Source organism: Trichogramma pretiosum, unplaced genomic scaffold, assembly GCF_000599845.2.
Source record: "Trichogramma pretiosum strain Unisexual culture from Peru unplaced genomic scaffold, Tpre_2.0 scaffold3, whole genome shotgun sequence".
Classification (NCBI taxonomy): Eukaryota; Metazoa; Arthropoda; class Insecta; order Hymenoptera; family Trichogrammatidae; genus Trichogramma; species Trichogramma pretiosum.
The window spans coordinates 3,595,681-3,739,859 of record NW_019641698.1 but is presented as its reverse complement, the minus strand read 5'-3'; the positions used below and the strand labels follow the sequence as shown (position 1 = coordinate 3,739,859).

Sequence of the window (144,179 nt, the reverse complement as noted above, 5' to 3'; positions counted from 1 at the left end):
TGCAGAGTCAAAACCTAAATCAGTCAATCCATCCACTAGACCTATGTTTAGTCCAGGGCCATCAAGGCCACCTTTTAGAATACCTGAATTCAAATGGTCTTATATTCACCAAAGGCTTTTATCAGATGTACTATTTTCATTGGAAACTGACATTCAAGTTTGGAGAAGGTATATAAAACAAAAGCTTTACTGATATCATATCAACGCACTATTATTTGAAGTTTATAATGTTGCTTTCACGCTGCTTTAAGTATACATTTTATTAATCTATGTTAATTTTTACAGCCATTCAACCAAATCAGTCCTGGACTTTGTTAATAGCAGTGATAATGCCATATTCGTTGTTAATACAGTGCACTTGATCTCCCAACTCGCAGATAACTTGATAATAGCCTGTGGTGGTCTTTTGCCATTACTTGCCTCAGCTACATCGCCAAATGTTAGTAAAGTTTATAAAATATTAATTTCTTAAAATTCAAATGTTAAAATAATAATTTAATACATAATTAAATTTTTAGAGTGAAATGGACGTAATTGAGCCCACTCAGGGAATGCCAATTGAAGTTGCAGTTTCTTTTCTCCAAAGATTAGTTAATATGGCAGACGTGCTTATTTTTGCAAGCTCTTTAAATTTTGGAGAATTGGAAGCCGAAAAAAATATGTCCAGTGGTGGAATACTGAGACAGTGTTTACGATTGGTTTGTATAAAAAGTTAATTTATAACCGTGTTAGATAGTGATTATAGCGTATAATTGATAATGCTAAAATATTTTATTTTAAAAGCTCTAATGAAATATTTAACAATAACCACTTCATAATCAGAAACCTGTAAAACCAACAACTCAGGAAAACTTCTTAGAAACGAAGTAATGCTCCAAGCACATAAATGATTACTTAGATCATAAGTATTTCATTACACTAGAGCATTTTTTTATATGCAAGAAAATAAGAGTTTTGTAGAATAGATGAGATTATTAGTAATATTATTTAATTAGGCTAGTTTTTAAATAATCAAAAAGATCAATTTTTTAATAACGAAGACAATATTTTTGAATACTACAACTTAATGTACACGGTCTTTCAACAAATACAATTTTTTATAAGCATTATGTATTTTTGTCGCAAAAAATAACTGAGATACTATTTTTGAGAACACTTTTCCACATAATTTTCGATAAAAAAAATGCTTGTTTAGGTCTGTACTTGTGCCGTTAGAAACTGCTTAGAGTGTAAAGAACGTGGCAGAACATACAGCATGTTAGGTCGACAAATTGGTACTAGTAACAAATCACAGCACATACAATCACTTATTCGTGGAGCCCAAACCTCACCAAAGGTACGTAGAATACAGACTAGAATACTCTACATCAGAAAACTTGAACCATTGAAAACAGTGTTAAAACAGAATTATAAAAAAAAGTCAGTCTGGTTGAACTAAATGCAAGTTATAAAAATATAACATTTTTTGTTGCTTTGTATGATAAACTATTTAATGTAGATTGTGAATCTTAGCATAAATTATGCATTAAGTACGGCATTGATTATGCATATGTGTGACTGCACATATTCACGTAATTTATATGATTGTTATAGTTGCTTTTGAATAGTTTATGGAATTGATAATAATAATAATAGATTAAATTTCAATTCTTCCAAGATTAACTTTTTCAAGCTAGAAAAACAATATTTATAGTCATTTTTTTAAAAATACAAAAAATTATTTAAAACTACAGAGGAACATCAGAGCAATTTTTCGTTTCTCACTTGAAATTTTATAATATTTTTTCTTACTAAATTACTATTTTCAGACGGTAGTAGATAATTTGGCGAATCAACTTAGCCCTGTAAAAGATCCTGAAAAGCTTTTACAAGATATGGATGTCAATCGATTGCGTGCTGTTATTTACAGAGATGTTGTAAGATAAATTACACTACCGTACTTTAAAATCGAATGAATTGTATACATTTTTAATTTAAACTTTTTTGAAAATTACAGGAAGAAACCAAGCAGGCTCAATTTTTGTCCCTTGCGATAGTTTACTTCATCTCTGTTTTAATGGTATCAAAATATCGAGACATTTTAGAACCGCCCGTTTCTCAACGACTTCCAAGTCCAGTTCCTGCAATACAAACAAACGGAGCGAATATGAGATCAGGTAGCCCTCAAGGTCTGTAAATTTATCGATTTACTCTTTTTAAATGTTATTCATTGAAAACTCGACTAATATTTAATATCTCGCGATGTCATACAAATACTCCATTGAATTAATAGTTAATGGAAAAAATTCCTTGGTGCATAATGATATGCGTTTACTTGTTGCAAGTTTTATGATATATGAATGGAGTTTTAGTTTTTTTCAATAGTTTTCAAAATGTTGCACCGCTAAAAACATTTTAAAAAAGCATTGCATGGTTAAAAAAATTGAAAAATTATTACCATCACATGATAGTATTTTTAATTGATATCACAACTCCCTCATTTAATGTTTAAAATTTTAAAACAATTTTAACCGTTCATTCGGATAACTGTACTTAACTAAAACCATTAGTAAATTATTCAATCGATGTTCAATGTGTTATGAATCCATATAGCATTATTGAAAAAATTGTAGAAATCGTTTATTTGAGTCACGAACGCTTCAAAGTACAAAAAACCTACAGACGAATTGAATACAAATCATGCTACTCTTACTACAAAATCAATTGGTAAAATCTTTCTTGTAGTTCATCTATGATCAGAAGTTTTATAAAAAATTTATGTACAACTGAAAGGAATATGATATTAGTACCTTCTCTAAAAAATGTATGAATCCTAATTTTAAAAGTCTTACTATTATGCAATCAATTTTAAGTGAAGTATGAATAGTCGTCGAAAATATTAATGTATAAAACTAAAAATTAATGAATCTGTAACGTGTAAATCGAACCAAAAAGCTTTTCTTTTGAAATAATAAAGTTTCTATAAAACTTGCATTTGCAAGTATCGATTGCAAATTCTTGTTTGCAGCAGCCGTAATAGATGGCGTTGAAATAGCAGTTTCTTGTCTTGAATCTAATGAAAAATTCCATTCAAAAATAATGCAGATTCTTTTTAATTATTAGCATCTTAATAACCTTGCAACATTTCAAACATGAGCTTCTCCATCATTTGTCCACTTTTGAACTCGATAATGCATTGAAAATTCTCGATGTCGACAAGGTAGATTTCGTGAAAAAAAAACACGATACTATGCGTAGTGTTGAAATTTACGCAAAGCAAGAACTTGAAAAAGTCGAGAATGCAACGAGCCTTAGAAACCAATATGTAAAGCTTTATAGTTGATAGCTGACTTAGCTCTGGCAGCCTGTGGATAATTTGTAGCAAACCTATAAAGTAGAAAGGGAGATAGCGAGATAGAGGGAGAGAGTAACATGTGTGCAAATGTGGTTGTCCGCAGGGGATGGGAACAGTGGCGGAGGAGGTCGGCCCTTGTTCCCGCAATGGTCGCACCACGTGTATCCTCAGTTCCTCCCAGGGTCCCATCCAAACGCGAACGCGCACGCCAACCACCACGTGAGCCAGCACCACCACGAGCACCCGCCGCTACCGCAGGCCTCCGAGCAAGCCCTACTCCGCCGGCGTCGGCAGGCTAACAATTCCTCGGCCGCCGCCGGCTATTACATTCCCAATCACTATAGCAATCATCATAATTACCACTCGAATAATTACAATTATCATCGCCATCATCATTATCATCATCATAATAACAACAACCATCATCATGCTCTGCAAAAGCATATCGACCAGCCCCGAAATATCTATCATAGAAATTCTGGTTACGGTATGCAAGGTAATTTATGCATCCTTTCATTTGCTTGCATTTTTAGACCAGTGTTGTGTCCTTGTTGTGTAGCTTTTCATTAATTTTCGTTAATTTTTTCGTTTAAGTATAGTCGCATGTCTTGTAATCCCCATCACTTTTCTTTTGATTTTCATATTTTGATTTTTCCCCATTAGTGACAGTTTTATAGTGCCAGAGCAAAATGTTGAAAACATGATTTTTCCCCAGCAATTGTATTTTGATTTAATTTGGTGTAATTTCTATTTTTTCTCATAATGTTTATCGGATGCAACGGATATCTGAAATTGTTCGCTTCTAGGATGTTTTTTCTCAAAATTTTGAGACATTGTTGTAAATCATGTTTACAATTTGTTACAAATAATACATCGTCATACCCCGATTGAAAAAATTATGCACTGTAAAAAAAAAAAGAAAAATTGTGTCCAATCCTGACTATTGAAGGAGCTTTTTTTGCGTTTGCACCACACGAAGTTACGTCCTATCCCCGTTTCATATGATTATTTTATAATGCTCCCCTCATTTGACGAATATTACAATTGATCAAGAAAGTAGTTGATTATTGCCGATAATGAGGGAAGATTCATTTTATTTTCACTTTTTATGGCATGATTTTAATTTACGAATTGATTAATTCTGCCGGCAGATTACATTATAGCTAACATAATCATATTATTTTACAGAGAGCAGCGGTATTATGAGTCAGTCTGAATCACAAGATGACGGTGAATACGAAGTTATTATTGTAGATGAGAACAATTCCTCTATACTCGCAGATCACGATGTTCCTTCTTCCGGACCACCTTCGACAAAAGTAATTACGTCTCAATTATTTTAATTAATAGCTTATTAACGTATATTAATTCATGCAACAGTTTAGTACAAATTTATTAGCTACCAGATATGAATATTTAAGTTATATTTTGCTTGCAAATTTTTCACTTAAAATTCAGATTGGATTTTAATCACAGGATTTAGCTTGCTTTTACTCATAATATTCTGGACAAGGTTTATTCGTGACTCGAGTAAGAGTAAATAATATCAGAAAATTTTCTGATAAAAAACAACTAACCATGAATACCTTTCCAGTATATAAAAGATATAAAATGCAGCATTGCCTTTTTCATTATTTTATTATTAGTTTTCTTTATTTATTTCAAAAATATTTATCAATAACTCTAACATTTATAGCAAGTATTAAAATTTGTTAACAATGCACGATTTGAATTAACTTTGTTTTCAAGGACTATTTTTATTAGTAGTTTTATCGTAAGATTTTATTACTTTCTAATTCTACATAATTAAAATTCTAAAACTACTCACTACACTTTGCTCTTTTGTGCCGTTGTCTAATTAAACTAAAGGTTGTTATTTAATCTCACTAGAATTTTAGCTTAAAATTTATTGTTCTTGTAGATTAATTTTTAATATGTCGTTGAGTCTACTATCTTCATTCTGTAAATTGAGATCTAGCTAAATTTTTCTAAATAATAATTCAATTTCTAACAAAATTTATTTTGAAAAGTACATCCTCTATATGCGATTATACCTTTGTTTTCGTTATCTTAAATCCAATAGCTGAATGAAGGGAAAATTTTATATCAAATATTTATATCTTATTTGAGAGAAAAAATAATCGATTTTTTTCGTGTTTTCAAAATTGTTCACTGTCGTGTTTTTCATTTTCGTGTTTTTTCACATATTTAAAATAATCACAGTATCAGAATAAATCAGAGCACAAATGAAAAATTTAAATGGTTTATTATACGTTGTTGATTCTAACTTTTTGGTATTTATATCGAATGCAAACTAACTTCGGTACTCCAGACTGGCCACACTGGTGTATCGCAGTCAAGGACTATCCTCGAGGATTACCCCTCGACGGAAAAGACTGTTTCTTCTACTGCGAGAACTGAAACACTACGAAACGCACAGGTAACATGATAGATGTGCGAAAAATGATGAGCGATTTTAATGGTGTTTATTCGACTGTGAAAAAAGTCTCGTTTATTACTATTCCGGCTATTAATTCTTATGTTAATCACGGAATATTTTTTTTTCTTTGATAATAATGATATGACAAAAAAGGATGCTTCTCTTTTTACTAACTTCTAACTACAATTTCAATTGTTGTGTTTATCTAGATATTCTTTGATAAAGTGAAAGTTTGCAAAATTTTACGAAACTTAACGTGTAAATAATCAATTTTGTAATGTCATTTAAAAAAAATTTATCTATTAAATTGATTAAAAATTTTGAGAACTTTCATGTGACATAAGTAAATTGTAAATCAGTAAAATTGAACTTTCTTTAAATTATCCGATTTCTCATATCTATTGGCTTTTTGTATTGTAGAATTTATACAATTTTTCTGCAGATAACCAATTCTGTAAATCATTAATTTTTTAAATATTCTCTAGTTCGATTACTTATTAGATATTAGATGTTTGTTTTTTGACATCATTCATTCACTCATTAAAGGTAGTTTGTTATTCCTTACATTTTTTGAAAAATTTTGAATTTCATTCATAGATGCAATAAATATAGGTATCACTTTCTATAACTTCAATGTCGATAGTTTTGCATATCGTTAATAATATTCGTGATGAATTTTTGAATAAATGGAATTTAGATTCTGCATATTATTAAATAAAAATAAATACTTTTACATCAACGTTATATATTACTTCATAGATAAAATTAAAAAATGGATCATTCCTAAAATAGAATTTTTTCTAACTTTAGATATACGATATTACATATACATTTTATAAGAATGTCAGAAACATAATTGAATAAGAAATTAAGATAGTTACATTTTTATCGTTGCATAAAATGTGCAGCTAATATCTATTAACTTACGACCACTGAATGTTATTAATCAAAAGCATTATTTTCAGAGTAATGATTCGAGTGAAGAGATACCTCGTAATAATACTGCTGTTGATCCTAATCCTTCTGAAATAACGATTGAAAATGAAAATAAGCATAATTCGTCCGAAGAAGCTTGGACTGATGTAAATCTTAATGAAGAAGGAGACAATATGACTAATTCATGCGATGATCCAAGAAATATTCACAATATGGCCCACTCTCGAGGTATTTATTTATTATTGTTACAATTAAGTTCTAGTCATACGTGGATTTATCTTACATAACTTATACATGGTTTTTTTGCATAGGTGACATTCCGGATAACGAAGGTAACGTACTTGAACCAGAAATATCGAATAATCCTGAGAGAGGAGAAAAACCGACTTCGGAAATATCTGTGGTAAGAGTGCCAGATCACTTAGTCACAGTGCAATCTCCGCGACCGGACGATTTGCCCATCAAAAGTCTAGTAGAGCATTTACCTATTCCAACACCTTCGCGCGAGGCTTCACTCACCCAAAAACTTGAAATGGCTCTTGGCTCTGTTTGTCCGTTGTTAAGGGAAATCATGGTGGACTTTGCACCGTTTCTATCCAAAACCCTGGTTGGCTCGCATGGTCAGGAGTTACTGATGGAAGGAAAAGGTATTATATTTTTTCTAAGTACTTTAAATTACTGTTCATGAGATGGTAATGAAATTAATAACGATTTGTTGAAGGTCTCACAACGTTTAAAAACAGCAACTCAGTTGTTGAACTCGTAATGCTGTTGTGTTCGCAAGAGTGGCAAAATTCCCTCCAAAAACACGCTGGCTTAGCCTTTATTGAACTGATCAACGAAGGGAGACTTTTATCGCACGCCATGAAAGATCATATCGTGCGTGTCGCGAACGAGGCAGAATTCATTTTGAATCGTATGCGAGCTGACGACGTACTGAAACATGCTGATTTTGAGGTACCATCAATAATCTAATAAAACTCTCCGTGCTCGAGTCTCGAGACGAGCTCTAAATTTTTAATTCTCGTACAGACGCAATGCGCCCAAACTCTTTTGGATCGTCGCGAAGAGGAACGAACTTGCGACCATTTGATAACTGCTGCTCGAAGGAGAGACAACGTCATCGCCAGCAGATTGCTCGAGAAAGTTCGCAATATTTTATCAAACAAGCACGGCGCTTGGGGCTACATGGATCCGATGGCTGCGAAGTGAGTTTTCAAATTCTCAAAGAGGCTCGAATAACTTTTTGGTATTTCTCTCTCGTTCGCGCTTGACTTCAATCTCTCCGCTTTTGTTATAGAATGTCAGAGTACTGGAAACTCGACGCCTGGGAGGATGACGCCCGCCGGCGCAAAAGATTTGTACATAACCCGTTGGGTTCGAGTCACCCTGAGGCGACTTTGAAAGCTGCACTCGAGCACGGTGCGCCCGAGGACGCGATCCTCCAGGCTCGAGAAGAGTTCCATGCTCATCTGGCAGCCTCGCGAGCTCATCAGCAACAAATACAGTCTACTGATCTCATGGACGATAGTGAATTACTGACCGACGACCGAGATCTCGACGCCGATCTAGCAGGTACTTGCTATTTTCAATGTAGATTTATGAATTTTAATCCTCCATCACATTGAACTTCAAAAAAATATTTTTCTTTTCCTTCAGGACCAGTAAATATAAGTACTAAAGGAAAACTTGTAGCTCCGGGTATCGTAGCTCCAGGAATAATTTCAATAACTTCATCAGAGCTATATTTTGAAGTGGACGAGGACGATCTTGAATTCAAGAAAATCGACCACGAGGTAAGTTTAAAAAATATTATTCGATTCGATTTCTTTCGACTATTTTTAGAATATCTTTCTGTTTTTGTTAATTAAATTTCCTCTATAAAATTAGTCTAACGTTAATATAAAATTGAACAAAGATTGCAGAAAGAATCATGCAATTTTTCATTCTCCGCAAGTAAAATTTATACTTTTTTATTAAAAATGTTTTCTCCGGGATATTTGACCCTGAAAATGTGAAACGTTTAAAAATACATTATTTAAATAAAAAATAGTTAAAATTTACACTATTTTCAAGTATAATTTTTCCCTCAAAACGAGTAATGATTCATTTTTATCATGTGTTGTTAGTACTACTTGGCGCCCGAAATGTCCATTCTTTGTGACAGGTTGACCCCGTTTCGATAATTATCGCAAAAAATGGCGAGCTTCTATTTTTTGCTCATTTAGATTAAAATAAAATCGACGAAACGTGAAAGAATCGTGAAAAAAAGTTGAGTGTTGTTTTTATGAGTTTATGTCAACTTTTATTGGTGTTAAACATTTTTAAAAGAGAATATTGTCACATATTCGTAATGCCCAATAAAACATTCTTCCGATACTTATTAAATCAATATTAAAAATTCACGGTCATCCTGTGCTATCCTGTTCTATTATGCTTATAAATTTGGAATTATTATCGCACTTTTCGTTAATATTATTGATAAAAACAAGCCGACCTAGCTGTGAATATTCGAAAAAAAGGATTATATAAATAAAAACATTTAATTGTATTTTAATTCGCGCTCAAAATAAATATTCGTCTTTACGAATGATAAGCGTCCCAATGGCAGTTGAGTAAAAAAACGTGTATTCGGCGCGATACATATTTATAGTAAAATGCACGAAATGAAATTAATGAGCTAGCTATAAATAAAAAGCGTCCCGTGGGAATTGTCGAACGCTGAAAGGACGCATATGGATATAATTTTTCATTGGGTACGGAGATAAGATCGCGCATTCCGTATATTATATGCATGTGTAGGTATACGTTACGTTGCTACTATACTACATCTTAGTCGAAACCAGGAGCGGCGAGGACAAATTCACAAAAAGCACTAACTAGTCAACGAATGATTCAGACGAACGGAAAATAAAGAGAAAGAGAGAGAGAGAGAGAGAGAGACAAAAAAAGGAGAGAGTAAAAGAAAAAAAGCTATCCCAAAATAACGGGTTGATAATAATCAATTTGACTAAGCTCAAATTCGACTGGTTAGCTTTTGGAACGAACACGAATTCGAACTTTGAATGTTAAGTAAGTGCATTTTTTGAATGATAAACGACGTGACGATTACCGGTTGTACTCTCAATTCTTCAATTCAAGTTCACTAATTCAATTCTTTTTATTTAGCAATGAAAAAATTTTGAGTTGCACAAAATGAAATCCGATAAGGATGGTAGAATTTTCCCATTATAGGCTCGTTATTCATGGATTTCAGTCACGCGTGGCGACGATGATCCTTGGGAATGAGAGTTGCTAATGAAAAAGTATAAAAAGGCCAGGCACATTGTACATCGGCGTCTGCGTGTGTGTCGACCGAGGCGTATGATTATCATATATTGACCGTAGATCTCGCTCTTGTAGACATATAGCTAAACAAAACAAACATTCGGAAAGGTTCCTTGGAGCCTCTTGTATATGCCTCTATCTCTTACCTAAAGCTCAGATCTCTCAGGGTCAGCAATTATGGGCCCCCCTGCAGGTACTCTCTCTCTTTCTTTCTCTTTTTTTCCTAGTATTTCGACTCTTTTTTGTCTCCTTACGTTCTTTTTATTTTTTTTTCTTTGTTGCATTTCGCTCTCACTTCATGTGTAACATTTCTATCCAGTGTGCCGCTGTTCATAATATTTCTTCATGGCCGCGCATGAACCCGATTTATTGAGCATTTTGGCAACTTTTATTTGTTTTTTCGTCTACCTCAACATTTCATCGGGACTCTGGATTATTTATATCGATGATGGACGTTTCTTGTCAGTTTCATCGCTTCTCGTTTTTTTTTTAATTTTTTTTATTTATTAATTTATTGATTGATAAGGCTTACTTTTATGTGATGTTTGTGGTGTCGAGTCTCATCAAGGTGGTCGTTAGCTGAATATTTTAACATTCATAATGTTCTTTCTTATCTTGTACAAGTTGCGATGAATTTCGCAGAATCGCTTTAATCTGTACTTAATATGCCTGCAAAAAAACTTTAAACTTATCGATAGCATTTAATAACGCTGAGTAGTTTAGAATTTCTCGTTTCGTTATAGCGACTACCGCAGGACAACTTTTTTTTCCCTTTTATTTCGGTCGAACGTATCGTGTTTGTTTTGCGTCTTATCGCATAACAAACGATTAATTACTACGAAGACTTCCACGACAAATAAATGTACAATGAAAATTATTATGCATATTAAGTTACGCACTATATAGTTTTTATATAGATCCGCGTTCGCGTGGATTTTGACACGTGCGAGAAGCAAAAAAAGGGCGAAATAAACATAAGGCAATAACATAAATATTGCATGTAGCGCATGATGTATAACTCGGCTCGGTAAAATGGAATTGAAAAAAAGCGCGAGAGAACGCCGGGATGATGTAAGGGGGGCAGCAGAAAGGTGGAGCATAAAAAGTCAATTATTTCGTTGGCAATTTTGCCGAGTGTTTATTTAAGGAACAGTTTGCACTTAGTTTTATGAGCCTCATTAGTCGACGAAGCATCAGAGCACGTATATGTGTACGCGGGTATGCGCGTCGAGAGAGCCGCGTGCCTTTGGGGCTACGCGCGCGCGATGCAGCGCGGCTCGACTCTCTTCGCCGTTCGAGTGTGTGTGTGTGTGTGTGTGTGTGTGTGCGCGCAGATGCAAAAGAAGGAGAAGAAAGGAAAAAGGGAGAGCTAAGAAAGCTTCGAGGAATCCACCTCGGTGGATCATTGCTCGTCGGACGGCTACACATGCAGGATCGTAATATTCGGTTGAGAAGAAAAGAGGCGCGCGTATATAAATATGCGCGGGCGATCACCGTATAGGCACCACCGTCAGCGGCCTCATGCGCGCTGCTTTATATACACTCAAATAGCGCGCCGTACACAGATTCTATTGCGGTTATAGAGAGAGAGAGGATCGGTCAGACATTTTTCTCTTTGGTACAGGTTTACGCGCGATTCTTGCTGTCGTCTCTCTCGGCTTATATCGCCTTCAACTGTATAATACCAACTGCACACGAGAGGCGCAAGCCGTGGATGTGTACCATTGGCGCTATATATAATAACATGTGATACCAAGTGCAGTGTGTACAGCGATGTTCTCTCTATTTCTTTCTTTCTTTCTTTCTTTCTTTCTCCATCCGATCTTTGCCGTAATGGCTCGAGCAAACATATTTATCGTGATTTATCGTTTACACGAACCTTCCCTCTCTCTTTTATCTCTCTTTCTTCTGCTCCATTCCCTTCGCCAGCTAATATCTCGTATCTGCGTTGCACTGATGTGTGCATATAATACATGTGCAACTCAACTCTTTCGAGCGAGCCGGGTAGTAAAAAGGTGCATTTTGAGAGAGCGGCGCGATCAAGCCGAACGCGCAGCTCTCCAACTTGAGTAACTTATTGCTTGTTTTAGGGCCCAAGAGTATTGATTAGTTAAAATATTATGTGTCAAAACTGTGTTTCAACTTTGCAACGTGCTCTCGAGTCGCCAAGTATTTCGGTCGTTTTAAAGAGCGAGTCAAGCGTGCCGGCCGACCAATCAATCAATTTTCGCCTTTTAAAAACGTCACATTTGTTCGGTTAATTTTTACTTTACGTCTGAATTATTATTTTCAACAATTTGGCAAGTAGATGCTAAAAAAAAAGTAATTTTCATCGATATAATGCCTCTATGAGCTGCCGACGCGCGCGCGCGTATCAACTTTACAAGCTCGCTCGCTCTCGCTTACGCGCTTGATATATTGCTGTTGACATTATAATAACGTGTTTGTAATTGCTGGTTGTGCCTCGAGCGATTACTTTTTTTTCGTTTGTGTATAAAACTTGATATACAGCGCAGAAGACAACATTAAAAACTGCTCGGAGAGAGAGCATGTGTCCGATATATTTATATATATTGAAAAGTGCACCTCTCGTCGTAACTTATCGCAATCTTTCAAATTTATTTTGCCGTTGCATTAAAGATCCTCAATCTACGCTTATATTCGCTATTTTAAAGTCGATATTGCTCGCCCGGACGCTGTGTTTATGTTGTATACTTTGCAGAGCCGAGGCAGTATTTTTCAATAAAATTGAATTTGAATATTTATTGAACGTTCGCGTCGAGCTCGTTTGATTTACGATTCCGATAATTGCTTTAGTATGTTGGCTCACTCGTATGATTGATTAAATGCGTGGCAGATTTTGTTTTATTTTTTATTTTTTTATTCATTTTCAATTTTGGATTGTAAACATTTCCGTGTCATCGTATATGACGTGATCGAGATGCATGAAGTTAATTTGGAAAGTAAATTCGATGACATTTTTATCCTCTATTGCAATGTCCTGAACAATGATGCCAAATTTACTATCTATACAAATCTCATGTGAATTCACACGCATTCGGTGTCATACGGCTCGATATCAAATGTTTGTCTCGAGAGTCAAAAATCACAAGAGTTGACTGGACAACACTCGCGGGCATTCGAATGAGTCATCTCATTAGCATTACTGGGACATAAATAATCGTATCGTTCGTATATCGGGCCTTATTGAAAAGATAATGAGAGGAAGAGGAAGGCACGAGGCGCAGGCAGAGGCCATGGGCAGCGGGAGGCAGTGGGAGTGTACGTTGCGAGCCGACGCCGCGAGAAAGAACGACAGTATATACAAAGAAAAGAAAGGAGGCGCAGGGGTAAAGCTCGACTCGTAAACACGAAGAAAATGACTGAAAAATCGATTAGCCACGCACGAGATCATATGGTTCGAGGACTTCGGCCGCACGGATACCGAACCGGGGCGCAGGTTTACTCGGCGTACATTATATACCTAGCTTAAGGGCAGCCCAACATTCATCAAGCGCCGCGAAGTGTCCGTGGCTCGATCGAGCTCGAAGCTGGGCGGGATCGGGCCGATGTTGGCGGGATAATTACTGCTATTAGCGCGTGCGCGCAGATATTACGTCGGTGGTCCTCGCGGCTACGATCATCGCATGCGTTAGGCGAGTCACGGAGGATAACAGCGCATCGAGTCTCTTTGCGCGAGCGTAAATCAGCGATCGTCGGCCGCACTCCGCAGCATGAGCGGTAGCAGCTATGTAGCAGTGCAAGCTGTACACGGGCTCGGATCCGCGTGGACATGAGCGACGAGGTATGCTAAAAGCGAGTATATGCTGCATTCGAGCCACCACCCGCTTATCGATTCGATATTGCGTGTAAGCGCAGTCGAGCTGCAATAAATATCGGGGCTGTGCAGCAGCAGCAGCAGCAGCTCGGCGCGGATCGCCCGTGAGCTGCAGTATTGGTTCGATAGCGCGCGCGCGTTGCATCCTGCATTATTATAAACGCCACGAGCTTGCAGCATAGCGTATAATATAAACGCTGCGAGGATCCTGCGCGGCCCGTTCAGCAGCAGCAGCAGCCTCGGCCCGGCCTGGTGGCGCTACTTACGCCGTCAACGATAATGACGGGTTGCGCGTCCGACTGTTTGCTTAGCCAGCCGATTAGTGCACGGATCCACAGGTGGGCACCATCCGTCACGCGCCGACAGAGAGGCACCTCCGACACGCCCATAAATTCACCGTTCCCGAATCTTCCTTTTCCTTTATGTATATAACTTCTCTCTCTCTCGCTCTCTCATTTACGTATCCTAACTTATGCGCGCAGCACCTTCGTATTATTATGCCTGCGTTCACATCGTCGTCGCCGCTGTTTGTTGTATTATATTCTTCCTGACGTTGATCGTTATTCATGTACAATACCAGCACAAAGGTCAGCTCGCGCCTCTATAATAAGCAAAACTTATATCTCCTCTTTTTCACACCTTTTCGTCGATCTACTTCCTCCATGGATTATTCGAGTCTAGAAATTCAATTAATTTTTAATTTAAAGTAAAATAATCATTCCTAATCATTGTACGCGAGCATTTCGTTCCGAATTGTAAAGATTCGTCGCGATTATGCAAAGCTGTGAAATTGGCGTGACTGCGAGAGATTCGACTCTGGCTGCGACCACGCGCGTTTCTTCGAAGTAGCACCGCCACCTGCACCTGTCGACAGCCCGAGACCAAGAGAGAAAGAATAAACGGCCGTTCTTATTCGGATGACTGTTGTTGCTCCTCTTATTTTTTCGTCCGGCAATTCTTCAGCTCGTTCGACTACTTTAACGAGTTTTATTTTTTGTGAATCTTATTTCGGCGATGCCCGTGACTTTTGGGCGAATGAGTCTAGCTACCGTGTCTATCTCTTGTGTTATGCTCGACCTCGAGATCGCTGGATGCAAAGAATCAGTATATTATAAGCAGAAGCATCTCCAATTCGACGAGTCCGTAATGAAATGTGATATTGAGTTGTAGCTTATAAGCTCGAAACGAGGAGTATAAGCAATTCTGACGGATCGGCGCACGTCGATCCGTCCTCTTGCACGCGCGCAGGTAGCGATTTCTAGCAATCTTTTTTCTCCACACCTTCCTCGTTCGTTTGTCAATGGCCATGCCGTGGAACATACAGGTATAGCCGAAAGGAATGATTTATGGCTCCGATCTATATTATGAGGCAATTTGGCGCGGTGGCCAGGCCGCGTTGAGAGGTCGACGAGTCGCGAACAATGTAAGCACTTGGCGGCGCCTTCTCGTGTATTTATTTTTCGGAGGTAATTGCGACTTTGAATGCACTTTTGCGAGCGGTGCCCGTTGTTTGCGAAAATTATACGTCACGCGGACACACGCGATCGCGACATTTATCACTCTCGAAACGCGTGTGCCCGCAGTGCCGCGCGTCGCTTCTCGCCCGGTATAAGTTAGCGCTGCTACGGCTGTTGCTGTGCTTGACGTTATCAATTTGCATTCTTATCTGCGAATTGAAACCAGTCATCGGAGCCAGATAAATGCGAGCTCGAGCCGCGGAGAGGCTCGGTAATAGCCCGACATTAAAACCAAGTGTATGCTTTCAAAGGATGAATTTATTGTAAAAAGATTGTGCGAGCGCGCAGGCGAATCGAACGAGCTTGTGTAAATAAACTCACAGCCGTGCACCTTGTACTATATCGTGCATCGCGCCCGCGCATGTGTGTGTGTGTGTGTGTGTGTGAGCATTATGTTTGGGTACTCGAATCGCCAAACTTATTAATGGTACAAGAAAGCTAATCTGCATGAAGTATTATGTATAGACAAAAAGACGAGTATAATAGCGCCAGAAACGAAAATGCGAGGCGCAGGTATTATAAGGGGCTATATCACGAGGCGCACGAGATTTGCACGGCGCGTCGAGTTGAAGCGATCCCGAGGAGGAGAAGAAAAACAAACTTCAGGCATGGCAGAAGTTGCACGAGGCCCATCGGCGGGAGGGAGAGCCAGCCGAGCATTTCTCTCTCTCGTGCAAAGAGCTCTCCGATCGAGCTGCCCGCGGCTGGTGGCGCGACGTGGCCTGAGTTATGGTGCAGGTTAATTATACAAAACATTCAATTATACCTTCCTCGACTCGACCGAATATACAATACGCACACGGGCGCGCATGCTCGCATGCATAGTATAGGGAGTCGCGCGAACACGAGCTTCGCGTGAGCATAATCCTCCTCGCTGCACACGGCTCGTTTCTTCCTTTTCAGGCGAGATAGGTATAGAGCTGACTCGCGCGCGCCCGATTCCCACTTTTTGCTCCCACTTTACGCTGTCCGCTGTATACCGAAGCTCGTGGGCTGGGCTAGCTTGATTATTCCCGGACTGTAGCGTATAATGTAACGCGCGGAAATCAGCTCCTTATACTATTATAGCTGCTATCAACTCTCGGCTCCGGAGGCCGGGCCGCAGCTAGGATATACCTTGTTTATACGCGAGCATACAATATCGGCAACCTACCTCTGCTGCTTACCTACCTGCACGCGCACGATTCCGCTGTGTATACATGCACACATCGCCAAGGTACACGTGCCCGGGCATATATAAATACATACACGCATACACGAAAGCGAATCCGAACCAACTATATCTGCAGCAGTAGTTACGTGGGCGAATTTGCGCGTGCTCGCGCGCTGATTAATTGCTCCTGAGATTTTTTTGCAGCGTAGCTTTCACGGCATTCGTATGGTATATAGTAGGCCGAGAGTTGCTGTTCAGGCTCGCTGCTGCCACTGCTCGACATGGATTTTATCACTGAAACACGAAACTTCCTTTAATTTTATTATTATTTCTCGACCGATCTCCAGTCCCGAGAATATAAACTAATTGATCACGCTATATCGATTGCTCTCGGCTCGGCTCTTGTACCGCGAGGCCGCTGCGTGCGCGCGTAATAAATGCAAGTGTATATTATATACATCTCTTACCACTCCGACGAAAAGTAACAAATAAAACTCGACATTAATTTACGTGACGGAGGATGGAATCGGCTAATTGCATCATTAGCCATCGGCGCGCTGTATTATTTATACTATTTTATATTTATCGAGGCTGGGGGCATTTTCATAAAGCTCGATTACAAATTAATGCCTATGTATACAATATGTGTAACGAGTCGAGCAATATAATTAGAAACTTTTTTTGTGCCGAAGATGAAGCTGAGAAAAATTAATTTCTAGTTTTAATTCAGTATTTGAGCTAATAAGTTGGTGGATGTATGCCTGTGATTATTATTGTAATAAATTTTATGAATCAATTAAGGCAGCCGAGCGACGTTACACTGGCTTATACGTCTACATTCACGCAAGGATTTGCTGAGTAACCCAGTTGTCTTTAGCTATCAGGCCGAGAAATAGACATGTTTCGAGCGATGAAGAATTCAAACGACGCTGCGGCGCGCAGTAATGTCTTCGGGACACGGCCACGGATCGCACGTCTGCATCGCGAACAAACTCATCGGACTTGAATGTTAACTCGTTAGGAGGTGCACTCTTCCATATCAATAACTCGAGAGGAATCCACGGTTATGCGCTCTCTTCGAGACATTTAAATGAAACTAGTAAAAACCATTAATCATATTTGACAAGTGTACGCGGAGCATTTCAAATAAATTTGCCAGAGAGCTGGGCTCGGAGTGCATATACGAGCGCTGCTGCGTATACAGATTCAAACAAAAGCCGGACGATCCGAGGACGTGCGGTCTCTCGAGTAAAAGCGCAATTAATTCAGAGACAATAACGATCAAAACAGCTAAGCCTAGGTAATAAAGTTGCATCGATAATGCGGAAAAATTGCATGGATAGCGCGCGTTTTGGCTAGCTGCACCCTCGTTTGTGCGCAAGTATGCTTCGCGTGTATAATAATACGAAGAGAAAAGAGTTTGCTTAGCGGCGCCGGCGCCCCCCGCGGCCACAGACGCCGCCGTGCCGTGCGCTCTTGGTACTGCACACACATACACACGCATGCTCTCACTCGAGAGAGCGAGAGACGTGCACTCTGCTGCCGCTGAACCAACGTATCGTTCATTTTCTTCTCTCGGCTCGTTCGTACATACAGAGCCACTGCCGCCGCTCAAACTGCAGCATCAGCTGCAGCAGCTCGAGATGACCCGATCGTCCACTAGCTGCTGCTGCTGCTGCCACGACTCGAAGCTTTATGCGTGTCTGCTCCAAAGAGTAAACGAAACCTGCGTGAGCTGCACTCGATGCGTTGCGGCAGCATATGAGGCGGCGAATTCAATTAATGCTCGCTATATACATATACGCCGGAGAAATTTCATTAACTTTATGAGAGAGAAAGAGACGCGCGCGCCACACAGCGATCATTACATCCCAGGCTGCGCGCAGAGCTTATATACCTCTTCGCTCGATGAATCAACGAGTATATGCATATATAAAAGTATACTCTGTGCATGCGCCTCTGACACTTCGTCGTAAAGTCCAATTTACGACGCGGCTTATTACGAAAATTCCTGCAGCTAGCTTAGCCGATGATAATTTTTCTTTTCTCGCTCGCGCATCTTTTTTTTCTTCTCGTAACCGCGTTCGAAAGATCGCCTTGATATGCCGATTTTTCCTTAGTTAATTTTCGGATCGACCGAGCATATACTCGTAGTGATGCCATTGCAAAACTATGATGCGCAAGTTTGATCATTGTTACCCCTAACGACTGTTTCATTCGTAGTCGCGTACAGGCAATTGGATTGACAAGCGTGACAACGTAAATTTGTCGTTTTCTATTCAAGAGCAGCCCGATCTAGTTCGTTGGCGACTATAAATGGTTTTTATCGCGGACACGCAAAAGCTCATTTTTGTCGCCACTAGATGACATTTTGAGCATGCACTTTTATGGATTAAATATGACTAGTTCGTAAAACATTTTCACGTACAAGCGTTAAATCGCGTCACCGTGCGCAAAGTAGGAGGAGAGAACGAATCCAAATGGGCGTCTCTGCTGGGCCTTTGTTCGTGTTTGCCTATCATCCTACACACAGACACACATAATATGCATCGGTGACTCCTTTATGGCCGTGTACCGCTGCAGTCAACACACAGCAGCGGCGGCGGTGCGTGGTCGCAGTGGCGCGCGCGCGCCAACAGACCAGCTCTGTTGCTGCAGCTCGGTCCAGCGCATCGAGAGGCCCCATAAACGTCGCGCGGCTGTCGGTGATATACTGTTGAGCTGTATATTACGCAGATAACGCACGAGGCGATCACATTTGGCGCCTCGAGGACGACGACGACGACGATACCTTCGCGCATAGCTATATTCTTTTCATATACGTATAAGAATCCCACATGGAGCTCGTCTTGGCAGTGCGCGGATAGCCGCTCGGCAGCTCTCGGCGCGGGGCCCCCGATCTCTCGTGGGTGAGTGCCGTGTGTGTCTCGAGGTCCGATGATGCATCGGTACTTAAAGCCGCGAACACATGCAAGTGCGGCCGCAGCTCTTATATTGCGCGCCACTCCGATATAGCAGCGACTCTTCAGCGGCTCCAGCGGCTACACCGTGTCTCGGCGTCGTCGTCGTTTCGATTCTCGGAAAGCATCTTATAATTGTTTTATTTGTTCTCTCGAGTCTACGCGCGACTGCCTCTTTGATATCGTCAACTTTTGTATTTTCCGTGCTCGTATAATGTGCTGCGCACCACTCGAACTTCTTTCGACTTTTTGCAGCTGACCCCTTCAATTGTGCACAGAAACTGCATCTATTTTTTATTATTTTACAATAAACACGTCGCTGCTCTTGAAGCAAGATCAATGATTCACTCGATTCTTATCGCATTATTGTTTCATAAATCAATAATAATATCGTGCTTATACGTGTAGTGCATGTATAATATAACGCCGCGGATGTCAAAGTCACAACTTTTGCAAATCACCATTATCGACCGTGAACGTGCAGCATGGAATTTCCAACGATTAATCGTCCGCTGCACGAGGCAGCGGTAATTTTTCAAAATAAAAACAATTTTGCGTTTGTTTCGAATTAATTTTCTCTTTGCGTTCTGACCTTCCCTTGTATCGTATTCAACGTAAAAATTACTATTCAATGCGCATTAACTTGTATCGTATACGTAGAGCAGAATAAAAAAATGAAAAAATGTTTCAAGAGAATAAGCTTTATAATAAAATTAAACAACTAAATGAAATTTTTCTTCGAGTGGTGTTAAAATCAAACGTATGATCAACTTTATAACGATTTTGCTTCTTTTTTTTTCTGCTCGGATGAGGACGTGAGAAAAAAGATCGATGAGCTCTTGGGCGCCGATGTCACACACTTCATTGAATACACACTGACGAAAAAAAGTCGGCTCTTTTTTAAAATAAAGAAAGATCATCGAAATATTCTTTAATTTTTATTATTTTTACTCGTACAGGTAGTTAAATATTTTCAAATAACTACATGTTTGCACAACAATTTTTTTGTCACTTTGAAATATCTCCAAAATTAGGCATATCTACTGTAAAAAACGTATAAAATTTGTTCAATTACATTGTATATAAAGTATAAATTACTTGTTGTTCATATCAAAATACTTATCAGAGCGCTGATTATAAGGTATATAAATCGGGACACAGGCTCCGGTTACTGTGGCGCCTGTTGATTGACGTGGCTTTAATTGAATTGCCAAACTACGGGATGCCTGTGGTCCCGCTTCAAAATACGTTCGCGTATAATAAGACCCTCGATGTATACATGTGTGCAGCACATTAGATATATACCGAATAACATTTCGCTCATCATTCGGGAGTCGTTGTGCGAGCGACCACTGCTCGCAGCGGGTGGCCATTGTATGCCGTTGTTGGCAGCATATTTATACGAATAATACACCTATATACACTTGATCGTTTGCTCTGATTGATCCTTAGCGTTCGTGACGTTTTACACGCATGAGGATTGTTTGCTCTCTCGTATCAAATAATATATCTTGAAATAAAATTGTCACTTCTCGGTCTCTATTCGAATTCTTTTGACTTCATTAAAAGAGTGGTGAAGATAGTTGTAAACTAAAAAAAAATTTTTTAACACGCTATGCGCGAAACGTCTCGTGCGTGAATCGACTGCTTCGCGCACTTGTTGCGTAATGTACTATTCTTAACGACTTCCGATAAAATAGCTGTAAAATAAATGCTCTATATTCTACTTATCGTACATTAGGGGTCTATTCTCTCGGTCATTTCAATCGATTTTTTGCTCGAGGATCCTCTATAGTTGATTCGAAGTGTTGTTGTAACCAGATAGGTGCAAGCGACACCTACCTAGCTTAGCCTTACAAAAGAAGCCCTTGAGCTCGAAGAGAACTACGAAGAAAGGAAGATAATACACCTAAGCGACAGATGAGTAAGCTAGTCGATGCGCAACGGCAGTAAAAGGGCCTCGAATGCGCCTTGGGGTCTTGTGTCGTCGCGCGATCATGTCACGATCAAAGTTGAACAAAGTATAAAGAGCACACAGCTACAAGATGTTGCTCTCTTTCGTCCTCTTCAAGTACGCGCATCACGCGCAACGGTAAACGAGGGCTCGACGGCATCTCGAGTAGCAGATCGAAGTACAGCTCGTCGCTTGCGTACATAATATTATGTAAGAGAGCGACGTGAGGAGAGAAAGAAAACAGAGATGGTGGGCAGTATAAGTAGGAGCGTCGGGCGCATTGGCCGATCTCGCAGCCTCTCGCGCGGGCACCGTTCGAACTTACACTGTTATTATATGGCATCACGGCCGACGCGCGCTTACATATAAAACGCGCGCGGGCATTATAAGCGGCGCTGTCGTGACATTTCGCGTGCCCAGTCGAGCGACCACGTGTAACGAGAGAAGAAGAACAACAACAGTAACCAAGAGCAGAGAGAGAGAGCAGAAAGAGCCCCGAGTCCTATAATACGGCAGCAGCAGCAGCAGAGTAACACGCGCACATCCGTCACGGCCGTCGGTCCGTAAAATTGGCGCCACCTGCCACCCTATACGTATCGGCTCGATGTAGTATACATGGTGCAGGCGACGCCCCCGAGAGCACGACCCCTTGATTCTTGCGCTGGCTCCTTCCGTGCCTCATACTGTGCCTGAGCCTGTGCGCGTGCGTTTCGAGCCTGGCGCACGAGGCCTTTTTTCCTTCAAGACAATATGCATTTATAATACGTATACATCTCTCTGCGTATAAAGTTTATGTATACGGTGACCGGTGAATGCCGGAGCTGAACCGTGATCGCTCGGATGGAAATCGTGGCGGATAATTCAGATTTATCCGCATCGACGTGTGACTCGAGAGCTCTATGCGTGTATGATATACGTATATATTCGCTCGACTGGAAGAATCCCACGCGTTGACGAAGATGATTGCGAAATTTTGTATAAACCGATCGACGCATAGGAGCGAGTTTATGGTCGCGTGTGCGGGATTCGTATTGTATTAGTAACGGTACTTCGCTTATAACCCGTAATACATGAGACAAATCGAATCGATGCTCTGATTGTTCTTTTTACGTCGATCGCGCTTCGGTTTCAAACTTTAATGCCATTTAACGTAAACTCTCAACTTCACTATTTATGCCTCAAACATGCATTAATGAGGTTATATCGCATAGTATGCAATAAATGCTATATTACATACTCGAGATGGCATTCGTTGCTATAGTTTGATTACTCGAATTATGCCGAACCCCTTCGTGTTAAATTAATCCCTACACAGCATGCGATTCGAGTCTCTGGAGGCTCGTTCTCTATTTTTACCGCGTTTCTCGACTCTCAATTTGTTATATTCACTTGACTCGACTGGAGCATAAGTCACGAAGGAGTTGAGAGTACTCGATCACAGCAAAAGTATCGTTTATACTCGAATCGTCCTCCTTTGTAAGTAATTACAAGTTTCGTGCGTAACAAACATTGTCGCGTGAGAATGATCGTTTTTGTCGAGAAAGCTCATAAAAAATGTGTACTTTAAATGTGTTCTCGAAAGCTCAGGCGATGTACGAGATATCGTAGGCGACAGCGGTAAATCGGCTATCGCGATCGGCCTCCGTCTCTGTCACGATAGTACGAGCTTCTCGTGCTCACTGCGATTAATCAGCGGGCAATTAAAAATTCAACCAGATTAAAGTCTGGCGAACGCCGAGCCCTGCCAGCAGCAGCATTGGCTCGCTCATTAACGCGAGCATCTTTAAATAATAAATAAGGCGACTGTAGTGACGGCAACGACTGATGCGCGGGGCAAAAAAGTCACATACAGATATATAACGCGCGCGGCAGTGGCACGCGGGTTTGCCACTGCTGTGCCGCTCTTTAATGCTCGTCTTCTCGATCGTCGTCGCGCGGCGAGGGGAGAACGGCGCGAGTAATGTGATTGTTTCCGAGCGACTATACCGGGGGGCGGCAGCACTGCCAGTAGTGGCCTTCGGTACATTACGCGGGCCCTGATGACTTCATACACCCCATGTCTTTTCCTCCTTCGTCTCGACCTCTCTCTCTCTCTCTTTTTCGTGTCTGCAGCGAGGCGATTTTTCCCAGCGACACTTTGCTCGCTTACGTACGTACAAGTGTGCCGTCGGCCTCCGTATAGTCATCCCCATAAAAAGTGTATACAACGCATTGAGTAGGAGCAGGCGCACACTTTGGCTGCGCGCTCATGCTTCACTAATGACGCGGAGAAAAATGAGCAGTATACACACGCTCCCGTTGTGTACGCGCGTCCCATTGACAAGTGCGAGTACATGATTGCGTTATTTCATCGAAAGTTAGTGTCTGCGCGGTGCACTTGCTCCAGAGCCAGCATAAGAGCAGCAGCAGCAGCAGCAGCAGCAGCAGCAGCAGCAGCAGTGATGGGTCTGCAAAAAAGATTGCGAGCAGTTGCGACTCTCGTTCACTTTAACGTTATGGACGCGCACTCCGCGTAGATAACAGATGGCCCTGCACAGATGATGCGCTACACACGAATGACTTTTGCATCAAAATTCAATGTCATTATTTTGCAGTCTCGTGTGCATATAGCGAATTATAGCACCTCGACTCGTAGCAGCTAGATACGTACGTACGCATCTTCGTATGCTCGTTAACTGACTCATTCGATCGTTATTAATAGGCCTCTCTCGCTCGCTCGCGCCAAAGTAGCGCGGAAGTTTCCCCATTAAGTGCTAAAGGCTTTTATATAAAAGTGAACTCGCGTACACTGAGATGCGCGCGTGGATCTAGCGTCAAAACGCGCTAAAAGTGTACGCGCACGACGGCGAAAAAAGAAGAAGAAAAAGTCGAAAAAGGAGCCGCTACGCACGATCGCACGCAATATACGCGCGCCTATACATATGAAACACGTTGATTCGCGAACGATATAAATCGCCGACGTCGAATCTCCCCAAAATAATCTGGATGCTGTGCGGCGAGAGGTGAGCACGCGGAGCTCTTAGAAGCAAGCCGCAAACCCTAATATACACACGTAGAGACGATTGAAAAAAAATTTTGGAGTCGCTACTGCGGTACATCTCGAGCGCGAGCTCGGGAGCTCACATGCAGATGCGGCGGCGGCAGCACGATGTCGAGAAACCGGAAGCTCGATATAAATCGCAAAAGAGTCGTACATAGTTAGTGTATACTATGTACGCATTTACAAAAAGCAGTCGATGCCTACTCACTCGCGGTGGTGGCCCGGTGGCCATGGCAGGAGTCTCGCGGCGAACGACGTAGCGCGAGGACTCTAGACCACGACGCGAGAGAATCAAAGGAGCGATCTTTCTCCTCGCTGCGTTGTCGTCGTTGTCGTCGTCGCCGATCGAGCCGCGAAAGAACAAAAGCAGTAGCACAGTATTATGTGTATATACAGCCCAAAGACGGAGTTGCTGAGGAGACGACTCGGGCTGTTGCGGCGCGCGGCCGTGACGACAAGCTCATTGTGTATACAGGTAAAGTGCGAGTCGGCGAAATCGTCGACATGAACGCACATACGGACTTGCATCTCTTTTGTGCTCTCGTCTCTCGCGCGTATGCGTGTGTGTATCTGTGTGTATACACACACGCGCGAAAGGATTACGGCCAAGTTTGTTGTTCGCTATTGGGGCATCGAGAGAAATCCTTTAATGGCATTGTTGGCGTTTGAATAAAACACGAAATATGATACGAGATCAGGAGTTTGGCCCTCGCTCGTTTCGTCCGTCTCTCTCTCTGCTATGCTAAGGCTGCACACAACACACGCACATACACATTTGCAGTGTTGGGTTACTCGCGTCGCTGCGATACGAATTTCTAAGTGCTCACGTACAACACACAACTACAGCCGGCACGGACAAACTCGCGAACGTATAGCGATGCCGTGTTACAAGGCAGGATGTGTGTGCGCGTCCATACATATATAAATGCTGTTGTGTATGCATGTGTGTGTGTATAGCACTGCACTCGAGTCGATGGATTAATCGTGGCGATCGTTGATGCGCGCCCTTGATACAAGATACGAAGCTCGAAGACGCAGACTCGCACAACACCACCGTGTTGTATGCGCGCAAGCCTCTATAATAATGTAACGCTCTTAACACGTGCTTCAGATCTCTTCCTTTTTTTCTTTTTCCATTTCTTTTTTTCTTTTTGTTGTTGTTGTTGCTGCTTCGCCGTGCTTCTTTCCTGGAACACTCGCGGTGACACGCTCGCTTGTAGGAGCTCGCACTCCTCATTGCAATTTCCATTAATATACAGTGTGTACCTCTGTGTGCAGTTGACATCGTTTGCGCAGTTCATTCTCTGACATTGAATTATTTTCAATTTCAAATCAGGCACATTTTTATCCGTAATTACTTTGTATTTTCATCGACTACTTTACCAAACTTTTACTGCGATCATTGCCAGTGCCAACTCGTATGTATTCGAAAAAAAATTTATTCCCTGCGTCGAGAATTAAACACAATTCGCATCGACGATTTATCCATTATTTCGACACTTTATTCTTGCATTTCGAAGCATACGAGCTGTTTAAAAATTCAACTCGTTTTTTCACAAAATACGTGACGAGAGTTTATTAAATAAAATTACACTTTGTACGCGCGCATCGTCTCCATATTATTTCGCACGATGCCTGAAATTCAATGCATTAACCTGCGCGAACATTTTCGAGCGCCACAACGTTGACGCTCGTGAAATGTCAAAAAAGTATATTCTCGCTTTTTGATCGAATTGGAGCCGAAGCATTCTAATGCGCGCGCGACGATATAATGTTCGTTCTCAGCCTTTTTCTGAAAGCATATCGCGTCTGACACTAATGACGTGTCTCCCGTTGTTTACAACCGTTTTCGTGCTTTTTTTTCGTCGATATTCTCGACCGAAAATCGCACTTTACACGAACGTGGGCTATTTAATACGGGTTCACTGCCACGCATAGACTTTTATCTATCCTCTGATTGATAATGCCAACGAGCTAATACAAGTCTGTATATTGGACAATAACGTCACTTTGAAGTTAATTTATGTTTCGCGCCATTAGCATATAAAAGTCGAATGATGCAGAGACTCTTTCGTGGCAGGGCTGCGTCTCTCGCGAATTGAAACGCCAGCCAATGATTGTGTACTACGACGGGGCACCGCGTGACACGAAAAAAATCGTGAAATTTATACTCGGCAAAATGTTCATTTTGCGCGGTCCGTATAGTCTCGGAATCGAAGAATGTTGGCTCTCCTGCCTTTTTTGAATATACTCAACATGCAGCGCGCGCAGAAGAGAATTAAAACGACGCGAGCGTTCCGTTCTCATCGAGCAGTGGAGCGGAGGAGAGCCGCTGCTGCTGGCCGGTATTATATGCACGGTTCTCACGATCTTGCGCCTCGAGTCCAAATCGACGAAATTCTACTCTCGAACGTCTCTATCTCTTGTTTCAGGTATAAAGACACATAATATAAGCGCGATGCAGCGGCCACAAGCTCGACTGCGGAATAAGGACTGCGCGCGCGGAATATATTAATTTGCATTCGGCTGAGCGAGTTCTACCGCCTACACCTCTCTTTTCCTATGTAATATTTAGTTCGAAACTTAACACTGATGCCTATCGGAGAAATGCATATCTGGTGAAAACTAAAAAGTTGCGCCCTTGCAAGTACGAACACGTCATGTTGTGCACGTACTTTACGAGCTGATTTGAATATGCATGGCTACTTGCTTTTTTGGGGTATGAAATCAACATTGTGATTTTTTCGATTAATGCTACCTTATAAACCGCTTTAGACGTATAAAAGTCATAGACAACTCAAATAGCCAACTGTTTTAAACCAGTAGCTTCGTTTCAACGATTTAATTATGGCGCAAAAATGCACTGGCTCATTGAAAGTGGCGTCTCCCGCGAAACCTCTTGCTTTCAAGCAGTTTAAATTCAATTTGAAAAATTCCGCATACCTTGTATCTTGCGCTTGATGTGGATTTAGACTGAAAATGATTTATGCGGACAAATATAAATTTATCCTGCGCACCGTGGGTAGTGCATCAAAATTCAAAGCAGCAGTGCGCGGCCTTTTATTAAATATGTATAAACGTCTCTCTTTCTCTTTGAAGTTGTAAAACTGTAAACAAGCAATATACTTAGTGTCGTATAGTGTGTTTATTGGTATCAAAGAACCGATGTTCGCGTACCAGATCTGAAAAAGGCTGCATTAAACATAGTGCAGCATGTAATGCTGCATCAGAAAGTTGAGAATAAAAGTAAAATGAAAAGCACAAAGTTGGAAAACTGCGGATGTGAAATGTTTTTTTTTTCTGTTTGACGTTTTCGTTTTAATCTCGGGGCGCGAATATTGACGATAATTTATTTTTCAAAGTTGTATCTCAAATCGTATAAACATTTTTCGACGGGCGAAACTTTTTTAAAATGAAATTACATTTGTTTAAAACTAAAAAAAAAAAGTAAAATGTGTTTTCGGCAATTTGAGGTTGAATATCTGCACGCAAAAAAAAAATAATAAAACGAATTCGGAACTCAAACAGAAGGCTATATGTATGCACCACATACATGCACAGGTTTTGCAGCTGCATCTGTCGCGTCTTTTTTTTTGTAAGCGTCGGGACACGAGCCGCGCTCGTGGTTAAATGTTCAAAAATAGAGTCTGCCCGCGCGCGCGCCGGACCGTTTTACCGAGTGATAAACTCTCAACTTCCCACTCGAGCCGTAATACAGATACAAAGTGTCGCAGTCGCGAGTCCAAAAAATGCGACTATATATCTCTGAGAGCAACGCAACGCATTATGTATACATGTGCTGTTCGGGTAGTGTGTCTGTGTCTGTGCGTATATATATATCATATACAATACTACGTATATAGTAGGTGTATACGCAGTGGGGCTTTCCTCGTCGGACGCAGTCGCGCGTCGAAACATAAATCTCTGTTAGGCTGAAGTTTGCGAGAGTCGCCCCCTTCCTTTCGGAAACTAATCAAATTTGAATTCGATTTCGAATAGTACTCCCGATGCTAGACGCCATTACGTACATTATGTACTACTACTTCTACTACGGCTTTTATATGCGGCATCTATATAGGGTACTCGAGAGCTTGGGTAAACAAGCTCTCGAGTGGCAATCTGATTTGTTGGTTTTCGCGCGGATTAGGCGCTTTTAAGCTTTTTTGACTTTTTATACTTGCTCGCGTCGTGATGACGGCTTTTCGCGCCTTGTATTTTAACCGCGCGTAAATCGCCGTGAGAAAGCTCGCCGCGCGAGTGAAAAGTTCCCGAAGGTATTGGTATTTTTGTCGAGATTAACTCGCGAGTGTTGTTGGCACTTTGTATTCATGAGAATATTACACTTTCCCGCGCTCTGATTAATCCATCTATTAATGTAAAACACAAACGGTATAAAATAAACAATTTTTAATCCTTTTTATTTCTTTTTTTCTTGTTAAAGAAAATTTATGTTTCGCTTTTGTTTGAATAGTCTAACACTAGTCACAATCTATTTGAGAAACGCGTATAGTGGCATAACACAGGATGGTTCATTTTTGCGTTGCTCATCATGCTATAACTTCGCACCATTTATCTTGATTCACTCGACCTGGGCATGTGCGCGCTCTGCCTCGTAAAATATGTATCGTGCAAGCTTCGCGCGTTGATGAAACTTTAGCTCGAGATCCCAAGTCCTTCAGGGATCGAATCTCGTATAAAAGCGAAATTGCCAAATAGAAAATAATTGGACAACGAGGTGTAGCGAAATTCGGACGGATAGCTCAATAATTACGTTTGGAGTCGGCCGGGGGAAGAACGAGTTATAACGCTATGCGACGCGTCGCGAACGGGAAAATCTGACAAAGCACCCTATAGAAGAAGAAGATGAGCTGACACCTAATAAACATACTTTAGAGCAGTTTATAGGGCTTGGCTACGGGCGAATAAATACCGCGGTCCTCGCGTAGTCGACGATTCGAGTTATTCGCGCACGCTACAACGGATGTCGCACTCGAGACGCGTCTTTTACGGCTCAGCTCGAGCTCGGCTTTTTTGCCGCTATAGCCTATATTATAGGCGATCGCGCTTGGCACGGCTCGCGGCGGTCTCGGATAAAAGAAAAGATCCGAAGACTCGGGACTCGCGCACATGCCGAGCGCGTGCGATAAACGCTTGGCATACCTGCCTTATACCTTCTTGGCTTGCGGGTCTCGTGCAGTCGAGGAATAAAAGGATCGCGATCGCGTCGACTCGTCGTCGACTCTTGTGTGCGATCTATACCATAGGCCGTATGCGATTGTAATATATATTGCCGAAACGCGCGCGGACAGGGTGTCGAGAGCGACCGATCAAGCCAAAGGGAAAGAACAAAGCTCACCGCTTCACGTACACATACACGCACACACGGCAGCGAATAAAAGTATCGCGCTGGATTGCGCACGCTCGGCAAAAAGTCGTTCGATGCCCTGAACTCGGAGCTGCGGCGAACGACCGGCATTATCGTCGCCGCTCTCGCGAGCTGCCGTGAGGCTCGACGATCTCCAGCGAGGTGTTGAGTCGGTCTGCGAGACTGAAATATGCCGCGTTGCTCGAGTCTCGACAGAGTCTATTCTTCAACACCTGTCAGCGGCGGTACGATTTGACGTCTTACCTATGCGATGTTCTTATATAGCATCTGCCAGCACGATTGCCGCCGCGCGACAATTTTGTGCGACGTTGTATATACCGCTCGCACAAACCAATTATACGCGCGCGCGTCGTATAAGCTGCGCGCCGCTGCAGCAGCGAGATAAACGAAGTCAGATATGCTTTCGCACGGGCCCAATTAAAACTTCAAATGCTGTACAGGCTGTGCGCCTGGATAACGCGCGGCTACGTAGCAGTCTTTTCCCTGTCTTTTGCTGCCTGCCTGCCTGGACTTGCTGTCGTGACTCTTGACAGTAAACTGCGTGCTGAGGACGCGGCAATTCTTTTTCCTCCAAAGAGTATCAAATATTCTCGATGCTATTATTATACCGTGGAAATATTTGTAACTATATTTATAAGAGGAATCGTCTAACCAATTGGCAAATTTATTTATTGGAGCAACAAAAGTTTTATAACGAAACAAAAGATGAATTTACTAGATAACCGCGATTGGCAGTCATTCGGCAGGGTTACGAATTCTGCCGCCTTGTTAACGAAGGTGGTAAAAATTAACTTTTTACAGTTCTCGTGTAAAGAAACTCGAGCTTTCGGGCATCACCGACACCACGACGAATATTCGAGTGGATCGTGAAAAACGGAAGCCACGATAATCTGCGGTTGCGTCGGTGGCAACAGCTGGCTTATCGCGCCCGAGTGGCTACTTTCTTCATTTTACGGCGAACGAACTCGTCGTATACGCGATAATAATTTAACGGGCCCATAATATCGTGTACGTCTTATCTCGCTTAAGTATGTGCTCGGAGGCACGCGCGTGTGGCAGGCTCGCAGGTCTGCTCAAGCTACTTTTGAGGAAAATATAAATATGGTAAAATTACCTGTGAGCGCGGCACGTGTCCGCCTAGTGGGAGCTTATACATACCTACTTATATAATGTACGCGCAAAGGAGTTTTCGCATCAATGTTTCATACTAATGCGCCGCCGCCTCTGCTCTCTCGCTCGCCTCTTCGTCCTTGCCCCTTCCAGCCGCCGTCGAAAGCGATACACTCTAAGTGGTTTCGCTCGTAAAGCTCGTGACTCTCGCGAGCAGTTAGCACGCACGCCTCTATGCGCGTATATGCGCGAGAAAATATACTAGCTCAACTTGTGTACTTACGCTGCGTCTGGGACGATCCACGATGCCCTCGGAAATATCGCATTATAACGAGGCGAGCCGCGATATTTCTCGCTGAATGGCTCGCCGTGCATAGTAAATTGGCCTATCTCATCTCCGCGATATGATTATATTAGCAGCGCTATTCGAGTCGCGCGTCTGGGTCGCGTAGACGCGCAGTTACGGATGCTAAAAACGAATACGACGAATCGCGAGGCACTCTTGAAGCGAAATAGAGCTATTCGGTATTTTCCGCTCACGAGCATTAGACGCGTATCAAATTCTGCACTATACCTATAGGAGTATTTGCCATTATTATACGAGGCTAAAAGCCTGGACACAGAGGAACGAAGACAAGATGAGATATATACGCAGGCTTTGCATAGCTAGCCGAGCGAACTCGGACGCGCGATCGCACATGTATCCTATATATATTATACCATATATAAATATATGAAGCCGCGTGTAAAAGCGGGACCGTAACATGCCGCTCCCATGGGGGCCTTATCGGGCGCTGATCTCGTTCCGCGGAGCTCGGACGAGTATAGTAGTATATAAGTGTGTACCTGCGCTACGCTCGTTCACATTGGTCATGTATATAAAATAAAGGTAGTTTACGCTGCGCGCACCATCGCTCGGTTATAGTGTCAGCTGCGTGCGCTCGCTCGCTCGTGCGCGCGTCTGTGTATATGTGTATAAGGGACGACGACGACGATGATGATGGCGACGCAAAGAAGCAAAGGGAAAAAGCCGGGGAAACGAGAGAAAAAAAAACGTGAGCGAACAAAAAAAAGGGAGAAACAAGATCTCTCGGAGCTGCGATCGCGCGCGAGCCAGAGTATCGCGTTACTCGAGTCCTCTCTTTCTCTCTCTCTCTCTTTCTCTTTTCTCTGCGCGTCCTCCGTCTCTTTTTCTCTTACTTTCTTTATACCTACCTTCCTCTCTTCCTCTCTTTCTTTTCAAGCTTATTTTCGCATATAAAACTCCCCGAAACGTCCCAATAAAATCGGGAGACACGCACAGCACACGCTGCGGCTCTGCGACCGACGACGACGACGACCGTGCGCGGCTCGCTAATCTTCCCAAGAAACAATGAACGTCGTTTGTTTAATATCGTCTTCGGCTATAAAACGTTCCTTTTTTTTCGCCCAATGCTAGCATCTTTCTTTTGCGCTTTATTTATGCATCTGCGGACTGCATTCTTTGTGTCGTCGAGAATACAATATAAACTGCTAGCTCGCGAGTTCGGAATTGATAAACGTTAGGTGTAAAATCTCCTTTATCGCGTTTTAATTTTTTTTTTCATTCGTCAACAAGTTTTTAATTCACTTCAATCAACTTGACTTGTGTGTCAAAGAATATCGAACAAATTCTGCTATATTCATTCACAAACATTCATACTTATTTTATTATTAATTCACTACTTTAATGTAATTACTGTGAACTTGAAAGTAGTTTGTAATTTTTTTAGTTGCTGTTGGAAATTATCATTATTATACAATAGAATTTAAGTAATATGAATCAAAATAATACAAACTTAACACGCAAACATACGCGTTTTATTTAATAAGTTTAACCATGATACGTAATAAATTCTTCTTGGTAATCCGATCGTGGTTGTAATTGAATAATTTTATTCCACAGGCATTAAATCATAGACCCAACAGATTTTTGATATTAAAATCATTTTCTTTGATATTAGTGTATATAAATTTTTAAAACTAGTGGTTGATACGTGGAGGATCAAATTTCGAGAGAAAATTTCGATCGATTTTTTTTTCAAATGGACTACTTTGGAACTTTGAATATAAACGTTTCTTTTTCTTTTTTTAAACGTCTGAATATATTTTCTTTAAATAGTGTATGGAATAATTTTAAACATTATGCAAAAAATTATACCTGCACTCTAAAAAATACTACAAAATTTATGTTTATTAAAGTTAACTTTTTTAAACAATTTTCCAAATTATTAATAAAATATTTAAACTGACAAAATGATATTTAAAAGATTTTTTATAAAAAATTCAAAGAATTAATAATTCTTACTTCTTAACTGAACTTCCTTTTCATTCGGGTTCTCATAGACTTCTAGTAGAATTTTTTATAAACCAAAAGATGAATTCGGAAGATTAAAAATGAACTGTATTATGAATAAAACGAACTTACTGACTCAAAATTTAAATCGTTTCCCAAAAATAAGTATTGATAAATAATTCGGCACTATTTTAAAGGATCATGACTGATCCGTCGGAACGAAACATTATTGAATTTAGGTGTTAACCACATTTTACAAAGTTGTTTGCTTTTTAAATAAGTAGCAATTGAATTGAATACGTGTGTAGGTTTGAAATCATTAGACAACTATATAATTTCCTTTTTTTTTAATGAAATTTAGTTTTTTTGCAATGAAAGAGGAAAATTTAGGATAATAACAGTAAAAGCTTAATGTATAGTTCTAGTGTATTTTTAAAATTAATTACAAGTTTATGTAATTTATTACATCTGTATACTATGTTTATATACAAAGTTATACAAATATCATGTATATAAAAATGACTGAATTTTAAAGCAAAATTTTTATTCTTAGTAAATACGTGAGTTTGCTATGAGTTATTGAGAACCTTTTAAAAAAGCTCTCAATTTTCGTTATTTAAAGTCCGTACATTCTAGATCGAAAGTGAATTAGAAATGTTTTTTTCTTTTTGATAAATCAGTCAGATGTTTTTCACCGTCGCTTATAAAGTTTTAAACGAAGATTCGAACATGTATTTTTCTTTAATTTACATTTAAAACAAATAGTAAAGCATTTTTTTACAATTCTTTGACGTAGATTGTTTGTTATCGAGTCAACACTTGAGTCCGAAACCATTCAAATATTTGACACGAAAATGTAACTACACTATAACAACGAAAACACACTTTATTCTTTTGACTTGAGGGTGTTTTCTTCGGGCGTGCGTGTTAAATACGATATATTTTACATATTGAAAACTAAACATAACACAACAACAGAAATTCCACTGAACCTCGTAACACACTCGAATAATCAGTATTTATGGCACTAAAATTCGAAAACGCTAATAAAAGTAGTACAAGATAATAAATAAATAAATTCATTTATATTTTTATGCGTAATAGCAATATTATGTATCGCACTTTGGCGCGCGACACTCGCTGAGAGACGCGCCGCTTGTCGCGCACACATATGATCACAGAATCAAAGTCTTAAAAAAAGCACACGAGCATGTAACAAAACACTAGGAAACTAGAGCTTCTCGAGGGCCGAACTGTTGGTCAGCAGTTCTCGCGTCAATCGCCAGACTTGCTTGGCCGCGTTCTCGAGGGCACTCGGCGATTTTCCCTTGAACAAGTCGAGATTCGGCAGGAAGTAATGCGGACATCGCCGGCACTGCAAACACGAGATCAGCTGCAGAAATATGCCGTTCAAACGATCGGCCAAACAAATGTCGTCCCACTCGGCCTCGTGGGGATGCTTCTCGCACTCGTACAGCAGCAGCGTCTTCATGTGATAGCTGGTCACGGGGTTGCCGGGCAAGTCTAGGTGCCTGTCCCTCAGAGTCTTGAGTATGCTCAGGCATCGTCGTCTGCTCGCGCCCTGCAGCAGTCTGTTCTCGGCGTCGAGGAACGACAGGGCCCAGGCGTCGCCCTCCATGGCCGACTGTTTGCCCTGCAGGCCGATGCACTCCTTGGACAACATGTCGAAGCCCTCGGTCTTGACCTCGGTCACGAGATTAGGATGGGGCCAAGGTATGTGCGGTATCGGCCAGTGCGAGGCCGAGCGCGGCCACAGACCGGCGCACTTGAACGCCGGCGTTATCTGCACGATGAAGCGCTCGCGGATGCGCAGCTTCACCTCCGTCGTGTCGGCGATCATCTTCACCGAGTCCCGATAGGCGCACTTGTCGCAGGCCTGCGCCACCAGGGTTTGGAATCGGGAGCGAATTTTGCGTGCCGACAGGTAGCCCGAGGCGGTGATGAACTCGACCCAGAGGGACATGGAGCGCTTGCGGCCGTCGCTGAGCTTCAAAACGGCGCAGCCGGGCAGCGTGCCGTCGTCCACGAAGTTCAGCACACCCATTTGATTGAGATAGATGACGATCTCGAATTCCGTCGGCGAGATGACGTCCAGACCCTCGAAGCGGCCGTTATACTCGTTTAGCGACGAGATAAAACGGGGTTCCTGCAGCTCGACCTCTTTAAGCACGTCCTGAACGACGCGGCAGACCTCTTGAATGGTCTTGGCCACCTGAGCCTTGCGGCTCATGACGCGTTCGCCGAAGTACTTGTTAAGCTGGTACACCATCTTCGACTGGGAACTCAACATCTCCGCGGGAACTAACATTTTGATGCCGTGCGTGTGCGTTGATATTTCGCTTCGACGTAGCGGATAATGCGCTTGTGCGCGTCCACCAAAAACTAACAACTATAACTGCAGAAACTCACTTCACTCGACACTCATGTTATATCGTCGACAGGCACTGCTACGTACCTCACTGGCGTGCGCAGAGAGCAAGAAGAAGAGCAACAACACAATGAAGAACGAGGAAGAAGAGGAAGAAGATGGAAGAGCCTCGTGCGGCCCGGCGCGATTCCGAGCTGACGAATGCGGAGCGCCGACTGCGTCGCGATTTCGAGCTGACTTTGGCGAGCGTCCACCGAGCCACCACCGCTCCACAAAGCCGCGTCGCTAGCCCCGCCTCTGACTCGACTCCCAAGCCAAAGCTGCCGACCAATCGACTGGCGAGGGGGGTCGGACCCGAGCCGCTCCCTTTATCACCTCGCTCGCCGCCGCCGACGCTGCCGCCGCGAGGATCGATCCGTTAGCAGCCCTTCGTTCGTAGCTGCAGCTCCGTTTATATACTATGCCGCGTGTATAGTAGTGCGAGGGAAGCTCGAGAGACCGGCACTCGGCGGCGAGGCTAGTAGTTTATGTGCCGCGCACCACCGGCGGCGGCCTCCTCCGCCACTACGTGTTCCGAGCCAGATATATGTGCATGCGAGTGCCGTACAGCGAGAGAGAGAGAGAGAGAAGCCTGACTGCAGCCTGCCTGCTGAGCTCGGCGAAAATTATGCGACATCGCGAGCCCACGTCGTATCCGCTCGTTTGTTGCCTTTTTTTCTGTGTTTCTCTCCGGGCTCGCAAAAGCCCGAACTAAACTCCCTCTTCTGACTGCGCTGAATTTATCTATGAGGGTCGATTCAACATGGCTGCTATACACTGCCTTATCTCGTATCGTAATTCGACCACTTCGCTCCTCGACTGTTTTCGCACAAAAATTTATTCGCCACTTCCATTTGGCGAGTTTGGTGCTGCTCTCTTCTTCTGCGCGATGCTTTCGAGAATATGACCACGATTCGCGTAGGTTCCTCTTTGTTCGGTGCAGAAAGTACACGTCGAAAAACTAATTCATCCATAAATCTTTTTGCGAAATAATTCGAGAGAATCTTTTTTCAACGACGTAGCACGTGAATCAAATTAATGCGACCATAATTTTATTGAACAACGTGACAGAAAAATTGATTTCAAAAGCTGCGCGCTCAATAGAATTCCGTACTGTATGAGAGAGCTTGGGGATTTTCTCACCCGTTGTACATTCTAAAATAGAAATTTTATAATTAACAGGCTTTCAAAGGCTTGAAAGCTTACGCTAAACGATCGAACAAATCAAATGATGACAAAGTGCTTTTGATAAGTGTATGTAACAAATGTAAACTTATATTCAAGTCCACGTGAATTTAATTTAACTTTTTTGTCTTCTATAAATTATAAAAATAATCTGTTTACTAATGAGAAATAATTGAGAGTATTCATTTTCAAAGGAAATTTTTATAAAAATCATATTTAATGGTAATTTCGAGCCGTCAGTTAACTGAATAATTTCTTACATAAATAAAATCCAGTCAAGTTTCACAAAAATTCCGTTTGACTTATGTTTAAACGTGTAAAAAGATACATTTGATTGTACAAGAAAATTGTTGTGAATAGAATTGAGTATTACATGTATTATTGCATTGAATTAAAGCTGGTAAAACATGTATTCGTTTTTTTCCTCGTAGGATTGGGTGCTTGAGTACTTTTAATCTTCTCTACCTACATAATTTCAAGGCAAAAAATGATTTAACAAATTTTTTATAGTAAAATTTTATTACAATTAGGACATAGTTATGACAACGCATTAATATATAAATATATTATAAAATAAAAAATCTGCTTATATTTTTAAAATAAATAAAATATTTTGCACGTAGTTTCAAGTTTTCCCTCGCAGAAACTTTACAAACACGTTCGCAATAATTTAAAAATTAATACTTGAAAAGATGCTGAAAATAATTATTTGAAAACACTCATGCTGTAGCTTGTAACAGTTATTTTTTTTTGTAATGTTAATTACAAATGTTGAGACTTTTGTAATCTTCTAGAATCTAATGCAGATTTTTTGAACGTCATAAGTTACTATACAGATAAGTTAAAGAATGATTATTTTCATTTGATTTTTGCATCTTCAGATAAACGTTGAACAGAATCATAATGCTAACATTGATATAAATAAAATTACATTAGTAAATCACAAATGCCAATTATCGCGTAAACAACACTTATAGGAATGTTAATATCAGTTTTAGTTTCGATTGCAAAGTGTAGGAAATTGCACTATACACGTAGAAATCATATCGAATCGTTCACGCACGCGAGTGACTAAAATGATTTGTCTTAATCGTAAGGTTCGCATCGAATCGTCGACACAACAGACTTGAATAAAATGTTTGCACCATAGTCCCGACAAAAAAAGTTGCAGTCTCGAAGCACCAAACAGTGAGTTAAAGCTTCTCGAGCGCACGAATGTTCATGAGGAGTTCTCGAGTGAGTCGCCACACCTGACGAGCCGCGTTCTCGAGGGCACTGGGCGACTTGCCCCGGAAAAGGTCGAGGTTCGGCAAGAAGTAATGCGGACATCTCCGGCACTGCAGGCACGAGATGAGCTGCAAAAATATGCCGTTGATTCGGTCGCCGAGGCAGGAGTCGTGCCAGTCGGTCTCGGCCGGGTGCTTCTCGCACTCGTACAGCAACAACGTCTTCATGTGGTAGCCGGTCACTGGATTTCCAGGCAAGTCGAGGTGCCTGTCCCTCAGAGTGCGCAGAATGTCGAGGCAACGACGTCGACAGCCGTTGGATAGGAGACGAGCCTCGGCCTCGACGAAGCTCAGAGCCCAAGCGTCGCCATCGGTAGCCGAGGGCTTGGCCTGGACGGCGACGCACTCCTTGGACAGCAGGTCGAATCCTTCGGCTCGCACCTCGGCGGCGAGACTCGGCGAGGGCCAAGGCGCCCCGGCACCCGGCCAGTGGGCGGCCGAGCGCGGCCAGACACCCGAGCAGCGGAAGGCCGGGGTCACCTGGACGACGTAGCGCTCGCGCACCTTGAGGCGGACCTCGCTCGAGTCGGCCAGCAGCTGGACGCTGCCGCGGTAGGCGCTCTTGTCGATGGCCTGAGCCACGAGGCTCTGAAATCGCGCACGGATCTTGCGCGCGGACAGGTAGCCCGAGGCGGTGATGAACTCGACCCAGAGGGACATGGAGCGCTTGCGGCCGTCGCTGAGCTTCAAAACGGCGCAGCCGGGCAGCGTGCCGTCGTCCACGAAGTTGAAGACGCCCATCTGGTTGAGGTAGAGCGCCACCTCGAACTCGGTAGGGGAGTGCACGTCGAGGCCGTCGAAGCGGCCGTTGCACTCGGTGAGGGAGGACACGAAGCGCGGCTCCTGCAGCTCGACCTCCTTCAGCACGTCCTGGACGACGCGGCAGACCTCGCGCACCGTCTTCTGTATCTGGGCGTTGCGCAGCTGCACCTTCTCGCCGCAGTACTTGTCGAGCTGGTAGAGCAGCTCCGAGGGCGCCGCCGTGCTGGCCGGCACGAGCAGCATAGTAGTAGCCAGAGCAGCCGCTGCGCCCCGATCAGGCGCTCACTCGGGCCCGGGCCCATGCCTGCTGTCCATGCTGTCCACGACACCTCTCCTAGAGCTAGGCCTCCTGGAGGCGCGGCGACCACGAGCTGCTGCTGCTGCTGCTGCTGCGACGACGGCTCGCGTCTGCTCTCTGCCTAGTGCGAGCGCCGAGTTGTCAAAGATCGGCGTTTTCTGCTGCTTCTGCTCTCTGTGTTAGCTGCTACTACTGCTGCTGCGTTCGGCGTGCAGCCAAGTCCCGCCTCGAGTCCCGGTACGCGCGAGACTGGCCACGCCTCTCCGGTATACCGCAACGATCCGCACCGGCTTTTGCGCAGCTATAGCTCGCCCTGCGCAGTCGCTTCTATCGGTGACTCTACTCGCCACTGCGTGCGCTATATGTATGTGCGTCTCTGCGCGTTTTCTCCGCTGTATACTTCTACGCGGCTGACGCGGCTCGCTACTTTCTTCTATTGTCTCGTGCACTTTGTAATTTAGGTGCGTGCAGTTCCAACATTTTTCAAGCTCCAAAATTTACTATCGCACATAATTTTGATAAATGGAAGCGGCCGTCTCGCGATTCTATTTCCATCGATCGGTCATCCGGAGGTCTGTTGAAGTTGATACGATATCCGAATGCATATTTTCAATGCCAGTTCGGGCCACGAGGATGTCGAGCTTTCTATCCAAATTGAATACAGCTGAAAAATCCAATTTACTCGGGACGTTCGTAGCATCCTGCAGTTTTCCCTGCGCGCCTCGTTTTGCTTTCTATCTATCTCTCTCTCTAATACGGCTTGATTCATGAGAGCAGCACGTGCCTGAATGCGCACACGCAGCCACCACCGCCACCCCCGTCGAGAGAGAGACAGAGAGAAGATCAGCGTCGAGGGGTCAGAACGATCGGCGCCCCGCGCGGCTATATTATAGTATTTTCTTTGCACTCGAGGCAGCTCTCTCTCTGTCTCCCTTTCTCTCTCATACAGCCTTAAACGTGCCTTTCATCATCCCACGTCCAACGCGTAATTTGGTTAGCTGCTCTCAACTATTTCCAGCTCCGACGGATGATGTTGTGCCTTTAATTCATGAGACTCTCGAAGCTGCACACAGTACTAGACTCTCTTGCCTCGGATCAATTACGTCATAACAGCTCGGCCGGATTAATCAGAAACGTTTTTTTTTTGCTCGACGATCTCGCAGAGCAGACAATATTATTCGATTCTCTATACGCTTGGCTGGTTCAACGAACTGCTAATGCGAATTACGCATAATACCGACGATTGTATGCGAAAATAGTCACCTGCACATTATACATATTATATTTACAGCTCTCGAATCGATACAGGCCTACTCGAATTGCGTTTTAATACGATCGATCTATCCACACTAACTCGATAATGAAAATGATAAAAGAGTCGGTAATGGATGTCTTCGGCTAATCGAAAAGTTACACGATCGAAACCGGTTCCTCAATCAGCGCCCAAGTTATTAAGAGCTTGTCAAATAATTCCGTAGAAAAAAAAAGGAACGACCCAGTCGTGGCTACTGCTGCTTTGGCACTATCCAGCTCCTGCGCTCGCGCGTGTATTTAAGTATTTCGTTTTAAAATCCCAAATCTTCGTTGATATCATTACACTGAAAAATTACTCGTTAAGGCAGTCGGCAAACGACGTGTTTCTGCTCTATACGCGCGGGGCGACTCGATAAACAGAGAGTAGTAACACACGCAGTCGATCCGATATTTCAACTCAACTTCGGATCGCAACTGTATTATTCTGCATTATATGCGTTGTCTCCTCTTCTTCTTCGTCGTCGTCGTCGTCTTCTTCCTCTTTTTCTCAGGCTCACCTCATTCGCGACTTTGCTTCGTCGAATTCTTAATCGTCAAACTGTGCGAGCGCGTGCGATGATCCGCTCTCCGTCTGTTGTTGCTGTTGTTGTTTTTTTCCATATCTGCGTCGCGCGCGCTCTCGTCTTTTCGTCCTTATACTCGTACTCGAGATCCCGATAAAATCGATAAAGTAACACTGCGCACACATACTCGGCTTCGTATTTTCGAGGATGTTCTTTAGATGTAGGGAGAAAAAAAGAGAGAAAAGAAAAAGAAAAAAGAAAATAGAGACCTCAAGGAGGCAAAGTGATTTGGGACGATACGGGCGCGCGCGCGCAGGTCGCATGCCAGTTTATCATGACCGATGAAATTGATTATTGCAGCCAACCTGTTTATTCGTGTCTGTCAGCGATGGTTAATGAATACACGAGCAGCGTTGATTTTTCCATTCACGTTCGTTTTCGTCGTTCTCGCGGTCGATTGTCTCGCAGCCTCAGCGGAGCTTGTAATAATATCGCTTTTCATAAAAGAGAGCGCGCGCCTCATGTCGATGCTTCAATTTGTCTTGCCAAAAATGGCGCAGCCGAGATGAGTACAATTACGAAAATAAATCCGCATACGGACTCGTCTTACGCAATGGTACACCTATACCCCATACGCTTGATCTTTCCGGAGTATATATAGCAGCAAAAGAACATTCTGAAGCTTTAGCGATATGTTCCTGATCGTGTGCACAATGAGCACTTAGATATTATATACTTGTAGCTCATCACGGTTCAAGTATACAGTGCTGAAGCGATTGCAGGCGAGTTATTCGAGTGCGGGCCACCGTATAAACAGACGAGCGAGCAGCTGAGCTTATAACGTTGCGTTAGAAAATGCGCCGAGATCGCAATGAGCAGCAGCAGCAGCAGCCATAGGAGCCGCGTGCGTTGGCTGCTGCCGCCGCCTCCTATTGTGCGATGGGCAAAAAGAGCCAAGAAGCACAGCGGCAGCAGTCAAGCTTTGTACTCGGACGAGTCTCGCAGCGATCATCGAGCCGCATAATCTCTAGGTAATCTTCGGTGTACGCTCGGATATATTCGCTATATACACGGCGACGGAGCAGCCAACACATAAGAGCCGCAATCGAGGGATTTGTTGCCGCTGCTGCTGCTGCTGCACGCTTGCTTATTTCACGGATCCGCGCACACATCTCTCGAGCCCCTCCAAACGAATAAATATATTACATATTACTGGCATTGCTATGCGTTGCTCGAACCCAGACGTTCATATATTTCTCTAACATGCATAACTGTTTGGAAAAAATCTACACGCGGTCGTTCGGGAATTTTTTACAATTTCTAACAATTTTAAGAGTTGCATACACATTGCACGCTCAATGACAAAATCGAGGCTTTGAAAGTTGCATCGAACAATCAAAGAAATTCATTGTTTCGTGCTTTATTGATGCTTGAAAATAAAAACGGCAAAACGTCGGAAGAAACGAGTTTAGTGCGGACTTCTGCCACGTCCGCGTGGGCTCGTGTTCTAGGCTTTTGAGAAATAATGAGGACCAAATTCTTAGTATAAAGAAGGCACCTTTCCTCACTTCATTAATAAAAAGCGCGTAACTCATCGACTCTAATCGGGCCGTGCGATCGCAGAAGCTGCTTGGCTTATTCAAATTAAAATAACGCATACGTATACGAAATCTATTGCAAAAAATTGTCACACAGTTTTTTCGCTTCGAACTTTTAATAAATTAACTATGAGAATATGCGCGTAAAAATGATGTTAATAAACGAATTAACAAGAAAAACTTGGTTTTATAGTTTGTTCAATTCGTATCAAGCGTAATTATTAGAGAAATATGTCAATGCATTTCGAAAAAAGATATCTCTTCTACACATATTAGGATGCGCGTGTGCATGTGTAGCAGTAAATGTAACCCGATCTGGAACTCGTGTTGCATCGCGCGACAAATTGAGCGACTCTCGCGTATACAAGATCAGTGGAATTGCGCAGCGCAGTGCACATGACAGTCATACGATTTACATTCACGGAACAACTCGAATTCAGCGTTATAAAGTAAGAAAGTCACAAGCTTATGAACACAATGAAAAAACGAGCTAATTAAAAAAAGTATGCGCGCGAGAAGGAACGGATTTGGCTCGTTGAGCGCGCAGTTCGCTGTTGTTGCGCACGTTATATCGCACACCTCGGTAGGTACGTTCGGAAAAAATATGTATAACCGTACTGCGCGAGCATAATCTGGACGACGGTTGAGCTGATTAACACGGCAAGATCATGCATCTCGTAGGTTGAATGCAGTCCTATATATGTGAGAAATCTTATAAAAAATCATTCTTCGTTTTATGAGTTCAAAACTGCACGGGGGTCTTTGATAGGCATTTTGCCTGTAAATATTTTTAAGTCGGAAAATACTATTTTCAGCAAATTCTCTTAAAAGTAACATGTTTGACCAAGTATACGATTTTCTTCGATCATGCCATTGTGAATTTTTTTTATATTTATATTATTCATGTGCGTATAGAGAAGTTTAGTTCCGATAAGATGTCATGGTAATGAATATACAATTTAAAATATTTTGTTTCAAATGGTCATGTAGGTATGAATAAATAAATAGGAACTCATATTTTTAATTAATTTATTTGAATGATATGGAAAATATACATTATTCAACAATAACAATCAACACTCAAAAAGTACTGTAAATATGATCATCGACATCACGAGCTTTAGTTTTTAGTAGCTACCAAGCAAACATTATATAAATCTTTGTTGCTTAGCTTCTCAATAATAAATTCACAGCAACGAACTGGAAGGCATGTCAGTGTCATGATAGAATCCAGCCCCCGTTGCAAGAAAAATCCTTTCGATAGTTTTTCGCATAGATGTAAAGCACAAGCCTCTCGATGTATTTTTGGAAAATTCAATGAATTCGAAATGAACTCGAAGTAGTCCGTATGTGTGAGTTGTTTCGCCGCCTCGTCAGGTCGTAACCGGATAAGATCGTAGAGCGACAGAATCGGACTTATCAATATTTTTTGCGCCTCCCTTACGAATTCCTTGTCTTCATACCAACATTTTTTAAGATCCGCTGTTTTCTCGAACAATTCATACTTAGTAAAAAAATTCATGATCGTTAGGGCGTTGCTTCGATTCAACATGTATCTTCTTTTTTCGAGACGTTCGACGACTACCAGAGCACCAGACGCCAGTCTTAATTTAAAGTTTTCCTCACTTTCTGCCGGAATTCTCTCTTTACCCCATGGTTCCAACTTTTCGCCAAAGTAACTCTCATCGGGAAAAACGAAGCCCATCAGATCAGCGCCATGTTGCAAGATTAAATCGACCACGTCCGGTAAAAGATTCGCCACGGCCCATTGAAGCGGTGTCCGGCCCAACTTGTCCACAGCATTAACCTGAACCTTTTGATGTTTGGCGTCGTTGTTTTCGAAGAATGCTTTAGCCATGCCGTCATCGAAATCTCTCTTGCAAATAATATGCAGAGGTGTGAGTCCATCCTTGTTGGCCACATTTGGATTGGCGCCTCTTGTTAGCAACAACTCAGCCACTTTCTTGCGACTACGCATTAGCGCCAAGTGTAGCGCAGTGTCACCCAAATTGTTCTGGGCATCGATATCCACCGACTGACTGATTTCGTCGTTGATTTTGAAAAATAACTTCGCCACGCCATAATCACCATACAACAACTCGCAAATATTGTGCAGAAGAGTCGATCCATCTTTGTTGACCAGATTCGGATTTGCGCCGCCCCTCAGCAGCAATTCCATCACTTTCTCATGTCCCGAAGTCAATGCTAAGCGCAGTGGCGAATCACCTGTTTCTGGCACGAGGCAATTGGGGTCCTGACCGAGCTCGAGGAATTTTTCGACGGCATCGTTAACACCGTATTGACAGGCTATATGAAAGTGAGTGAAGCCGGACTCGTTGGTGTAGTTCACGTCAAATCGGTTGTATATTTTAAACAACTCCCGGATCATGATAGTCCATTGAGGGCCTCTGAGTTTAGCCGCATGATGCAATTCTGTGGTGCGATGTGGCGATATATTGCCGTTTTCATCGACGTCGGGCTCGTCTTTGTAGCCGATTTTGATTGCAAAGCCGATGATTTGTTTTGCTATACGAGGATCTGGCCCATTCTTGTCATTTACGGATTCCATAAGAACAAACTTTATTTCTTCAGGCCGAAAAAGATCATCGAGGTGTGGAAGTCTTCCATTCCTCTCGCTGTAAAAGGCACTTATATAATAAAAAATTTTACGTCGATCTTCTGCAATCTCCGCACTGACATTTTTTCGTGAGTTATTCAATTTTTTTTGGTTGGAATGACCCTCGGGGTTGAAATGATGATCACCGACTTCGTCGTCTACACGACTTCTGCAGGAATGAAACCTTTCATCGGTTTCGTCGTCCGACAACGACATAGTTTTATGCACTCACGCACGAACACAAATTAATTTAAAATATTAATTTTTTTCTTGAGAACCACTTGCTGCAGTCGAGGTGATCTTTTTTTTCTTTTCCTCTGCGGCGTCGTAACGTATACTGGATATGCACTAACGAAAACTAAATTGAAAGCAATGATCACGCGGTCCAAGCGATCTTCCTTTGCTACTTACACTTCAGAGTCGTAATGTGAAATGACTACGATGATGCGCTACGAACTTTATAGAAAGGTTCAATTTAAACGAGCTATGTAGAGTAGGAGTCATTAAAAAATAGTTTACGCATAGAAAGTGGAGAAGCAGCTTAGTGTGGACCACCTGTATAGGCGACTGTAATAACAATGACACTTGCTGAGACAGGAGCATCACCCCTACTTCGCTAGATTTACGCTTTCTAATTGCTTCCAAATTAAAAGATTCTGACTGTACATGCTGTTTCATGCAAATGCACGCGCGAGAAAGAGTTATTGGAGTTGATAAGTATACATAGCTGCGATGTCGAAACATGCAAATCATCAACCTTCGATGATACACGTTTTCTGCTCATTTTCGTTTGAATATTTCATAGGTTTTCGTCATTCCATGATGCATTTCTTTTTTCTAATATCCCATTATGTAGCTCGCACTCAACCGTATAAATGCTTAATAACTAGAATTAAATTTGAGTCTGTTGTATTCCTAAAACGGCGGACTTTTTTTTCTATGTAGAATTGTTCATATATATACTCAACGATAGCAAGTAAGTAGTACAACACATACAAATATGGCCGCTGTGCACTGAGCAAAGGCTCCCCCTTCGCGTGCAGAGCTGCCGCCAACGCCACGCTTTACTCGTGCGGCTGCTGCTGTTTTATGTATCCGCGTGCAAACTGCGAGTATATATTCACACACATGCGTTATCTCGCGTTGCAATACGAAGGCGCGCGTCATGAGAAAGAGCACGTGGCTCGTATTATTCATACGCGGGTTCGCCGCCTTTGCGGTATCCATATACGTACATAATACTGCATATAATATCCATCCCTGTACACAGGTACATGCCATTTACGTGATTGATGACTCGTAGCGCGAAATAGATGCGCGCCCGTAATGACCCACCTATATCGAGTGGCATCAGTTTATTTTTAGTAATAATATATTATATTTTCGACGGCGAGATACATCCAAGTGCTTCTTTTTTTTTAACGCTGGTGCTCGACTGACCCCGTGTCAGCGAATCCGATTTCTTGAGTTTCCGTCGACGATGAGCGAGCTCAGGTAATAAGCTCCAAAGCGCGTTGCTATGAATTTAGTTGTACCAAGTACGAAGCAATAGTCCATCGATCGGTTGGACACTCTATGTATTGGGGATTTGTCGTAAGGTACATCGTGTTAGCTTCGATTAGTGCATCGTCATCCGAAGAGCTCATATTGTGTTGCACGCGTATTAAGTAGACGTGCACCATATTATAGAAAGCAGCGACTGAAGCTATTACAAGCTGCAGACGTGTGTCATTACGTGCATTTCGACAAGCAGAAGAGAGAGACAGAGCGAGCTCATTGTATTAGGCCTTATGGTCCGACTAGTGTCGACGGCTAAGTGCTCGCTACGTATAGCTGCTTTGCTCCAATATACGTGACACAGGCCCGAATTCATTTTATATATGTGTATGTGTGCGAGTGTGTGTGTGCAGTGTGCTCCACATTATACGAGTTACATCGGTGACACATGTCGTAACATCACGCAGGACCCATTGTTATGTGCATGGAGTGCGTCGCGCGTGCAGCAGCAGTGCAGCATCGTCCCCTTCACCCAGATAGAGCAGCAGAGCTACATTATATAGGCACACACTTGGCTGCGCGCGGCTCTCTTTTTTTTCTCTTCTTCGTGCTCACGCTCGGTATTCTTATATAAATTCACTCTTTAGCCCACAATGTGTGTATATATATCCTATACCGATGGATGCTCTCTCGCAGCCAATCGTCTCTACCTTAATGGACACGAAAATGGACCGATTGTACCGTAGCAGTGAATTGTTGAATTTCTACTTACGAACGTTCGATTAGCGACTGCATCAATGATGATTATTTTTCGATTCTAGAGCGCGCGATAAATTTCAATTGTTGACGTTTTACCGCTCTTTATCGTAACGGTGTGTTTCGATAGGCTCGGTCGGGACACCTAAAACGACTTAGATATAAAACACTTTTTAATCGTAGAGGCTCACGCATTCGAGTATACATTATGCTCATTCACGAATCGATGGAATAATTATCTCACGCTTAATATAGCGTTATTGCTCGGAGCAAAGTATTAACGCGCGTGACCTATCTCATCGATGAAGTTCCAGGCACAGTAGTAGCAGCAGCAGCAGCAGCAGCAGCACCCTTGTATACATTGCACGCCCCGCATTGACTGTATGTATACGTAAGTCGGCAATCCCCTTATCTGATAATGAAGCGCGCCACTTCGTGTATACAGCTTGTTCTCGTTTTGACCAAAGGGTCGAGAAAAAGATGCGACACGAATCTCGTGCCGCGTACAAATACACTTGTCGCAATGGCCCCCGAGGCCATATGCTCGAGGCGTTCGTGCCTTTTCAACGCAAAATCGTATATTCCTTTTTTCTCTGGCGTTACATTGAAAACATAATTAAGCATAATGACTCTGAGCTGTTACAATAGGCGTGTGATGCGAGGCTTTGAAAAAAAAAAAGAATTATGGCGATGATTTTAGCTATTTAGTGACCGCTGCTGTACGATCTTACGTAAAGTCGAGAATGAATTAGTCGATGCGTGTGAATTTATGCGTATAGGAAGTCAGCGGCGGAGCTTGATAAACACAATTTTATTGAGACCTCGTTTGTAAAATACGCGATACGAGCCGGACGAGTAAAAATAGCAGTCGTGCGCTCGGCCCTGCTGCTGCGCGCCCGAGAGTCCGTGCTCACTTCGTGGGACAAAATCCCTACGTCACCGCCGACTATTTCCATCTGATCGGTTTGTTCGTCGGATTTCTCTCGAGGGACGGCCTATATAGCATACGTAGTTAGGGCAAAGTGACACTCGAGCACTTGACATATTAGTAATTGGCTTTTTACATTTCCAAGATGAAAACATCCTAATTCTATTGAGAATTTTCTTAATTTGTCTTTTTGCATTTGTCATTAACTTTTACAAAAATTACTTTTATTCGTATATCACATTGTGTATTGCAACAGGGATCCGATGTATATGCATTGGGATCAAAATAAAAACTGTAATACCTGACATTATCATAGTTACAGTCAGAGGTAAATAAATTCTGAATTCACGCCAAGCTCCAACTTGTGGGTTAATTTATGTATATGCAGTGCGAAGAGCAGACTACGCGTAAAATCTTTATTATAAATTATGCGTATAAACTGAGGGTATCCGTACCTGCTGCTATCTACATGCTGAAATCTTGAAAAACCTTTATATCTCTCAAATATTTCTTGTACTTTAGAGATATATGAATGGGATTTAAATTCTTTATGCTTTTTACATCGCGGAATGATATTATCTTTTACACGATAATTGACACGCAGAATTTGTACTGCAGCTCTGAAAAAAATGCAACCGTTGACCTTTTTTATTTTATAATTTATAATCGAAGCTCCACTGAACTAAAGTGAAAATCAGAAAAAAACAAATGACTATGGGAGTGCAAGCTCACTCAATCGATTCTAGACTTGAAGGAATAGAAGCTCCTCCCATTTAGGCAGCCATTTTGCGCAAATTCTCATAAATTAAGTTTATTTCACTGTACGCGCTTTTATACAGTCATTTATATAACGTTTGAATTATTTTATTTTGCCTCTGAAAATTTTTTTTCCATTTTTTTGTTTTTTTTTACTAATACGTAAAATATGAAACTCTTTAGTATTTTACTATTCTACTCCAAATGTATACTCCAAAAATGTATATCCAAATAGTTGTTGAGATTTACTGCGTTGACAATATTCTCTATTTGTCTGAATTTAAAATTATAAGTATAAATAACAAAAATAGTAGCGTAAGATCACTGTATAATAAATCGATTTTCTTTTATTTTTCAGGTGCTAAAATATTGCGATCATTTGCACGGAAAATGGTATTTCTCAGAAGTTCGAGCAATCTTTTCCCGCAGATATTTACTACAAAATATTGCTATAGAAATTTTCTTAGCAAGTCGAAGTACGTAAAATGTTTTATAACATGCATAATAAAATATTACTTTATTTTTTCTAATTTTTAAATTGATGAACATTTATATCTACGAGTATCAACGAATGAAATTTCGTAAATAATATTAACGATCCAATTTCTTTTTCAGCATCGATATTTTTCGTATTTCCGGATCAAGCCACCGTGAAAAAAGTGATCAAGGCCCTACCACGAGTTGGCGTAGGCATCAAATACGGAATTCCGCAAACAAGGTATAATCCTTTCATTCCTATTCTTCTTTGTCCGTTGAGAAGACTCATTCGAGCGGCCAAGCATAATATATTAAACCATCTGTGAATAGCGTGATTCTTGTCTCTCCGAAATTGATCGCTTCTATTGTTTTTCAAGCCATTCAGTTTTTTGCATGGTTGCATCGGTTAATTTGTGTTTTTTTTCATAGCTTTGTTTTCAGTGCGTTGAATATGATTATCGACCGCTCGAACGTGTAATTTTATTTATTCGATCTATTATTCGTACTTATGAAATCAAACCGCAAAAGCTACACGAACAGGTTGATTTTGATAAAGCCTTGAATCTTATTTCGAGAGAAGGTATGATTTCAAAACTGCACCGATGCTATCGGGCCTCGATCGTTTTTCATGCAGCTACACACACGATCGTGCTTAGAAGCGAAAGCTAGCTTTGCTTTTCTCTTGCGGTCGGTAGTTTCGCGCTCTTGTGCGTTAACCCTTATCCGGCTGGGCGATCTTACTCATATATTTATTTTTTTCGTGCTGCTTCACCCTTCCTTCTCTCTCGGCTATGGGCTATTCTTTACATTTCTCGCTCGCGTCGCAAAATGATTGCCAAAGTACAAGGTAGAGAGAGAGAACAGCGGTGAGAACAGAGGCTCGGCGGTGGCGGCGGCAGCGTTAACTCGCGTGCAGCGAGGCATCCATTACTCGCGAGAGATTCGAGGGGACGGGTGGAAAAAGACAGCAGCAGCAAGAGAGAAAGAGAAGGAGAGTATGTATAAGAGAGTCCGAGGTATATAGAGAAAAAGGGGAGGCAGAAGCGAATCGGCCAGTGCAGCCAAGACGACCATAAATATAAGACGTGAGCTCTCTCGCTCGCTCGACGTTCAACGTTTCGAGGGAGCGACTCTTTACTGATGAAAATAATAAAGTATGCTCGTTTTCATGGACTGCGTGCGTGCTCTGTCTCTGTCTCTCTCGTACACGTGCGTGCCCAATAACTGTGCGGCGATTCATGTTCAAATAGCTCTCATAGATTCTCATTGAAAAGGCAGTTCTGCAAAAGTCCAAAATAATTCTCGCATATAGCTTCCGGTTTTCGAGTCTTATACTACACACCATCTCGATCGAGTACTTGCGTTATTGCAGGACATTAAACTGCGAACGTGTGTACCTCGTTACACCTCGACTCACGAATTGATAAAGATACGCGAGAAACAATTTACAACTTCAGAGATTTTTGATCTCGATCTGCTCGTGCTGCCGGTTATTGAATCGCCCGCGTCTTCTCTGTCTCTTTCTCTCACGTTCTCTCAGATTTTTTACTCTTTCTCTCTTTCTCTCTTAGAAGCATTTCGCGATCTCGTTTTAATGGGCCGATCGTTATAGCGCTGAGGCATTCGCTTCGTGTGAGAAATGCTTGATGCACGCTCGAGTTTTTACGTTAAAAAAAAGGCTCATTCGATTTGCTACCGGTTCATCTTAGATAGAGAGAAGTGTGAGGGAGGAATGCCACCGCTTACTCATAAGGCCTTTTTGTATTAAATCAATAAACACGGTCTTTGAGGTTGCACGCACGAGAGGCAAGAAGTAGAACAATATTTTAATCGCCAGTTATTCGAGCGTTTTTTACACGATTTGATGAATTTGACCAACGGTATATCCGTTTGACTAACGACTCACGAATTTCTCATTATAAAATGTTCACAGGAGAGCATCTATGATGTCACCCCGTCAGCTGATGAGGAACTCAAATATGACGCAAAAATGGCAACGTCGCGAGATCAACAACTTTGAGTACATCATGTTCTTAAATACTATTGCCGGTAAGAATGAATTGTTCAATAAAAATATTCAATGAAATCATGATAACTTGAATCGTTGAGAAATAAAATATATTATTTCGAGCTATTTTTGAGTTATTAAGGTTTCGAGTTAAAAAATGTATACTGATGAAATAATTTCAATAATATTTCAAATATACTGCATTATTAGCAATTTTGCCTAATAATGCTATGCTGGCTTGGCTTTGAGAAATTGACGTGAAATTATTCTTATATCAAAATTCGATTTAACGCGATTCTCATGTATTATTTAGAAAAAGGTAGCGTAGACAAAAACTTTTTACTTGATTTTAAATTCTCGCGATGGTTTTTTTTTTGCAAAAACGTAAGCATAGCCCATTGACTCGGTTTTGGAGCATACCACGTTTACGTCAGTTAATAGCAAAGCAAAGAAGAGCGCAAGGGTAAAGGGGTTTCTTCGCAGCGACTATGCCATCGGGCGCGGCTACCGCTACTGCTACTGCACTCTTTACTATATACGGCGGTATAGAAACATAGAGAGCAAATGGCCTCTCTGCGGCTGCTGCTGGGCCGGCACGCGCGGATGGAGTCTGTCGTGCTGCATTAGGAAGGTTCTCAATCAAGAGCTTTGCCCTGGCAGACCCGCGCGCGCGTCCCGCGAGTAATCCCAGCCTGCGCGCGCTGCGCCACTGGTAATCCTCTCCACATCCCAGGGGCTCTCTCTCTCTCTCTCTTGTTTCTCTTTTTCATATCTTTCTTCTTCGCTCCGTTACTGTATCTTTCTCGAGAGAGCCTCGTATACTCTTTACCGCTGTTCGTAATACAGCAATACCGGCTTTCCTTCCGCGTACGCAGCTCCTGACAAGTTTTTCCCTTCCTCTTCTGCGCAGCTCGGATGGTTTTGCAGCATCGAGGCATGATTTTTTTTCTCGACAAATCACGCGTGCGCCCCAATGTCCCCGCGGCGATTTCGTCAACATTAATACGCACTGCGTGTTTTTATGTGTGCATGCGTGCGGGATACGCACACGCACATCTCGAGTGGGGGCCGTGCGACGCGTGGCTCGACGGCGGTCTAATCAGCGCTACTAATCGCTTTTCTCGAGTTTCATTACGCCACTACAATGATGATAGGTGATCCAATTGTGAGACTGTTCATTATTACTGATGGCTTGGCGTCGGTCCAGCGATGGACCAATACATAATAATGATATATTTATCATGCCAGCCTAATTGTTTTCTATACACGTGCTTTCTCTTGCAATGGCATTGACAAAAAGCATCAATCTTTCCCTTGGTCATTTCTTATTACATTATCTGTTACCTGGTGAATAATACATTGCTATTTTGAAAGCTTTTTCTTATTTAGGGAGTAAGACAGATCTTACTTATCCTATTTTTCTGATGAATTTTTTTTTATAAAAAAAGTTCAGTTACCCTTAAAAATGAATACCTACTCACAGTTACTTTTTTCCCCAATATTATCAGTTACGTTGATAAGATCAGTTAAAAAAACGAAACGCATGTTTTTTACCTTCTTTTTAACTGCATACAGTTTACGCGATGAATAGCTTCGCGTTAGATATGAGCTAAATTAGCCGATTTTATTCGAGGATGATGTTTGTAAAATAAATCTGTAAATTTGAGCAGATAAATATTCGAGTCGCATGAGAGGCGCTGTATATGTACGAGTCGTGCTCCGGGTGGAAGCAAAGCACGCGATCAAACCGAAAGGGATACATCCAATTAATTTTCGCACTATAAGCAACATTACGCTCGCGGCTAAAAAAAGACGCTGAAACATAAGAGAAAAATCGAGAGATGCAAGCGGGATGCAGCTGGATATCGTGCTCTATCTCTCTCTTTCTCCCTGGTGGGTCTCGTTTTGTAGACACATACACACGTACACATTTTATGGCAAAGTATATACACACACAGACTGAGCAATTGAATGGCACGACGGAAAGAGAAGAAGGCGGACCAGCGTGGCGAGAAATTATTAACAGTATTAAAAGGAAGAAAAAAAGGCGCCGCTCGTGCGCGGATCGCCCACGCTCGTTTTTCGTTCCTTGTACAAACATATAATACGCTCGTGAACGAGTGAGCGAATAAAATAGCGACAAGCGCCACTTCAAAACTAACCGATCTTTCTTCCTTACTTACAATTTGCTCGATTCATATATCGCGAGCGCGTTGAACTTTGAAATACTTACTTATTTATTTGAAAAATAAATACCTCCAGAAACATTGATTAATTGTTCTTTGGCTTCATTTATTTTCATAATCACCTCTTAGAGCTATTATCATCTGTTTGACTTTTGAAAATCGGCACTTTTCTCGCAGCCTCTTACAGTTTCTAGCATTTGAAAGATTAATATCCGGCATTTGTTCTACGTTAAAAAAAAAACTATTATTCACAATTGAAAATTTAAAAAACTGATATAAATCCGTTAAGGTTTTGGAAAGGGGCACTCGAGGAAAGAGGAAGTAGCTCTTACTCCGAACAAGTAGCTGCGTTTAATTTTTTCTTCTACGATATTCCGTGCGCCGCGTGACGAGACAGCGCCGTTGACACTTCGTGCAAGCGCAATGATAAAGGGAGAGTCGCGCGCTTTAATTAGCCAAAGTGAGCGAGAAAAGAAACGTATACAGAAAACGCTATGGAAGTAGCGGTGGCAGCAACTCTCGAAGCGCCGATGCATACACGCGAAACGTATACGTGGATGAAGATAAAAGAAGTCCGCGTTGACAAGGGAGCGCGTCGAGTCGACGTCTCTCGTACACGCGCTAATGCATCGCGCGACGAGCCGAAAGGGCGAGCCAGACAGAGTCTTGGCTTCTGCGTATGTACTTTTGATGAGATTTCAAGAGCGATTAGCTAGCCACGTACCATGCGACTTTTACCTCTCTCCGCGAGCGTGTCTGTGTGTATACCCCTAAATGCTCAATGCTATAAATGTTGAATTCATACGCGGGCGCTTGTACAGCTATGCCGCGCTAGAACGTACGAATACAGTTCAAAGTTGCTTTATGGAAATTTCTTCGCAAGTTGTTACTTGGTGTGTTTTTCGCTTCAAAGCCGATGCATTTACGAGAGACTCAACGACGTGGAAACAACTCTCCGGTAGACAGAAACGATGACGAGCTTAATCGAGTATTTCGTGCTCGCGCACGTTAGAGAATATGTTATTCAAACTTGCATTGCAAATTTTAAAACGTGTGTCTTTTTTAATTTTTTCAGGACGTACCTACAATGACCTCAACCAGTATCCGGTATTTCCATGGGTACTGACGAATTACGAATCGAAGGAGTTGGACTTGAGCCAGCCCACCAATTACAGAGATCTATCCAAAGTAAGTATATGGTTACGTGCAGTCTTCGTAGATGAAATTTTCAAAAGTCAATTTATTCAACGATAAAAATATTAAATTTCAGCCCATCGGAGCTCTCAACCAGAGCAGAAGGGCTTACTTCGAGGAGCGTTATCAGAGCTGGGAGCACGACAGTATATTACCGTTCCATTACGGCACTCACTATTCTACGGCGGCTTTCGTTCTCAATTGGCTCATCCGGCTGGTAAGCACTGTCGAAACTGAAGTATCTTAAAAATCGATACTTTTTTTACTCCGCTCGTCGACGAGCCGTCCCTAGAGTTCACCGTTTCTTTCCCGATTTCTTCCTTTTTGGCCTCGTAAATCTGCTGCATCGCGTATCTGAGCATGTGTGCTAGCATGTTCATTATATACATACGCGTATGCTCGAGTTCGGCGCTAGGCCTTGACGTTTGCACTAATTTTGGGGCGTGCGAGGGAGGAGATTTATTCACTGTTCGTTTTAATTGTTTTTTTTTTCATTTCGGCTCGCGTGTTCTGGGCTCGTGCCAGGACTTGTGCTGCCGCTGCTTCTTTTTCTCTTTTTCTTTTTCTCTTATAGCAATCGAGCGACAGGCCAGCGCTGACAGGATCGTTTTCTCGGGAACCAAATGTTTTTTCTCATTTTGTCGTTTTGTAATTAGCTACCGTATAACATGGGAATGCGTTGTTTCTCTTTTTTTTCTTAATTTTTCGTTCACGCAATGTAAAATTTTAGTAGTTCATTAACTCGCACCATACACGGTTTTTCATTTTTGCTATAATTGACTTTTCTGCCTCATTTATACCAGTAAACGATGTTGAAATTTGTGACTCATGACTGTACATTTTGCTCTTTAATTTTTCTCAGTATTACGTGCTTTCTACGAATCAGAATGAGAATTACATACTTTTCACTCAATCATTGTTAAAAATTAAAATATTTTTAAACTAATTAAGCTCTTATTTTAATCTACTCGAGTGCTGATTTATCGTCGATAAATAACTTTAAACTGTGATTGATATTATACCTTTAACTTGGTATATGTTATAAGAGTATAAATTATTTCTTAAGTGGTTACTACTCTGATGATAGCTCTTGCTTTTCACTGACAGAAGAATCTACTTTTTATCTTCCGATTCCACTTCATGCCTGTGCATTAATACTCTACACTTAAGAGGATCACAAAGCTAGTGTAAAGATGAAAATTTTTCAAACCCGTTTTGAAACCCTCTAAAGAATAATACAATGTAAGGAATCATTGATTATTTGAAAAAAAATTTAATAGAAATATTGGGAAACTGGTTTCAAAAATATTTGTACTTTATTTCTTTTCTTTTATAAGAAATATCTGTAATGAATTAACATCTCATAGAAGGAATAACTGATAATTCATTTAAAAAATGTTTTCATAATTTTAAAATTCAGGAACCCATGACGACGATGTTTTTGGCCCTTCAAGGAGGAAAGTTTGACCATCCAAATAGATTATTTTCTTCCATTGCTTTGTCATGGAAAAATTGTCAACGCGATACATCCGACGTAAAGGTAATAGTACTACTTTATTGGCACTTGGCTCTAAAAAATGTTAAAATAGTATCTTAATATTTTTTAATTTTATAGGAACTGATTCCGGAGTTTTTCTTTCTCCCGGAAATGTTTGTGAATACCAATCGATACAAACTTGGTCGCCAAGAAGATGGTAGCTCTGTTGGGGACGTTGAACTTCCACCTTGGGCCAATACTCCAGAAGAATTCACACGTATCAATAGAATGGTATATTAGCTCATTCTATTTATAAATCTTTTATCTAAAACATTTTGTTTATTTATCGTTCTGTTTGCAGGCTTTGGAATCTGAGTTTGTCTCCTGTCAATTGCACCAATGGATAGATTTGATTTTCGGCTACAAGCAAAAAGGTAAATCAAACGGAAGCTTTGAAATGACGTTTTTAATACACAATAATATACTTCTCATGGAAGTATTTAGCAAGCAAGTCTGCAAAAAAACTTGTCGTGTCATTCGCACGAATATACGTCATTTTCATGCATGTACAAAACTTGAAGATAATTTCAAAGGCGCCTGTATATCCGCCGAGTTTCTTCGAGCTCGGCTTGCATGCGACAAAAGTAGGAAAAAAATGATTTTTTTCAAGTGCCGCATCGGTCCGCACTAATTAAGCTTGAGCACGCACGACACTTTAGCTATAGGGATTTGAATGTATCTTAACTTGCTTCTCCCACGCACGTGCGCCGCTGACACGCGTAGCTCTCTCTCACTCTTATGCGAGATAAATGGCACGAAGAAGACAACGCGAGCTCGGTCCGGCCGGAAATAGAGTCACTTAAGAATATTTAAACTCTTTCAGCGCGAGAGCTCAATTTATGCGGAGCACCCTATTTTCTGTTAATTGTTTATGTAACAATTTACTTTATGTACTTACAGAATAATCAAATAATTTATCAATACTTAAAAAAGATTATTCGGAGCATTATGCAAACGATCAAGATATCAAAAAATGTATGAAAGCATGTCACGGAATATTTTGGACTAATTCTCAGTAAATTATTGAACTTCTATTTTTTGCTGAAACTTTTGTGATGCTTTTATTTATTTTAAAATAGTTTTTCTTACTATAATAATCAGTTGAAAATAAGTAATTTAAATTTCTGTTTATATAGATGAAATAAGTACTTATAAATTAAATATTTACAATGAATTAAAAAAAAAATTAATCAAAAATTTTTAAAAAATACGAAAAGCGTACTAAAATTTTTATGAAAAATAAGAAAATCGAAGAAGTGACTCAAGAGTGGTATCAAAATAGATTATTCGCGCAATAAATTTTTCGCCATAAATTTTATACTTTTAAATAGCATCAAATCAAAAGAAAGTTTTTTTTTTCAAATTCTCACGCAGATTTGCAATTAAAATTAAATTAATCCCTTTAAATATTTACAAATTTTTATTTAGGTCCAGAGGCAGTGCGTGCTACCAACGTTTTTTACTACTTGACCTATGAAGGAAGCGTAGATTTGGATTCTATAACTGATCCAGTCATGAAAGAAGCAATTGAAAATCAAATAAGAAACTTTGGACAAACGCCGTCACAGCTTCTTATGGAGCCACATCCTCCGAGAAGTTCAGCAATGCACTTGGTAAGTAATTCATCAACAGGAAACTTGATTTACTAAAAGTTTACATTTTATATTAAAACAAATCATTTTTACATTTTCAGTCTCCAATGATGTTTGCCAGTATACCCGATGATGTTTGCATGACATTGAAATTCCCATCAAACTCCCCAATCTGTCATATATCTGCAAATACTTATCCACAACTACCTCTACCATCAGTGGTTACTGTCACTACGGGACAACAATTTGCAGTCAACAGATGGAATACCAATTATGCTGGTAATTATAGATACTACTTTATTATTCAAATTAATAGATAATTTACTTATGGCAAATACTTTTTAGCTTCTGTACAATCGCCGAGTTATGCTGATACACCTCAAGCACAAGCTGCAAACCAACCTCTGTCCATGGATGCAATGCTATGTACGTGTTGCTAATTTTAGTATAATGTTTTTTCACCACTATTCACACTTCTATTTACTAAAATTCAATTTTTTTATCAATATTATTTAGCTCAAACAGCTCATAGCTCAAATCCTGCCCAGCGTCGGCACTTGGGCGATAATTTCAGTCAAAAATTAAAGATCCGCAGTAATTGTTTTGTTACGACTGTCGATAGTCGCTTCCTCGTAGCCTGCGGCTTTTGGGACAATAGTTTTCGAGTATTTTCTACTGAAACAGGTTATTATCTTGTCATCTTAATAGTATTTTACACGGGAAAATATCTACTAATTGATAATTGATTGAAATTTCCAGCCAAAATAGTTCAAATAATTTTCGGGCATTACGGTGTCGTTACGTGCTTGTCACGAAGCGAGTGCAATATCACGTCGGATTGCTACATCGCCTCTGGCAGTGCTGACTGCACCGTTTTACTGTGGCATTGGAATGCTAGAACACAGACAATCGTCGGTGAAGGCGAAGCACCTGCACCTCGTGCAACACTAACCGGACACGAGCAACCCGTCACTGCTGTCGTTATTTCGGCTGAATTGGGCCTCGTTGTATCGGGATCAAGCTGTAAGTTTGAATGATACTTTTTTTTTTTAGACATTTCTTACGCTGTTTTATCTTTCAACAATTTCAACAGTTGGCCCTGTCTTGGTGCACACGACATTTGGTGACTTATTGAGATCGTTGGAACCACCAACTGGGTTTTCCTCCCCGGAAAATATTGCAATGTCAAGAGAAGGAGTTATTGTAGTAAATTATGAACGTGGTCACATCGCGGCATTCACCATCAATGGAAAACGTTTACGTTACGAATCACACAATGATAATCTACAGGTAATTTCTCTAGACTTTTTTACGACATTTTTCTAGAATTAAAAAAGCGAACCAAAGATCGATATTTAATTTTCTAATATTTCAGTGTCTTTTACTAAGCCGAGACGGAGAGTATTTAATGACAGGAGGAGACAAGGGTATCGTGGAAGTGTGGCGAACATTTAATTTAGCCCTTTTGTATGCTTTCCCAGCGTGTGAGAGTAGTGTTCGTTCTCTTGCTTTATCTCACGATCAAAGGTATGAAATTTTTTTATATTTTAACGGTGCAAATTGTTAATTACTTATTGTTTTTATTCATTTTTTTGACAGATTTCTTCTTGCTGGTCTCGCAAACGGTTCGATTGTAATTTTCCATATTGATTTCAATCGGTGGCACCACGAATTTCAGCAGCGTTATTGAGGTATCTTTTTACACTAAGCCGATGAAACAGTGTTGGAAAAATATTAAAGATAAACATTCATGATCCATCCATGAATGTTTGATTCAGCTTGAATTAAATTCGAGCCCAAATTGCCAAATAAAAAGTTAAGATTGAAAGAGCATAGTTTTAGAATAATGTCGATAAGAGTCTTTTCCGTCGAAACAAAAATGAGTGAAAATACAACGCTAGTCAATTATGAAGACGTTGATTTAAAACTTATCATGCAGGAAGAGTTTTTTCATCTAGCTCGATAAGTTATCGAAAAAATCGACTATTTATGAAACTCAACATTTATTTTGCAATTACATCATAAAAACGCCAAACTCTGTATCATTATTTTTATGCTTCAAAACAAACATGTGAGTTTGGTAAAATGCTTTACGAGTTTCATGTATAGGGGAGAGCGGGGCAAGTGTAACTTGCGGGGTAATACGACTTCTTGTTTTTTTCAATGATAATGATTTTTTAAATAAATTTTTTCCCCACTTATTGTTGAAATATACTTGTAACTATCGATTGCATGCAAAAACGACGCGAAAAAACGTTTATTTTATTAATTTTAACTCGAAACAAAAATACGCTAAAATTATTACAAAAATTTCTTATTTCACACTTCTGTATCTTTTTTGATAATGATTTTTATGCTACCGTTTTTTTTTCATAAGAACAGTCATGTCTTCCCGATGAAAAGGCTTTTTTCAAAATTTCATTAAACGCAATATTTTATGAAATATTTAATTTTTAAAAACATGTCTTAATGGGGCAAGAGTAGCGCCTGAAGCGGGGCATTAGTGTCGCGGTACGCCAGGCATTGCGACGATTCGTGACGGCGGTCTGCTGACTTTTCGTTCAAACTTGACCTCATATTTACCGTGTTGTTGTTTTTCTCGTCGCCGATCGCAATTATTAACTCAATACAAAAACGATTAATTTCACAATGATAGTATGAAATTCAATGCCTTTTTCGAATCCGGGTTCAGATTTAGGATTAAAAACGTAGTAAAAAAGCTATGAATATCTAAACAAAACAAGCAGTAAAAATTTCTGCAAAACTTAAACTGAAAATGATTTTCAAAGTTTTACGATGAAAAATTCCATAAATATGATCAAAGTTTGTCATAGTGTAATTGTATCTCAGAAATTTTCACAGACTTTCAAATTAGCTTTTTCTAGCAAAACGGCATTCCCGAAGTTAATTGTTTATACAAAAAAATCCAATTATTTTTTATCGCAAAAACGATTGATTTGAGTAATAAATAGAACGAATAAGTTGTATAATTAATTAAAAAACATCCGTAAATTTTTTCAATATTTTTGGAGAAGATTGTTTATTTCCCGAAATTACGGAAAATCTAATTTTCTAAGGTCATCTCAGAAAATTTCGAGGATTATCCTCTAAACTCGATTTTTTTCGAATAAAAAATTTTTTGAATATTTTAGAGATTTTGTGTTGTAAAAATTTGAATCATAGCTAAAAATTTACACTTACATGTTTATGTATTCAACTTTTTTCATAATTTTTCAGTTCATAAACAAATTACGTCTATTAACAATGTGCGCGCAGACAGTATCAAGCATGAGCAACCTACTTCTCTAGTGCGCTCTTCTTGCCCCGCACCCCAGTTACTCTTACCCACGCTGGGGCAAGAAGCACTGATTTCAACGCTTCCTTTATTTTGGTTGTCATTTAATTAATATGCAAAAATTATGACTTTTGACTATTGCATTGTATTCATTGACTTCTCATCTTGATATTGGTCTGTTTAAATTTTCATTTATTCTTATTACAAACTTTATATTGAGCATTTTAGTTAGGTGAGTCTACGTGCCCCGCTTTCCCCTATATATATTTCACCATGTAAAATGACATAAATGATATAAATATTATATATTAAATATACTTGTACTATGTATTGCGAAACGCCTTCATCAAAATATCGGTAAAACTTATTTAATGCCGAAGTAAAATTGCCGCCGATTGCGATTACTAATCATTTTGAATAGTTAAGCTTATTAAAAGTAAAGATCAATATTTTATATTGAAATTTGATAATAAATGATCATGCTGAGATTGCAAGTTCTAAAGTCGATCTCCAAGTTTTGAATCACAATAATATCTTAATAGTACTTAAACGTTAATCAGAATCGATACGAGGAGTATTTTAGAAAATATTCACCTTTTCATGAAAATCTATTCATTTTTGCCTTGATATAATTATGTACTTAAATGAAAACTTAGTAAAACGGTATGTGATTCAAGTTTGAAGATTGATTTTTTCGATCTTTATGGCAAAACTAGCTTATTTATAAATATCAGGGTTTGTGCATCAAAAGCTTCACAAGTTAAATTGAGATTCAAATTTCTCATAAACTATTTCACAGCCCGTTTTGAGCATTAACATTTACACGTCCTTTAAAGAGATCCTAATTTTATCAGTGCCGTCCAACTTAACTTTGTGAAGATATTGCTCAATGTTTTCGCAACTGAACGAAATAAAAAATAAAAGATAATCATACCTAAAAGAAAACACTTCAGTAAAACGGAGTCTGTAACATAATATTAAGTCAGTGGACTCATGCAAAAATATTATATTATGCAAAAAAATAATAAAGTGGTAAAATAGAAAATACACTTTGAGGAAAAAATAACTAAAATATAAATTCGTCTATCTTTTTTCACATTGCTAAGATGGATAAGCGTTGTTATTGCACACCTTGTCCTATTCGTTGTACTAGTTTGAATTACTTAAGCTGTATGACTTCAGCATCGATGAAGTGATTGTAGTTAATTAGATGAAAATATTTTACTAAATTATATTGTTGTTGATATTTATTATAATTTTCAAAACGTTTTAGAATTGTACAATTCAATTAATTAATTAATTAATTACGATATTTTTAATCTTTGAGTAAAAGGAAAATGAAACATTCCAAATGAATATCATTTTAAAATCTACGGGAATTAATTGTGCAATGATTAGGTTAATCAAACAAATGTATTTTATGGTACATTTTTATAGTATTGGACATATTTGCCTATTGTTTCATTAGTAATGTAAGTTATTGCAAGTTTATATCAGTTTGTATTAATTTTTTATTCTTTTGATGTCTGATAAAAAATCGACGTAACGACGAAAGTTTCAATAATTTTGCATACTAGTCAAAACTTATTGTTTGCGACGTTCATTATTGTAATATACCGAAAGTTAAACTTTAGGATAATAAAGTAACATTTGTGTTAATAAAAAATAAATAACACTGCTTGTTTAGCTTTATAATATTTTGTAATAAATTTGATATTAAATTTTTTTTGGTGGTGTGCAATGTACAATCTTTATTGTAATTAATAATCAAGTTTGAGAAAAATTGGCTATGAACTCTTAAACGAGTGGATTTATACATTTAAATAAATATACTTTATAAAAATGAATATTAATTTTTTATTGGTGAAGCTAGTTCAGTTGATTTTATGCTTTGCATAAATGTACTGGGACATTCTATGTCCTAAAAAAATGAAGAACTGCGTTGCTTATATTGGGCTGCATCCAATCATTTTTCTTAATGCACCGAATAATGTTGAGAAAAACAAAAAAAGTTAAAATTGCACATCCGTGATCTAAATTGTAAAGATGAGAGTAGGATTATTAACATGTGAATCGCTGAATGTGGTTTTTATATGCGTTTGTTTATAAAGTTGTTGATAAAATCCATCCATGCTAATATGGTAAAAAATAAATATATAGATATATATATTTACGTAATTAGGCAATGAAGATAATAAATGTCGTATAGTAATTTTCAATAATTCTTCAAAAAGTAAATGCCATCACTAAGTTACTATGGCCACAGTAAAAACTGCAATTTTAATATTGAAAATTCAAAAGAATTAAAATAAAAAAGCGAATAGTTTAAGTTGTTAAAATAGGCAGCTACTCTTGTCATTAATAAGTCATTTGTGGAGCATTATAAGATACAATCAATTATTGATTATACATATATAAATACATGAACTAGTATTTTTGAGCAATCAGGACATCTAACGTTCGAGTTTCGCGTTCACATCATACTAATTAATTGGTATTCCTTATGAACAAGCGGATACAAAATGTATTGAGATGTGTGTGAAATTTTATTCGGCATGTTGTTGAGAACGATGAATCGATAATAACGTTATTTGTTTAACGACATTTTTGAATGTTGAAACTTTGAAAATCTTGAGTTTCTTATAAGCGTGAGCGTATAATTGGCAAATAAGAACTTTATTTCAGAAATATTTTATAACAATAGATTTTACCATTATAACAACATTAGCAAAAATAGTTTTTAGAAATCAAGTACTTAAGTATCAGACTTTTTCAAATATTCATTATGGTTTGTTTTGACACATTTTGACCTTTTGAAAAGTCAAATTAAATTTTTACCATGTATTAATAAATAAAGAACTTAAGAGGTGAAGTAGACTTACTTGAAATGTTCTGCTTATAAAGAAGTAAGCTTATTTTATACTTAGAAATATGATAATGATCTTGCTGTGAGCAATTGTAATAAACGCAAAAACAAGACACAAAAACAAATTATATTTCAGATTATAAATTAGAATAATCTGTAAAAAGTAATTAGTCGAATAAAAAAAAGTACATTTGATGTTGCAGATGATTTTTTTCTCATTTTTATACTAACTATACATATTAATATTCCCAAAATGTTTATAGGACTCGTTTCAAAAGTTTCAGGCTTGCAGTTTCCCAATTGTTGATATGCATAATAATTGTACAATTCTTTTTGAATTTAAGCCTGTCTGGTAAGCTGTCATTATTACAAGGTATTGTGAAAAGATTTTTGATTAATTTTAGAAAATAAAATAATAAAAATAGAGAAGTCTAGTTTCAGATTTTTATTTCATCACTTTTCATACAAATAGGATGTTACAGTATTTCATAATAATTTCGAACTAGCTAATACTACATTACTTGCTTTCGGAATTCACAAAGCCGTGATATATAACTAATTAAAAAATATAATATTTCTACACCGCTTAACATATTTTATTCTACAGCTATACTTGGAAACAATTCGATACATATAATTTAACATATAATTCGTCATACTACTCTAATGCATGCATTTATCTACTATCACTTTACATTTTTCAAATTTCGTTCAACACGAGTAAGCAGTGCGAACAATATTAAAATACAAAAATATCACTTTAATTACTAAAAGCCGACAAAATAGAGAGGCGAAATATATCATTACGTTTACTATGAACCATTATAAATTATTAATAACTTCGTTTAAAAATTATTTTCATAAAATTTATAAATGATACTGTACACTTTTTAAAATCATCTTGATAACAAAAATGATACGTTACAACAATAATAAACCAAACATGTACATTTTATAGTTTTTCCTGCGAATATTTTATTTATACTAGTAGACTGTCAGTTATACGATTATGAAAAATATATATGTATATGGGTAAGGCTCAGAATTTTTTAAATAAACCTGCGCTCGTATGTCACCGATCTTGACGCGCTTTTGGTATGTTATAGTACATGGTAAAAAAGACCCAAAACCAAAATTTTAGACCCCCTCCCCCCTCCTACCCCCCACTTCCGGTATAAACGTCCATTTTCTATCTATATTTTTTCTGAAGGCCTGAAGCAATTAAAAAATCTGAAAAAATTCACAAAAATACTTTTCAACAATCCAAACAACCTTGAATTTTTTCAGATTTTTTGAGTGCTTCAGGCCTTCAGAAAAAATTATTGAAAATTTTGAAAATTCATATACGGCGCTACGATGCAATACAAAGCCCGATCTTTTTTTCCACTTATTTTTGACATCAAAATACATAACCTCAAATTTTTTCAGATTTTTTCAGACAGAGCGCTGGCGGTTTTTAGCCGAAAAACGCCCTTTTTTTACGAAAATAATTTTTTTAGGGCGATATGAAGCTTTAAAAAATCTGGAAAAATTTTTTTCTTGTTTTTCAGGTCAAAATACATAACCTTGAATTTTTTCAAATTTTTTAATTGAAGGCGATAGCATCTATGGCTAAAAAACGCTATTTTTATGAAAAACGGTTCCTGGAACCCAGAGGTTCCGGTAAAAAAATTTGAAAAAATTTTTTTCGAATTCCTTGTCAAATTTTAATAAATTTTGACCGTCGCAAAATTTCGATTGGAGCTTCCTAGCTCATTCTAGAGCATAACAAAGATTCGAGCGAAATTCTGAAGAAATTTGAAAAATAATGTAATTGTGATGAACGTCTTCAGAATTTCGCTCGAATCTTTGTTATGCTCTAGAATGAGCTAGGAAGCTCCAATCGAAATTTTGCGACGGTCAAAATTTATTAAAATTTGACAAGGAATTCGAAAAAAATTTTTTCAAATTTTTTTACCGGAACCTCTGGGTTCCAGGAACCGTTTTTCATAAAAATAGCGTTTTTTAGCCATAGATGCTATCGCCTTCAATTAAAAAATTTGAAAAAATTCAAGGTTATGTATTTTGACCTGAAAAACAAGAAAAAAATTTTTCCAGATTTTTTAAAGCTTCATATCGCCCTAAAAAAATTATTTTCGTAAAAAAAGGGCGTTTTTCGGCTAAAAACCGCCAGCGCTCTGTCTGAAAAAATCTGAAAAAATTTGAGGTTATGTATTTTGATGTCAAAAATAAGTGGAAAAAAAGATCGGGCTTTGTATTGCATCGTAGCGCCGTATATGAATTTTCAAAATTTTCAATAATTTTTTCTGAAGGCCTGAAGCACTCAAAAAATCTGAAAAAATTCAAGGTTGTTTGGATTGTTGAAAAGTATTTTTGTGAATTTTTTCAGATTTTTTAATTGCTTCAGGCCTTCAGAAAAAATATAGATAGAAAATGGACGTTTATACCGGAAGTGGGGGGTAGGAGGGGGGAGGGGGTCTAAAATTTTGGTTTTGGGTCTTTTTTACCATGTACTATAACATACCAAAAGCGCGTCAAGATCGGTGACATACGAGCGCAGGTTTATTTAAAAAATTCTGAGCCTTACCCATATATTTATTTTAATTTTTTATTTTTAACAACAGCAGTACATGCAATTCATCACAATAATAAGCGTAACAAAAAATAATTTCAATGATTTTCATATCATTTTTAATGAAATATAGTAGGTTGATTCCATCGAACCTGCGAGACATAATCAAAACATTTCATTATAAAATATGTAACTATTCATCCGTATCAACATTAACAATGTTATCACGCATTATTTACAATGATTTGATAAAATACGCTCAACTTCATTTCATCTTGAGTAGTCATAAATATATATTTTTTTCTTTTTATTTCAACTGTCTCCATATCATTTTTATTATATTTTTTACTTTCTTTAATCATCAATATAGCATTATATATACTTTGATTCATTGAGTAAGAAAGTTGAATGTTTGTCTTACATATTAAGCTTGAAAAATAAAGTCTGTCTGTATCCAAGCTTATATCATCAGTATCAAAGCTATGGTTTTAAAATATTTTTCTATAATGTTCCATGTTGGATTAAACTTAACTCACTAAATACATAAACTAAAGCAAATACAACTTTTTTTTTTAAAGTTGGTTTCAAGTTTGCATTAAAAACTTATAATTTATCATAATCATCGATTATTAATTTTTACACTCAGTTTACATCGAAGAGTTAGGTTACTAGGAGTTTCGAGATTTCTTTTAAATTATTTAATTGTACATCAGTTACATTTTAATCCATAATAATATGAATATTTGATTAATGAAGTCTGTTGAATTGGATACTCTATTGACTGTACATATTTTCTTTCAGATTAAATGTTTAAATATTTAAAAAAACTCAAAACAAAGTTAAAAAAGAAGGAATTTATGAATTAATAAATGATAGTAAAAATATTTTCAGTCTTCCGAGTATAAGAATATATCGAAGGGGGTTTCTTTGAGTAACAAGTTGAAGGAAAAATTTTTAATGTGGCAATGTGAAATGTTTTAAACCTTTTGGAACTTCTTTTAGAAATCCTGATAGAGAATATTTTTCAGAATACTTATAATTTTCATTCTCGTTTTCATAATCATTGAATTGAACAAGAAATTTTCAAATTATATTTTAATCGTGATTCTACATTTTTTAAATATGAAACGATAATTTACAAGGATTTCGTAAATTTTCAGGAATAATTTTGTCAAACATTATCTAAGAAAAATATTTTTTTCACTCAAAATGAGAATTATACACATTTCTGTGGATCACGTAAATTTATTTCAGTCAGATTTATGAAACTAATTAACTGGAAATAATTTTTATCGAAAGAGTACAAAAATATTTTACTCGTTTATTGTCCTTTCACTGCTAATGCTTCATTGCTCTAAACATTTATGAAGACGAAAATGTAACAATTTTATAATTATTACATCTATCGGTGTTTTATAACTAAAACCAGACTTGAACGAATGTTTCTTACCGTCATAAATCGAGAGGATTATGACGGAATCTTCAAATTAAGTAAGAAAAAAATATCATTTTACGGCAGTCGTAAATTACAACCAAGTATATTTATGAGTTTATATCGATTTCTTATGTTTTTAATCGATATGACTCGGTTTTATTTAGTAGTTTCCACTCTAGTAACAACAAAAATGTGCCATAGCTATAAAAAAATTATATGATTTTTTGACAGATCTAAAATTACAATGTTTTTTTATTATTTGAATATGATTATTTTAGATTTTATTAGACTTAAACTATAATTTCAACCTGTATTAGCAGTTAAATACTTTTTTCTATGAACTACTCAAAAGAAATGTAAAAAGCAATGGTTTTTATTTTGATGACAACTTTAATAAATAGTGCATAAAAATTATTCAAATAAATTACTATTGAAATATGTATTAATGTTTTTAACAATTTTTTTTAATAACCAAAAACCCTTATTAATTATACTGCTTAACGAGGTAGAAATTACAGACAAATTAAAAGTTACAGATTTTGATTTATCATTGTAGCATTTACATATTTCCGAGAAGTTTTCTACAATTAAGTGCTTGATTAAATATTTACACTGATATGAAACTATAACCATTTGTTTTCATGAACGCATTGACAGACATTTAATGTCGGATTTATTTATGAAGAAGTGTAAATATTGTGATTACTGATGGCATAATTTGATTTATAAGGGGATGACGAAGCTAGGATAAAAAATTCAATGAGCATCTCAGTAAAATTTTTCATTTATCCATGACTTCGGTATCCCCTTTATTAAATGTTTTAATCCGTTTCGGATGTTTTGAATGTAATTCAACCAATCGTATACATGATATCGTATAAGACACATTTTTTTTTATTATATGATAATTATTTTTATAATACTTTTTGTTTTAAGCGTCTTTCGCTATTCGCCAGTATATCATCATAATCTTGGTTTCTTGAAGTTTTTATTTACAGACCAGCGGATTCCTTTTCAAATGAAGATTTATGTATTTTTTCGTAACTCTTGTTATGGTCTAGGGACATTTTAATTGATTGCAACATGGTGGTTACATTTTTTTTCAAATCAAACTTCCCTTAATTAATCAATATTATGTTTAAGTTTAATTTTTATGATTCTAAATCTTTAACTTAAAATTTTGTAAACTTTCTGATCTGAAGTTAATTTTGGTATTTGTATACACATTTAAAACGTTTATTTATAGAGGAAAATATGTTTACGAGCGCGAAATCAAATTTGATTTTAACTTTAATCTGATTTCGAAGATTGAATTTACAATTGCAGCTTGAGGTCTCATCGTTACCCTAAAATTAATTAATAAATGTTTTCAATTTTCAGAAAGTAGTTTTTTCCCCTCCCTATTGTATTTTTTAAAACTCTAGAGTTTTGATTTTTTACTGAGGTACAATTTTTTCCGTATCTTCGCGTGTTGATTTTTTTCTTTATTTGTGTTCGTTTTCAGCACTCGTTAAATGAACCGACGGTTCGTCCTGCACAAACATTTAAGCATACTTTTTTCATTTCAAGTTGATGATTCGAAGATGGAACTGAAATAGTTTGCTCTAAATATAACCACCAGTTAAGTTTGTAAAAATACAATTGAAAGGAAGAAAAAAACTTTTGAAAAATAGAATGAAAATTATTTTAATTTCAAATTCCCATGAACCTTTAAAAATAAAGAGTTATTTAGTGCCTAAAATAACTTTAAATGATAATGCAACGATATTTTTTTTACGTACTAAATGTATTTTTCAAGTATCATTTGTACGTAATTGTCTGTGTCACAATTTTGACCACACATCCTCTTTTATATTAGTTAATATAGTGGATAATTGTTAACTAACATTTCATTTTTCACGACCGTAAGTATAAATACTAGTTTTTGAGCATTTCCATTTGAATCATTTTTTTGATAATTATTTATAGACCCTATTCTGTTTTCTGAGAGGTCGTTGTCGCCTTCGATCTTCGTCATGCCGAAAACTACTCCAGTTAGGAGGATTCCTAGCATCATAGTCGCAACTTCATCTGTGCATATGCGAAACGTTTTTTAACTAATTCTTCTTCTTAAAAAATATAATTTTAAATAGTTTTTTTATAATTTAATATTACCTTCTCGTCAAACAACTCAAACTAATAGGTAATTGTTCAGCAGATGGAATATGTCCAGCAATGGTTTCTGTTAGAGTATACCATTGGGCAACTGGTTTACGTGGATTGTCCAGCATTTCTAGCCAGTGATCGCGCCCGATTCCAATAAAACTAGCACCTATCGCTGTGCATCCCATCAGTTCATTTGATCCAATTCTATACAAAAAAGTGAATTTATTTATCTTATGACGATTCTGTTCTACTGTTACATGAAGTAAAGATAGTTTTTGTTATCTTACCTGTCGTAATCAATAACTTTTATTATTAAACTAACATCTTCAACATTTTCAGCTGGAACGTCAAATACAAGAGCCTCATTATATACTGGTGATAAACAACCTTTTTTCACGCTCGTTTTTTTCTTTTTGATTCTTTTTCCTTGGCACAGCAAATAGACTTTGACGTACGGATCTAGAAAATTTAAGTAAATTAGTTTTTAATTAAAATATTGTTTTTATTTAAAAATAATTCATTTTGTTTGTAAAATAATTTTGAAAACTTATAGGAAATTAATGCTAAAAAAGAGCTATGTTATCCGACAATTCTCAGCTACTTTCGTTTAGGTAGTAATCTACTATAGCGCTCTACGAGAATTTGTCGTAATATAAATTGCCATAAATATTAACAAAGATAATTTAAAAAATTTTAAAATTCAAATTAATGGGTATAAAAAATATCAACAAACCTGAGGATCCCGTTATATCCATTTTCTTGAGATTTCTAGCTTTTATGACGGTAAGCGTTAACCGACCAGCAGTTGGTAAATAACACAGCGAAAGCATTAATTCTCCCAAATTGACTTTATCCTAAAAAAAATATCATTAATACATATTAGACCACATTTTTGTAATTGAATTTAATCCTATCGATTAGATATTAAAAAGTTAACAAAGAATAATAAAGCTTTGATATATTTTTTAATTAGTGTACTTGCCTGTGTTGCACACATTATATCCATCGTATATTCGATCTCGTGTTTAAAGTCAGTACAATCAGTAAGATCCCGCAATACGACCTGTCCTATCAAATCATGACGGGAAAATCGATCGAAATCATACACAGAAAACTGCAGATATCTTTCGCGCAAATCATCATGAGATACACTAGAAGAAAATATTTTTTATAGTCATAGGTGATAGTTAATTTGTTTTTCGATTCCAATTACCTGAATATAAAAGTTTCATTGAAAATCGGATTTAAATTTTTTCTATGAACTTTTGTTTGATATTTTTTTTTACGATCAGGAAGTAAATAAACTTTAACATATGGATCACTGCTGCCAGAAACATCTTTTATAGGCAATTCTCGTGCTTCCAAAACCTGTCAAAAAATTGAACAATATTACTATGAATTTTGAAAAATATTATTTTTGAAAAGGTTTGGAAAGGACTTTGGGTATCTTATTATTAATCTCATAAGCGAACTGTTATAATTATATCTCATCGATTAGTTGCATGATCACAATGAGTCTATCGCTTGTCATACTTTATAGACGAAACTGTCTCTAACAGAATTGATTCGTATAATCTTTATTACGTTTAGAGATTAATTAAGTTTGGAATATTCAATTAAATTCGTTTACGAATCACGTGGACAATCTTTCACATCCACTAGATGTGCAAAATCAATGTTTTCGCGAGGCTTTATTAAAATGCACGTCAAGTGAAGCATGTATTCACCTTGACAACAAGACCTTCTATTTCTTTGTCATATCGAAGTGCAAAATGAAGTTTTCCAGCTGTTTCCATCTCACCAGTACTCGAGCTTTCGTTACTTTCTTGGCGTGTTAAATCTTTTTTGTAAAGTTCAGGCTGAAAAAAACAAAATTTATTATTTTTTAATTTATGTAACGAGAGTGTACATTAAGTGTACATGAGAGTGTAATTCTTTAAGGTAATATTACACATAATATACTGTATTTGAAAATGAGAAATAAACTCTCTCTGAAAATAACAATTTAATTATTGTCAAATTTTAGACTTATGTTCAACCAAACTGAATACGATGATACTAATTCAACTCTTTACCACTGGATGGCAAGTACCTTTACCTTCGAGTGTACAAGTGGTAAAGTGAATATAATTACATAAATCATGAATAAAATACATATGAAGTGAATAAATGTATAAGTTTCGAGCTGTTTTTCTTTGTATATATATTATTATTCAACTTGTTTATGTATACTCACTTTGATGAGTCCCAGTCGCGAGTCACTTCGATTTTCCAAGCTGCAAACACTAAATTTGACGTTTGGTAAGTCAAGTCGGTGCGACAGTTGACGTTGAAAGTTCTGATGTCTCGTCGGAACGATAGGTAAGGTGGTTTGGCGAAGAACCTTTATTTTTTAAATTAAATCATAAGATTTTACAAATTGCGTTCATTTGAATAATTATTTGCAGATGTGCATCACAGGAGTAAGTTACCTTTTTGTTATCTTTTTGTTCTTGCACATATTCATGAGTTACGGGTTCCGACTGAAGGTCGGGTAATGAGTGGCTAATGCGAATCGCGCTTTGCTGGGAAAGATCGCTTTCTATATCATCTGAAATATCCTGACCTGCTATTCCTAGCAGCCAACGCCAAGTTGCTGAGCACTGAAAACTAACTGCTGCGAGGAGCACCATGGCCATTAGAGCCGCGCCAGCGCCTATCAATAATAGATAAGAAAAGTTTTCCGACCACTCGTCACCTGTAAAAAAACGAAAAATTGTTTCAACCATCAATCAAATTTTTTTCTATGATAAAATATACAATTTTTAGTATAGAAATATGTGGCTGCAGGTTGTTATTTTTAAATTATATATTTTTATCATTTTTTTACTTAATAAGAATACATAGGCAAAGGAAATAACTTTAACGAACTATTGAAATAATAGTTAATGAAACAAAGGTGAAAAGAAGAATGATACTGAAACATTTTACCGAGTAACATTTCAAATGTATTTGAATATACTGGAAAAATAATTTAATATAGTTACTAATTTAGGTTGATGCTTTTAAATTTTAATATAAAAAACAATTATGAAAAACTTTAATGTTGGTTTCAACGTATAAGAGTCAGGGTTGTTTCATATCTTGAAAAAAGTTGACTTTTGACTGTCCATGATGTTCTCATTAGGAATTTGTGGATATTATAAGTAGATTTTCATAAGTAGTAGTTTAGAGTAATTATTGCTTACTTGTTAACTTTTAATTTTACTATTATTATAATTAAAACTAAGCGATGTTCAGGTATTTTAAAATAAGGTATAAATTATCTCGTCGTTGAAAAATTATAAAAGAAAATTGAAGGATAAAAAATCTAATTAATTAGCACGTGCTTCTCCCAACTAACGACTATATTATACAAGTTTTTATGCACAACGTTGAGAATATGGTTGGTAACGTAATGATTGACAACAGAATGAAAAGACCACCTCGACCAAGATAATTTTAGATAACATGTATTCGTGATTTTGTTTATTGTTATGTTAGGGAAATTCTTATTGGAAAAGTAATTACTAATTTCAAACTTCATTTGTCTTGGTTTCATTAATGAAACGTAGTTTCATGACATTTTCATGTCACTTCGATGGTTAAATAACACACATGATGAAAAATTAACATACATCCTTTGTGCATGTTTTTTTAAAATTAAATTCGCGTAGTAATCAGGACCTGCCAAGAAAGATATCAACAATATTTTTGATTGAAATACAATCTCAAGTACGTAATATATTTAACAAAAAGCATAATTGTTTGCAGATTTAAAAGAGCATTATTCTAAACGACTGAATGCGCACATTTTTTTCTCAAATTTCATTATGTTGGTATTCTCAACCAATGTCGTAGATAATAATAACCGTATGACAACGGCGGGTTCGTGACGACTTGCGTTAGTATCGAGAAACGATCTAGTACGTGATAGTCCTTGGCTACTCTTCATTCTCTCTCTCTCAGACTTGCTAAAGTTAGTCGATAGTCGAACTGCGCGTAAGCATCTCACAGGGAGGATGGACAAAAGTCCTTCAAAGAGCCAGTATATACGCTACATGAGCGTAAGAGGATGTGGTACCTTCCTGGCCGCGTTCATAGTACATACGCACCAGCTATATACGTGTATATAAATGCATATATGCTTGCTGATACTATATAAATTTATGTTAAGCTGCACAAGGCTGAAACTTTAGTAGTCTGGGCATTTCCCATGGCGAGTGAATGACCCTGAAGCTGCGAAACGCCGCTGCTTATAATACGCGCTGAGTTTACGCACTTCTCCGTCGCAAGGGTCTCCGATCTGCAGTTGCGATAATTTTGTCTTTGCTCGTGTCATTAGTGGAGATACGGCATCTCGCGCACCGATATCGAGAGCGAAAAAATAGTTTATAAACCTCAATCAACCGAACCGATAAGAGTATCAGGTGTTTTTGGGCTTTTAATTGAATACATCGCACTGCTCGACTTTTCTTATACAACGGTTTTCCCTCGCTGAAGATAGAACAATGAAAATTAGATTTACCATTATTACATTCTAAAATAGAATTATTCAAATTTTAAAAATGCTTCGAAAAATTCTGAAATAATTTGCATTGTTCTTAGCGTAAATCTCGAACTTTTTTGTTACATAAAACTTTTTTAATATCATTAACTTTTTTACGCGGAAAAAATTTATGTATTTTTATTACATTTCCCTCCAAAATTGAAATGAATTGTACAAAAGTTTAATGCAGCGCAAAAGTTTTAAAATGATAGTCAAAGTAGAAGTGTAAATCTCTATACTGAATTGCTCAATATTTTTTTAATCTTAATTATTTGTGTTCTACGTGTACTACATCCCGATCGAGTTTCATTTAAGTGTTTGGCGTAGCGTATATATATTAATTAATAGAGCGACATGACAATTATTTTGATGCGCCATCAAATTAAAATATTCATCGCACGCGTATCGGTGTCGAGTAATTTATGCGCAACGTTCATCCACAAGTTGTTGATCGATTTTTCAATCAATGTAAAACGACGATCGTGCGTAACGTCGAACAAACACATATATAGGAGGCAGGGGAAAATCGTATGCAGCCGACCATGTCGTAAAACAAATCAGTCAAATATTGCCTCAAACTCTTTGTCCGTGTACAGATGGTTGTTTCCGATGGCTCGGCTGCGTATATGTATGTATAGCTGTTGCTGCTGCTGCACACGGAACACAATATATGGGTGTGCACCACTCGTTAGTCCATATACTTGGTAGCTTTTTTTTCCCTCTCGTGCAAATACGTACGTGTAGGTATACGGATACATACCCCGCTCCGCGCGGCAGATAGCTGGTCTGGCTAGTGACCCTGACCCTGTAATCCCTTGCAAACGACGATGCGCGTGTACTCGCGTGCACGCAGCAATGGCTATAGCAGTAGTAACAGATGTATCAGTCGTCGTATCGGCATAGCCATGCTATATAAGTGTATGTGTGTCTGTCTGCGTCTGTATGTGTGTGTACTTGCCTGGCTCGGCCTATACCACTTGCACGGGGAGGCAAAAATATAAAGCTAGGGGATTTCTGAGCTGCACGCGGATAGCTGCATTAGAAAACTTGTATATGCCGCGGCAAGGTCATGAGCTGAACACACACTCACGCGCATATACACATACTTTTCTCCCGTCGTTTCGCGCATCGCATTTTATTTACGCATTTCTTTTCGTGCACGGCAGAGAAAGAGAAGCGACATTTTTTAATTCGGTACATGCGCTTTATATCCCAACTTTCGAGCATATCGTCGCGTGTTAATAATAAAAATTAACTCGGCTCATGTTTGTGAGCATAAATTCGTTATAAAGTATCGTTTGATGGGTTTTTTTTCTCAAAAGGATATTGTAACAAACAGAATGCACGAAAAAATATCAAATAAAATATCTCTCCTTTTTGAGAAATTTCAGTATACTTTATGAGGGTTGAAAAATGATACGTTCAAATTTGTAAAAGAGATATTTCAAAAGATGATTAGAATTTTGATATTTTTAATGCCGAATATCTTTCTTTTGCCAATAAGTATAAAAAACATATCGTAACCCTGGTAGAAATGCCCAAACATTTATGGTTAAATATTAAATACCTTGGACATAAAAGAGCCATTACAACTGGGCTTCTACTGACCAAAAGTGCGAGGTTTTTTTGCTATGTTATTTTCAAAAATCTGCTGTGAGGCTTAGAACTTTTTTAGGTTCTAACTAAACTGACAAAGAACAACGTTTTCAAGACCATTCTTTGATTTATACAATTATTTCAACTTTGCCACTTGCAGATTCGCAGATAAAGGTACTTGCCATCTAGTGGTGGAAACTTGAAATCTTATCGAATTCAAAGTGGTTGAAAATAAGTCTACATTTTTTAAAACAATGAAATGGTTATTTTTAAATTATTAAAAATGTGTTGTTTAATATTTGTAACAAAATTAAAACAATAATATTGCCAAATTGTGATAATGTAATTGAAAACATTTAACATTTTTAATTTTTAGTCATCAGACTATTTTGAGCTTTTATATCAGGAAATGTAATCAATGATCTCGATGAAAAGAGGTTAGAAAAACGGAAAGAAATAAAATGAAATCAAAATAATTTATAAATTAATTTCCAAACTACTTCAATTTCGTAATATCAAGAAAACAAAGATTAGTATTAAGTTTGGAGCGGGCCTAAAACTTTCTAAGTTTCATTGTTAGGATTGTTGTTTCCTCAAAGCCTTTTAAAGCTCAAAGTCAACAGGCAACAGCTATCATATAGATTTCATAATCCCATGCAATCTCGCCAGTTTTCTCGTAGAGACCGGAGACATTCGTCGCGCGTCTCGTGAGTTTCGATACATCATTCGATAATCGATAGTTCGACTCCAACCACACAGTTTCCAGATCGATAATATTGCAATCTCAAATGCATTATCGGAAAAGCAGCATTACTAGCGATACTCGCTTACGAGCGCAATGAACCGAGGCTAAGAAAAGCAGCGAGAGAAGCATAACAAAGAAGCCTGTTTATCCTTGTTCTTGGACGATGTCCGATAACGAAAGTTTCAAGGCCTCGTCGATCGGCGGCAGCGGCTCGATCAGAAATTTTATCCCCCATCGTGTCTTTATAAATCACGTGGATAGTTATCACGCCAAGCAACTCGCTAAGGTAAACTTGCGAACTTTGATTAGCTCATTAGATGCCTAACATCGTCAACGTAATTTTCTTAATTAGAACCGGTGAAATTGCTATTACGAAATTTATTCGACTCATAACGAATGATCTTTGAGCAAGTTGGTCTTCGTCTTTCAAAAGTCACAAGTTTCTTTATGTGCTTGTAAGCATTTGTTCCAAGGCTAAGCACCTGCTCTTTAATTACATTAACGCACATACGTTTCCCCAGTTGTACCTTTCTTTTAACCCCTTATATAACTTTTTATTTATTTTCTGAGGAACTCTTTAGAGGTTACGATTCCGCAGACTCGAAGAAAAAAATTGGCCTGCGATTTATCAGTTAGGTCAAAATGATCTATTATTCAACTAAGTTGGAAAAAAGAAATGAGAGAAGAAAAAAGCTCACGCCTCGACGAAATTGAATGAAAGGTAATATTTCCTTGTTGTTGGCTGTTTGCAGCTCTTGCTCGAGGAAGAAGTGCATAATGGAGAATCATTCGACGGGAACTCGAGCTCTGGCTCCGGGGAGGCAGCGGAACAACGGCAAAGCCAAGAGGAGTGCGAGGAGGAGGAGGAGGAGCAGATCCAAGAAGAGGAAGAAGAAGAAGAAGACAAAGAGGCAACACTCGAACGCAGCCATAGCGTTGCAACGACAACAAGGGAGCCCGGCAACAACCGCTGGAAGGGACCAAAGAAATTCGAGCTGATTGCCACGGCATCGGATACCTATGAGGTTTGAGACTATGCTCCGTGCACTTTTGTCCTTTCTCCTCTCTGCTGCTGCTTCTGTTGCTGCTACTGCTGTGTAGGCTCTCGTTCTCTCTCTCTCTCTCTCTCTCTCTCTCGCTCTCCCTTACCGTTGGGAGTTTATTTGCTAGGTTCGCGTGGGCACACGCCGAGTGCGTTTGCTGTAATAACACAGCGCTACTACTACACTTCCTACGGTGCAGTTCTTTGGTAGCGAGCAGCACTGAGCGCGCTAGTCCTTTTACCTTGATTAAAGCGACAAGCCAGTGCGCCCAGCGCGAAATTAATGAGTCTTCTTTGTTTAGTGCTGATGCTAAAGTGGACGTAATTTCCCGAGAGCTGGATTTTTCCCACCAGCAGCACTCCCACCCGTTTTGACCAGACTTTTCTTACTAGTAAATTTGATCGATGACTCGAGAGTAAAGTGCGTGTTCATCGTTTCATTTACCCCGAAGAAATCAAGGAAAGTGTGCATTGAGATTGAAACATTTGGCGTTGCCAATGGTAGGCTTGCACTTTTTCGACTCCCTTCGAGATTATTCTAGCGGCAAAACTGTCATTCAAAGTCGATCGTAAATGACGAAATTTCATAAAAATATCCATTTAGTATTGCATTTCGAAGAAATATATACATCAAAGGAAACCCCATTGCATGCGAAGTCAACGCAAAGCTTTTCAAGTTATTCTTCTAGGTAACGCACAACGTTTTTAAATCAAATATGTTTACTTTGAGGGTATCAAAGCTAAAGTAGAACATATCGAAAAGGTAAAGCTTCTTTAAAAAATCATGTTAAGCTCGTGCGTATTTCGATTTTAGGATCATTTTTGTGGAAACGTACGAATAATTGAGTCGGCAGGAGAGAACAAAGAAACCTTTGTATCGGAAATTTTAGCATGCGGCTACGTCGTATGCGATATCAGTCAAAATGATACCGAAGTTGAAAGAACCCAGTGGCTCTTCGATGGTAATTTTTAAAAACGTCCATTTTCATTAGGTTCGTTTTGACAAGTTTAATTCCTGTATCGATCAAATTTGATACACAGAAATGGTACAACATTTGGACAACAAGCAACGAAGCTGCCCTCGAAGTTTCGAAAAAACGGAACCAATTCGACGCTTCATACTGATTTCGAGCGTCATGAGTTGGGCACGCACGAAACCCAAGGCCAACGGGCAAGCGTTCACCGAGGCTGATTACCGAAAACGCCGAGCACATCCGAATTTCAAAGCTCACTTGGATCTGGAACGCAGAGTTTGTGGACTGGCCAAGCAAGTCCCAGATGTAGCGCGTAAATTGCGCGTCCTCGTTATATGTTGCGGCATAACGTTCGGCGAGGAGGAATCCACGCTGCACTATGCTTTCAAAATGGCCTGGTGCAACGAAGCTCGACTTCCTGTAATAGAGCCAGGCAACAATCTTCTACCGCTGCTGCATGTGCGCAATTTGGCCACGTAGGTTTATTTTTGAGCATATATTTCTCATTTATTTGACAAGCTAAAAGCCGAAATGGTTGTAAAAGTAAAAACTGGAAATATGATATGATATGCGTAAAATCCAAAACATTAATTATCATCGTAAAACGTTTCAATTAATTTTCTTTTACTTGAAATCGCGTAAACTAATTGTGTTTTTTATGCAGAATAAATTTGTAATATTACGGTCTGAAAGTCAAACGCTCACGGCTTGTTCACTGGTTTTCAAATTTGTTTAAAATTATGCGAGTTCAAAATAATACAATTTTGAATATATTTCCGTTTAATGCACTTCAATTTATAAGATACCATCGTTACAGTCTGAATTTCTATTTCGAGTCATCGCGAGCATTATAATGAAGGATTATGGCACATGTATAAATCTCTCTGGCGTATATAGCCGCTCATTAGCGCGAGGAATATTAGGTCATTGTAATATCCATGCGTCATGTGATATAATAGAAAATAATGATTTTCCCCCCTTTAATTCACACAGCACTGTATGCGGAGTCATACGAGAGTGGCCGAAAAGCAGCTGCTACATCGTCGCCGTGGATGCACGTCCCACTCGGCAGGATAAAATAATAAAAGTAAGACATTCGCCCGTATTCCGCCCACGATCTCTCGCGAGACAAAGTTTACAATAAAATAATGAAAGAAAGAGAAAAATAGAGGAGATAAAGAGAAAAGGGAGAAGGAAAAAGTTAAGAGTGACGAAGAGCGAGCATCGGGCCACGAATAATTCATGAGCTAAGACTGTGTCATTGCAATATTCATAGGCAATCAGCAAAAACCTCGGCACGGGACGAGTGATGCCCGTGTCGAAGGAGAAGGCTCCTCTCTTGCATGCCGAGCTGACGCAACGAATTGTCGACCTCGCGAGCCTCCACCTCGACATCGAGCCCGGTGGCCACCTATCGGCTTTGAAAGAGCGCATCCAATGGCAATCGGAATTGAGCTTCCACCGAAACATCCAAGACATCGTGCGCGAGTATCGAATAGCGAGAAATTTGCGACCCCGTCGGCTGATCGTCCTTGGACCACCTGCCTCCGGCAAAACAATCATTGCGCGCCAGCTCGCTAAATATTATCGGCTTCATTATATCGCTCTCGAGAGCCTCGTACCAGACACGATTCAGCAATTAGTACGTTCATGTTAGTTTCATTAAACCTAGGATCAAAATTATCAGAGCTAATTGTTCCGTTTATCCATGTGATTCTTGTTTTACGTCGCTTGATTAGCTGATTTGATATTTTTTTTGTTTTACCACAACGAAACATCATTTAGATGGCTCAAATAGAAGAAGCCAAGCTGGCCTGCCAAGAAAATGAGGAGGAGAATGAAGATGAAATTGAGGAAACCAGTGGCAGCCAGAGCTCGCTTATAGCTGATGACTTAGAAAAAGCGGAACTTTTGCTACATGAAATCCAAGATGCCCTTCAAAATAACAACCAGCTCGATGATTATTTACTTTCAAAGTTAACTCTTTGCTAGCTTTTCTTTTTTAAATTATTCAATGAAATTCTATATTTTATTCAAATTGTGCTATCGTATTTTAGAATTTTTCGACGTAAATTAAGCTCAAACGAGTGTAAAAACCAAGGTTACATCATAGACGGATATCCTGAAACTATAGAACAAGCACGACTCCTCTTTCTACCGGATGATGGATTGGAAAATGAAGAAGACCACGAAGAAGAAGATATCTCGATTTTGAATAGCTTCGACGAGTTCGATTCAATTCTACCTGATAAAGTGTTTTCGATTGTTGCAAGCGAAAAATTTTTGATAAATCGCATATCTTCTTTACCAGAGAATGTGGCACTAAGTTTGCTTCACGACGAGAAAACTATAGTCGAGAGATTGCAAATTTATAGGTACGCTATAAAAGAATTGGTATAACTCAACAAGCAATGAAATGTTTTGAAGTTTATGAAAAATCAAAAAAATTTATTGAATTCTTGATTTTCACAAGTATTGACGTGAACAATTCTTTTTTCATTATTTTCTATAGTGAAAGAAACACGGACGATAATACTCCTCTAGATGTCTTTGAAGAGCTCGAAATTTATCCAATAATCTTAGATATAGAAAAAAATCCTAGTCTTCCAATGCAGGTATCTCTTCAATTTTTCCGTGACTGTATCGGACAAGCGTGTGATTATGGTAAATTGATTTATTAAAAGTTCACTTAGAAACATTGATTTATTTTATTTTTGTATCGAATGTTCGAAATATTTTGAAAATATCCACCAACGCTGGAACGATTGAAACATAATTAAAATTTTCAGGTTTAAATCCAGAAGAAGAGGCAGAAAAAAAACGACAGGAAGATGCTGAAATTTTGGCACAACAAAGCCTGATAAACGAACAACTCAGACAAAGAGAAACTGAGCTTCATCGCGAAAGTGTCAGAAAAATGAAAGATTGGGTAAATACTGACTTTTTAAAACGATTAAATATCAATTACGCCGTATCTTTATTACAACCTTTTACCAAAAAAATTGTTTTTACCTAACGATAGACTCAACTGTCAGAACAACTAAAGAGAGAAGAGGAAGAGCGCTTGAATATTGAGGCTGAACCACTTCGTCAATATCTCATTAAAAATGTTTTTCCGACCATAACTCAGGGTCTTGTCAAAGTTGCTAAATTACGTCCTGATGACCCTGTCGATTTTTTGGTAAGTCACCTTTTTTATTCATTATAAATCCTGTAAATAGATGTTATTTCAAGTTCTATTCGCGTTTTCATATCGTATGGTTTCGAAAATATGACGAATCGATAAACCTCTAACATGAATTATGTTGCAATATTATAAAAATATCTGAAAACCTTCAAAATATCAATTCGCTTTTTAAAGAGCTCGCCTGTTACTTTATCGAAATAATTTAGTTCATCTTCAAATAAATCAATATACAATTTAAATTGCGAGCTAATTATTTTTCAAAAAGATTAAAAATTCTATCAGACTATTATAATAAAAAGGACTTGAAGATTTATAAAATTTTTATTAAATAAAAGTACTCAAAGCATGATTTAAACGAATTAAAAAAAATAAAAAAAAAGATTATACAGATTTATTGCGTTTAGACGGATATGAGTAGTTATGGTCGTTTTTAGTCAGACCTACATTAGCTAGAGCTTAACATTAGAATTATGCTCGAATTTCTACACAGTGGCCACTCAGCAGAAAATAAGAGGAGTTGAAAACGAAATTCATGCAGGTATAAGCAGATGTTGCAGTTAATACCGTAAGATTTTTCAAAAGTGGACTATCGCATATCAAGTTGAAAAACAAATCGATGTGCTCGAGCAGTCGTCGAGATTTAAGTAGGTATATCCGTATTAGCTATACCCGTTTGAATATCTCTTCCCTCGAATGGAAATTATTGCGAACAGCTACAGCACGTGCAGAGATGGAGTTTAAATGCAAGATAGTTAGTGGTCTTGAATGAAACTTCCTAGCAGATTGAATTTGCGTCGGAAATATGCGCAGACAGTAAGATATTAGACGGGTTCACGTGCTCTTAATTATTATCGCGCAACAAGCCTGATTCAAAGCGAGCTTAAATCATACATTTCAATCACGAGGTAAAGTCTCGCAGGAATAAATAATTTTTCTTTCGCTCTGTGAACTTGGAAACGCGATACGAGTTGTAGCGATGTCGCGTAACAGTTGTGGCGCATTGGTGAATTTTGACATGAATGTCGAGTAAACGAGGTTACTTGTAGCGAAGGGAGAATAATAGCCGCCGAGAATATCATTCATACACATTTACAGGATAGCCACATTTATTAAAGGAGGCGTTGAAGCGTGTCAAGGTTCGAAACAATACTTGTGCGCGGAATAAAAGTCAGTGTATACAGTTAGTTGCCCGTGACGATGAAACTTCAACGTCAAAACGTCGCGCGTGCCCTCGAAGCCCGGGACAGTTGAGAGCGTGGGTCCTGTACGCGCTCGTTGTGTAGTGCATAAAATACGCACTCTCATAGGATACAGCTTCGTCCTGCACAATAATAAACGCACGAAGCGGCGTCGTCGTCTATTTGAGCCCAGACGGCGCGGCGGTGGCGATTATCCTGCGCCAAGCTCTGGCAGCCGAGCTATTTGGAACGATCGCGGCTGCGAATGCCTATGCGTGTGCAACGGAGCACCCTCGTTGCGCGAGAAAGCACGAGACAAAGACAGATCAAGACGCGTGGAATAATAATAAAAAAGTCGGCCACGGGAATAGAGTTTTTTTTTTCATAATATGCTCTGATGCAGCTGCATGGACGCTGTCGCCGACCGCTCACTTTATCACGAGTCACAAACACACACCCACACACACAGAGGAAAACTCAACGAACGGAAAGTTTGTTGACTATTTAGCGCAGGTCGCAGACACGCGCGAGAATCACGAGAAAAGTCTGCCGAGCGATATTTTCCATCCTTTTTTTCCCTCTTTTCGCGGAAAACACGGCCGCCGCTTCTCACAGCGCGCACCGGATCATCGTGATAAAAGACTTGTGCCACTGCCACGAGCGAATACAAAGAGCAGCCCCGATGTACGAGTGTCGGCTCTAATAATAGACGACTCCTTTTCTCACTCGATCGCCTCGTCATTTCACCGCGTTAATACGATGTAAAAATGATTTTTCCCTTTTTTACCACGAATAGCTTTCATTTTAATCCATCATTTTTTTTCTACGAATGCCTGGAATCCTTGTGCATCGCTATTACATCGACGCGCGAGAATTTGTGTGAAATTTGATGCATCTATCCATAGGGTCTTTCCATTCAGCGTGAAAGCTTTCAATAAAAGCTCCAAGAAAAATTTTAATTTGCAAGTTTACAATGCTACAGAATTTTATAGAAAAGATTACTGTTTTTACTGTGTCCTAAAGGATTTTTTTTTATTACGATAAATTTTTTAAACGTTTGCAAGTAATGTTACTCATTATCTTTCAAACAGTTTGAGTTAGCAGAAAGTTTTAAATGATAGTCACGCTATTTGAAGATTTATTAATTACATTGAAACTTTACTCGAATCTCATGGAAGAAATTCGAAGGTTCGCGGGCGTGTGTGTCTCTTACAACTTGAGCGTTCGTGTTTAATCTACAACCACAAGTGGTTGACATAAGAGTATCTAACAAGTTACCGATTCGACGAGCAGTACTCGATATTTACATTTTCGTTCAAGTAAAGTATTTCGGCTCAGTAATTCGGAGAGTCTCGTCCTTTTTGAAATTTTTACGAGAAACTTTTCAGAAATCTGACAAAAAAGATTTTCAAAAGTTTTCAAACATTCTTTTAGAAGAATTTTTTGTAATCTTTCCTTCGACGTTTTTTGCTGAATATTTTCCAGTTTTATAAGAGCCGTAATGAAAGCTTAGCGCTAGATTCTAAAACTTTTTGGAAAACCCCTCCAGTAAACTTCACTCAATCTCCTGCATGCTGTCAGAATTTGCATGCGCGAAGAAAAGCTCGACTGGTTTTGTGGTGAATTCGTATAGTTTGATAAGCGACTTGTTTCGTGGAATATAAAGTTGATTTAGCCTCTAGAATAGATGTGCGTAGTTGTCTTTGCGCGTCAGAGCGAGGAAGCAATTATGATGCGGCTGCATTATTTCGTGGACTTTTGCAGGCGGAGTTTCTGATGCGAGAAAACGCAGAGGCCAAGATGTTCGAGCCCGATTACAACGAGAGCTTGAGCTCGATCCTCGAGTCGGTACGTAGAATGAAGCAGGAGGGCTCCCTGCAGCTCGACTTTGATTACTGCGAATCTCTGCTTCTACATCATGAGCAGGTCGACCAGCAGCAATCCACCGATAGCAGCGAAAGCAGAGACGGCTGCATTTCAATGAACAGTGAATCTTGTACTGACCACTCGAAAGAAAGCAACGACGAGAGCACTGGAGGATACTGCGAGTACGAATGCCATTGTGAGTGATTTATTTTCTACTCTTCTGCTTCTTGTTGTCCCCCTTTCCATTCTTTTCGTCTACTTCGTTTTTTCGATTATCGATCATCGATTTTAGCTGTATATCGATTGTACTTTTTAAGCTTGACTAATAGCATTTTTATAAAAAGTAATAAATTCATTATTTCTCTGATTTCACTTATTTATTAATCAATAATTCAAATACGGATAATTCTACTTTATTAATTATATTGACAAAGGTGAAAAATAACCATTGCCAAATAATGAATTTACGGCTCATAATTCACCGGAGAATCGTTAAACTGTGCAAGTTGACTAAATTGGATATCTGAAAATGAATAATAATAATATTTCAATTAATTCAAGTTGTTTATTGTCAGCTGAATTTCCATCATTGCCATGAAGAAAAGCTTTATATAATCAACGACACAATTCCTTGATAACTTTAACGATTTAAATACTATTGAAGAAATACTTGGGAAGTTTGAATTTTTACAAGGAGACATTCAAAACGAATTAGCAAATGCTCAAGGTATCACGTAAACGGAAGTTTTTCAAAAGATAGTCACGTCATTTCTGGTGAATTGATTAGGGCGAATACAACTTCTATTATGACTTTAATATTTTGAATTTGAAAGTTAAATCCAACTTGAGGCATGCAAATCCCCTCGCCTGGCGAGTACTACGAAAGTAGCAAGTCGTGTGCAAGCGAGGGTAGATTTATTCACGCGTTTAAATCTATTTGTTTGTGTAAGCTTTTTCCAATTTCAAGAATGGCGGCATCGACTCGAGAATCCTTGCCTCGAGACGCGTCTGCATGATGAGTTTGCTGGGAGATCTTCCGCACGCGCTCGAGAGAAAAGTGGCGAGAAAATAATAATATGAATTGCCCCGCCTCTCCCGACTATAGGCAAAGTGCAGCACGCGTTACAACAATTAGGACAATCCCAGAGGCTCACGAGCTAAGTTAACGAGCTTAGTTTTCGAGGAGTATCTTGGCCACGCGCTCGAGCCAGACCGCTGTATATACATATAAACCGAAAACTTGCCAACAGCTATGTGCACGCCCATAACTCGGCGGCTTCGAGCAGCTTAATGTCTCAATATAAGATCGCGCCTCACTTGATTCGGATGTTTATTGTGGACAGTCTGCTTAAATAAAGCGGATGCCGAGCTCAAATGCTCCGTATCCGTGACCTCGATCTAGCCCTCTCGTTGAGAGAGCTAGCGTCGTAGTACCCCGTCGCTCATTATGCATAACGTTGTCGTTTCAAAGCGCCGCGACTCTTACGACTGCATCGAAGAACGATAGACGCTCAAAGTGTCCCGTCGGCTGATTAAGGCCAAGATTTTGCCTCTCTTCTTATGTCGCGAGATTAAACTATTACGCGTCGTTGCCAACAACTGGGCTAAGGACGAGTGCGTATGGATTCTCTGTTATGATGCGAGAAACGAATCGTGGGGGAGAGAGAGAGTGAAACGCAAAAAGAAATAAAGCGCTCAAGAGCATGCAGCAGTCGCAGGATCAACTCTCTGCCTATATTCAAGGACATCGGAATTATTAAATCGCAACGATTATTATTTGTTGTTTGCGATAAACGTAATGTGTGCTCGATATATATAAAGCGACGGAAAGCAATAATGCAATGAATAAACGAGTTATAACGAGGAAAAAAAACCATTAAGATCGAGTACGTGACTGACTTCATAAATGTTCACTATCTGATACCATCCCGGCGCGTGTGAGAGAGAGATTAAATACAGAACCACAATCAGTCATATGCTGTTATCAAACGGCACGATTAATTTTAGATTCTCATCGCGTATTTGACATTTTTATTAATAACACATTTGCTCGGGTTTTATGGGCAGCTTTTCTTTATTAATGCATTTTTTCATGAGCTTCGCGAATTAATTGGACGTCCGTTACAGCAAAAGTTGGATAATTTCGGGCTCTTTTTTACTCGCGCTTTATATCAACACCCGTATATCGTGAAAGATTTAAAACTTTAAAAATTTTTCATCGATATAAAATCGTTATTCAAAGTTATAATTTGGCGAGCGATAAAATTTTATTAAAATGGTATATTTTTCCCCGGCCTGGTGTTTATGGGCGTAATAAAATTCGAAATCGGTAAAAGTATTGGCCGATAAAATTTGCCGATGTCAATTCCAAGTAGTTGCGATAGAAAGCGCGCGAGAGCGATCGGCTTTTCATTAAACAGAGCTAAACTTGTTGTTCGTAGGTTAAACTCATAAATTGCCTTATTATTCACTACTATATACGCGCGAATGCCTGCACACGCATTGCCGAGCAAACAAGGTATACGAGAGAGAGAGAGAGAAGCATCGAAAGAGAGGGAAAGAGGGAGAGAGAGAGAGGTTAAATTAATGAATCCCATATACTATTATAAAGGAGGCTCTCTCTCTCGTTGCGCATCGATGCACGTGCGGGAAAATCGAGGAATGCTTAAAAATAGCAAAGAAAAAATGGCAAGGATATTTATGTTCTTATTAAAATGCTAAATTGGATATATATACCGAGAAGATGGAGCTGCTTCCGCGCGCGCACACACGTACACGCGTGCTCCGGGGAAACAATAGGGCCTCGGCGTTATATGCGTTGCAGGCGCGCGTCCCACAGGCTGCAGTCAACCCACCACTGCACCGTATGGTCGTGGCCGGTGACGCAAGCCACGAGCCACATATCTACGCCGCTATTCATCTGGGAAGCAGATCTTTTTTCCTCTTTCGTTTTTCCCTCTTTGTTTTAAATAAATTTTGCGCGTCTTCGGGGGGCTAAGGCTTTGTGTCGTGTGCATGTATACGATGCAATGGGCAAAGCTTACAGGGCCGCGAGCTGAGAGCATACGCATATAATTTGATAAGTATATACGAGTGGCAGTTTCGCGTGCCTCAAGGGTGCGTGTGTCGTCAGCGCGTCGTATGCGTATCAGTCTCGCACGCTACTATACAGTACGCCTCGAAAGGGGGTGCGTGCGCGGATACGCGTTCGGCCGCTCACTGCTGTCGTCGCATTACGTAGGGAAACGTACGCCACCGCCGACGCCGAACGCATATTTCGCTTTGAGGTCTCGGCCGTGACACGCACATGTATAAGCACGATTCGCGATGCGCGTACACCTATTATACATATAGCTGTGGCTGTTGCTCGTTCAGCTTATTATTATGGCTACCCTTACGCGCGAGCGTATGTAAGTATCCTTGTGTATGTATACGCAGACGTGTGGCTGCAGTGTGGCAGCGACGGAGCTTCACGCGCGCGCGACCTAAGAAGTATGCTTATATACCGTTCAACGATTGCTACTACCACTGCTCAAGGCCCTGCGTAGTACGCACGCATATAATACGAGCCATTGCGGAAATTTAGCCTGGGCGTTTGGGTCGGCTCTATTAGCGGCGAGAGCAAGCAGCAGCAGCAGCCACCCGTCATAGCAAAAAAAAATAAAAAATAAAACTGCTGCGTAGCTTCGAGTTGAGAGAAAGAGAGAGAGTGTGTCGACATTGACGAATAACTCATGGAGTTTCCCTTGCCGGCGCGAGCCGATGAGCCTATCTATATATATAAAGCGAAGTTGGTGTCTGTTTGTCCTTTATGATCTCAAAAACTATTTGTCCAATCGGCTTGAAATTTTTACCACGTATTCATTGTACCACTGCGCAGGTTTCTATCATTTTAAAACCATTATTTGCTTATTTATTTTTGAGTTCAGAATTTTTTTCGTATTTTACCACTTTGCGCGCTCGCTCGCCCCTTGCCCGGTTAATGGTTATAAAAAAGACCGAAAGCAGTTGTTTTTTTTACACGCGGTGAATCGGAATACATTGTATTTGATGTGTACATGTGTTATTATCGCTATTCGAGTTTTACAAGTGTGTGGACTCAACTTATACATTTCCTACTACGCACTTCACGTGGCCTGTTTAAGATCTTTTAAGCAGTCGAATTTGTTGAAAAAATTGAACGTGGGCGAAGCCACGACGGGGTCGCTAGTATATACATATCGACATCGCATTATATATACGTGTATACGCGCTATATTACCCGTGCCCGTGAAAGGTACACGAGGGGCCAAGGACGAACGCGCGCTCATTGTTTCTCTCCCGCGAGCTCCTCTCTCTCTCTCTCTCTCTAGATTTTCTGCCTCTTCCCGATTCATTTACTTCACAACTGCTATTGCTGCTGCTTTTCCCTTGCTCTCACATAAGCAAACTCGTTCGTTCGCAACGCTTTTGTATTTATTTTGAGTGCATGCGACGAGAGCACTGCCTCGTACAACTTCACTTTAATCTTTATTTATTTACTTTTATTTTGTTTCTTTTTACTCGACTCTGGGTGCTTTTTTTTACGATGTTTTTTTTGTAACGCTACACTTTTAAGTTCACTAACACTGATTTTTACTGAATTTAATTTTACTCTTCGGCTACATATTGTATTTCAAGAGGCGCAAGAATAAAAAAGGGATCTTTTGAAAGACCGAGAAATCGATAAACAACCAAAAGATTTCAAGAATAAAATTCTAATAATAATTCTCATTTTCCTCGGTAAAAAGTTAATATTATTTAATTTTTGTACGATTCTTAGTTTGACATCAATATTGAACATAAAATGACATACATATTCTATAATGTAAAGCTCACAAAGTTTCATTTTTGTCTCTTTTTTTAACATCTGTAAACATCAAACTTAAACATACGAAATACTGTGTGCCTTATGTCTACATAGAAAAAGTTGAAATAAATATTTATAAAAGATTCGAGTTTTATCATCTGAATTCCTTCTCTTAAACTAATAAATTCAACGTGATAAAGAAATAATTATTTGCGAACTTGAAAAATGTTTTTAAAGCGCTTGCTCAATGAAAAACCATTTCAATTTACTATTTCATGCCAATTCAAATATTATAGATTAATATTATCATAATTATTCATCAAAAGAATTTTTTTCCTAAATGTTTTTATTTTCGAAATAATTTATGTAAAATAGATTGATTCATAAAAACTGATTAAAATCTATTGAAAAAAAATAAGGGAAAATAAAAATACTTTACGAAAATTATATAAAAGTTATATTTTCGAAGTAACAACGGTAGAATACGAAACGTCAGACTCTATACAAGTGAAGATAAAAAAAGCAGTAAATCAAATAAGGTAGGAAATAAGAAGAAGAAATAAGAGCAAATAAACCGACACGTGCCCGACGACGGACACCTGTTAGCGAAGCAGCGAGAGAAGCCGGCCGTACAATTGTAAAGCTATACGGATCGTATCTTATATAAGCGAGAGTGGAAAAAGTCAATAGAAGCTGAACACAACTCACCGGTGATGATCTGCAGAGATCGGTTGGCGTCGTCGCTGGGCAAGCTGCTTCCGTCTCGAAGGATGCTTTCAGCTAGTGGCCTGGCCACTCCCATGCTCCCGCACTGCCGGGCGGGCGATCGTGATCGGGCTGAGCGCGAGCCGGGCTGGCGCCTTCCAACGAGAGCTAGCTCGACTTCAGCGATGCTTATTTACCTTTACTTCGATTTTCCTTCGATTCGATCAAATGTTTATTTTCTGTTTTTCGTTCGTTCCGAAGCAGATGAGAGCGTCTGGCACGGCGCGCGCGAAGCGCGGACTTTGGCGAACGTCGACGACGGCTCTTGTATCGCGTATCAACATAAGTGTGTGCACGGATCGCGCGTTAAGGAGAGCAGTGAGCAGCAGCGCTCGAGGGCTGACGAAGCTGGCTTCTGCTGGCAGCGGTGGCGGCCACGCGGCCGCGGACTCGCCGGCCTGATCCGGGGCCACCAGTGCGCAGGCTCCCGCGTCGTCTCGGCTCGGGAGTCGCGCCTGCGCCCGCACCCCCCGAGGTGGTGGTTGCTTGCAGCAGCCTAGCAGCAGCGACGTCAGCAGCTCGAGCCCGCAGCAGCAAGCACCGGCTCCTGGTGGAGCCGCGCGTCGCCGCGACTAACTGTATATGGGGGAAGGGGCTCGTCGCGCTGCTCACTTGTGCAGCCTGCCTCGTCTCGCCTTCCTTCTGCGACTCGAGGTCTAGCGGCTGCACTTTGGCCGTCAGGGCCAATGTCATCGTCGAGCACAAATGGGTCTCGGTGAAGGTCTGGCTTGGCCCTCGGCTCGACCTTCTCGCAACTTCGTCGGTCTCGTTCAGGGTCGCGCTCTGCTGCTGCTGCTGCTGCTGCTGCTGCTTTCTTCCCCCCTGCCACTGTTGCTGTTGCTGCTGCACTGATGCGGCAACTGCAAATACCGCTTGAGCTCGTATATATAACTCGTGACGATAATCGACCACCCTTATCGCTCCATGCGTTTTCGTTCTTTTTTTTTTTCATTTTTCGATTTCGAATGAAATAGAGATACTGCTTTGACTGAGAATAACTTTTGACTCGTTGCAGCGAGAATCAGCGATGCCTATTTTATGCTTCCAATTTATTTGTCAAAAACATTTTCACGAATTCGAAATGGAATTAAACCAAGAGTTATTTGTCACAAATATCTAGTTGTGCCTTTGAACGACGGTTTTACTTGTAATGAAATTTATAGTCGAGCTTTTTAGGCGCAGTAGTAAAAAGATAGATGTGGTCAGACCAATGATTAGATTGTAAGGTCTTTATTCAATAGCAGATCGTCGATAACGGGCTAAAATATTGTTTGGTATTTATGATCCTAGACATCAATTTGGGTTTTACCGTGTTTATTTATACTTACCGAGCAAGTATCTTTCCATTACTAGAGCCTCTGTTCATGACAGAACGGGTATTTTTAGGTTTCAATTTATTATAAATGAGGGGTAGAGATTGTCTCACAGAAATGACGTCTACTCGGCTAAAAGATTAAATTCATATACAACTCGTTACAAATTTTTTCTTCGTGTTAAGTGGCCATGTTGTGAAAAATTAATTGATAGGGATGCAAAAAATAAAAAGTTTAACAAATTTTCGTCAGGTGAAGTAAAATTTATTCAATTGGATTGCTGCAAATAATGCAAATTTACAGGATACGTATAAGACATTGAATGTCTTGTTTTCTATATTTTTTATATAACTACTACGAGTTAATCATTTGATGCTTTATCAATGTCCTTTCAAGAAAAATGGGCTTGCTAGAAGAAAATCAATAGAGCTTACAAACAAGAGCTTTTTCTACGTATAATGCGGGTTTATTCTTAATCAAAAGAATATCGGCTAAAATTCAATCCTTTAAGTACGACTAGATATATAAAGTCACAGCTTCGTTATCTCTGATCATTTTGAGCTCTTGTTCAAAGCTATAGAAAACTATTAGCGCTAGTTCTGCGCATAAGGAATTAACATCGGTATGAAAATGCATATTAAAATTATTATAACAACCAGTTATTGTTTGTTTAATGCTCTTAGATGAAGTTGGCACTAAAAGGAATCAATGCGTTACATAAATGGCAATGCCTTTTTTACTTATGGATGAATAGGTGCGGATGGATGGATGGATTATAATATCATGCACTGAACCCAAATATATAAGTAAAAGTTCTATTATATGTTTATTATCATAAGAGAGGGTAATTCACTCGTTGATTAAACTATGTATAAACGACCTGTTACAGCGTCGTAACAAGCCAGTTAAATATTTGATAGACCGCCAACAGTATCACTCAATTTTTCTTTTTAATTGTCTTCCCTTCATAACTCGCACCGAGCAACTTCTTTAATTGAACGAACTCGTACTCAAAAAAGTAGACCGATGACGAAGCTTTCTCTCTTTTTAGACTGCTTACACAAGTTCGCTGCAAGGGCTTTCGGTTCGTATAAGTATGGACTTGTTGCGCGTGATGGACTCATCAATGTCTACGTGTTGCTATATGAGTTTGCGGAACTTTGTCAGTGTATTATACTCGATGAAAGTAATGAAATAATTATAAGTTTTCGATGGATATGTAATATATTTTTGAAACTGAAAATTTCATCCGGTTATTTTTGAATCAACTGTTGCATGTATGCGAAATTCGTTGATATATAATTGAGTTACGAACTGCGTCGGCAATAAAAAGCTCCGATAATCACTTTCGCATCGGATAGAAGAATCGACTGGTTTTACGCTAATTAAATCCTGATTCGCGCGTCATCGAGAGACTCTGCTACAATAGCCAGTGCTGCTTTTGCTGGATGGTATATAACTGATACAGAGGAGAGCTTTGGAAAATGCAAATATAAAGGCCGTTTGAAAAGAGCGAAAGACGCGGAAATAATGCGACACTGGGCGCATTATTACGACGAGCCGATGAAGGCATTAGGCGGGCGCTGAAAATAGTTGACGGAGTTAATGTTATTATGCATTGAACGACGCGCAAAGATGACAAAGCACTTTTGAAAGGTGATGCGTGAAAAGCTATGGATTTACTCATCAGAGGAGGAAAGCGAGAAAAAAGAGAGACCAACGATAATATTTCATATATCGGTGCGCGCCATACGAATGCAGGAAAAAGCGTCAGACGAGTTTAACCAGGCGTGCATTATAGGCGTGAAAATCCCAATAATAAAATCGATTGCGAGAGCTCGAGCTCATAAAGTATGCCGAGCACGTGGCAGATGCTATACAGCATGTATATATTGTGGCATATAAAGCAACACCGTGCCAGAGAAGCGCAAATATGAAAAAGAAGGAAGAAAAAAAGTGCATACACGATCGCAACACGTACAAAGAGAGTTTAACGTGTCGGTGTGAACGAGCTGCATGGGCTGAGCAGCAGAGAGCTGCACGGGGATGTAACCGCTGCACTCCATAAATACGTGAACAGTATAGCCGCGCGCAGAGCCGTATGCACGAGTGTAAATCGCGCGATAAGAGTTGCCGCGCGATGCCAATGAGAGGAAAAAAAAGGGAGAAAAACGGCTCGCTCGGGTGATAGACGCGTACGATTGCAGCTCGCAATAAGGGAGTAACTCGGACGAATAAAAGGTTTGCGCTTTTTTTCATCGACTTATACCTGCTCGATGTTATATCGAGTGCGGCTAAGGGATCGAGAAATGGACGTACTCATATATAGACGATGGATCAGCTTAAAGAGTACATTATAAAGAGGATAAAGGTGTGCGTGCGAATATACACGTAGCGATAGGTATATATCTCTCATAAGGGCGAAGAGAAGAGAAAGGCGGCAACGAGCTTGAAAAGGCTCGAGAGTCGTGGCGGCAGCTCGTTCTAGCCGGAGTGGCTCATGTGCATCGCGCGCTGGTGGTAGTGGCCAAGGTCATCGTCGCAGAAGTTGCTGCTCCCCGCCAGTCAGTATGTATATACGAGTGAGCGTAGATCCAGCGGCGGCGGCAGCAGCAGCAGCGAGGAACTGCCGTATCGATCAACTTGTTGCATGCGTAAACAAAGGGAGCAGCTCGAGTAAACCGCGCGCACACGATATATGTCGTATGTGTACGTAGTATAAAGTAGGATAGGTGTGTAGCAGCACAGCTCTTCGGAGTCAACGGTGTGTCGTTCGTATAGCAGCGACAGAAGGTGGTAGGTAGGTAGGTAGGTAGGTAGGTAGGTAGATAGGTATAGGTGAATATGGAAGGAGGTGGCGCGCAAGCGCTAGCCCAAACTTCACCTGCTGCCTGCACCCGATTCCAGAGAGAGAGAGAGTGAGTGAGTGAGAGAGAGTCTGCTGCTGTGCGGTACGCTGCTCCGCCAGCAGCAGCAGCAGTGGCCGCAAGTCGATCGTGCGTGTACATATAGCCAGCATATAATGACTTTGCACAGGGCTGCTGCAGCTAGCGAGCGAGCTCTGATGCCTGGGATATTATATACGTCGTGGCGTATACACACACGCGCGCGTCGTCGCAGCAGCCCTGTGCATGTATAGCGCGCAAAGCAAGTTAGAAAGAGAGAGAGAGAGCGACTCGACATTACCGCAAAGGGCTCGTATTTTTGTTTACTCGGCAAACGCTTATGCTATGTAAACTTTGGCGTCGCCTTCGAATCAACCTCTCTCGCGCATATATTTTTACGCACGAATAACAATTTCGGCTCCTTTCTTTGAGCATGTATATAGGACATGTATGCTTATCATTACAATGCCGCACTCTTTTTTTACTACCGCTGGCAAGTCCATTTATTACGCTTCGAGCTTTTGCTTCGAGTCCTACATAGAATTATGAAAACGTCGGAGATGCTATATACGAAGGAAATATTTATCGAACTTGAAATTTGACCTTGAAATTTATCACGATCTCTATGGCGAATCGATCAAATATAATAAAAAAAAGTCTTTCACTCGTGTATATATACGTCGAAGGAAAGCCGAGCTGATAAAATACATATAAAAGCGCGACGAATATACGCAGTCGAGCAAGCAGCAGCAACGCCGAGGACGCCGCCGAGATCGAAACTGAATCGGATTATTTAAATGCTCGCGCGGAGAGGAGCTTTCTCCTTCACTTTCTTCTTTAAATCATCGAGAGCGCCGATGGCTGTGTCTCGAGACGCTGCGAGAGTAACCGAGAGAGCTCGCCGCTGCAGTCGATGCGAGAAAAAGCAGTGAAAAACAGAAAAGTCTTGTCTGTATGTGTGTGTGTGTGTGTGTGTGAGGAGACGCCACGTGAAAGGTGGCAAAGTCACGAGATCGCTTATAGTTTATAAATGTATTATAATATATATTTACCTGTTTGGCAAAGCTCGATATAACTCGCAACTCTCGACGGCGGAAACAATGGGAGTGCTCGGCACAAATCGCACTCGAGAAAAACGTCGGCGAATCTGTTATTGTATCCGCTAAAAACTATATAGGTGTGCTTGCTTATAATACGTGCTCTCGAGCTATCTACGTCGCACGTGCGATGAAATTCAGCTCGCTGCGAGTTTCGTGTTGCATCTACTACGTCCGTCCCCCGGCCAAGTCATTATTCGAGCGCGACAGGCCGAGTAACGGGCGCCTATATAAGCTCTCATATTTAATATAACGTGCAGCCTCGTGCCGACGTCGCGTATCGCATATCAAGCAGCCGACGATTGAGCCGTCAGACCGAATTATCGAAGCTTTCGTAAATATGAATATTCAATATTTGATTTCTGCACATTGCTATTCGCGAAAGGATCAATGCTTGGATATATAGACGTTAGAATTTAGAGACGCAGAAAGTATGTACTGGATAAACTTACTTGATGTTTGCTCTCGCGTTGCGCGTATATCATCATAAGGGCCGCGGCGTACTTGTGCATGCTCCGCTCGTTCGATCGTTTCTTTCGAGGCTCCCGAAATTTCCAGCGATCTCGCGGCTCGCTCGAGCTTTTATTTTATTCCATCCAAGCGTTTATTTATGCCTGCAACAATATATACTTGCCTTTTCTCTCGATCGTTCTCGCTTCCTCCTTCGTCTGCGTTGCGTAATTATACTTGCGATGAATAAAGGAAGCCTTTGAGGGTATAAAATAATAGGAATAAGCTGAAAAGAGATACTGGCGCGGAGGAAATTGATAAATATAGCATAAGAAAATAACACTGATTATGAGAAACATGAGATATTTTTATTAAAACAATATTATACAACTTTATATCCCCGGTGAAAACATTTCTAGCATGAAAAATTCGATAATCAGCTGTACATAACATGAGATACACAAGGTACACAAGAGAGATTTATTGCACTGCGATAGCCCAATGTCTCATTTATTTGCGACATAATACTAACAGTAATGCTATTAATAAAAAATATGACAATTGTAGCTGCAATAATCATGGAAAATAATAATGATGTTAAATATTAGTCAAGAAAGATAATTTTAAAATAAATAACATAAATGTACAGAGAGGGATGTTCATTAAAAAAAGGAAAAAAAAATTAAGACGAAGAAGAGTAAAAGTATAAACGGCGGGCAGGCAGGTACTCGCGCTGTCTCGAATTGCTATACGCTGCGAACTACTTGCGGTTCGCATACGCTTGAAAATGTCTTTCGAGATTAGATGGTTAATTTTTTTTTTATTATTATAAAATAAATTTTTTACGCTGCTGCCATTTTGCCGTTTTCATAAACCTGCGCAAAAAGAGGTAGGTATATTGAATTTTGCAAACGCATTTTGCGGGACCTGGGGGCTGCAATTTTCAGCTCCAGTGCGTGTTACAATCACTACTCTAAAATAGCACCTTGGCTTTTTTTCCCTCTCTCGCTCTCTCTCTCTCTATATATACACATCTCTCTTTTCCTCTCGCTTCGGAACACGAGAGTGTCGTACTACATTACGCCGCAGCAGCATCAGCAGCAGCAGCAGCAGCCAACGTAGCAGCAGATATATGCATAGACTCCGTACAACCGGCCGGAGAGCGAAAGAGGCGCGCAGATTGCTATGTTCGCGCGTAAACGCGCTCGCGCCACACTGTACACACAGACACAAATACGTACACACTCACACACTCACACACACACACACACACACACATAGACACACAGTCTTGACTCGAAGTTTCTCGGCTGCATTTACTGGATTTCATTACAATTGTGCATATAACGTCGCGTCGTCGAGATTTTCCTTTAACACCGGCTGAGGTTTCGAGGCTCGGTGGTTTACCGAATTTGCGCGTTTATGCTCTCGCGCGTACAGTAGTACCTGCACAGCATCAGCAGCAGCCGCACAGACCTTTCCGACAATATGTGTATAATTTTATATTCTATCCTAACACAAGCTGCGTCGTTACGTTTGCGTTTCGCGTAGCTTACTAATTTGTTTTAATCTACAACAATGTATATAATACCACCTGAGATACGCCTCGAATGAAAATGAAACATTTCGACACGATCGTCGTTCTTATTATACGTGCATACAAATTGCAACAACAGACATTCATCTTATCAATCTCCAGGGTTAATAAGTTTACGTTAATAATAATCGATATCGTCCTACGACACAATAAAAGAAAAGAAAATAAGTTAACTTTTGTTACACTTGGTTAATGGCTTGGTTAAAAGGTGATGCGGTGCGCAGCCTCGACTGTACTGTACGTATGTCGCAAAATTTCGCAACGCAAAATTTAATTAAAAGATTATCGTCGACAGTCGACACGATGTCGATAAGTATAAAATCAAATTCGAAGGTATATACGCATCGACTGGTGGCCGGTTGTTTTCGCTGCTGCGCATCATCTCTCGCATCGTCCGTCCGTCCGTCCGTCCGGTACACACGCCAATGGCATCAGCCGATCCGAACAAATTTAAAACAATAATTACAATAGAGAATCGCGCGGATGCCAACGGCGCGCACCAACTGCTGCATACAGCTAGCTGTCAAAGGAAGGTAGGGCGGGGGGCTAGGTAGGTAGGGAAAAGTCGATAATTAAACTATCGGAGTTAGCGGAGCGATGAAGCGTCGACGGACATGTGCCAGCTCGCGCTATATACAAAGAGAGTAGTAGTGTACACCTGCGAATACACCGCTGCACCGCTGCACTTTCATCTCTGCGATCTCGAGCGCCGCTGCTGCTGCGAGAGACTCTCTCGTTCGTAATATACGAGCCATTTCGATTCGTTCGGCGCTGCAAGCTGGCTGCATGGGATTCGATCGGCGCATTATACATGGACCACCATAATCGGTTTGCGCTGGTCTTTCTCTCTTGGCTCGGCTCTACTAGGCTCAGGCTCAGCAGCAGCAGTACTGGCAGCGCACGAGGCCAACCTCGTCGCAGTTCATGCATTTCAGGGCGACGAACTCGGCGGTGAAATCGTTTCGGTGGACCGACTTTTTGCTGCCGTTGCAGACCGGACAGGGCAGCAGCCGATAGCCACCGCACGCCTGGCAAGTGTTGCACACGTCCAAGCTCTGCAAACAAGACAAGAAAATATGAAAAAACGTAAATTATTGTACGGTGATCGTGCAGGTCGCTGTAGCGATTTTTTACCCGCTCTCGCGAAAACCAATCGGTCAATTATCTCGTAAATCTATTCTTCTGGCTGACGAAGCTCAATACTATTCTAGGGATTTTCATTGTAAAAAGTTCAAGATTGACAACTTGAGGTTTGAAGTAAAAGCACGTGTTTGTTGACATTGAGCATCGATAATCGATTAAGGTCCTTTATACAAACTATAAGTCGGTAACATTAATACATGATTATTTTGTACCCATTTTTTTCATTTACTATATCGTTAGTTTTCAATTAAATGGTTGATACTTAAAAAAAAATTCGACGCGCAATTATCCTTTTTTTGTTACTTACAAGTAAGGTATACTGAAAAAGTTGAACATTGAACTGATTTTAGTAATCAATTTATTAACAAAAATTAACATGAACATATAAATTCTCTGAACGCTCTAAAATGAATGTCAGGTCTATAAATGAGATAGTTAATTCATAAAATGAGTACAAAATAATATCGGTGTGTCGGTACATTGCGCATCCGCTATAGCTGACCCTTAAGGCGACTCCGATTTTCTGTACTTTCTACTTTTATCGATCTTCCGGTCTTGGATTAAGGTGTCTTAATTTTGTTAAATCGTGTTCCTGAAAAACGAAAACAAAAGTACTTTGCGAAACGAGGAAATTACATTAACCCGCGTGAAAATGAAAATGAAAACGAAATTGTGCACAATAATGTCATTAAAATTTTTTAATAAAGATTACCAAACGCAATAGTTAATTTTCGCGCACATTTTACTCTTTTTTTTTCAAAACAATACGTTATTTTCTTGCATTTCTATTTTTCATTTTTGCCCCGAATATGAATAACTATTGTGTGTCACGTAGCAATTTTTGCTCCGAAATGACAGCAGCAGCAGCAGCAGCAGCAGCTCGACGTATACAGACTGTTGACATATGGCTTTTTTTCGAAGGCTCGCGATTCATATGCTACACGTACCTATATACGTTAAAATCTGTGCTGCTGCGGTGTGCACGGACGGATCAATGCGCGGAGGCAAAAAAATAGTGGAGCGTTAACGAGTTGTTTGTCATTTCCGTACATATACCAGCCGCGTATATACATTTCATATTAGAGTGCAAAATTCGCAAGACTGGCAAGGTAGTGATTCGCGCGTTAATCCTGGCCTGCGCGCGCGTGTCACGACCAACAAAAGTACACGCGAATTACGAATTGACATTTCGGTGCTACGTAGCGCGAAAAACACGAGTCCTGCCGCTGCTGCTGCAGCTAGAGAGATCGTGCCGATCGCGTAAATGGAAAATTGTCCGCGTCGGATGAAAGATTGTGCACATACTATGTATACAAGGTACACGTATAAACACGCGCTGATGGATTCGCCGCCACCGCCGCGTCGTCGTCGCCGCACTGCCACCGAACGTCAGCTTATGGATATAATAACTGCTGTGACAATCGCCGCAACCCCGCGTGCCGTAGTTATAACACGAGCCACGTGAACATTCGCGAGGCTAATATAGCAGCAGTAGCAGTAGCTCACCTGCTACCACACGATTTTTGCCGCGGGCCATACATGTACCGTCGCCGCCGCCTCGGTTGCATGCACTTGCTGCTGCAATGGAACAAGCGCGCGCGAGCGCGAAAACGAGTCCCTACACCACGAGTCGCGTTCCGATAAAAGTGAAAGGATTGCCTATAGACACATCGAATCTGGGCTCGCGCGAGCGCGTACTATCTACATGTACATGCCTGCGAAAACGAACGCGTCGTCGTCGTCGTCGTCACCGAACTCTCGCATCTTTGAACGCGCGCCCAAGGCATCCCGCGCTGCAGCGCAGCCGGGCAGCGACGTTACTGCACGCGCGAGGACGTATAATTCGAGTCGCCCCGGCACGTACTTCGTTTACTTTTTTTTGGGCCAAGGAAAATCTCGACGACGCTAATCGATCGCGTGTTTTGATTTTTCTAATAAAAAGTACCGACACGTACTCGAAGATAATATTTCGACGACCGAACGCTATAAACGGAGATAGTCAAGCAGGCAGATATATCTGTAATGTACGTTTCGTCGAGTTTTTTTCCCAGTTATCCAGCGAAAGCGATACCATTTATAGAGCGCGAGAAATTATTTGCCGGCGCGCAAAAATTCGCAATTTCTTGTCGAGATCGTAATCTCGATACATCTAGAATTATCTTTAATAAAATCCCGCGCGCTCGCCGCCGCCGCGTCGAATCGAGAAAAAACTTTTCTTCCTAATGAAAACTGAATCTTTATTCGCTGTTATTTCATCTTGCAATGACTTTTTTACTCCGTAGCTAGTTTATTTGCTATACACATCTCTCATCTCCCATCTAGATTATTATGATGTATACGCGGAAATGGTACTATATTATAGATATATACTTCTTTTTTCTTAGCAGGATCTACGATGATCGGTCATGAGAATCGTGAAATTGTTAAATTGTTACGTGCGGATGATAAAGATGAATTTTTTGTATTATATATAATACTTTCATTTACCTTGTACGGTTTAAGCATTTGACGCAGCTCACCCGTCTCGTTCAACCGTTCGACCGTGTTGGCATCCTATAAAACGAAAACAAGCCTGTGGTTATAAAACTTGAAGACATAGCCATAAAGGATATTAAAAAATAAAATTTAGTCATTTCTCGATGCTCGTAACGATAAATTCAAGCAACTTTTTTTCATTAAATCTAACAAATGTACGCATGTGAAATTCTTTATTGTATAATCCTAATACACAAACAATATGTAATTACATGCAGGAACGAATACACATAGAGGAGAAGAGCCAAGAGATGAGAATACATTAGAGATTTCTCATTTCTGAACAAATAAGGATAGATTGCATTAAGAAAATAGAAAGTCTCCTGTAGGATTCTCAATCATCCGATTGCGCGCACAATTCAATGCCTCTGCAGCAGCAGCAGCAGCAGGCGAAGATGCTGCGCACAATCACAGATAAACACGCGCTGCTCGTCAAGTCAACGCGTATATAGAAAATGGCTTTTGAAATTGCATCGACAAAAACCTTCTCTCCCTCTCTCTCACTCACTCGCAGAGCTGTTTCACTCTCGGTTTATATTTTGCCTCGATTATTTTCAATTATCCGCGCGTCGAAACGCCAGCAGCATATGTATGGGTAGAATGTGCCGCCGCGCTTATGGTAGCGAAAAGTGAATGGACGCGCGCAAGGAGGTTACGCGCGCGCGAAACGTATCGGGAAATTTCAATACGGAAATGAAGTAACTTTTGATCGTAGCAGTAGCAGCAGCAGCAGTAGGCATCCTTTGCATCGATTCAGTAGATACGTACCCGAGATTGCATATAGCTTTATACACAGTAGTTCGAGATTAGCGCGCCGATCCAAAAATAGCCATGGGCTTGTAAACTTTGACGTCAGCGAGCAATAAATCCGATTCTAAAAACGTGAGCGTGATTAAACTCCGAGGCATGATTGAACGCGTCGAGTTTCGTTGGTCAAGAACTGGAGATATAGCAGAAAATACTTTATTATGTTTAATTAAGGCTTCGCAAAAGGAGTGTAAGTGCTTCACGAAATGTCGCGCGGCTCGAGTTTTCTAAATGAGAAAATCGCTACCTGGTGGATTGTTTCATTAGATCCTACGGCCTTTTGTTCAGGCATTACGTATGCGACGAATATAACGTCCTTTTCGTGTTCGTATAATGGCTTATAACGTACACTTGATTAATTATTTTATTTCGATTAAAAATAAGCGCAGAATGTTGAGCGGCCTCCGCGATAAGTAAGGAAAAGTTACGTACATAACTAAAATAAATACCCTCGAAGCTCGAGTTGAAATAATTGGTACGACATTTTTATACTACTACGTAGAGATGTCGAAAGTGCATAAATGTAACCGCAAAAACAAATTACGCGAGGTGATCACGCGAACGCATACATTTTTACACCTACGCGGAGCGTTTTCAACTTTATGCCCTCTGCGCAGTTTGTTTTTAGCCCTCAGCTTATTTCTATCCAATTACGAGCATACACCTCGTATGTAATTGCAAAAGTTTCGATTGGAAAGTGTATGTAGGGTGACTGACGACGACGATGTAGACGATGAAGTCAAACTGCAGCAGCAGCATCCAAAAGACTTGAATTTATGGCAAAATATTATTTCTCGCACACGTGAATCGCTCGAGGCTCGATGGGTCGCATCTGGTGCTGTGCTGTGCTTTGCCACGCGCGCGCCAAAGCCTATACATATAAATACGAGAGACGAGATATACGTGACGTAGATTTAGTTAAGAATTTTTCAATACCCGAGGAGCTCGTGTATGAAAGCGATCGATGCGTTTGACGCTCCGAAGCTGCGACTCTATAACTGCCACACGTCGTATAGCATACACATGCACATATGCAGTGCCGAAGCCTGTAGTACAGGTATACGTACGCGTATACCAGCTATGATCCGACGAGTTATGCTTTTAAAAAGGCATTGCGCTTTGTTAGCCATTCTCTTTTGATGTACGTGCTGTATACACAAATATACATATTAATATTCAACGATATTCTTATACGACTCGGGAAATCTGCACTTAAAAGTTACCATGAATTATCTCAACGGCCGTGATGGACAAATATTTCTCGCTTCGATTAAATACTTCCGTCGTTTCAATCAATAAGATCATCTAATTTTTTAAGTTCATTGAAAGTACATGGTATTAAAAAAAAATAAATATCTAAGCAAACAGATGAATTTAATATTTTTTTAAATTTATTTATTTGAAAAATTCTGTGAAAAATTTTTCATTTATGAGTGCTAAAGCTGCTAACGCGGTCTCCTAAACCACAAAACCTAATAAGATTGTCGCATTTTGTTTTTCATGGATTCCCTACCCTTCGAGCTATAAGAAGCTTCACATCAAAAATCTATAGGAGAAATGGAGTTGACAAATTTTCAGGGGCAAAAGATGCACATAACATAATACTCTTACACGAAAGCCTGTTAATTAAATTCTGCTTATGCATTCGTTTGTGAGGATCGAAGCTCGCCGAGATACCAAGCCGGTGCACATTTGACGACTGCCGCAGAGCACGTCGATCGTTGCAGTTGAGACTATTGCCTAGACCTGGCAAGGCAAAAGCCTTGACTCGTATTCACCGATAGCTTCTCTACAAAGTTTCGCCAGCAACGACGTATCTATGTATGCACGTGTAAGAAAGCTCGATGCGGGCTCGACTGTCTGAGCAGTACGTGCACGAGCGAGCTCCGATACATAACTCGCTCGAGTGTGCAGTCTAGCTGTCTCTGTGTGTACGTGTGCAAGCGCATGTAAATTCATCTGTGCATACAGCAGTTGCCGCAGATATTGATATATAATTGAGCCTCGAGTAACGAGTCAAACATGTAAAGCGTGCACCGGAGAGAAGCGAAGTTTGAGAAAATGTATCGATTGCTAGTTGCGGTGTATCAGTTAGCTTTGCAATATATATATGCACGAGCTGACACAATGCCGCGGATGGCGGCTGCAGCCCTATACACGGTTGACAGTTGGTCCAGCTCCACGCGCAGAGGTGACAGCAGCTCGTGCACTGCAGCGGATGCCGCGGCGATCGACTACAGACCAGCAGCAACAGCAGCGGCGGCTCTTCTCGCTCGCCGCGGACTCGATATCGATCGATCGCCGCTTGATTAATTACTCCGAGCGTACATGATATACCGAATAAACTTTTCCGTACAGTATCCTACATGTGTGTATCCATTCTGCTGGGTCTACTTTTGCCGCACATACAAGTGTACGATCAGTACAGTCGTTCGATCGCGTATGCGTGTGTGCAGCTAGCTGATCGCGTAGGTGCCGTATCACCAGCGCGCGAATGATCGATCGGGTCCAGTTTCGCACGTGGAATGAAACTTTTCTTCGCGAGCGTCGAGCTGCTAGGGCAATTTTTCATAAACTATCTACACTTGTCTTTCTCACAGCACACACACACATACACAATATAAGTCCGCATGCCGCAGCCCATCCTCTCGCGTACGTGTATTAATATCACGAGTATACGGCATAGCTGACAGCTACGTCGAACGCTACATAATACGCTACTTATAATATAGCGTTGGCACGAAGTACATTATGCTCTCGCGTCTTCTTGAAGCGAACTATAGCTTCGCGGCGAAAGCTTATCAGTCGCTGCTTATATAGCTGCACGCGTGCGTGGCAGTATACGCAGCAGTGGCAGATCGAGTCTAGAGCGCGACGACCTACTACTATTACTACGCAGTTCTTTTTTCCCCGGCGCTCCGCCATTGGAATTTCTCAGACGAGATTTATTATGCATTTTCTGCGCGATGCTCCCTCGATCGCAGCCTCGGGATCTATTGTCTCTACCGCGACGACGACGACGACGACGACGACGACTACGGCAGTGGCGCGGCGGTGTCGAGCGCGTCATTGTACGCAAATGGGCTGCTATACGGAATTCGCTGCAGAGCAGGATCGTTGAGCGCAGATATAACGCTCGACGCGCTCGCTCATCTGGCAAACTTTCTCCTTGACTTCCGTTCATTTGGCTGTCGAGTAATAGAGCATAGGCGGGCTAATGAATACGTCGTCTTGGCGTGCCGATTAATGCTCCGCGTACAGCATACACTGCGGCACCTATATCGCCGCGCGCTTACGCACACGTTGGAGCTTGTCATTTGAATCTCCGACTACATATCTGCGCATATATACATAGAAAATTTGCACCGCATACGTATTATACACTCACTAAGGCAAAGACGACGTCACTCGGCGGCGCACGAGTGTCGCATTGCTCCGCAGCGCGCGCGTTTACGCTTTCCCGCATCGGCACTCGTAATAGCTGTCGCGCTGCAATTTAATCGGGCAAAAAATGCGCCCCTGCGGCTCCCGCTGCTGCTGCTGCTGCTTCACCGAGAGAGGAACAGAGAAAAAGATAGACGCACCTTCGGTAGGTGGCTTATACAGCACGCGCCGTGTTTATGCGAGTACATTTATAAAACAGGAATAAATTCCGAAAAAAAACACTCCGAGCATAATATCGCAGCTCGTAAAAAAGTTTTCCTACGCCTCGTACACGCGTATACGCATGCACAGACTTGTGTACAGCACGAGACATAATGAGTACATATATCTATATCTAGCTCGATATAAATCGAAATATACGTCGGTACGCGCGAGCTGGCTACTTGAAATTCTTATAACGAAAAAAACAAGTTTAGAAGCGTCTGGAAAGGATAAAGGGTGCACAACACGGCTCATACATAATAGCCGTGCAGCAGCAGCAGCAGCTTATCATATAAAGCGATGCTGCGCTCCGATATACGCTATTTTGAGTTTACGATCGGACGGCCGTTGTTGTATATACGTATATATAACATATTCTCCGTGTCGCATATATTAAATGAGTGTGTCGATATATCGAGCGGCGACGACACGAGGTACTCGGATCTCGTTACAACGACGTCTTCATCGATACGAGCGATAGATAGAGAGAGAGAGAAGACACACTCAATGTCGGTCAGCGCGTACGTACGTTAGATCCCTTTCTAAAATCCACTCGTGCATGTATTGCATATTACAAGCGGCGTGGCGTGGCGTGGCGCGCGATCGGCGCATTTGCGGACAAGGCGTGTAGTATTATATACTCCGTACGTACATATATGAGCTCGAGAGAGCAGTAACACACAGAGCTAACCCAATTCTGTGGCCAATGGAATTAATCACGCTCCGGCTAGGCCTCGCAGCTTCTAATGAGAGAGCTTCTACGCCCAGCTGCAAGTATATCGTCGCATCGTCGCATGTATCGCGGCACAAAGTATCGTTGCGCGTACTCGCTGACGTCGCTCTCTCGCTCGACGACAATTCTCATCTCGCTATGTATAGAGGAGCTGCTCTATCCTATTTATCAAACCGAGGCGCAATACCGTGAGTCTAGCAACTTCCGCGAGCGGCGCAACTTCGTTTCTGAGCCAATTCAAAAGCTCACACGTCTGTGAAAAAAAAAAATAAACAAACTTTTTCTGGGTGACTTTGATTGCATTTGCGCGAGGGGCTGAAGTTGCGTCGATCCGTTTCAATTTTGTTAACTACGCAGGCGTTTTTTTACATAAACTGGCTGCGACGCTCATTAATATGCTGCCAACTTTGTTACTTTTGCTAAAACGTATCGCGTATAAGCTCGCGCTCATCGCGTGCTACAGATCCACCTAAGCGAAATACCAACAAAGTTTTTTTATTTCCTAACCGAAGCGCGGAAAATTTTTCGAATTTCCGCTATAGTCCAACTCTTCCCTTCGATATATCGTGTACATACCTATCAAGCGTGTCCTAATTTTCACAATCAATGCTATTGGAATTCTGTGCGTCACGTGACTCGAGTCGTAAATTTCTTTCGCATATTGTATACGCGTGTGTATGCGTGCGCGTATGTTGTTTACGACTCGGATTGGGCTCGCCGCGCGCAGCGCAAAAACTTGAATGAATTGCTACGAAGGCAGTAAAGTTAATGTTATTTAAAACCTCGCGCGGTAAACTCGAAAAATTCGAATTATTTATTTGAATAAAGAAGCGATCTAAAAAAGAAACCCGCGCACTTGTTGCGCGCAGCAGTTGCCACTGACATACATTGATTATTTTAATTTGGATTAACTTTATCGCTGCGACATTATTTCCAGTCGTCGAGGTGTTCTTTTTTCTTCGTTATTTCGTCGCTGAACTACTTTTACAACGTGAAAACTCGTTTTGTTTATCCTTCTTGAAATAATAAGGGCATTCGCCGGCGCACCTGATATATTCAGCACAGCGTCGTTATAGTTTATTAATTTACCTGTATCGCGAAACCCATTTATCAAATAGTTATGAACGTGTATACGGAACGACGTTACAGAAATAGCTCAATAACAACATGACAACTCGCCAGTCCGTAAGAATCTAATAATAAATTATGTAAGTCTTTGCACTCACGTTTTCAATGGTTTTTTTTCGGTGTATGCGTAACCGACGCTGTCCGATGGAGTGCTTAAAAATATCTGGCGGTGATTACAATTATTGAGCAGGAAAAGCAAAGAATTTCTACTCTCCATTTTTTTTCATTCCTTTTTTAAAGCGTAGTTTTATCATGGGACTCGTTGGGGAGTATTTTGTAAACGCGATTGCATCGGTTGCAGCAGGATTGAATCTGTGCACAGTGCACGAGCTCCGGAAGCAGTTTTCATTCGAGAAGTGAGAAATCCGAGCTTGCATTCGACACTACTCCAATAAAACTTACGTAAACTGAATTCCATCTAATGCCTATATATATATGGCTGATTCTCTGTGAAACCAAATAGTCAGAATTTTTCTTTTTAAGGCAAGAAAAATTTGTTGCTTTTGAGGTCGTACGTGGTCAAATTTTATTTGAAGTTGGCATTTTAACGAAATTCAGGTTTATTTTAAATATTTACAAAATTCCTAGCTCGGTCCTTAGTGTCTTTAGGAAAAAATGCTCGAGAGCTTTTTAACTGGAAATTGTCCAAGCTTTAAGAAAAAGTACTGCAAAAAGGTCTTAGCAGTTTGGGAGCTTGTTACTATGGCTGAAAACATAAGTTCAAATCTAATCAAGATCGATCCGGATTTTCATCAACTAAATATTCGCAGAGCCCTTTCAAGGTCAACTAATACCTTCTAAACTTTTGTAATGGGCTTTAAAGTTAGGAGAAACAAAAATCCGAGATTATCGAAACATGTTGAAACAGGCTTTTTTGTTACATTACCTTTTTTAAAACTTTTTTTTCGCACTTTTTAATACGAATAAAATTTTCGTAATTTTGAGTAACCTCTGAGAATTGTTTGGTTATTAAACTCCGGATCACACTGGATTAGATTTTGTGTTTTATGTTACTCTTTGTATAAGCAAGTTTTTTAGGCGCTAAGATCTCTGCAAAGTATTGTTTTCGAAAATGAAGACAATTTCCAGCAAAAAGGGTCTCTTGTAATTTTTCTCTAAGTTAGGTTTAGTTTAGGCTGAATCAGGAGATTATAAATTATACGCAATAAGCATGAATTTAAAAAATAGCCAACTTTGGGCCCATGAAAAAGGGTTCTAGATGGTCCAAAAAATTCAAATAAACTTGGAGAATATGTATGACATCATTTTTCATGACAACAGGAAAATAATTTTCGATTATTCGATTTCACAAAGAATCAGCCATATATAGCGTGATCAATATATCTCGTATTTCGAACACGCAACTTGCTTTTTACACAATGCGTAATTATCAATTTGTTTTCTCTCTCTCTCTCTCTCTCTCTTTACCTCTCTAAAATCGTTTTTCAAAGGTATGCTCTTTTACAAAAAATTATCGGGTTGAAATATTCCAAAGAGTTTACGATCAAGCTGCGTCAGGAATGACGTTATAGCATGACACACGACTTTACGGTTTTTCATCAATGTTATTACGCACGCGGGTGTCGAATAGAAAGTTATCGATGTACCGCCGGGTAAGAAGGACGAGTGGAGGGAAGAAGGAGATGCATTACGAAAATGAAATTGCGTTGGGCGAAAGCGCGACTTACCCCGATGTACTCTCCATCGATGAATAGCTGTGGCACAGTTATGGCATTGCACCTCATACGCTCCTTGAGCTCCTTCTGGTTATCCGAGCTGAAGTTCAGATCTCGCACCTCGTACTTGGCCATGTGCGTGTCGAGGATCTTCTTGATCGACTGGCATCTGTTGGAGGTGCTCCTGATTATGCTGCCCGACGTCGTGAAAAGCACGACTTTTCCTGCGTCCAGCGTCTTATAATTCTGCAAAAAAAAAAAAAAAAAAANAAAAAAAAAAAAAAAAAAAACGAACGCAACGTTACAATTATGCAATCGCTGAGACATATGTATGCGAATAATAATTGTCGGTCTCGAATTTTCTCGAATTGTCGCCGTTCGAAATAATAACGAATACGGTACGGAATTGCATAGCAGCTCGTATCGGAGCCGCCGGCAGGGATTTCATTATAATAACGGGCCGTAATAGCGCAGCGCGCGGAGACCACGATCGTGTATAATATGGTTTCTCTCGGAAAAAAAGCGATCGATGCGAATGCACGCATACATGGCGAAAAAAGACGAAGAAAAAGAGACCGAATACGATCATAATATAGACGCCGGTCGTTTCGTCATCGTATCGTGAGCAAGTGATACGCGCCGCGGTCACTGGAAAATGGGATGTTGCGCAGCCTGCTATAGTAGTACATTTATATACGCATAGAAAATATGTATATAGTCTATCTCTATAGGACTGCGCTGTATATGGCGCGTGTGCTGTGCAGCTTGGTGGCGGCGGTGGCAGCGGAAACTGCGGTGGAAGCCGTTAAAAATACGCCGAATAATACGCAAAAACGTTACGATTCTCTCTCTCTCTCTCTCTCGGAGCAGCTAGTGTAGTGCGCGCGAGGAGGGAAAACGTGAGCTGCTGTTGCCTAGCTTGGCAGCTGTAATCGGGTGCGCGCGTGCATATAACAGTACGATGATATTATAGTTGCAGTGAGAGAAGGCGCATATACCTACGTATAAACACAGGATAGCTCTCGTCGTACATATACACTGCAGTCTCCGTGTAGCTACTGCTTCAGCCATGTACGTGTATAACGCGCCGCATATAACGTTTACGTATGTATGGCATGTATACGGCGAGAATACGAGCTGCCGAGTAATCTGGCCTACTCGCAGTTTGTACCCATTTAGCTGCGCCGAGACCGTACACACGTATAGCTGCCCATATTTATATGTATGTATACTATATGTATATGTACGCACGCAATAGCCATGAAGCCAGCAGATAGGAGCAATTTCCACGAATAAGTTAATTTTCCGCTTGTCCGTGTATACGTAGCAGCAGCAGCAGCAGAGTCCACCGCCGCCGCCGCCGCCACCGAACCGGTATATAATAAAGGTATATATATGTACTACACCGCGTAGACCGTGTCTGACGCTGCGCGCAGTCTGCGTGCAACCTATAATATATGTTAATCGAGATTCACGTTGCGCAAACTTATGTCCTTCCAACTTGCCTTTTAAACGTTGTGCGGGCCCGCACTGCTCTGTGTACATATGGCTAACTCGACGCGAGCAGCGTACATACGTTACGCTGAAACGATGTATTTTATATATCCGTGTGTATGTGTGTGTGTGTGTGTGTGTGCACCTGCGTTATAAAGTCGGAGCTCGTTAATGGATAATGCGGCGAAATATGCCAGCAGCAGCAGCACCTCGACGCTAAGCTAGCTCCAGTCCGTATATCTATCCGACGTGATTGAGCTGTGCGCAGCAGAAACAAGACGACGCGTGGGCGACGCGACGTATTACCCGAGCGACGACGACGAGCGCCGCGATACATGCATTTTCGATCGTTATATGTAGGTTGAGCGACGCAATACACCCCCGATCGCGCCAAAAAGCGTATCGCGTAGAGTCGACGATCGAGAGAACTAATCATCAATCGCGCGAGTCGTTAAATAAATCGTCGCGCACTCGAGCGAGAGGCAGAGTGTGTGTGCACCGTGTGTGTATGTGTGTGTGTGTGTGTGTGTGTGTGTGTGTGTGTGCGTGGAAAACCAAGCCAACTCTGATGTCAAGAGCCACTGATCCTGAACGCCTCTGCCGAGCGTAAATATATAGGAGCCTCTTTTCTCGATGGCTCTCGCGGCTGCACATTGTTTTAGCTTACATTGCGAAAGTGCTCTTGGCTGCAGTCAACTGGTATGCGCCCGTGTCTATCTATTTGGTCGCGACGCATTCTAGCTATACTAATTCGGTCGTTAAGTTGGCCCGTTATTGATAGCTCGTGCATTTTCGAGTGTTGTGCACATTTCGTTGCTCGCCGAGTCATTTTGAATGAGACTGGAGAGCTTAATTTGTATCCGATAGGTTTGAACGCCGTTTGTTCCATCGAAGACTGCCAAAATCATCTGTTTTTTTCATTGTTCCCCCTCATATAATCATATTTTCACTTTGCCATTTGCAGCTTTACAGATAAAGGTACTCACCATCTAGCGGGGGGAGCTTAAACTGGTATTACCGTTTTTAAACTGGTTGAAAACTAATTTAAATTTTTTGAAACAATCAAACTGTCATTTTCAGGTAATTTGAAATGCCCTCAATATTTGTAACATTATTGAAACGGAAAATTCGAAAAGAACAAGTCAATTAATGATAATGTATTTTAAAATATTTTAAGCGATAATTTTATGGTCATCAAGCCATTGTTAATGTTGAGAATCTTTATCAAGGTACTAGTTAAACAATTACATAGCCAATCGCTTAAAAGTGTATTGTTTCATTAAATTCAGATAAAATCTGTTCCTGTAATATTTAATCTTGATAAATTTAATTATGGCCAACATCTGCAGAATCAAAAAACTTTTTTTATTTATTTTTTTTGACCTCTTACATCGCCAATTTTTCAATATTTTTTTGTAGAAAGCAAAATCATAACAAACGAAGCATCCCTCTCATTTTTAATTTAACTTTTTTGGAATTTCCAACATGAAAAACTCACTAATACTGTAAAAATTTTCAACGTCGAGATACTTTTTAAACGAGTCGAGTGTAGAGATCGACGTTTTTATCGATACATACGCGCAAGCGCCAAACGATTCTGCGAGCCACAGATCACTCTTGTATCGCTCGGGTTGCCGAGCTCTCTTAAGTTCAAGCTTCGTCACATGCACGTCGGCGAACGTACAGCTATACAGCCAAGCGAGAACAATTCATTTGCGCGCGTAGCCATTCAGAATGCAATATTACCGATCCTCGAATACGATGCATGCGCAGCAGCCTCGTGTCAAAGCCCAGTCACTTGGATTTAGCTCCGCGCGTTGAATACCCCCGAGGCTACGGCCGACAAAGGTATCGGCATATAATCCGGCACGCGCATGCATCCTACCCCAATATCACTTTCACACGCGTACGGACGCGTTAAGAGTGTCATGCGTATCACACGCGCACGTCAAACTAAAATTTGTAGGAAACTCGTAGGCGAGGAGAAGGACACTTTAATCAAATTTATCGTTTATTTATTTTCATTTACACGCTGCTGCTGCTGCTGCTGCTTCTGGGCTCACGTAATTTGATTGGAGTAGCAAATTTCAAGTGAAAATCGTTTCGACACAAGAGCCCAAAAGTTCATATCCTCGAGTTTCGTTGCAAAAGAATGAACAAAATTGAGAAAAAAATTGATGACTTTATTTGGAAACAAACACCCAAGGAGAATTTTCAACGTGCGTTACATATATAATATAGCATAAATGCGTCGTGGCCAGAAGAAATATTATCCAATGCGAGGCATGCGATACGACGGTAAATTGCAGTTACAAAATCCCTTGTAGTATAATTAAAATTCATGCAACTTGCGGGTCACGCAGGCACGTCGTCGCAACTTTCTCCTCCGCGAAAGGTACACACACACACACAGGCCACGACGACGTTGACATAGCAAGTGCATACAGCAAGAATCGAAAGTATATTCTCCGCCGCTGATATAATTCGTCAGCCGCAGCTGCCGCACTGTCGGGTGTATATAGTACGCCGCTAAAATGAAAAAAAAACATCTCTCCCTCCGAACGATGTTATACGTGTCTGTGTATGTAATACGCAGTGAAAATGTCATAACTCGGGTCAACAGCACCGACGAGACGATCATTGCCTGCCGCACAGAAAGAGAGAGAAAGAGAAACGATGCATGGATATGTGCACGCGCGCACGATAGGTATGTATGTGCACACACGACACACAACACTGCACGTAAATATACAATATTATTGGCTAACGACGGTGACGCGCATCGACACGTGTCGGCGCAGTTTTTTCTTGCCTGCGCGCAAAATGTGTATGCAATATACGCAACGGTACTTTCCAGAACGCTGGGCTCTCTCTCTCAAAAGTTCGGTAAGAATCCGCGACGCGTATATCAAGTTTTTTTTTTACGATTGCGTCCACCACGCCCTGCAGAACGTTTCGCATTTCTCAATTTGTAAGTAATCGATGAGAGTGGCAATTTTCGACGTCGCGCCTGAAATTAAAGGATAAATCAGGAGAGTTTCGCTCGTTTGTGAAATAAACGGCCGTTCTTGAAAAAAATTTGATGCATGTGCGACGTCGATAGAGTCAAATTTGCCGAGAAAAAAAGGATGACATTACTTTCCAGAAAGGTTGTTCGCTATATCTCGTTTCATTTTTCCTTGCAACTTGGTAAAATTTTTTGCATGTAGCTGTGACAAAAATTAACTGCGATTTTTCATCGCGTCGATAAAATTATGATCGATTATAGCTCGGAACTTGTATACATCCTTTATATTTACGAGAGAGAAAGGTTATCGGAAAGCAGCAGTGTTCATAATGAGGCGCGCGCTAAACAATGGACGAGTTGCCAATACACAAAGGCCCCCGATGCAGAGTCGAACACGGCTAGCGCGTTATATAGCCGCTCGCGTGCACGATCATAATAAGAAAGAAACACCTTGGGACTTGGGGGCCACCGACAAGAGTTCGAGGCAATATTATCCTTTTTATTACATAAATCAAGATAATTGCAAGAAAGCATAAAAAAGCTAGCAGCAGCTATGTCGTAGGCCGTTCAAGTGTTAAATGAACTCTCAATAATAATCCTAGCCACGAGGATGATTCAGTACAAGAAAGAGAGCCGTGTAAAGTGTTTATGAAAGTATGAAAACGGATAGATTAATTAAGTGCTCGACGTATCGAGACTGCGATCCTATCAAGAGGTGCTTTGCACGCTCGCGAGCATTTATTATATATTTGCCCACTCTAATCATTATGCATTCACCTACTACCGCTGCGCCTAGACGTGTACACACACGCCGCATAGTGAAATTATTGTTCTCGTCACTTTCGCGCTTTTACAATCCATCCGTGTATACGAACGCGTGTGTGAAACTTCAAGATGCGTTTAATAACTTGGAATTTTAGACGATGATTATACTTGAAATATAAACTATCGATGTAGTTTTTTAAGCAAAAATTAGTTGATTTGGTATTGTTAATAAAAAATTTTTCAAAAAAGACTAATTATGGAATCATTTTGACTATGTCACTTGCAGATTCACAGATGCATATACTCGCCATCTAGTGATAGTTGCTTGAAGTTATCGTACGATTTGTAATTCAACGGAAATGCTTACATGAAATTTTTTATTTTCGTACATACAACTCTAAATAACCCTGGAAATATGGAAATTCATACCCAAACTATCGCCTGAAAAGACACTTCGATCATCATATTAAGGTTGGAAACTGGTCTAAATTTTTTGAAATTATTAAAATATTTCTAACATGGAGACATTTGTATTAAAAATATCAGTAAAGATAAACCGATTAACGGTTATGTATTTTAAAATATTTTAAATGATTCATTTTAAGTCAATAGGTCATTATTTACGGGGAGAATTTCCAGCCTGTTTAATTCAGGAGACAAAAATATTGAAAATTACACGTATTTATTCTTGAAATGCAACCTTCGAGGTTTATGATAATTATTCAAAAAATACACCGGTATTTTCCAAACTATCGTGCAATGAAAAAAAATTTCCGATGTATAAGTCATCATCCGGGATATTTGTGTATCTGCGTATCATTTTTTTTGCAAGTCAGAAAAAAATCAATTTGTCTGACTTATATGAATTCAATTATGTGATATTCGACACTTGATAGATTCTACAGTATTGTATTTCTTTCAAATATTATACTCGTATACCAAGTCAATTTTTCAAGAAAATATTATGATTTGTTTTCATTTGAGTTTGCATATTACTTCATTTTAACGCAAAACTTATTGCACTAAAAATCAATTCTTTAATATATGTTATTATTAATATTCTGCAGTGAAATTCCAATTTGTTTAGAATGTAAAAAAAAAAATATTTAACTTATACCATTGTGGAATTTATTCATTGCAGTACTTGACAGTTTGAGATGTAATTAATGCGATAAGTCTGAAGAGCGCATCAACGAAGAATTTAATTTTATCAAGAGAATTAGTTTGTAATAACAGATTGAATAACTTGACGTATTTGAAACAATAAAAATACGACGTACCAAACTTTAAATACAACGTAAAAAATTAGGATGTTAATTTTATATACAGAGTGACGGAGTTGTACAAAATCATTAGAGAAAGTATTAATGCTAAATTTGTTTCCCCGAACAAGCAGGAGACAAATCTTGATAAAACCGAAGGACATCAATTATAAGAGATCTAACTACTCTTTGTTCGCGATTTACAAAAAATTGCCAGCATTGCATTAGAAACTTATGACGCATACCCAAGGTCTCGCCCGGGGCTCGTGACAACTTAATACATAAGTAAATTAAAACCGATAAATCTACCCAATATATCAGTTGTTTTGGAACAATCGTGTGAAGTGAAACTTTATATTTCAGGCAGCGGCGGCTCAGGCATAAATATTAACTGCTCCGAGAAATTTACTCGCTGGATTCTGCACGAGTGAAACGACAAAAAAAGAACGACGACAAAGTTCGATATTGATTTGCACAAACGGCGCACGATGGTCGCAACTTTTTTAATGGCATTCGAGTCTACGATCATCGCGTTTGATATTTTTTAATCCAGGCTTTTAACACTTTTACTTGATACAATCCATGTTGATTGTATATTCGAGCATGGACCTCGGGAGCTCGGGTGCATTTACACTTCATACTCGGGTAGAGAGCAAACACACTCGGAGAACGAAACCAGCAAGGACGGAAAAAGCGTATAAGCAATTACAGCGAATTGTTGCAGTGTCAGGTAAGATCATGTTACACGAGGAAGCACACGAAGCAGCGAGGAAGAGAGAGAGAGAGAGAGAGAGAGAAAGAGAGAATATCGGGTCGCCCACTGACCGGAATTCACCGTTAGTATATACTCGAAGCGAGCCACTCAAACACACTCAATACACACACACACACAGACAAGATTGCAGGCATGATGCAGCAGCAGAAGCAGCAACGGCGGCGTCAGGCTGCCGTACGCAGGTATATAAAGCTGCAAACCTCTATATATACCGATATTTCTACGCTGTAAGCAAATGGAGACTACTCAGCGAGACGAGGGGCACACCCGCGCGCGCCGAGCTTGAGCCGAGCTCGAGTAGTGAAATGAATTAGCATCGCATACAAGGCCGCAGTGTATATAAAGGATAGGACGATATATAGAATAGAACTCGATGGCAAGTTCAATGTAACTCGTGTGCATGCTTTCGAGCTCGCGAATTTGCAGCAGCTCCATAGGCATGCACGACTTTCCCCGCTCGATACTTGTGCTTACTACTATATAGGGAATTATTAGCATGTGGTCAGTGGCTATATACATGAAAATGTGCATGAAAATCCTCGACGCGCACCACTGAGTCGTTAATCTCACTGCCACTGACGCCGCCTCTCTCTCTCTCTCTCTCACTCTCTGATCGCCTCGACTATGAAAGTCCTTTTTCAATTTCAAGGATATAGGCGAGAGGCGCATTATATACGTATATATACCGGAGCCCTTCGCAGCTGAATAGTTTATCGCTCGACTCGGCTACTCGAGAGTGAGTGAGAGAGAGAGAGAGCTAGAACGAGCAGAGGAGGACGAGCACACTCGCGGATGACTTGATTAATGTGAATCAGCCTAGAGATTTTCTCCGTATATAAATCCGACGCGTGGCCATGCACTACTCTATACCTACGTGCCAGTACGAAAAACCACTCGTCCACTGCAGCATGCGACGAGGTACATTACATGGCTGCACACATACTCGCGCTTCTTTGTCCAGCAGCTCGCATTTGCTCGCGGAGGCTCGTGTACGTGTGCGGACTCGAGCAATGTCTGCTTATTCCACATAAGAGCTATAGTATAAGACATTCGAGCTGCGTGTATTATAGTTCGACAGGATTAGAAATCGTTCGATTTACGCGAGGCTATTCGTGTACCGCGTCTGTACCGCACATGTATATTATAATGCAAGCACTATCCTACCGAACCCCACTCCAAAGCTACGTATTATATTGTGTATACGTACTACCACCGCATCTATTGCGCGTTTCCATGTACAAAGCACCCGATATACCTATACGTAATGTACCTCGCGCCTCGACTTTTCTATCTACTTATGATGATTATATTAGCGTGGATGTGCTCAATTAGCCGTTTCGATGCAGCAAATTACACGTTGCTATTATATATTATATTATACACGTGCTACGGATAATATTGGAACACTATTTTTACACCCGTCGATTGGCAAAAACTCCGTTCTCGAATTCGGTCTCCAGCAATTATTGCAGCTATTGCGTGTACTTGTTTCTTTTTTTTTTTGTTTTTGTTTTTTTGCGCCTGAGTTACGTTGCGATCCCATTTGTTTTCTGTACAGTATATTTACAGCAACGCGTACAGCTCTCCTGTTACTTTTTCAATCAATAGCTGAGCGCGTGCGGTAAAAGCTAGCTTCGCTCTCGTCGCCCGATAATTATTTACGAGTGAAAGAGGGAGAAAGAGAGAGAGAGAGAGAGAGTTTACTAAAATCTATATTATGTTGCGCCGACGTTACATCAATCCAATGATTTGTTCGCGCCAGATTTCTGCTATTCAAGCCCAACGCGAATATTGTATTTCGAAACTTGCGATCAATGCCAGGTTTAGTTCGCTCGAGAGGAGAACGAAAATTTTCCGGTTTCTCTTTACCTCTCTCGTATACTGTAGCAGCAGCAGCACACGTACACACACATACACTCACGTGGCGTGCACAACGTTTTACGCAATGCGCAGGGTTTTAAAGGGAAGTTTCGCATTTTGTAACGACACACACACATACACACATATACATACGACCTTGTCCATTGATGCAAAAATAAATTCTGCTCGCGAGCTCGTGAGCTGTGTGCAATATTATGCGATGACTTTTGTTATACATGCGTGCCATGGTTATGACGTGATATAACACGGTACAGTACCCGAGAGCATTTCAACGAATTTCGCTCTAGTTATTGTTCGCTACGCCGAGAGCTTTTTACATCGATCCCCTTTCAATTTGAAATTACAAAGAAATATAAAACATTGTTCGAAAAAAAAAATTAATATTATCTTTGATATTAATAACATTGTGCAGCTGCGAAAGGCTCATACACACGGGCGTTCAGTTCAGCGCTCGCAGCTAATTATTCATCAGTTTCACAGCAGCAGGTAATTCTGCATGTAGGTACGTTGATGAAAAGCAAAAATATAAAACGTTGTACACGCAAGGGGGGGGGAGTTGCGCAAGCACATCCAAACGTGCTTGCAAAAATGCGTATTATGGAAAGCTCATTCTATTGCACGACTTTGTACCTGCGCACGCGACAGAAGCTCCGTGTAGCACACGACTCGGAACGCGTGCATATTATAATGTACAAAAAAAGTCACATTGTGTATGCGCGAAGCTAATACGGCACAAAGTACAGACTTGTACGTATATAGATATATAGACCTGTGCTGCGTTACGCGCAGCAAAAGCTGCTAACTCGGTACGTCGCTCGCGCGCGTCGTGTATAATATATTCCCGAGCTCTCTCGCGTTAACCTGCGCTATTGATCGGTTTTTCCGGAATAAATCTTCGTTCGGAGGGAGGCTGCTGCCGAAGGAGGCGAAAAGCTCGGGGGCGCGGGCCGGGGGTGAAGCGTACGCGTGTGTGTGTTGCATGTGTGTTCGCGCGATTGATGCGGGGGGAATTTTATATTCCGATGCACCATGAACAGCGTACAAGGTGAAACACCTCGCACGCACACACACCCAATACACCTCGTTCGGATGGGCGAGCAAGAGAGGAGAGCAAAAAAGAAGTATTCTCCCGCGCTATTCTCGAAAAGTCGATCGACAATGGCGTATAGTACGCGACACGTACGTGACGTAATTTTCGTCCCTGTCCCTGATGGCGAGCGAGAGAGAAGCGAGAGAGATAGAAAGAGCCAGTCAATGATAGAAGTCGCATCCTTGGATCTGTGCGGTGGCTTTCATATAGGGTCGTGGCAGTGGCCGTGGATATCCTCCCTCACGCGCGACTACAGCTACTGTACTTGGGCGCGCGCGCGCGACTCTCGAGGTAGTGGCAGCAGTAGTAGTAGTAGTTGTAGCTTATAATGCACAGCTAGAGCTCCGAGAGAGAGAGAGAGAGTAGAAAAGGCCGGGCTCTCTGGAGAGCAGACCTGTGCAAGCTCCGAGCATCGTACAGCGTCATATTATTATATGTATATAGGATATAATGTGGAGCGCGTCGACGAGCTGAATCGAGCTGTGCTGCTGCAGCTTGATCCCGGCGCAGTGCACGTGCTCGATTCAGCTTTTTACGCGCTTCGCTTTTCAGGGCCTCGGAGCTCGTACATAACATTGGCATGAACGGCCCTAGCCCTGCACTTGCTACTCTCTCTCTCTCTCTCTCTCTCTCTCTCTCTCTCTCTACCCTTCGGCGCTGCTGCTGCTGCTGTTGTGACGATCGGTGTAGGCATGCGCGCACTCCCGGCTGCGCATCGATCAACGAACTCGAGCTACGACGCTTTCGACAGGCAGCAGCAGCAGCGACGGCGGCGGGCTCGCCTCGATAATCGCTGCTGTGTACGAGCTCGTGCCCGGTCAATGCAAAGGCTCAGCAGCAGCAGCAGCCTAGATTCAAATGTGAATGAAAATATGCGAATGAGCTTGTACGAGCCCCTTGCGTGTACGTGCGTCGCGGCAACATTATACCTCAAGGAAGAATCCATTTCAAACATGAAGCTTCTTATCGCTCGGTAGCTTGTGTATTATTCAGGACGAAGCTGTCTCTTTAATTTTTCATAGGTCACGGTTAAGTGGCTCTTTTGGGAGCAACGTAGCAATGAATGAACCTTCATTTTTTTTCCTTGCCGAGCTGTGTTTCTGCGTTGCAAAGATCTGCTGCTGCTGCTGCGTGTAGTATAACGACTCGAGGTCATCGGATACTTATTTCTTATTCTTATCCAGCAGGCAAATTAAAATTTAATCAAGTGCTTGTTTTTTTAGCTTCTTTTAGCGATGCACAGGCGGGAACAAGTTCTTCTCTCCTCTTCTCTTCTCTTTACTGCCAATCAATAATGAGAGATATCCAATATTATTATAATTTACGGTACATATATTTGGTGGAGCAGCTTACTCGAGAGGCTATAATGCAGCGCGTGTGTACCTGACAACGTTGAGTTTCCGTTTTCTCATATATATAAGTTATATACCGAGAGATTGAAAAAGCGAAAAAGAAGAACAAGTAAATACGATACTGACCCTGTATTTTACTCATTTTATATTCTTTCTAAGGATCCTCTCTCTCTCGTACGAGAGAGGTCGAGGAGGATTTTAAAATTGCGCAGTGCACGTGCTGAAGGTAAGTCGAAAAGTTTTCAATTAAAATATGATAACGGCTGCACCGTGGTATTAGCTTGTTTCGTTGCCCTGTTGAGCTGTGTGGGGAAAAAAAGAGAGATAGAAAAGCTATATGCGCAAGCTCATAACTACCATAAGGAAGAACGAAAACAAAGGCGAACGAACTGCAGCTGTTCCGCGAACACATAGTCAACGGGCAAATAATATGAAAAAGCAATGAAATTGAAAACATCGTGTGCACAATGAGTTTACTCTTAGCAAGCAGGTAGATATATGCATCTTTTTTTTCATATTACATATAGGTATATCTAAGTGGCAAGCGAATTCTATTCTGTGCTGCACTCACCGTGCGTCGAGTCGACTGCAAAGCAATACGCGTTTTATGCGCTATAGTTCAAAAAGTTTCATTGACAAAATTACAATCACGCACACACACACACAGAAAAGTGCCTACAGGGACTTGCTGCATCTAATGCCATACATGAATTGTTCGCTCGGCTCTCAGCAAGCTTCGTTTCAAATTCAAAATTACTCGTATTGCCGCTTCGAGAAATACGTATCAGAAGTGATAGAGAGAGAATGTCTCGAAGTAGCAATAGAGGCTGCCTTCAACTCGAAACTAGACTCTGGCACTCGCTTACGTATAGACTATATCCCAGGAACAAAGAGTTGTATGTGCTCGCGCACAAAGGTATGGATATATGCTCCGAGTAAAAAACAAGTCAAACAATGCGGAGAATGTGTAGACAACTTTTGCAAGAGAGAAAGAGACGAATTTGGCCAGCTGGAATGTTTGAGCGCCTGTACATAATGTACAGCACGTCGAGCTGCGTGTGTGTCTCACCCGTGAAAATTTGCGCTCGCAAAACTAGCCGTCGTGTAACGTATATACGCGCGTACGTATACGTAGTTGCAGATAGTAGCAGTCGTTGTTTTCACGCGTTACTTGGCGCGCAGGGAAAATTATGTCCACTGACCTGGATGACATTTTGTTGTCGCGAGCTCGACAGCGATACACGCACACACATACGTATACACGGCTCACTACCGGTTTTCATCCTTTCATTTCCCACGACATGGTTAAAAAAAAAATTATAACAACGCCGAAGAAAATAAACTTTCTAATGACAGGACGACGACGACGATGACGACGGCGACGCCGAATCGATTTCTGCGATCTCGTTAAGCGAGACGCGCGAATCTGACCACATTTTGTCATTTGAGCAACAGCGCCACGCTTCATGGATCCGATGAAACTCGGCATGCGAAATGAAGAGACAAATCATCGTGAAGCTCGGCTCTTCATAATATGTATAACACAGGAGGACGTCGACACGGAGAAGGAAGAGGAAGAAAAAAAACATCAAAAGAGAAGAAGCCTCAGCGGCATGTGCGATATCTGTCGAGCAGCTCTCGTTGGCTCGCGAACGTAGCAGCAGCAGCAGCAGAGCTCTTTGACCCGCTTTCTCCTTTCCCACCCGATTTGTCTCTCTCTCTCTCCTTCGCTCGCTCGCGAACGCGAACTCGTACGTATAGCGATCGCAAAGCTCTAATGTACTTTTTTTTCTTCGACCGTACCAGCGGCAGAAAATTCACCGAGTACACATTATACACACGAGGTATAGTATGTACCTCGTCGACACGGCAATTCAAACTCTCTTCTACCGGTTTTCTTTCAATTTAGTTATCTGCAGGCTGCACTGCCGTTGGCGTGTTTGTGCGTGCGTGTGTGTGCGCAGTGGGGCCCGGCTTCTTTGCGATTCTGGGCCGCCGCGCATTACAGCGTGCGTGTGCGTGTGTGTGTGTGTGTGTGTGCCGGTGTGTCACCACTTTATTCGCGAAAAACTTTTACACACAGCGTGATTCCTTGTCGCCGATTTACGTGTGTGCATATCTCTCCTACGTATATTATATATGCGAGTCTCCGCGGGCGCGCGCTCTGCGAGCCTAAGAGGCTTAAATTATCTAGACATTTTTCATGCATACGAGAAAGTTTCATTATATGCGCCTAGAGTCGAAGCGAGGACGGAAGACTCGAGAGCGAAGTGTGTATGTCTGTGTGTGTGTAACGTACTCGCGACGCGAGATTGTGCACGCGTTTGTGCCTCGTCCTCTCGCGTATAATATGTAAACGCACTTTGTCGTCTCTTACTGCTGTGTGTATTATATGTGTACTGTATGCACTGTATACTGCCAAGTTTTTCACTCGAAACTTCGCGGAGAGTGAGAGAGAGAGAGATAATCCTAGCCATTGATCTTTTGCTTTCTTTCAACAAAATTTACGTATTCAGTTCAAGAAGTGAAATTTCTTATGTATATATGTATACGCGCCACGGGCTCGGGCCGAAAAGGAAGGATTTTTGTATACGCGACAAAATGCGAGATCGACTCTCGGGATAATTCTTTTTTTTTTTTTGCTCTCTCCCCCAGCTCCCCAATAAATTCTAACGATATTATCATTTTTTGCACACGAGCTCTCTCTCTCTCTCTCTCTCTCTCTCTCGGTGCAGAGGGATATTTCCTCGGCTTCGTGCAATGTCATTCGAAAAAATGCATTATATTCTTGAATCTCGAGGAGAGAGAAGTACATTTAAATGGTGGCAATTTAATTTATAGGTCAGCGCTTAGTTATTTTTATTGATATCGAATTCCGATCTCTAAAACGACCTCATTGAACATCGTCGTCGTTGTCGTCTTCTTCTTCCTCTTTTTTTTCAAATTTCTATGAATTACAAGTTCATGATTCATGTGCGCCGTGGAAAATTTTCCATCTCATAAAGCTCGGCACAGATTGAGCGAAAAACTGACGATTATTTTTTACGAGTATTAAAGTTGATACGAGTCATAAAAGTAGAGTACAGTGTATCCATATACTTTTTATATAATAACTTTTTCTCTAGTCGAGCTCTGAGTGAGCTATATAACTCTTGTATAGTCATCTCAGTTGAGTTGATAAAATTCTGAAAATGTGGCATTCTATAGAAAATCGAATTTTCACAAATTCCAACGATATTAGTACATATAGTAGTACGTACGTAAGTACATTAGTACGTATATAGTAGTACAACATTAATTAAATATATATTGCTATTTTGTACTCAAACGGCATGAAATCAAAACTAATTGGTAGGAAAAAAAATTAATTCAAATCAATTACTAATGATGCGTAATTCCATAGAATAAATTCAAGCGCATAAACGCAAAAGTGTATCATGAACTCGCGAGAATGCCAAACGGATATGTTCGTACAGCACCGATACGTTCGTGAATCCATCTCCATTCTCCCATACTGTGGCACATGTATACCAGCATCGTCATTGTATATTGTCTTTCTGTTACAATTGGCTCGAGCGACAAATACGATAATTTAGCAGAAAATCTCGTCTTCGAAACTGCGTGTACTTTTACACATAGTGTTACTCAGTGACATGCACCAGCTACGCTCAAGCTCACGAGCACAGCGTGAAATCGTCATTAATGATCGAATGAAATTCCTCCTCAATTAGGACACTTGTCGCTCGGCTCGGCTGCCGAGCGTTCACTTCCTATGTTGTTGTACTCCATTACGCGTACCGCGGAGTCGACTGCCTGTCTGCATGCCTGGCCTGTGCCGCCTCGAGACAAAGCAGTTTCACGTTTACAAGTGCACAGCGGCACGCACGACACGGCACGGCACTGCACACACGGACCTCGTGTTCGGATAAGCGATGCTTTATCGAGGAAAAAAATGTGCGTGTGTATGTGTGTATGCTCGCGAATGAATCCGCGCACAGCTGATTCATTTATCGATTGGCCTTACTACCTTCGCAGCTTCATTATAAAAGTAACGCACGGGGCTCTGTGTACAGCATATAAGGACTGCGTAATTTATTCAGTGGCTAAAGTGCGCCGCGGCTACAGAGCTCTTGCAATTTTAGTACAGCTTTCTCACTTTTTTTTTTCTCTCTCTCTCTCTCTCTCCATATATTTATTGAGCGAAATTGAGTACAAGTAGAAAATTATATGTTCGGCTTTAATGTACTCCTAGACTAGATATGTTTACCCTTAATTACTAACTGTTGAATTTTTTTGACGAGATTACGTACGAATATTCGAGGGCAAACGCGTCGTTGTTTTTTCTGCTTCTAGTTATAATATGAAAATAATCTGTAGCTGCAAAGTACATTAAAATCTTGTTGATGCTGCACGTGCACAGTTTTACGCAGCAAGACTGTTAGCTAATTGTGTACATAAGTAGTATACCATCCTAAGCATTGAAACTTATTTTCCTACTTTCAAATACGCAATAAAATCCAAAGGACTCGAAATATGTGCGAGGTTTTACATATTTAGCGCCTTTTAAAAATAGACTATAATACTATTTCAAGGAAGGAATTAAAAATAACCCACATCATAATTTTAAGAATCATATATCTATTGAAATAAAAACGACTTCTTGTTAGTTTTTAATTAGAGCGGATAAATATGAAAAAGCAGATCTTACATTCTAGTTTTTGATGAAGCGAAATGAAAAAATTTTTATCTGAAAAATGCATTTCAAAAACACAAAAAATTACATTTATGAATGAATAAAAAGCTCAATTTTTTCAGAACAACAATAAAAAGAAATTTTTATGTTGGAAAATTCCTTTTTGATTCAAACGAAGTCTATTGATACCATACATAAAACAGCTATAGGCGTTCAGTGATTAAATGATGAAAGGCAAAAATGTCATAGTAAATAAAATTTCATAAGGTAGAAATCGATACACTTTTTAGAAACATCCATCATAAGTAAATCAATTTCTCGCACCCAATCAAATTATGTGATCTTTGTATTTGACGTTTGAGATGCGAAAAATGCCATAGCATTACGTATCTCAATTTTATTATGTACAACGCTTTTTGTTTTGAACGTCGCAGTTACACGTGATAGAAATTTCATAAGTATTTTAACGCAAGATACATTTCATAAAGTTTTTTTTTTATATTCTAAGAATTTTTAAGTTTTTTACCCGGTACAGAGGAGAATAAAAAACTTTGAAATTAAATTTCCAGCTTGCTAGAGAAAAATGATAGGAGAGAGAGAGAGTACTAGAAACACCTGTGGTTCTGTATAAAAGCGAAACTTATGCAAATCGTCGATCGATATCGGATGGATATTGGCTAATGTGTAAAGTTACGTGCGAGTTGGTACCGCACGGCATCGCAACATCATCATCATTATCGCTGCACATCGTCGATGCCGTACATGTCGTTGCAATTCGTCAATATTTTTTTCCCCGAGAAGATTCTTTCGCCCTGCAAAAATTACAACGGCGAAAAACGCATGTACATATAATAAGCGTGTATGTTTGTAAACAGATCGTTGCGTAAGATGCAGTCTCCACAGGCTCGATTATGTACGCGTATTATCTGTTGTTTTGCGCACAGCACTGCATCAGACGTATATATGCAGAATACTCGTCTACGTATGCACGTGACGCATTGCTATACGTATATGCTGCACGGCTTTCGGGTCACGTTCGTGCACCTACGGACACATGCTTCCTACTGCACATGTATGCGATATGTATATAATAATATATGTATACGTGTATAAAGTTCTGGGCGATGATCGTGGCTGCTTTGCATAGCTCGCGAGAGGCCTCCTTCATCGCTCCTACTCGTGAAAATTGATTATACGAGTCTTTTTATAGCCTCTATATTTGTCAAGAATTTAATTACTCGCGTCATCTTGCGAACGCTTCGCGGCAAGAATGTGCCACCGTTATAATTTATGTCTCAAATAATATATTTTCGCTATGCCGGTTTTCTTTTTTGTCATCCTTGCTCCAGATATTCAGCAGGAGCAGCATCTGAGCTGGAGCCTGCACCGCTCGCGTATACATTAGCCGCTCGCTGCGAGCGTGTTCACACGAGGATCGCGCCTCGAGTGCCGCGTTTACACTCGGTATTTTTTCTATATACGTATGCTATTTTCCCTCAATGCCTTAACGTTTTCCGATCAAACGTCGTCATTGGCGGAAATGATATACGACTCGTTGAATTTTCAGTTGGTTGCTGTATACTCGTTGTAGCGTCTTTCGAAGGAAAATTTTATATTTGTAAAGCTGCAACGGAAATCGGTAAAAATTGAACCTACTCTCAATACGCAGGCTAAAAGATTTCGCACCAAGGAGCGTACGACTGATTTACATGTAAAAAGAGAATCGACGCGCATCGACGTGTACGCGTCTGTTGCAATGCGCTGTACAGCTAGTACATATACAGCAGCACGAGCGTCAAGTGGGCCGCTCACGAGCGTATTTATATATACATAGTACGCGTTCAATACGGAAAATGCTCGTCTCTTTCTCTCTCGTTTTGCGCACTCGCTTTGCTCGCTCACTGCCTCCGGTACAAATAACGGAAGCTTTTTAGCGAGGTTCGCTTCGCAGAAGAAGAAGAAGAAGAAGAAGAAGAAGGCATATAGCTGTATGGAGGAGCTGCTGCTGCAGTCTAGACTAGGCTCGCGCAATAGGAAGAATAAAAAATGTCTGCGTGTGCGGATGGATGCCGTGACTGCACCGAGACCTGGGCTCACATCTATGTACGTATACGTACGTATGTATGTGCGATACGAGCCGTAGAGACTCTGTATGCTGCTCGCATGCGCGCGCTCCCGTATATTCCATGTACCATACATATATCTATAGGTATGCCAGGCGCTCGACTCCGTGCAAGGTGCAAGAAGTAATTTTCTATCTCGCCCGAGCCATTGCGGATACTTTTTCTTTATCGTTTTCTGCAGCAAGCAAGCAGCTCTCTTTCTCTCTGTAGCTCCGATGAATATCAATTTATAACGCGCGGCGCGTAAAGCACGTCGGATCGCGGCCGGGCGATTTAAGCTCGCGCGCGCTGCATTTCGTCGTCGTGATCGTCGTTTTATCGCTCGATATCGCTTTATTTCGAGGGAGAGAATGTGTATGCTGTATTGGGTGCGCGCGGCGAGTAATCGATGAGCGGCATTTGTAACGCACAATAGTTTTGGAGATAAAGCCGCCGCGCCGCTGGCAGCCAATTCGTGTAAATAAGCGACCGCAGAGCTCGGTTTCCAATGTACACCAGGCAGCGATCTGTGCATGTGTGCAATAGTCTCGTTTAAGATCATACAGTTTATACTCGTTGCGGCGTACGTAATACTCTGAGCTGTGAGCGAGAGAGGGAACGAAAAAGATATATATATATATCTATGTACAGCATCTATTCGCAGCAAAGCAGAGCCGATCGAAGTTCGAGGGAATTTGCGAAAAGCTCGCTCGCAAAATACGCCCCGGTTATATGGAATTCGTGTCCGCTGTATACAACGACTGCAACGCGCGTATACACGTAAAGATGAAAGCGAGCGACTCTTCGTGTTGCACTCATGGACGCGTATATCGTTTTCGAATACAGTCGAGCTTATCCTTATCGTCGCACTAGCAGCAGCAGCAGCAGCAGCAGCAGCGGCACAGGGTAGTACGACATAAAGCACGAGCTTTATGTACGAATGCACAGCTGTGTACCCCGAGGCGCTAACCCTGAAAAACGCGTCTCTGATACAGGTCTGGTATATAGCAAAGCGTACACACGACTGTAAATATTCAATACGGCGAATTAAATTTTCACCCATTCAGGCGTGATCGACAGTTTTGCGCGTATCTTTGACTCGCGAGCTCGCATCTTTTTCAAAATATCGAAATATCAAAGCGACGCGTGGTACATCGCTCGCTCAAAATGAAAAGCACAAAAAATTGTTGACTTTTGTCAGCGCTAGAGACGAACTTGTTTTCCGCAAGACAATATGCTCTGATCGAGCTTTTACCGAAATATCGTACGCCTGAGTCACTTTTGTATCAGCATCGTATGCTCTTCTTGTGCATCGCGTATTTTGTCGCGAGATCGCGCATCCCGACACTCGCTCTTATAGCGACTTGAAGCGACTCTTTCCGCGAAGAAAGGATACCGTAAATTAGCGAGCACTAATGAACCAATAGCGCATCGGCGCCGCCGTCGTTAAAGTAAGCACGCCAGCAGCTTTCTCGCTTGATGTCAAAGGCGAAGTTTATATACGTCGAGCGTCCGAGTCTATATAACATAGATCGCTGCTGCGAAAGCACGTCGTAGGCGCGGTGCAACGCGTTTTCCGTGTCTCGAGGCGATATTATGCCAGCCTGGCTCTGCGACCAACATGGTAAAAGCTGCTGCTGCATACCTATAAATGCAGCCTTCCTACGGTATACGCGGGTGCGCAAAATAAAAAAAAAAACAAGTCCGCGCGCTGCCGTGGCCGTTGCCGCCCGCGATAAAAAAGTGCCGCGAGCGCGCGAAACGATTATTGTTGTCCCGACGAACGAGGGAATGAGGGAATGAACGAATGAACGAACGCAACGCAACGAACGAGCAGTCGTATATGACTCGACGGGCGGACAGGACTGCGAGTTTCGCCGTTAACTCGATGCTGCTGCCGCTGCTGCCTCGATCCGCGAGCCGAAAGAAAAAAATGCAATCACCTCGTCCTCGGGCGACTTTTGCTCGTGCTTTTTCCCCCTTTTCCTCTTCGCCTCTTTCTCTCTCTCTCTCTCTTCACACACGATCCCGTGTGGGGTTCGCCTCGTGGGGGGCCCCGAGCGTTGACGCGACGCACCCATCTCGCTCTTTCGCGCTTTCTTTCTCTCTCTCTCTCTTTCTCCGTCAGTCGACAATGCCGAGTAACGACCTCGCGTCGATGTCCCGATTTTTTTTCGGCCACCTCGCGCGCTCGCTTCGACACACACACGCGTGCAGCAGCAGCAAGAGCGAGCCGAGCACGAGGCAAAGGATATATAGCGCGCAGCATATTGTACGCGCGAATCCACCGATGTACTTTTGGTGCTCGCGCAAATTGCGGTCGGATTCGAAAGCTCCGGCGCGCGTTGAGAGCCGCGATTCCCACAGTGAGCTGGTCAGCCTCGAGCGGCAGCGAAATTTGGAAAACGAACAACGCCGAGGCACGCGCACGCTTATATATAGTTTGTCGTCTTTTATTAATATTATTTTTTTTTATTTTTTCAAGTGAAACTTCTTTACACGCGTCGGGATATTATAGTCTTGAGGAAAGTTAACTTGTGAGAAGCAAAAGCGAATGTACGTGATAATCGTAAATTCGTAAGGATAAATGAGCGCCATGACCTGTGATTGACAAGCGTACTACAGAAGGCATACAAGTCTTTCTACAGATGATTTTGAGCTTCTTCACGAAAGGCATCATGAGACTCATACTTGATGTCTGTGCAAAAAACTGTCCAAAATGTTTTCTAGAGATAGGCGCTGGATTCTTTCTTGGAGTTAATGCGCTACGAGTTATCTAATTCTTTGCTGTGTAATGATCATTGAACAATTAATGAATCAAGATTTATGTAATATTTTTTTGCTCGTGATATCGATGAACATATTTACCGTAATTTTTTGTGTCTAGTGTTATTAAATATGACAGATTTTCTTCATCAATCAAAGAAATATTTTTAAAAAATCTAGAAGTTTCACTTGGAAAAATCGAAACCATTCATTTACTTAGATTGTCCTTTCAGATCGATTGGCCCTGCGTCAGCGACGATCAGCGCGATTACACCCTTCGGAGCCCAAAGCTATCATTAAATTGGCAAAAAATGTCATCGTTGTTTCGTTATCTGGTAAAGTCGAACGCATGAAAATTCCGAGGACGGCAGCTATAAACCTCTCTTAAAAGTGGAGAGAGAAAATATAATGCGCCGATCGCACCTTGAGTAAGCTCGGCCGAGGCATCCTCCGTACAGTATAGCTCGTGCGCGGCGTGCAGGTACTTAAGAAGATTACGTAAGATAACTAGAGACGACTCTTTTCTTCGGGCGCGCAGCCGACTCATGCCTGGCGTTTACTTGCATGTAATATAATACAGCAGCAGCAGCAGCTGAGCCCAGCGCGTACGGCACGGCAGGTATGGCAGGCACTCGACGCAGACAATCTCCTGAAATACCTTCTTATTCTGCTACTTAATCTTGATGTCCTTGCGCGCGCTACAACCTAGGCTATTCATCTGGTCAATTAAGTGAGAAATTCTGATACGATGCAGCGCGTACTATAGCAGCACACTCGAGAAGTATGCGCTATGGAGATCCGAGTGCATTTGTTTCTGCATGGCACGCTCGCACTCTCGCGACATATATATTGTACACACCGCAGCGAGGCACAGTCGAGACTCAATGGAAAATATGTCTCGTGCTCTAATAAATCAATTAGGACTGCTGAATAGTATTGGCGCGCTCCAGCATAGAACAAATCCTGTGTGCAAGTTCGATTGAGTTCCAATGCGCTGCGCGTTGCGTTGGCAAACCTCACCGCGCGACGACGCAATCTCACAAAATAGAGAGAGAGAGAGAGAGGGACAAAGAAGAATTTCCATGGAAGCTCTTATCTGATCGAACACATCGGCTTGGAGTGCTGCAGCTCGTTTCTATTACCCATATACTATATAGCGCATTGCCGTTTACCTTTGACTTTCAGTCGAGCGAACTCGAGCGACAAACCGACAACGAAGACGACGACTCGAGTATTATGTACTTGCGACGTCTTAATTCCTCGCGAGTATACCAGAGTGAAACACGACGAAAAAATTCTTAATCACTCGACCTTCGGCAACTTTTCGCTTTTTTGTGCTTGTTACTATATACACGATTCTCGCGGCTTTTTTTTACATCATTTGCACCATTTCTTACAATGTCATCCGGGTTAATGTGCACTGAAGGCTGGATTTATAATATCGAGTTAATTTTCAGTCTCTTTCGCAGACAAACTCCGCGCCAGATGGAGCGCGTGGATGAATTTTTCCGCCGCAGTCGTTGGAATAATTTCATTTCTTTAAAAGTCATATGAAATTTTTTTCACTGCGCAAAATCGCTGAGCTAAATTGAATAAAAAGTCAAGTCGTTCAATCAGAGATAGTGCAACTAGTTTTCGCAGCCACGCGCATACGTACGCTTTTAACGATTTAACGAGTTTGATCCGTATTTTTATACAGTAACAAGTTTTCTGCGTAGCAAACGAAAAGAAAAAGGCGCGCGAGGTGGGGGAAGAATATAAAAAAAGAGCAGTTATATGCGGCAGTCGTCGATGATGAATGCAAAGCTGTTGAAATAATTGACACGCGCGGCACATCGCGATCGCTCCACATGATGCATATTATATTTATGCTGTATATATTTAAAGTATGTAGAACTCTCGCACACGTCGTGCGGCGCGCGATGGAGTAAGGCACGAAAAAGGACGTATCGTGTACAGAGACACACAGTCGAAAAAGGAGGTCTCACGTCGTTTTAAGCACACGCTGTGCTATGCAGTTGCCGCTTACTAAGCCATTTGGCTATCTCTTGCGATGCGAGATATATCCACTAGTCTACAAGTATGTACCGTTACTATACCGCGAGAGAGACACAGAGTTAGAGAGAGAGAGATTCGAATTGGCCGCGACGAGCTCTTTTCATATAATCCGGCGCGCGCCACAGAGAGAGAGAGAGAGACGAGCTCGGTTGCTGCAACCTTGCACAAGGACTCGTCGCGCGTGCGACTCGACGCACGGAGATCCGCTGGCAAGGATATTATATATGCCTGCTCGAGCTCGTCTCTCTCTCTCTCTCTCTCTCTCTCTCTCTCTCTCTCTCTCTCTATACCTACTCGTAGCCGCTTCGGGCTAAATATTTATGCGCGTTTCCTATCGCTGCGTGCGTTGTTTATAAGTGCCGCAGCAGCTATACAGCTCGAGAGAGATCCGATGCTGCCTCGTGCATATAATCGCGGGCGGCCGCGACGCAATGGGGCAAAATTATTGCACGCGCTCGCTCGCCAATCTCCCGTTTGTTTTTTCTACGAATATATACGTATATACAGCATCGATAAAGCGCACAAAAGAGAGACACCTGTGCACCTGCCGCTGAGCTCGTGCTCAATGATAATAATGATAATACACCGCCGACGACGATGACGACGATCGCACAACACGTGCGCGTGAGCTCGCCCGCCGTGTGTTTATGTGCAGTATTATATATTCGCGCTCGCCCACGCGCTACTTCCTATAGTTTCTCTCTTTAATAGAGCCGCACTTGACACTTTGTATACTGTGTATATCGCGCGTATCATGCTGTATTACAACGTTTTGCGTTGGCTTTAATTAAGTCTTTGCGCAATTGCAATCTGGCTCGCTTTATTTTTGTTTCCTTTTACTTACTTTTTTTTCGCGTTTTGAATTTCAGCTTTTTGTTAATTGCCTCGTGCAGTTTGGATATAAGCCGATAAATATAAAACCAGCTGCTGCACGTGCCAAATATATAGGAAAATGAAGAGGGCAAAAAAAAGGAAAGATTCGCAGCTCGCTCGGCAACGGTTTAGGAAAGACCATAAAAACGCATATAATTTATCTATACGCCCGATCTACTAATAGCTCTCTCTCGGCTCTGCGGTTCATATTTATCATTGGAGGTCTCCTTAATTTGAACCCATTTCCGTGGAAAGAGATAGCGCGTGCTCGTGCGAGAGAGAGGGAGCAACTTTCATTCGAGGGAGATTTTCAACGTCGTCTCCCCCAGATAAGAGCCGTAAGAAAAAAAAAAGTTACCGAGCTAGCTCCTCTCAATGAATAATTGAACACGTAATGAAGAAAAATCGCAGGTATCGGTCTAGTTTCTGCCTCTTGATTAGAATCTTTCACCGTTTATTCAGCCGATGCTGCTGCTGTGCACAACTGTGCAATCTTGTTATAATACTCTCTTAGCTGCCGATATTCTATAGCACGGCCCGCACCGTTTTCATTCTCTTTCTCTCGTCCAACTCGAAGAAATTTGCCCCAGTCACGGCGAGGCGCCCGTTGTAAAAAAAAAATTAATCTTCCTTCGGGAGCGTTGTAAACCGCTTGTATACATTTGTAAGAGCTGCCAGCTCGAAATAACAGTTGTGCGCGCGCGCGCGAAGCGTCGAATCGTTCATTCGGAATGCAGTCGCGGGGCAATTTGATCATTTTTATCGAATAAAAATATTTACGGCGCGGGAAAAACACAGTTCAGCTCACGTCTGAGTGGGGTAGTGCAGCAACAGCAGCAGCAGCAGCGGCCCACACGGGTGACGGGCACACTTTACTGTTACGTTGTTAAAAGCGCGCGCACTATAAAGGCAATCGACGCGAGCCTGGACACGAGACGAGAGGATCTTTACGTAACTTTATCCTTTGACAGAGTAATGAAAAATAATATAAATGTCCTTGTCCGGTGAAATGGCACTCGACGTATATATGTGCGTATATATTGGCTGTAGGCAGTATAATACGTGTATGCAAACGATCGCTGGCAATGATAAATGCGCCGCGAGCCGTAAAACAATGTTGCAGGACGCGAAAAAGAAGCGTCAGTCGGCTCTCCTGTAGTGGCGTACGCGCACATGCGCCACGCGCGAGTAAGTCCCGTCGTCTTTGCCTTCGAATAATAAGCATTACGCTGTGTGCACTTTTAGCGCAAGACGCGCAGGATAATCAATGGAAATAATCGAGAGGTGCATGCCTCTCGCCAGATTGTGCGCAGTAGTGTTTATAGAGGTGCGCGATCGACAGCGAATCGCGCGGCGTGCACACAACGCGATTGCACAAGCGAAGCACGAACCAAGTGCGCCTGTAATAATATGTGACTTTCACTGCTCGAGCTCGCGCGCGCCTATTGATGGTAATATTTAATGAAGATAGCAGCAGCGGTGCGACGATGTTGCGCGGATCGCCGAAGACAGCCCGGCGCAGAAAGGACAGCCACATAGCTGCGAGCCTGTGCGCAGACGGAGCTCTGCAATTACCGCACGAGTCTGGGCTGTGCAGCTGCTGCATCGCTGTCTGTACGAAAGCCACGGCTCGAGTGATTCGAATTGCACTGTATAGGCGCGAGAGAGAGGACCCGCGAGGCTCATTTTTCCTCCGTCATCGCTCATCGCGAAACGTCAAAAAGTATAATCGATCACCGCAGCTCCGACCGTATACCATATACGTACGAATCTCTATGTATGTAATGCGCGCGAGCTCACACTCGCTGCTGCACTTGACTGCGGCGGGAATGTTTACACACGAGGTGCGCGCACACACACACACACACAACACACATTATAACGCACACACATGCCGCTCTATTTCTCGCTCGTAGCCTCGGCACATACGAAACGGCACTCGAAAGTCGCGTCGGTGCAGCGCAACGACTCGCTTAACGTAGAGCTATATATGCTGCTGCTGCAGTGCATCGAGAGCTCGTGGTACACATATATGTACATACGTATACCTACACACAGCTGCAGAGTACGCACGTAGCCGAGCAAAACCACCTGTATGCGCCGCTCGCGCGCGCGAGGCAGCAATCTTAACGGATTTATTGTGCAGTGATTCTGCATTCAGACTCGCATTAACCCGTTAATTTTCATTTACCCCTCTCCAGCGCGCCACTACGTTGCACCGCACCGCAACTGCACGAGTCTCGCGCTCCTTCTTCGCTCGTTTCTTATATGTATATACTTATAACTGCAGCTCTTCTTTCGACCAACGTACATATACATACATACGCTTATATATATACGCTTGACTCGCGGCGCGGAATTCGCAAGCAGTGCAGCGCGCACGGGGCATATCGTGTGTATAAACGCGTTACGACGAAAATCCTTTTTTTTCCTCGCCGGTAGCGTACATGCATGTACCTATGCAATTTGCATGCGAAAAGAGAAAATTCAACTGGGCGCGGGAATACTACGCCGGTGTGTGAGAGAATACGCCTCGCGATCGCTCCTGCCTCGCTAATTATAATTGCCATTGTTGCCTGACACATGTTAATTAGAGCAGGATTTATTTCGAGAGTTAGTCAACAACGAGCTCGCTTGTTTACTCGCGTACTTGTCGGTGTACAGAGAGACAGAGATAGAGAGAGAGAGAGAGAAAGGCAGAGACCGAAACGATGCGGCGCTCGCCATCTTATTCAAATTAATTTTCAATGGTCGCTCTGGATCGCGTCGTGCAGCTAGCACGCTTCGACACGAGCCATATACAGATACACGCGTTCGCATGCACGTTTACATGCACGCGCGGACTGCAAACTATGCGCGCGACTTCAAACTATGGCAATATATATCATGGAAATAGTCTGTCGTTACAGTTATCGGGGGAGGGAAGGGGAGAAGCTGGTCTCGAGCTCGACGTTCGCCCGACGAGCGCGCACTAGTATGCCAATTGTTATTGCATCGCGCGGGCCACTGCTTTAAAAGCCCATCGTGTCTCGACTGCGGACACGCATACACGTTGATTATATCGCTCTCGTTTCGCTGCTATACAGCATATAATACCTGCGTTAAACTTGCGGAGCGCGGATAACAGCTCTCTCTGTTTCTCTCTCTGGCTCTCCGGCTCGCGCACAACATGCGAAACGACAATGTCGTCGTTTGTATCTTTGCGCTTCGCTGCTCGTGCAGCTGCAGCAGCACGTCGATATACACTCGAGCCCGCAGCCAGTGCTATATCGATACGATGCATAAACGGCTAAATCTATCATCCAACACAAACGGACGTATTAATTGTGTACGGAAAAATTGTTCAGCGTCCATTGACCGTTATGCGGCAAGCGTTTGAGCTTTTTCCATAAATAAAACAGCCGTGCATAAGCGCGCGACGTCGCGTACCATTAGGCGCGATACTTGACGAGCGAGAATATGCTGTGCGCGATCGGGAATGAACCCGGTAGAGAATGTCAACGCGTGCATAACTTGCCGCCACAAGTATTTATACGCCGGTAATGCGCGTATGAATAATAATCTTTTTCGATAGAGGCATTAGTCGAGAGGACGAATCGTTTCAAATTTAAAATAGTTTGAATAATTACAGTGAGTAGTGTGTGTACTCGCGCTAATCCGTCTTCGAAATAGTTTACGCGATGTAGAGCACGCTTGAGCTCTGCGATTTTATCCCTGAAGGATTACATCGCGTCGACTCGAATGAGAAATAGCGTATCGCGACTTACTTTCGGAGCTGGTTTGTCGCCACTTGCATTAGTATCGTTGCCACTTGCATTCGTATCTGGTTCTTTGCAATTTACACTCATATCTAGTTCTTTGCTTCTTACGGTTGATTAAATGGTTCGAATTCAAAATTTGACGATGACACGACACGTGATTTACATTTATTTCCATTTAACGTTCACACTTAAAACACAAATTCAACACATAAATTAACTGTACTACATATTCACAATTCAGAGCGTAACTAAAGCTCATACGTAGCCAGTTGGTTGATTTTGTTGACATCTCCTTGCTCGCGAGAATCATATTTTTGGTAATATTTACGTTCGCCTCTCTAAGTAAACAAATGGACTCATCTGGTCATATTTTACCTCCTAAAACTACAATATGTTGAATCGAGTTTGTGAATGATACGATTGGTATACCTACGATGCTTTATGTTTGTTATTCTCTCGCGAGCAGGAATTGGGAGAGTCACGAATTGCATTCACGAACGTGGGTAAACTTCCATTTGTAAATGAGCTGATTATTTTAGCATACGAAGGGAATCAGAAATTGTTTTAATTTAAACCACGAGTTCAAACTAGATCAAAATAAAAAAAAAAGAAAAGAAAAGTAGAAGCGTATAGGAAAATCATTGAAATTCGGATATAATAGAGTAGCGCGCGAAAGCAAATGTGTCGCAGCCTAACTCCCTGGAGACTCGCGTCGATCCTTTGGCACGCGGTCAATCAAAGAGCCGCAAACTGAACTGCGTAATTAGGCCGTTTTAGCCTGGGCGTATGATAGTGCTGCTCTCGAGCGTACTATGGCGTGTCACAATTTACCCAAGTCGAACTCGTGCAGCCGCGTAGAACACATCAAGGAAAAGCACACACAAGAGCCCATATACAGCGCGCACTACAAGCTTTGGTTACACTGTTTATACGGGATGTATGCAGTCATCAAGTATGCATGTATACACGAGGCAAAAGAGGGAAGAGGGGAAGGGCACGTGCATAACGTATATATACAACATCGGGAATATTGATATTCGTGCGGTTCTGTGCCCGCGCTGCCAACACTATTGCTCCGCTTCGTGCAGTAATGAGACCACACGTAAAACATTGCCCCGGGTACACACACACATACACATAAGCTGCGGGGCTCTCCCGGTAAACTTGAATTTTCGCCAAAGCATAATCGTAATGAAAGACGCTCACGATTGCTGCTGCACAGAGCTCGAGTAGCAGCAGCAAACTACTCGAGAATAAGGTACTTGCAACAACGGAAAATGGTTTAGACCGAGATCGCCCTTTGCGAAACGAGAAGTTTAATTGCAGCCGCCGCGAGTGTATAAGCAGCAGCGAATGTACGTAATGTAAATTGCGATGCATACGTGCTTGTGCTGTGTACCGCACTGACCTGTGCCCTTCAGCTGCGATTCAGCCAATGCAGCTGAAAAACGAGCGCCGATACTCGACAAATGCGATTCACGCGGGTAGTATTATCGATCAAGTTGATGAATTACCCGAGAAATTGCAGCCGCGCGCGGAGAAGTCGAGAACGAGCCTAAGTCGAGGTAAAAGGAAGGATCAAAAATATGTAGAGCCTACCTTGGCTGCAGGAGTCTGAAGGAAAGTGGCGATGCCGGCTCTGACGCGATTCTTGACGCCGCGCACCGTCCCCTTGGCACTGCGAATGGCCTCCTTGTCGCGGCCCGTCTGCACCCCGGCGAAGAACTCTTGCTCTTGCTCGCTGGCGTTGGCCAGATTCTGGGCGGCGAGCTGCTGCTCCATCTTCCTCACCTCCTCGCGCTCGTTCACGTGGAATTGGTAGTGACGGTCGTCCTCGTAGAGGTAGCAGCGTCCATTGGACTCGCTGGGCTCGGCGCCGGCCCCTCGGATCGGGATAGGCCGACTGCGCTCCTCGTAGGTGCGCTCGCTCACGAGGGGCTTTTTGTTGTTGTTATTGCTGTAGGCCTGCTGCAGCGTCGTCGAGGACGATATCGTGGACGAGACCTCGATGCTGTCGCAGCTGATGCTCGACTCGACGTCGTCGTCGCTGTCGAGCTCGGCGCCGCTACTCGTCGCGCTGCCGCTCGATCCCCTCAGAGTCGGCATCATCATGCTCGTCGGGGCGTCGCTGCTGCTTGTTTTTTTCAACAGCTGACGCTGCTGCAGCGACGGAGGTGGCGGCGTACCGTCGAGATCCGAACAGGTGCCGCTGTCCAGCGTCTCCGAGGGCGAGCAGTGACCGCTGAGCATCGAGTTGGGCGGACTGCTGCAGCAGAAGCAGCCCGGCAGCGTCTCCTTGCTCGTGTTCATGTCCGTCGAGGACGAGCCCACCGACTCGCTCGACGAGTAGGTGCTCTTGACGCTGATGCGAACGGGCCCGTGGCTCGACACGTGCATGACCTCGTCGTTATCCGCTCCGACTTTTTGCAACGAAACCAGCGAGACTCCGGTGATGATGCTGCTGGGCTCCTCCTCGTTGAGTCTGACCGCCGAGACGATTCGCTTTGCTCCTTTCGAGCTCGTCGTCGGGGAGATCGGCTCGGACCTCGACTCGATGCTACTGCTTATGCCGCTGTTACCGTTGCAGCTCGGACTGATGCGAATTTTCACGACGTGAGCCGAATGAGCGGCTGCAGCTTGCTGTTGTTGATCGCCATCCTGCGAGCCCAAGCTCGGCGTTGGACTGGCCGTCACGTAGACCGTCGCTGTCCCGAGCTGCTGCTGCTGCTGATTTTGAGACTGTTGCTGGTAGCTGTGAGAGCCATTGGTCGATGGACGGACCGGGCCTCCGATCGAAATGCTCTGAGCACCGGGACTCGTTGCCGTCAGCGCACTCATCTTCGCTGGACCAAAAATTTACTACCATTCGATCTAATTCTTCGACTTCGAGTCACACACACGCTCTAGGTTTACTCCGGAACTGCTTTAAGCGAGCTTGCGCGCCACACGAGAGAGACAACTCGTGCACTTGACCGCAGCTACATATCTCGCCCGCACACCAACGGCTGCTCTTCTTTGTACCTGCAAAGTAATAATTTCACTTTTAAAAATTGCTCTCTTTTACACGAACATTATATTTTGTAATAAAATATGATGCTACTTTGCATCTTATTATCCTTTGAAGAGTATAAAAATTAAATAATTATTATTAAATTCACTCGTGCGTTTAATTATTAAAAGAGGTATACACTTATTATTTAACACAAGCTGCTTAATTAAACATTTCTTTCCATCGTTCATAGCTCTTAGGTTTTAATAAATGCGTTGGTAAATAATTAAATATTACATATTTTATGAAAACATCTTTGATAAGATACAATATTTAATAAGCTAAAAATTGAAATTAATTGAAAAACATTTTTCGAATTTTGGCTAATTACATTTTAAATTATTTAAAATGCTTCTACTTTTACAAGATATTAATTAATAATTTTGCGAGCTCGATACTCGCGTACTTGATAAAATATTTATATTTCAATAAAAATTGCAGAACACCGATGTATAATTCAAACAAACGCCAGTGAAAAGATCGTATAGACGTTAAAAAGAAAACTTCCAAGTCAGAATTCGAGCGGCTTTCATCAGTACTGCTAAATATTTCAGGGCAAAATTAATGAAATATAATTCTACAAGCCTCGCATACTTAAGTTCTTTCGGGAAACAATTATGTATGAAGCTCGAATTTTAAATTCATTTAACACGTTAAGATCAAAGTTACGCGAGCAATTTTCGGAATAAAAATGCATTGAAAAGTGAAGAAATAACATCAAAGAAAATATGGTCGTTGCCAGATTTTTATTAAAGGCCTCGATCGCAGAAAAAAAGTTTGTCAACTCCGATATGCCCACGAGCCAAGTATATTGCAGAAAAATCGCTCGAAAATAATAAAGTTCGCAAGAAAAACAAACACTAATAAAACGAAGCAAATTGTCTGCTGTTGCATATGAGCGTGAGAACAGCAGCTGGGACGCACGCGTGCATGCAAATCAAACATTCATATCATAACATAATATAACTTTTACGCGACGATGATTGCATAACTATCTGTAAGTGCTCCTATCGTACTAATAAACTATCGACAATTCTAGCGCTCTCGAGTCACTTTAATTAAATCGCATTACACATTCTTCGATCACGTTAATTGCATTCATTGATTATTCCCACATCGGAACTCGCGTGCTCTCTCTCATGTACGCACGCATCCAGCGTGGCGCTTATAATTTTTTCCTGTATACATCATCTCTCTCGCGCGTCTACATGCGCGGGCGCGTCCCCTGATGATTCCCGTCACCTTGTAATATTTGATAAACTCCGAGAGCGACAGTAGACAAATATCGGTATAATTTGCGGTCTAGCCAATGCGCAGTTTCGCGTTTAATTCGGAATAACCTTTCCACAGCAGCAGCAGCAACAACAGCCCTGGCACACGTCACTATCGTGACCTTTAACGCAGCCGCGCGCATACAACACCAGCAGCAGCAGCAGCAGCGGTGGCAGGCAGGAAGGCAGGCAGGCAACAGCGTGGTAAATCAATTTCTCCAAATACCTCGCACGAATGATCATCATCCCGCTGCACGAAGCTCGGGATGATAGGGAATGCGCATCGATTCGTTGCTGCGAAATACTCGAGAGCAATAGCAGCTGCGGGCAAAAATAATTACCGATATCGGATAATGTAATGTGTGCAGCGCGGCGGCAGTGCTCTTGATTGATTTTTACGTTTGGCCCTGGTGGACACAAGAGCAGCGGTGGCTGCTTTGGCTAATAAGTGCACTCTTTCTCTCTGCCTTTGATTTATCGCGTACCATTCAAGCTGGGGCGCTTTAATTAGAAATCTAAAAATATATATACGCATCGCAGTGCTGCTGCTGGTGCAGGTCCTTGCCAACGCGCGTATAATGGAAATACCTTAGCCTTCAATTAGATACTCTCGGAGCCGCGGCGCGTCGCACCAGCAGCAATGTGCGGTAAAGCTCTCCCTATATACCGTCGCAGTAGCAGCAGCAGCAGCTCATGTGCCATGTGCAAAAATTACACAATAAAAGAACGACGACGACTACAACGACGAGGTGGTGGTTGCGTTGCACAGCCATCGCACATAATACTGCGAAAAAAAAATATCACGATCGAACGCTGCCGCGCGCGTGTCTTGTACACATGCTTTTATTGTATAGCAGCGCACACCTGGCAATTACGCGTAGGTCACGCGCGCTCGCATTCATACAGCAGTGGCAACTTACGCGCTCCGCAGAGAAAAATTGCGTTTTCCGAGCTCGCTCCGCGCCGCCTGCACAGCGTGCGCACGCACGCACGATGAGAAATGTCATGTACTTGTAATGCAGATTGAATCGTATGTAGTATGCAGCCGAGGAAGCGCGTCGGCTATACCGAGTCCTATACGAGGCGGCAATGATGAGCGCAGAGCAGCAGCAGCACGTGGTTATGTATGGGAGAAAAGTAAAGGCTTGGCTTCGATCGCGAATACCTGAAGCGTGTGAGAGGCTCGCTTTGCATGCACGACCGTGTGCCTCGTGGAGTACGCATATATAAACTATATATAATGCGCGAAAAAGAGTGGGATATCTCGGCGAGCACTTTGCGCGGCTTTGTAACTGTTCATGTGCCTACTTTCGACGGAAATATGAGCTAAGCACATGGGCCACCTTTTCATCGCGTGTTATTATATATTGAATCTACGAAGCGCGGAAATACTTTTGACTTGTGTCACCGCCCTACGTACGAAATTGCGCGACAAGTGTCTCTCTGCGACGTACTATTTTTTTTACGCGCTCTTTGTTTCTTTGCAAAACAACCTTTTTTTCTATGCTTCAATGAGCTCATCTTCCGTTGTAACTACACGATGTCGTAAATCTTTGGCTGTTTTCGTCTAATTCAATGCGGCTCAACATTTCACGAGCTTTGCTTTACCATAATAATCAAAAGTCCTTTACTCATTGACGTGTACACAATGTAATCTTATTCAGTCCTGTTTCATACGA

At 41.0% G+C, this 144,179-nt stretch overlaps 5 protein-coding genes across 13 annotated transcripts in view; 1 reads left to right on the top strand and 4 right to left on the bottom strand.

Moving 5' to 3' along the window:
- Positions 1–60,840, top strand: part of LOC106650923 (neurobeachin) — a 95,972-nt gene extending 35,132 nt beyond the window's left edge. For 7 of the 9 annotated variants that reach the window (XM_023462446.1, XM_023462439.1, XM_023462443.1 and 4 more), the window contains exons 22-52: positions 6–168; positions 286–439; positions 519–698; positions 1,196–1,336; positions 1,809–1,916; positions 1,997–2,168; positions 3,438–3,830; positions 4,523–4,653; positions 5,667–5,774; positions 6,740–6,938; positions 7,022–7,357; positions 7,432–7,667; positions 7,743–7,918; positions 8,011–8,285; positions 8,370–8,506; positions 49,596–49,713; positions 49,853–49,955; positions 51,648–51,763; positions 54,984–55,096; positions 55,179–55,319; positions 56,523–56,642; positions 56,718–56,870; positions 56,941–57,013; positions 58,068–58,252; positions 58,333–58,510; positions 58,577–58,657; positions 58,748–58,915; positions 58,991–59,254; positions 59,325–59,521; positions 59,607–59,758; positions 59,831–60,840. In XM_023462446.1, the coding sequence (XP_023318214.1) occupies positions 6–168; positions 286–439; positions 519–698; positions 1,196–1,336; positions 1,809–1,916; positions 1,997–2,168; positions 3,438–3,830; positions 4,523–4,653; positions 5,667–5,774; positions 6,740–6,938; positions 7,022–7,357; positions 7,432–7,667; positions 7,743–7,918; positions 8,011–8,285; positions 8,370–8,506; positions 49,596–49,713; positions 49,853–49,955; positions 51,648–51,763; positions 54,984–55,096; positions 55,179–55,319; positions 56,523–56,642; positions 56,718–56,870; positions 56,941–57,013; positions 58,068–58,252; positions 58,333–58,510; positions 58,577–58,657; positions 58,748–58,915; positions 58,991–59,254; positions 59,325–59,521; positions 59,607–59,758; positions 59,831–59,921 (5,162 nt within the window). In that variant the 3' untranslated portion in view covers positions 59,922–60,840. The remainder of the gene's footprint in view (positions 1–5; positions 169–285; positions 440–518; positions 699–1,195; positions 1,337–1,808; positions 1,917–1,996; positions 2,169–3,437; positions 3,831–4,522; positions 4,654–5,666; positions 5,775–6,739; positions 6,939–7,021; positions 7,358–7,431; positions 7,668–7,742; positions 7,919–8,010; positions 8,286–8,369; positions 8,507–49,595; positions 49,714–49,852; positions 49,956–51,647; positions 51,764–54,983; positions 55,097–55,178; positions 55,320–56,522; positions 56,643–56,717; positions 56,871–56,940; positions 57,014–58,067; positions 58,253–58,332; positions 58,511–58,576; positions 58,658–58,747; positions 58,916–58,990; positions 59,255–59,324; positions 59,522–59,606; positions 59,759–59,830) is intronic. The other 2 variants (XM_023462445.1, XM_023462444.1) reach the window with 2 other exon arrangements.
- On the bottom strand, positions 33,804–35,899 carry LOC106650924 (protein mab-21). The gene has a single exon (XM_014369202.2). It carries the CDS (start codon positions 35,636–35,638, stop codon positions 34,541–34,543), a length of 1,098 nt encoding a protein of 365 aa, XP_014224688.1. The 5' UTR covers positions 35,639–35,899; the 3' UTR covers positions 33,804–34,540.
- Positions 37,956–39,273, bottom strand: LOC106650925 (protein mab-21-like). Its single transcript, XM_014369203.2, has one exon. It carries the CDS (start codon positions 39,211–39,213, stop codon positions 38,116–38,118), a length of 1,098 nt encoding a protein of 365 aa, XP_014224689.1. The 5' UTR covers positions 39,214–39,273; the 3' UTR covers positions 37,956–38,115.
- Positions 60,841–70,140: 9,300 nt separating the features above from the next.
- On the bottom strand, positions 70,141–91,634 carry LOC106650877 (synaptotagmin-10-like). The gene is made up of 10 exons (XM_014369126.2): positions 91,236–91,634; positions 73,016–73,281; positions 72,781–72,927; positions 72,272–72,403; positions 71,758–71,912; positions 71,527–71,695; positions 71,278–71,398; positions 70,832–71,003; positions 70,554–70,748; positions 70,141–70,469 (listed from the first exon to the last, which is right to left on the bottom strand). Exons 1-10 carry the CDS (start codon positions 91,327–91,329, stop codon positions 70,466–70,468), a joined length of 1,455 nt encoding a protein of 484 aa, XP_014224612.1. The 5' UTR covers positions 91,330–91,634; the 3' UTR covers positions 70,141–70,465.
- A 6,020-nt stretch (positions 91,635–97,654) lies between these two features.
- On the bottom strand, positions 97,655–141,018 carry LOC106650765 (glutaredoxin domain-containing cysteine-rich protein CG12206-like). Its single transcript, XM_014368967.2, has 5 exons — positions 140,760–141,018; positions 139,780–140,687; positions 110,314–110,547; positions 102,265–102,330; positions 97,655–99,689 (listed from the first exon to the last, which is right to left on the bottom strand). The coding sequence occupies exons 1-5, from the start codon at positions 141,016–141,018 to the stop codon at positions 99,510–99,512; spliced, it is 1,647 nt and encodes a 548-aa protein (XP_014224453.1). The 3' UTR covers positions 97,655–99,509.
- Between the last annotated feature and the right edge of the window lie 3,161 nt (positions 141,019–144,179).

What these genes read in the sequence shown, in the direction of transcription:
- LOC106650924 (XM_014369202.2), bottom strand. Translation starts at nt 35,638, where the DNA reads ATGTTAGTTCCCGCGGAGATGTTGAGTTCCCAGTCGAAGATGGTGTAC.
- LOC106650877 (XM_014369126.2), bottom strand. Translation starts at nt 91,329, where the DNA reads ATGGGAGTGGCCAGGCCACTAGCTGAAAGCATCCTTCGAGACGGAAGC. An exon ending in AACAAAAAGATAACAAAAAG is followed by an intron (nt 72,928 to 73,015) that starts GTAACTTACTCC and finishes TAAAAAATAAAG; the next exon opens with GTTCTTCGCCAAACCACCTT. An exon ending in GGATATAACGGGATCCTCAG is followed by an intron (nt 71,004 to 71,277) that starts GTTTGTTGATAT and finishes TAAATTTTCTAG; the next exon opens with ATCCGTACGTCAAAGTCTAT.
- LOC106650765 (XM_014368967.2), bottom strand. Translation starts at nt 141,018, where the DNA reads ATGAGTGCGCTGACGGCAACGAGTCCCGGTGCTCAGAGCATTTCGATC. An exon ending in CATCAGTCCGAGCTGCAACG is followed by an intron (nt 140,688 to 140,759) that starts GTAACAGCGGCA and finishes GCTCGAAAGGAG; the next exon opens with CAAAGCGAATCGTCTCGGCG. An exon ending in TCGATGGAGAGTACATCGGG is followed by an intron (nt 102,331 to 110,313) that starts GTAAGTCGCGCT and finishes TTCGTTTTATAG; the next exon opens with GATGCCAACACGGTCGAACG.
- LOC106650925 (XM_014369203.2), bottom strand. Translation starts at nt 39,213, where the DNA reads ATGCTGCTCGTGCCGGCCAGCACGGCGGCGCCCTCGGAGCTGCTCTAC.